The sequence below is a fragment of the Rhinolophus sinicus genome, linkage group LG01 (assembly GCF_036562045.2).
Source record: "Rhinolophus sinicus isolate RSC01 linkage group LG01, ASM3656204v1, whole genome shotgun sequence".
Taxonomy (NCBI): domain Eukaryota; kingdom Metazoa; phylum Chordata; class Mammalia; order Chiroptera; family Rhinolophidae; genus Rhinolophus; species Rhinolophus sinicus.
This window is the reverse complement of record NC_133751.1, coordinates 168,012,579-168,156,757: the sequence shown is the minus strand read 5'-3', so window position 1 is coordinate 168,156,757 and position 144,179 is coordinate 168,012,579. Positions and strand designations below refer to the sequence as shown.

General features: G+C 34.6%; 1 protein-coding gene across 2 annotated transcripts; it reads right to left on the bottom strand.

Moving 5' to 3' along the window:
* Positions 1-32,774: 32,774 nt before the first annotated feature.
* FSIP2 (fibrous sheath interacting protein 2) lies at positions 32,775-137,803 on the bottom strand. 2 transcript variants are annotated; one of them, XM_074316197.1, is made up of 24 exons: positions 137,705-137,803; positions 137,264-137,389; positions 133,754-133,915; positions 132,959-133,048; positions 131,742-131,881; positions 130,500-130,641; positions 129,801-129,911; positions 126,234-126,354; positions 123,544-123,633; positions 115,513-115,625; positions 114,659-114,704; positions 113,415-113,521; positions 111,204-111,267; positions 105,803-105,860; positions 102,166-102,202; positions 91,062-100,020; positions 81,797-89,391; positions 78,185-80,104; positions 74,992-75,474; positions 69,954-70,054; positions 61,172-61,218; positions 58,168-58,211; positions 35,156-35,225; positions 32,775-32,911 (listed from the first exon to the last, which is right to left on the bottom strand). In XM_074316197.1, the coding sequence occupies exons 1-24, from the start codon at positions 137,801-137,803 to the stop codon at positions 32,775-32,777; spliced, it is 20,862 nt and encodes a 6,953-aa protein (XP_074172298.1). The 2 variants fall into 2 exon arrangements, 1 of the variants encoding a protein (XP_074172298.1); XR_012490587.1 differs by lacking the exons at positions 32,775-32,911; positions 35,156-35,225; positions 58,168-58,211; ... (17 more) ...; positions 137,264-137,389; positions 137,705-137,803 and having other exon boundaries at positions 99,913-100,020; positions 105,803-105,871.
* Between the last annotated feature and the right edge of the window lie 6,376 nt (positions 137,804-144,179).

Genomic DNA, 144,179 nt, shown 5'->3' with positions numbered 1-144,179 from the left:
TTCTGGATATAAAAGTTATAATCCTAATTTTAATTTATTAGCTATTTACCATTCTATTCTTATAACTGAACATGTGAAAAAAGCTAACATCTTTGCCAGGTTAAAATGGATTACAAAATGTTTAAGTATTGCAGTTAATAATTTTGTGGCTAACTCAGGATGTAAGGGTTAATGTGATTTAATTTGTTGGAATTAAAATTCTAATTATAGAGAGGAGTACAACCTTTTATAATATACTAAATGAATTGTCTCTGGTGTTGTCCACATAGTGTATGGCTTACATAGAAATTTTCATGATATAATCATGGCGGGAGGGAAAGCCTATACACTTAGCAACAATAGTTCAAGCACATTGGTTTGTTGACCAAAACTATTATAAACATTTATACATTTCCCTATTTAGGTTAGTGTAAAGTTAAGTGGAAATGAATAAATACTTTGAAGCAGCTTTGCAAACATATTAGTAAGTTTGACTGATTGATAGTATCAAATGAAAAGTCATGCAAGAATTATTGAATGTATCTTTTATGCTGAATTCTCTGGAATTGGAAGAAGATAACATTTTTACAGCAAATTGTGTTTTAAAACATACAAGGAGGAAAAATGACTAGTAATTTGAATTATCTTTAAAAACCTATTAAATTCTACTTGGAATTATAATTATTAATGCATATAATATATTATTAATGCACATGTCAACTTCTTGAAAATACAGATTTTTATCTTATTTATTTTTTGTATTCCCAATAGTATTTTTTGTATTTTAACTTATTAATTACTTAATAATTTTTGATGAATTTATAGTGGATATGGAGGTTGTTTAGATCAAAGTTATAGCAGCTAAATTAACAGGCATTTATCATTATATTTTGTAGTAAAATTCATCAAAAACTTACTTTAGAGTTTGTCTTTTTAGGTCCTGTATAAGAAGTCCTTCCCACTCCTTAAAATCACCTTTACTTTATCTTCTTGGGCTTTATAATTTTGCTTGTCATATCTGGGTATTTAATCTCCTGGGGTTTATTTTCATATATGATGTGAGTTAGTGATAATAAAATTTTATTTTTTTCATGTACTGAGTCAAATTTCCCAAAACAATTTATGGAACATTGTATTATTTTCACAATTATTTGTGATGATACCTCTTATAAACCATACTGATTTCTGTATTCTTTTGGTTTATTTTTCTATATCAGTTCCTTATTGTTTTACTTACAATGGTGTCAGATAGCTTAATATCTGTTAGGGTATATTTTTAATTGCTTTTGCACTCTTTGAGCATTTACTTTCCCATGTAAATTTTAGGAACCCTTTATATAATTTCATATTTTGGTTTGTATTTATTTAAATTTCATTAATTCATTTAATTATATATTTAAATTATTTGGAGAGAATGGCATATTTACAATATTGAATTTTTCATCACTCTGTAAACATGATATATATCTGTATTTATATAGGTGTTTTTATGTTCTTTAATAAAGAGATGTAAAATTATGCATACAGTTCTCTTATTTTTTTGTTAGGTGAATCTATTTATTTACATAATTTATGCTACTGTGTTATAACTGGTCATTTTTTATAAATGAAAAATACTATCAATATTTCAGTTCCTAGATCTGAAAACTTTCCTCTTTCTGTTAATAGTTATAACAGTTTTTTTTTTTCCATTTGTATCATAGAATATAAACTTTTTGAGGTCTTTACCCAGATATGGCCTTAAGTCATATATTTTCATAAATAATCACAGTAGCCCCCTGACTTCTCATTGATATGTTCTCCCATAAAGTTTCTTCATAGCAAAAACTTCAATACTGAGCCTATTGTTAATTTCTCCTACAAAAGTATTACATTCTTGTTCAGGGTAGAAATCCTTGTTTTAGTGAAAGATGCAGAATTTGCCAGATGGCAAATGTTACCATACCTTACCACTGATGAACAAATACACTGTATAGTAGCAAAAATTTTTCAGAAATTTTTCCTCTTCCCAGCCATATCTAATTGATGTATGTAGCATCCCTCCCTTTGGGGAATCACTCTTTCCTACATATAGCATCATCCTAGTGAGGCACTCCAAGAATCCAAACTTCTAGGTTTTAGGGGAACGAAGACCAAGATCAAGCCGATTATGGCTTCCCTTTCTTTTTTCAACAATGTTTGTCAAAGAATTGGTTATGTAATCCCAACAGTGCTAATGTAATACACTCTTCAATATTGGTTTTAAGAAATAAGGAAAGAGAAAAAATAAACCCTCTCAGACTGCTACACTCAGATGTGACATTGGGACCTTCTGTTCATCATCTCATCTGTTTGAAAGGTGGAGAGCTGTGTGTAGAGCTCACAAAAGGAGCCCTGCATGGTAGGAAGCAAAGCTAAGTCAACAGGAAAAGAGAGGCCTGAATTCAGTTCCCCTCTTCAAATTCCCAAGCAGGCACTACATTTTCTTTTATTAGAACTAATTTGAGGTGTATTGGTATCATTCACAGTCAAAAGTTCCTCAATACTTAATCTGATGCTTGGAAGTAAGGTGCTGTATCTGACAGGCTCGAAAGTATAAAATTTTTGATGTCGTAAGATGGATGTGAATATTCCTTTACTAACAAGTGGGAACTTGGCAATCCTTATTTGATAGTAAAGTAACTGGTTAAATGATCTCTCTCTCTCTCTCTCTCTCTCTCTCTCTCTCTCTGTTGGGGAAGGGCATATATCATATGCCTACAGGGTTTGGAAGTTTAGAGAACTAAGTAGAAAAATATGAGACTGTAGAATTGTGTTGGCTTATTCTTGTGGTCTTTAATACTGTCTTGAAAGAAGTAGGGATGTAACTTCACTGAGAACTAGAGACCTTGGAGGATCACACAGACCATTGTGAGAACTTTGGCATTGCTCTGAGTGAAATGGACAACCACTGAATGGTTTTGAACAATAGAATTAAATGATCTAAATAATGATTTTAAAGGCTCACTCTGGCTTTTGAGCAGAAAATGGACACCAGAAATGCAAGGGAAGTCCAGTTATGTATCTGTTATAATGATCTGAGAATTGGTGGTTTTACAGGTTAGTAGCAGTGGATGTAGTAAGAAGTGGTCAGAATTTCCAATATATGGGCCAGTCTACATAAACTAACTAAAAAATTATTAGCCAATTGGCAATCCCATATTGATCATTTAGAGAAACTGAGTAATAGATAACCTAATATACCTATAAACACTTACCCCTTCCAGTTTCCTGGAGACCTCTGCCTGGCCTTTTCAGCTCATTCAATAGAAACAGTGCCAGGTTGAGATATCTCAAAGACTTTGCTTCCCAGAAGGCAGAATACTTATATATGTTTCTCCAGGTTCCACTCTCTATGATTTGCTGCTGTCATTCCAGCCAATGGAGGTGCAAGTGTTCAGTGATGCCTCTATATTAAGGTTATGTATTATAAATGTGGACCAAAAGAGATGACAAGTATATTATGAATGTTTATAAATGAATGTGCTTACTTAAAACTAAAACATCTTAAATGTATATTGTGCAATTGGTATCCTATAATTTAAAGAGAGCATAAATGTTTATGAGAATTATATGTTCTTTTCAATCTGTTACAGAGATGAACTATCAAAGGAAACTTTGCTTTTAGCCGTATATTGCTCTTTTTTGAGAATTGTATCATCAAAGTCATTAAGTAGTTCATCTGAGAAGAATAAGAGTGCTAATTATGTTTATAATGAAAAATAATATCTAAATAAAATGTGTGGATATCACATTAATGAATATTAAGAACATTAAGCAAGGTCTATGCTACGCTTATTATAGCAAGTCTTGTTAATTTGCATTGGCATTCTAATTTTCACTGTAATCTAGTGAGGAAGACATTTTAATGATGTAAAATAGATATATACAGAAAGGGAATTAGATAATATTGTATTGCTTATATTTAAGAATTGTTGCTGGATTTATGTATTTTCTGAAGAAAATCTCTATTTGATTAAAAACCAATTTGTCAAGATATTTCTCCATATTACTGTCTAATTCATAATTTATATCTTCCTAGAATAAACATTTTGAAAGCAAAGTTATTTTCTTCTGTATATTACTAATTTGTAACAAACAACCATATGTAAAACATTGCATACACTAGATTCCATAAAAACTCTATGGGGAGTTTTTCTCAGAAATTGACAAGCTGAGTCTAAAATTGATAAGCAAATATGAAGGGCCTAGAAAAGTCAGAACAATTTAGAAAAAGAACAAAATTGAAGGACTTAAACTGCCTAATTTCAAGATTTACCATAAAGCTACAGTAAGTAAGATAATGTGGTATTACTTAGGTAAAACCATATATATTGGTGTCATAAAATAGAGAGTTCAGAAATAAACCTACACAACTATGGTTGATTCAGTTTTGATAAAGGTGTCAAAGAAATTTAGTAGGGGAATGACAGTCTTTTAAAGAAATGGTGACGGGAAAGTCGAATATCCACATGGTGAAAAATTGATCCAAAAACTTAATTTATACTGTTTGTAATACTCAATTCAGAATTGATCATTGATCTAAATGTAAAAAGTAAAACAGTAAAACTTTTAGAACAAAACAAAGGAAAAAAATCTTTTAAACTTGTGTAGGCAAAGATTTCTTAAACTAGACACAAAAATCATAAATCATATAATTAAAAAACGATAAATGGAAAAAAATAAGTGGGACTTCAACAAAATTAAAATTATGATTCTCTTCAATAGTCACTATAAGAAAATAAAAATGAACATCGTAGAGTAGAAGGGAATATTTTCAAAACACATATCTGATAAAGGACTTGTGCACAGATACGAGTATATAATGAACACTTACAACTCAATAATAATACCATACTGTAACGAAAATTAGGAAAAGATTATGATCTTGTTAATACTGAGTTTTCAAAATATCTTCTTCTATTCTATGGCTTGCCTTATGATTTATCTACTGCTGAACACAGAGTTACCCAAGGCTTAGCAACCCAAAGCCGAACCATTTATTACCTCACAGTCTCTGTAGGCCAAGAATCTGGGAGGAGTTATCTAGATTTTTCTACTTCAGAGTCTCTCACAAGATTGCAATCAACCCGATATTAGATTGACATTTCATTACTTCTGTTTCATTCTGTGCATTAGATGCGAGTCAGTAAGTTCAGAATTGATCATCGGTGAGGATATTACACAAGGACACGACTACCAAGAGGCAAAAAATGTTTGGGGCCACCACAGACATTTCAGCACACCCTCTGGTCCCCCATTATCCATATGCATATTTATCCATATCCTTCCATATCCTTCCGGCATGCAAAATAGCCAATGTCTCTACAAGGTGGGTTTTGTTTGCTTGTTTTTTGTAGACAGATATTTTTATTGAGTATAATTGACATCTACCATTATGTTAGTTTCAAAAGTACAACATAATGATTTGATATTTGTATATACTGCAAATGATCACCACAATAAGTCTAATTAACAGCCATTCCCATACATAATTACAAAAATTTTTTTCTTGTGTTGAGAACTTTTAAGAACTACTCTCTTAGCAACATTCAAATATGCAATACACTATTATTAACTGTAGTCATGATTGTGTACATTACATCCCCATGACTTACTCATTTTATAACTGGAACTTCGTATCTTTTGACCCCCTTCACCTATTTTGCCCACCCAAACCCCTCACCCCTGGTAAATAACCAATCTGTTCTCTGTATCTATGAACTTTTTTTGTTTGTTTTTTGATTCCATATATAAGTGAGATCATACAGTATTTGTCTTACTCTATGTGACTACTTCACCTAGCATAATGCCCTCAAGGCCCATTTAATTGTTGCAAATGGCAAGATTTCATTCTTTATTATGGCTAAATAATATTTCACCCTGTGCATATGCATGTGTGTGCATCACATCTTCTTTATCTATTTGTTCATCAATGGACACATATCTTTGCTATTGTAAATAATGCTTCAATAAACATGGGGTGCATATATCTGTTTGAGTAAGTGTTTTTGTTTTCTTCAGATAAATAGCCTGAAGTGGAATTGTTGGATCATAGTTCTATTTTTGAATTTTTGAGATCCCTCCATACTGTATTCCATAGTGGCTTCACCAATTTACAGTCCCACCAACATTGCACAAAGGTTCCCTTTTCTCTACATCTCCGCCAGTACTTTTGTATTTTGTCTCTTTGACAATAGCCATTCTAACAGGTGTGAGTTGAAATCAGGTGTGGTTCTGATTTGCATTTACCTGATTCTTAGTGATGTTGAGCATCTTTTCATGTACTTGTTGGCCATCTGTATGTCCTCTTGGAAAAATGTCCTCTGCCCATTTTTATTGGATTATTTGTGTGTGTGTATGTGTGTGTGTGTGTGTGTGTTTTTCCTGTTGAATTGTGTGAGTTCTTTATATATATTTTGGATATTTACTCCTTCTGAGACACAGGGTTTGCAAATATTTTCTCCCATTCAGTAGGTTACCTTTTCATTTTGCTCATGGTTTCTTGGCTGTGGAGAAGCGTTTCAGTTTAATGTAGTCACACTTGTTTATTTTGTTTTTGTTGTGCTTGCTTTTGATGTCATATGATGATCATATGATTTTTACCCTTCATTTTGCTAATCAGTTTATCATATTGATTGTTTTTCAGATGTTGAACCATCCTTGCTTCCCTAAAATAAATCCTACTTGATCATGGAATATGATCCTTTCAATGTACTGTTGAATTTGGTTTGCTAATATTTTGTTGAAAAATTTTTATGTCTATGTTCATCAGGAATATTGATCTGACAGTTTTTTTTTAACTTATTTAAATGGCATGCATCATGATGGTGACTTTATATCTACTAGACCTCCATTTATAAGTTTAGTTTAAAGAAAATTGGCTTGAGTAGGAAGTTTTATTGTCCTCTTATTCTTAAAAATATATTTATATTAACATTTTATACAAATATATACCTTTAAGGAGAAATACCTTTTTATTTTCCTATATATCTTTTATTTCTCTTTTATTTCTAAATAAAATACTAAGATTTTCATAATATGGTCACAATCTCCAAGTAACTCTTCTTTAAAATTGTTTCACATAATCTTTATTTATACTTTCCATTAATTTCACTCTGAAGCAAATTGCCACCTCTAATATTTGAGAAATTTAACACTGATACAATTTTGAGGTATAAAATAAAAATTATTTATTTTTGAAACTTTGGAAGAAATTATGTTTAAGAATACCAATGGACAAATTTGTTTACCATTTTTTTCTGACTTTAGGTTAAAAATTAACTGTTTCTTTTTATTTCAAAGTGTTATAAACTTTACATTTTTCTCCTTATGCCTTTTAAGAAAATAATGTAGTTTGAATAGTTTTTACAAACTTTTTTCCATCTCAAGACAATTTTATTCTCTGATATATATCATATATCTCTCTTTAGAGAGCTCTTTATCCCATTATTGAAGCAACTCATCTAAATCATATCCCTACATGGATGAAGCCCTTTAAATTTAAAGTGCAGTCCCTTAATTATAGTTCCTCTCAATCTCTAGAACCAGGACACCCAAAGGACCTGTTATCTGCATAGGATAACTGCCATAGACATTCTAGTTTAAAAAAGGGGGATGCAACAAGCAGTCGCTTGTCCATAAGAATTTCAAAATCTATCCAAATGTTGGAAGCTCCTTGTTTATGTCTCAAGGCCCAGGACTAATTTCTCTTTGCAGTCATGTCTGCTCTCTGGACACTTGGTGCACCTTATGTGACATCTTCACCCTGTGTGTCATGTTTGCTTTTGCATGAAAGGCATTACTCTTTTGCAACTAAACAAATATAGCCTGCTTCCTGCAAATAGAATTAGGGAGGTCCATAGGCCTTTTCTCATTTGGTGTTTTTTTTAAATTTTAGCATCATGTGCTGTCTTAGAGAGACTGAAGATTTTTTAAACAATTAAGTTCTGCCTCTTTTTAAGTCTTTCTTTCAATTTACCTCTTTTCTGTTGTATTTCATTATTAGCAGCAGGAAAAAAACAGGCTGTACCTTCAAAATTTTTTAGACATTTCTTTAGGGAGGTCACCTGATTCATTAAGCACATTTTCTACTTTCTATACTATCCATTTTAGTGTGCTAATCTTTTTACCACTAAATAACAAGGATTCCCCTTCTTCTAATTTTCAAAGAGATGTTGCTCACTTTCCTGTTTGCCCTCACCCACAACACACTCAAAAGTCCCAAATTCTACAAACAGCACATTCAAGGCACTTTAAGTTTTCACTAACACTGTCCTCAAAGTCGACTGCTCAATTTCAAAATTATTCCCATATTTTGTGTTTTTGTAATGGCAATCTCCACATTCAGGCAACAAAATCTGTGTTAGCAATCTATTGCTGCCTAGTAAATTACTCCAAAACTTAGTGGTTGAAAACAGCAAACATTTATTATTTCACAGTTTCTATCAGTGAGGAAGCCAGGCAGATTTTCAGGGTGTTTCTGCCTGATGGTGTCTGAAAAAACTGCAATCAATGTATCAGCTGGAACTGCAGTTGTCTCCTATTTCTGCTAGGGTAGGAATCACTTCCAAGTTCACTCTTGTGATTTTTGGCATGCCTCAGAAAATCTACTCCTAGACATTTATGTGGACCTTTCTAGAGGGCTGCCTCAGGACATGTCAGCTGGTTTCCCTTTGACTGGGCAATCCGAGACAGAGTAAGAAAGTGCTAAAGATAAAGGCTACAGTCTTTTTGTGACATCTCTTCACTTCTGCTATATTGTTTTCACTAGAAATGAGTCAATAAGTCCCACCCACATTCAAGGGTAGGCTATTACACAGGGTTTGAATACCTGCAGACGGAGAGCACTGGGAGGCCGTTGAGGTGGGGACATCTTCAAGGCTGCATACTGACATAGTTTTGTATGGATACATACCAGTAGTGATTTGGAATTGTCCACAATATTGAGTTAAATATTGCCCCCAATTGCAGGCTTTTTACAAAAGGTCTTATACTTCATGTTTTAAAGGACAAATCACAAACTTTGAATAGATGGAAAATGTCCTCAGTGTATCTTTTAAGTTATAATTTAGCTGATTCTCATTAGATCTAGGGAAGTTACCTTTTTTTTTTTTTCGTACTTCCTAGCTCTTGTTTTGTATATGTATGCACTGTGAAAGAGAAGACTGCTACTTAAAACATTATGATTTTGTTAAATAATTTTTTTTATTGCTTTTCCAATACAGGAATTTCCATGAGGCTTGGCTTAGGCTCTCAAGCTGCCGCATCTTTTCACATAGTGTCTTCACAATGTTTATATTTATACACTAAAGGTTCTTGATGTATAAAGAGTTAGGTCACTCTACCCACAGTTCAGAGACAATATCCTGTATCAGGCAGGGTCCAGTAAACAAAACAACAAAACAAAACAGATTTAATACAGGCAGCTGTTTTCATAAGTGTCGTTTAAAAAAGAGGATGGAAGGGTTGTTAATGGAACCCAGAGAAACAAAGCTGCATAAAGTTCCCACCACCCTTTGGACAGGGAAATCAAAGGGAAGAGGTGACATTACGTGAACCTAGTATAGGGCACATCCTGTAGCTGATGCTCAGACCTCTGGGGTGGGGCTCTGGTTTGATGGTGCTCATAGTGTGGAGGAAAGGTGGATGCAATTTGGTGATTCTGAAACTCTACCTCCTGAGTGCATTTTTCTGGGCTGTTATTCATACCCCAGTGTGCAGCTAGATGTGTCAAAAGGAGCTGGGTTCTGAGCTTGTCTGTCCTAACTGGAGAGATGTCAACTGGACCAGGGAGCTGGATGCTCTTCTCATTTCCAGCTTTCTAATCTTCCACACCAGTGACTACCACTAGGAGAGATTAACTCTCAGCTGGTGAAGGAGTTGGCTCAATATAGTCTGTAGATTTCCATCCACAGCACCACTGAGAGGATATAGGGTAAACTTGAAACTGAGAGACTCAAGGTAAGTAAGTGCCCCCTAAGAGAATGCTGTAATGTGTTTAGGTTACTAAAGAGCTGACACCATATGAAGTTCTGTGAGTTCTTAAAAATGTCACACATATTTATTTTCAGGTTGATATTAAGAGCCTTGATTCATGTAGGTACTGACTGATAACAGCAAAATTGTCACTTCCCACTAAGCAGGTGCTGAAAAAAATTGGCATGCAAGATTTTTATGAGATTAATGTAGGTAATGGGGAGGGAGAGGAAGGATTGAGGAGAGCGGTTCTCAAATTTCAGCATCCATCAGAATCACCCAGAAATTGCTAATACCCACTCCCAGTATATCTGATTCAGTAGTTCTGAGATAGGCCGAGAATTCGCATTTTTAAAAATATCCCAGTTGCTGCTGCTGTTGGTAGTATGGGCTTTGAGTAGAAGAATACTCAACCTGTAATGCGGGCTCAAGAAGAGCCTTGGCCAACCTGGCAGGGAGCTCTTGGGAGACTGTTGCCCATCCGATGATACTCTGCTGGGCTAAAAGAATCAGGCCCCTGTCCCCTCATCTCTCTCAGTCACTGGATACTGGTTGCCCTGAGAAGGGCGTGAAGCTCGGGGAGGCCAGCTCTCTGTGGCTGAGGCAGGCTCTGAAGTATGAGCTAGAGGCTGTCTGCTGATCTTCCTCTCCACTGGGAGGCAGTAAGCCTTCCTGGTGGGAGATCTGGGGTCTATCTCTACATCTTCCGAAAATTTGGAAGTAAAGTTTCTTCATTATGGACCACTGTTTTTTTGTTTAGTTTTGTTTTTAATTTCAAATAAATTAATGTAGTATCCAATATTCAAATAAAATACGAAATACAGCACAACCAATTCCCTACACAATCATAAAACACAATGAAAAGAAAAATATGCTTATAAAATGAATGTGATATCTGTGTTCTCATATTGTTATGAAATAATTGTGCAATAAATCTATAAAACAAATCTATTTTACAAAAATAATACAGGATACAATTAAAGTTGTTAGAGCTCTTCTGAAAGACATAGACATAAAGTCCAGGTATAATGAATAAAATTTATGATTTAATTACGCAAAATATTCATTTTCTTGTTTGTAAACATAAAATACGTTCAAACCATGGTTGGTCTAATTATGAATTCATACTGAAACCAAAATAAACTCATTGAGTTATAACATATTTCAACATTAATATTAAAGTACATTTAAATACACTATCTTCAAATCAATTTCTTAAATCTACATTATTTTAAAGCATTAAAATTTTATGTTTATATATATATCCAGAACCACAAATACATTTTTTATTCAGACGATAACTAGCAGGAGATTTTTATTCTGAGAAATGAATCAACTATGTACCATATAACATTATCTTTTCTATTCTAAAATCTAATGTTTTTAACTGAATGAGTTAGATTTTTGTTTGCTTCGTCTTGCAAATCCCATTGTTGCTGAGTATACCACTCAGGTGATATTTCATAATAGTCTTTCTGAGCTATTTGTTTCCAACTCCAGGACTTAGTAATAAGCTTGTTCAAACTTTGCAGTAAAAACTCTGATGGCCAGATTGAAAGACGCAAAGCCTAAAATAATTATAAAAATGGCTGAAATAGGTGATAATGTTTAAGGAAACGTATTATCCAAAAATGTCCTATTCTTCATGATAGTCACTTTAAGGACTAAAAGTGACTCCATAAAGAAATAGAGTAAAACTTCACCTAAGGGATGATGTATTTTAAACACAGTGGAACATATAAGGGTTCTTGCTAAAATATTAAAAAACAGCGAAGAGACACAAGGAGACTTTGGGAGATACTGGATATGTCTGTTACCTTGGTTGTGGTGATGGTATCATGATGTTTGCTTATGTCCAGACTCATCAAATGGTATACATTAAATATATAGCGTTCTTTGTATGTCAATCATATCTCAGCTAAGGTTTTAAAAAAAACTAATATACCAAATAAAAGTATTTAATGATAACCTACATTGCTATATTTATAATTGTATATACCAGATTATAAACTGTTTTTAGGAATTTAAGAGAAGGTAGATTATTAAATTTATAAACTGAGTAAATTGAGCACTAAAGAAAATAGAAGCTATCATAAAGGTTCTTTACCAAATACAGAAGCCACATTTTCCCCCATACCAAAATCTCCAATAACGAATATGTAGAGGGCATGACAAAATAAACAAACACACACCTGCAGATGAAAAGTGATTTTTTTTGTGTGTGTGTGTCTATAAATGGTTTATTTTTCCTCACATGCCCTCCCCAACCCCTTTCCTGGATAGCAGGTAAAGGAAAAGGAAAATTAACAGAAATGCTAGATTTAGTATAGAAAATAAATAACTTCAAGGATATTTCAAGGAAACATTCAGTCTCTAGGTAAAAATACTCACTCTCTCAGGCTTCTCAGACTTCATCTACAAATGGAGAGAGGTGTTTGAAAGTATGGCTTCTGGAATCTCTTATTAGGATGTGGAGTCAGGATGTTTCAGGTCCTCTGGTCACTCTTTGCCCAGATAGACTTTGCAGCCAAAGTCACTGCTCAGCTCAAATACTTCATGATTTCCATCCCACAAATATGGCCTTGTTGTTCTTGGGACATAGTAAGAATGCCCTGAAATGTATTATATTGACATTCCAAGAGTTAACTCTTTGGCAAAGTAATCTTTCAGCAGAGACCTGAAAGAAGAGAAGGGAAAAAGCCACAGACTGTATTTGATAGAAGGAACTTGTAATGTCAAGTACATTTCAGTGCATTCTTAATTTCTCCAACAACAACAAGGCCATATTGGTGGGTTGGAAACCATGAAATATTTAAACGGAGCAGTGAATTGCTTTGTACACCTGAAACCAATTAAAAAATAAAAAAAAAATAAAAAAAGTTCTTCTTGGACTATTTTACATAGAACAGTCCTCTCTGCATTATTACTCTCTAGCTGTTACTTCGCCTTAATCTTCTTGATAGCATTTATATAGCCCCAGAATGCAACTGTAAACTAGGGACTGTGTCTATTTGGTTTACTATGTATCCCTAGTGTTTAAAAGAGTGACTGGAAAGTATTAGGTACTCAATACTTATTTCTTATGTGAATAATATATTTACAGCTAACTTCAAAGAGATATTAACCTAGGCACTAGGTTTTATGTTAAGTGGTTTAAACATATGACACATAATTATGCCAAAAATCCCATGCTGTAGAGCGAAGTGACCAGTTTTTAGTAGCAGAGAGGGGATTTGACCTTACGCAGTTTGATATCATGATATCAGAGACTACACTATTACTCATCATATCAAATTCCCACCCTGAGAAATGTCTCTTAGTATTTAAAGTAAAACATTGCTTTCTCTTCTTTGAGCTTTTGATGTTCTTCATTCTTTTAAGTGAATAGTGCAAATGCAATTGACATTTATTTTTACCCAGGCTGAGAGACAGTTTCGTTTGTTCTCCAATTATTAACTTTATCAATGCCTTAGAATATATGCTCTTTCCAACTTTTTATTCCAAGTTTTTTTTGTTTTGTTTTGTTTTTCTCCAGGAAAAATACGGTGAATTAAAAACTTAGAATTTGCCTTTAGAATCTTGAATCTGCTGATCTGTGTTATGCCTTATTTGTAATTTGCATTGCATTCACTGTCCTCTGAGGAACGCCAGGCTTTGATTTTTCCTCTTTAGTGTTTTATAGTATGTTCATGCTTATTGCACTTAACAATACTGTGCTTTGTGACACTTTTCCTACTTTACTATGTAATTTTAATTCTAATTATACATGACATGTTAGTGTTACTTTCAATTCCATGTATAAACTCTAGTTTTCAGAAAACAATGCAATATATATATATATATATATATATATATATATATATATATATATATACACATATATACTTGGGGGCTGTATTCAAAAGCTGACAGTATAATTTGGTCAAAAAATTCTGTGTTAATGTTTTACTGCTTTTTCACTGAGAGTCTGAATATACAAATGGACGTTAGCCAGACCATATATAGAAATCAAATTCTGACTCTCAACCTGCAGCAAGCAGTTCAGCGAGAGCCTCAGTAGCCATTGACCCAAACCAGCCAGGACTTGATCAATAACTGACAGTTTACCCCCATTTTTGCCCGTGCTTTGAACCAGCTAGAGAAAGCCACATATGCACTCCTAACTAATCATATAGGATGCCCTGCCTCCATTTAGCCCACTTACAGCTTCTCCAGGGCAACAGCATCCAATCAGAGGATACTTGAAGCTCCTTTTTCCATGTAAAACTTTCCCATTCATCTGCCTGCCTTTGAGTCTGTGCCAAACAAGAAGTTGATGGCTGACTGCCTTTTTATAGCCTAGCTCTGAACAAACAGCTCTTAATCATTCTCACTTGGGTCATCTTCCTATATTTCCAGTTTCTTTATTAGTCCACTGATAAATTTATTTTCATTTGTCCATATTATAACTAATATATTAAAAATGTAGACTTCTACTTATTTATGCATTGTATTCATGAACACCCATTTTGAGAGTTTAAGTTTGGATGGAGTGACAGTCAGAGACACAGCTCCACCCCCCCCCCCCACTCCTGGGCTAGCCGAGCTCATATGCTATCAGCATTCCTAGCCCAGGGACCTCACTTCAGAGACCACAGCAGCTGAAACCTTACGAAGAAATTTTCTCCACTCTGACTCAGTACTTTCTCACTCCCAGCAAACCCCTGCCCCTCTTCCTGTCCACCTGGGTCAATAAAAGGCAGGAAGTTCTTTTTTTTTCTTCTCCCCAGGATCCTCAGCCATGAGATGATTCTCCCCACTGCCCTGCACATCATCTCCCAGTACCATTCCATGGGGATAATGGAACATTGACAAGCCTGGGATTTTCTTTTTCTTTTCCTCTGGCCTGTACTATCATAGTTTTATGTGCGGAATTATTTCCCTGCTGTGGGCACAGAGCCCCAGAAAGCAGTTTCCAGGCTCTCGGCCTCACATAGAAAGGTGTTGGATCAGGTAGTAAATGGCCATCAACTGTGATTGGATGGCCATCAGCTGTGGCTCCTTGGCCGTCAGCTGTAACTAGTGAGCCATTGGCCACTAATACAACTGCTGTGGCTACGCTAGCAGGAAAATGGGGGCTAGCAAGAAGATGGTGGCTGAGCTAGCAAGAGCGGATTGCAGAAAGGCGGATGCCGCCAACAAGAGTATAGTGGTATGACTCCCTTATCTACGGCTCCGTGGGTGTTCCTTTTTGGCCGCACCCTATCCTGCGTTCTTACATGGGGAGCGGGAGCAGAGACCCCGCCGGACGCCCCCCACAACACCTGCACAACTCATATGTTGAAGTCTTAACGCCCAGTATCTCAGAATATGACTGTATTTGGAAATACAAGCTTTAAAGAGGTAATGAAGGTGAAATAAGGTCCTGGAATAGGCCCTAATCCAATATGACTGGTGTCCTCTTAAGAAGAGGAATTTAGGACAGAGACGCACAGAGGGCAGAGCATGTGAAGACATAGGGAGAAGATGCTCATTTACAGCCCAGGAGAGGGGCCTCAGAAGGAACAGCCCTGCTGACACCTGATCTCAACTTCTAACCTCCAGAACTGTGAGTTTAAACCACCCACACTATATGGTACTTTTTATGGCAGTCATAAACTAGTACACAGGTTAAGTGAGGAAAAGCTTGATTTTTGCATTTGATTTGGCTCATTGTCCTAATTTACCACCTTGATACCTGGCACCTCAACAGTTTTTGTCTTCATTGTATAAATGTTGTCTTTTGAAGAACAATTTTTTATGAAGTCCCAATTTATATATTTTTTCTTCAATGTTCATGTTTTGTTTAGCTTATCTAAAAAAAAAATATTTGCAAGTTCACAAACTTGTGTTTTTCAAGAAATTTTATAGATTTGGTTGAACATTTAGGTGCGTGTTTCATTTTGAGTTAATTTTTATGCATGGCCTAAGAAAAGGGAAAATGCTCAATCTTTATGCATACAGATTAAATTTAATTGCTTTGGCATCTGTCAAAAACAAATTGACCTTGTATATGTGGGCTTATTCTGGATGCTCCATTTTGTTACATTGATCTATACGTCTATCTTTTCACTAATACCAAACAGTTTTGTTTTTTGTAACTTTATATATTATATATAATATATAACAAAACAAGTAATACACATATATTTCATAAAATACTTATACAATTTATATTTAAAGAACTATAAAAATAACTGTTTAAAAGAAAAACTAGCAAGAAAAGTAGCATCGTTTTATTATTTTGAAAATATCTTTTATGTTTTGTTTAACAGAAGAGAGCTTATTTGGTTTGTTGTAATATCACCTATCATGTGATCTGGTATATTCATAAAGCATGAAAACAGCAAACTTGTATATTATTATTATTATTATTATAAATTTTGACCTCACTGTTCATTTCATGAGATACAGAAGATCAATAAGCAGCCTTTTAAGTTACCTATTAATTTGTTATAATCATTTATTGTACCATTTGACAGCTACAGAAAAATTCTCTAATGTGTCTTCAGTGTCAGACCTTTGGGGGTATAAAAATTCTGATCAGTATTATCTGGTGAGCATTTAACAGCTCAAGCAAGTTGACAGAATGTGAACATACCTAGAATACAGAATTTCTCCACAAATTATATATATAATAATTGGGTTTTTATGTGCAGAAATGTATTTCAGGCTATACTACAAAAGGATAGAGGATGAAATATTGATGATAACATACAAGTTCATCGGAAATTCTTTTGTAATCATCTCCTTTCTTCACTAATTTTATTTTTTAAGCTTTTGTTCTTTTCTGTCCTATCATTAGTTTATTTCCCAAACTTGGTATGTAAATGTTATGATACTGACTTTATTTTGACAGTTATTCTGTGAACCTTACCCTTTTCACAGTCTACCATGCACAAAGATTGCAAATGAATAGATATGTAGCATTAGGCTATTTATTATAGACCTTTCTGAAATTAGTGGTCCTACCTCAAATGAAGCAATAATTTTTTCCATATCTATCTTACATAATTAAATATATTAATATATACAAACCTGTAATTAAACTGTAAGGCGATATACAAATATAAGCTATAAATATTTCAATAAAATGTGAACACAATACTAGTACTTAGTTGCTGTATGTAAATTCAAGACACATACCTGGATCCATGAGTAGATGATACCTTGATCTCTAATATCCAAATATTAGTGTGAGAGTATGATTCCAGGTTGAGAGTTGATACATAGCTGTTGGATAGTTGAGTGGTTTCTCCAGTTGACAATGATATTAGAAAACTAAGTTTAACTATAGATCCTTATAGATTTAGTGTTTGCTAGAAAATACAGTTAGTTTTGAAGACACTTTGGTAATTTTAATTTTGTTACAATAGTCTAATTTGTAATAGTTGATAACCAGAGGGTGTGTGTGTGTGTGCAGGTGTGTGTGTGTGTGTGTGTGTGTAAAATGATGAATTACCTGAAAACCACATATTGGACCATTCTGTATTTCCACAACCCCTACCCATTGGAGAAACTTAGTAACCTTTAGAAAAGTAATATAATTTTTATTTTTTCGTATCAATCGTATGGATTTAGTACATTTCTTACTGTTTGTCATTTAAGAGAACCCTGGACCCTGCATACCATGGGAAGTGGAAGTTAATTGCTTTGCAGTAGCTGAATGGACTGCATTCTGTCACTCAACTGATATCAGTGACCAAGTGAAATGAGATAGCTTCTTAGTAGTAAATTCAAAAGGAAAGCTCTTAAATGTTTTCCACAGAAATCTTAGTATGCCCTTGTCAGTATAACATAGCTGGTTTAGTGACAACCTAATTTCCCAGCAGTATTCACTTTAGCCATAGCCATACCAGCTGCCAGGCTCTACCAATAGCTACAGCTTTGATATTAAATAGTGATAGTCATTTTTGTAAAAAAGTAAATTGCTTTATTTATTACTGATGTTGCTTGTCTCATTTATTGAAAACACTATCATAGCAGGAAAATGCAGCTGCTTTCTTTTTCCCTACGTTACAATAAAATAAAAAAACATAAGAGAAATACATTAGAGAGTAAAATAGTTTATTCAGTGTTTTAAAAGGCTGTCAGCAAGTTAGAAATATATAATTTTCAGAATATGAATATATTATTTAAAATAAACCATATTGATAATGATCAATTATTCTAATTATTCTAATTGTGTTGCAGTATTATTTTGAAATTTTATTTCTTTGTTAAGACAAACAAAATACCCATATTTCAAACTTTTAAAGAAAATTGAAACTTGTGAAATTTGGAATCCTTTGTGTAATCACCTACAACAGATGATCAGATGTAAAGGTTTTATAAATATATTGAATTATATCAGAGCCTGGCACATATTAGCAATGGGAAACTTGAAAACACAAAATATAATTGTTCCTGACTTATATGACAAGCCATATCTTTTGTTGGCAAACAAAAATATATGAAATAATTGTTTTCAGACATTGGACAAAAATGCAGTGTAAAGCTGTGAGAACTTTGAGAAAAGAGAAACAAGGTGAGTCCTGTGAATTTTGCCAAATTATTACCTGGAAACACTTTTCTCACTGCAGGGCAAGAAGGGTTTCTGAGTGTGGAGTGGGAGTAGGTGAGATTTTCACCTCTTATGTTTTTATGGAACACCTGCACAAGACTCATAGTAGAGTATTTCTGGCCTGTGAAGAAACATTTAGGCACTGTTCGAAATTATGGGGCTGAGCATATTTGATTTGAGTGCAAATATCCATGTTATACAAGTTTTAATTTATTAATTTTAGGAAACATTGACTAAAACCATCAACATGTTATATCACAAAATAACTGCTATTTAGAATAATCAGTTGTAAACCAGATTTTAAATTTAACAATCTTTGACCTTGGATAAGTCTATTAACTTTTCTGGATCTCAGTTTTCTCATGTGTAAAATGAAATGCTAAACAAGATCAGTAGTTGATAATAATTGAAAGTAATAAGAAGAGTTAGAGTATCACCGACATGTGTCAATAGTTTTTCACCACATCTGTATGAAATAAGGATTCTTAGTATCTCATTTTACAGTGAGAGTAAGTAACCTAAGATAAAATAGCTAGTAGATGATAAAGTGAATATGTACCCAGGTATGTTTGTTTCCCAACTCTGTTATTATTCACCACATTATGATGCTTAAATGTGGATTAACCAAAAACCATATGTTTGGACATGCACTTCATAATAAAAGGAATACACAATAGATGATTAATGTAAATAACAAAAAAGGAAGGTCAATGTAATTATACCAAATATTTACAAAACCAAATTCTAAAAACAGACAGTCTGATCTCTTGGGCCAAGATATTTTGATAGTCTAATAAACTTTAGTTATGATGATGCTACTTTGCCCATTAAGAACAAGTTTTGGTTTTAGTGGAACTGATTTAGGCAACTGGATTATAATTTACTTAAACTCATACATTGAAAATTAACCATGTTTTAATTTTTTCTATTTAGATTTGTAGCACAATACAAATCTTTGTTCCAAAATTCTTATATACATTTATTTAATCAAATGTTTGTGTTATAATTCATCAAAAAAATCCATTGAAAGTGTAAAAGTATACTTTCTATGAAGTATAAAATTCTATAAAGCCTGAGCGATAATATACCTGTAGAATCATTACCACAATTAAGAAAAAGACCATATCCAACATACCAAAAAATATTCCTTATGCACTGCTGCAGCCCATCCCTTCATCTGCCCCTGACTACACACGATCACTGTTCTGCCCCTTGTTTCCATTTTCTGGCAGTTTATATAAGTGGAATCCTATACTTTTTGGTGTTTATTTCATTTCACAGAAGAAAATTATCTTTAGATTCATCGATGTTGTTGCATGTATCAGCAGTTTGCTTTCTTTTTATCGTAGAGTCGTATTCCATTGTGTATACCATCATTTTTAACCTATTTTCCTGCTGAACATCTTATGTGCTTATAGCCATCCATGAATTTCTTTTTGTAAAGCGTCTGTTAAAATATTTTTCCTACTGAACTAGCAGTTGGATCAAGAATAGGAAAAGGAGCCAGGGGTGAGTTTGCTGTGAGTGGGAAAGTAGGAAGTAGCAGGGCAACTTAGCTGAGAGATTTGGGGACTGAGGGCTTAATATGATTAAGAAAATATTGAATCCCCAAATTAACACCTGTTGGCCAGGAAAACCCCAAAATAAAATGCGGTTTTTGTTTAGGGTTTAGTTAATTGTCTTAGCAGGGACTGAGATGTCTGCACAAGACGGGTTACTTGGTGTGGTCAGGAGCCCCAGAACTGCTGCAAATAGAAGCCATCGTGTGCCAGGCCCCAGGGTCAGCTTTACATGAATTGTATCATTTAGCCCTCACAAAGCCCCATGTGTAAGGAATGATGGCTAGTATCCCATTTTACACAAGGGGAAACTGAACACAGATATTAAGTAACTTGCCAAGCTCATAGAGGGTTGGGATTCACACGCCAACTCCAGCACAGGGTGTTTGGGACCATGCTTCTAAGCACTGTGCAATCCAACCTCCTTAGCAACTCAGAAAGAGAGGTTGGTAATGGTGCACTCGGGTAATAGTTACCTATGCCCTGTCTTAGGCCTGATATACATCAGGGTTGCTGAACGTGCGTTTCCTACTTCAGCATGGCGGGTGGAAATATGGTATTCTGGTATGTTCGTGGGGAAGAGGGCAGAGACTTGGTGAAGGATGGAATGTGGACTGGTGAGGTGTGTGTAGCACACGCAGACATGCATCCACACTCACCCACTCACTATCTGCAAGATGTGCCAGGCCAGTTGGCAGAGATGGTCCTGCTTCTCCTTACACACACCTATTTCTTCTTTCTCAATCTCACTCTGCCCAATTCCTTGGTTAACACACTGTTTCCTCCCCCATCCTCATCCAACTCACTCCCCAAATCCTGACCACCCAGTTAGAGCATATTCTTTCCTACTACCTGTATATCCAGATTTCCAGTTGTAACTTGGATCTTCATTACTCCTTGTTCTTTGAAAGCTGCAGACACAGAGGCTTGCTACTTACTTATTATATCCTTATGCTTAAAATCCTGGCTGAAATTAATAGGAGTGAAATTAAACCACAATAGAAAAATGCTGAATAAAAGTAGCACTCCTTTTTTAAAAACTTCATAAGCTTTAGTTCATTCTGACTTCTGGAAATTCCTTCCCATGAATCGTGTATATTTTCTGAGCTTAACACTTCAGTCATTGTGATCATTTTACATTTGTACCTCTTCCAACTGGGTTTTTACCACTCGGATATCAAATTTGTTATGTAACAACATTGACAGCTAATAAATTAAGCTCCTTTCTTGCCATTTTCTTGAGCAGGGCTGGCAGAAGCAAGGCCTCATGGATTTGGGAGGAATTTATTTTGAGGCTGATCCTCTACTTGGGCTGTTATGTCAGGCTTCCATGCCAGAGCTGCACTGCTCCTAATGAGAGGATGGGTCAGAGACAGCATGATATGGGTCCATAAGCTCGTCTCTGAAACCCTTTGAGCCGACGTAATTCAGAAAATTTTAGATTTCAGAGAAGAAAAATAAATAAAATAAAATATTTTGCTTACTTCTAAAGAAATCTTTTCTTACACTAAATGGCAAACAATTTCTATATTTCTTCCCAGAAATTTTACAGTTTTAGCTTTTACATTTAGATGTATCATCCTTTTAGAGTAAATTTTTGTGTACTGCGTGAGGTAAGAGTTGATTTTCATTTTCTTTCCTTTTTTTTTTCTTTTTCTTTTTTTTCCCCCTATGGATATCCATAGGAAATAAATTTAAGTACAAATTCTATGATATCAGTTCACCTTTTTTTTTTCTCTGTTGATGTCTACTGGCTTCACCAAACATCTAACTAGTATTCAACCATAGTGGTGGCAAAAGTAGCTCCAAATAAAGAAGGTCCCATTTTTTATGTTCTTTTATACTTTTAACCCCTGAATATAATACATTGGCTAGTCTCCAAATACAATAAAATATTCTTATGGCCTTGTGTTTGGATCTTTTTTCTTTGGTTTTGTTCTGTGTGTTTACAAAACTGTGTGGTGGGTAGTAGAAGGTGGTGCGTTCTCACAGTCCTTTCATCTCTAATCAAGTTAGTCAATGAGGTTTCCCAGAACTACTTCAAGCAATATTACAATATTTTAGAAATGGGAATTGCTAGTTGGCCATTGTTTAAGTCCTTGCTTGTATTCATTTAAGGTTATGTTAGGAGGTTGTCACCAGTGTTTAGTTTCAGCACATGTTTAGATTTTCTATAAGTAAAATTTTTTTGGCTATTTTGTAAAGTGTCAGTAGGTAAGGGAAGAAGAAAGGTAGTAGGCACTTGGTCTTCTGCTGCCATCTCTCTATCTCTAGATTTGGGGTATTCTTTCTTATCGATAAAATTATTCATAAAAAACTTTCAAATCTTTCTTAACATATTTTCCTAGTGTTTAATATTTAGCACTATAAAAAGTCTTATAAATACTCTTTGTGAAAGGCTCCACTTCCTCCTATGTTTTATTTTTTTAACTAATAATTTCTTTAATGGATGTATATGCATTATTACACAGCTTTATGGTATACATTTTTTTGAATTAAAGTTTATTGGGGTGATGGTGGTTAGTAAAGTCACATAGGTTTCAGGTATACAATTCTGTAATACATCATCTATATATCACATTGTGTGTTCATCATCCAGAGTCAGTTCTCCTTCCATCACCATATATTTGATCCCATTTACCCTCCTCTACCACTCCCTTCCGTCTTACTTTCTGGTAACCACTAAACTATTGTCTGTGTCTATGAGTTTTTGTTTCTTTATTTATTTGTCTTGTTCCTTTGTTGTTTTCAGTTTTATATCCCACATATCAGTAAAATAATATGGTTCTCGACTTTTTCTATCTGATTTATTTCGCTTAGCATAATAATTTCAAGATCCATCCATGTGGATGGCACTATTTCATCCTTTCTTATGGCAGAATAGTATTCCTTTGTGTATATAAACCACATCTTCTTTATCCAATCATAAATCAAAGGACACTTTGATTGTTTCCATGTCTTGGCCACCGTGAATAAAGCTGCAGTGAACATCGGAGCACATATATCTTTACGGATAAATGTTTTCAGATTTTTTTGGGTAGATACCCAGGAGAGGAATTGCTGGGTCATATGGTAATTCTTTTCTTAATTTTTTGAGGAATCTTCACACTGCCTTCCATAGCAGCTACACCAATGTGCATTGCCACCAATAGTGTATGAGGGTTCTTTTTTCTCCACAGCCTCTCCAACACTTGTTACTATTTGTCTTGTTAATGATCGCCATTCTGACTGGGGTGAGGTGATACCTCATTTTGGTTTTTATTTGAATTTTTCTGAAGATTAGTGATGTTGAGCATTTTTTCATATGTCTATTGGCCATTTGTATGTCTTCTTTGGAGAAATGTCTATTCAGGTCCTCTGTCCATTTTTTAATTGAATTGTTTATTTTTTGTTGAATTGTATGAGTTGCTTATATATTTTGGGTATTAGCCCCTTATTGGAGGCATTGTTTGTAAAAATCTTCTCCCATTTGGTTATGGTGGCCAAGACATGGAAACAACCAAAGTGTCCTTTGATAGATGATTGGATAAAGAAGATACGGTACATATACACAATGGACTACTGTTCTGCCATAAGAAAAGATGAAATAATGCCATTTGCAACAACATGGATGGATATTGAAATTATTGTTCTAAGCAAAATAAGTCAGATAGAAAAAGTCGAGAACCATATGATTTCACTGATGTAGTATATAAAACTGAAGACATTTGTATTTTTATTTTCTACAAATTGATTTATGTAATTCCTTCGGAACTGAAAGTTCAATAATTTACAAATGGTATGATTTGGTACATTTAGATTTGTTTTTCATCTTTCTTTCATGCTCTGCTTACATTAGCCGTACCGCTTATTACACAGTATTATGATTGCTATCAGTTAATACGTATTTCCTTGTGTATTATATTGAGCCAAAGGCTGCACGATGTTTTACTTATTCTTGTATTCCCTACCGTGCACAGTGTGTGAGACATAGTAGAAGCTTAGTAAATATTTGATGCAGTCCACTTCATGGTATTCAAAAGCATCAGAATATAAATCTAAAACCCAGTGTGGAATATAATTTAGCTTTTGAGATTATTGGCTTAGCACTTGTAGTTTGCATATATCAAGGTGAAAAGTCATGTCTGTCTTGTCCAATCATTTGTCTCCCTTACCTCTGATCTTTCTGGGTACAAGTGGCGTTATTCCCTAAGGAAGCCACTGTGCCCACTGGGAGCCGTTTATCCTACCAACATACCATCTTTACATATTACTGGGTAAAAAGTACTAGTTAACTTTTCCAAAAACCCAATTTAACTGATATGAGCACTTCTTTAGTATATTTATTATTATTTTTTTTTTATCTCCAGAACTCTTAGTGTGTCTCCAAATTTAAGGTTTTATCTCACATAAAATTATCAAAAGACTTTCCTGACATATGTCCCTCAGGTGTCATAACTGCCTTTGACAATAAATAGTATAGCTGTTAACTTTGATCCTAAAGCAAGCTGGGTGCCTTAGATGAACCCTCATTTCTCTTTTCATATGATTTGTTGGATTGTTTTGGTATTAACTGTTTCATCTTCCCCAAAGCACCTCTCTGCTATGACTTTCTTGATTCTTCAGTAAGAATTTTTGAAGTAAGGTTTTTCTTAAAAATTCCAAGTGTGGTGATTTTTTTCCATCACACTAATGATTGTAGTTGTCATATGTACTATTACAAAATAATCTCCCTCACAAAAATATATTTCACTATGATTTCCAACTTTTGAAACTTAAATTAAATAGCATTTTTTAATTAAATAACATTAAGTACTATAACATTGACATGTTTAATTGAGAGCACAATATTGGGAAAATTTTAATTTATTTTTGAGAACTTCATATGATCCATTTAATTTATAATATAGCAATATTTAAACCAATTTTCTTTTCCAGTAAAGGCTATGACATTAAAATGATAAAAAACGATCTATTAAATTTGGGAAGGATTAGTGGTTTGTGATCTCTAATTTCCTTATGGTTAATAATTACTTTGAACATCAGTGATCTAAATGCACCAACTAAAAGACAATGATCATTAGACTGGGTCAAAAGAAACTCAACTATCTGTTGTTTACAGTAGCTCCATTTAATATAAAGACACAGATAGATTAAAGGTAAATGGATGGAAAAAATGTACCAGGCTAACATTAATCAAAAGAAAGCAGGCGTAGCTATATTAATTTTAGATAGAGCTGACTTCAACGCAAGGAAAACTATCAGAGATAAGGAAGGGCATTATATAATGATAAAGGAGTCAATTCTCTCAGAAAATACAACAATTCTTAACATGTATGCCGCTAATAACAGAGTGACGAACTACATGAGGAAAAGACTAATAAAAATTGCAAGGAGAAATCCACTATCATAATTTGAGACTTCAATATCCCTTTATTATAAATGGACAGATTTAGCAGGCAGAACATTAAAAAAGACAATGAAATGGATATAACCGACATCTATACACTACTTCACCCAACAACAACAGAATATTCATATTTAACAAATTTATGGGTCCAAAATTTTCCTAGTACAGGGGTCAGCAAACTACCACCCATGGGATAAATCTGGCCAGCCATCACTTTTAACAAGCCTTCAAACTAAGAATCATTTTACAGTTTTTCAATCACTAAAAACAATCGATAGAATAATATTTTGTGATGTGAAAATTAAATACAGTTCAAATCCCACAGTTCATATATAAATTTTCATTTACTCACAGCAACATTCATTTGTTCATATATTGTCTACAGCTGCTTCTGTGCAAACAAACAAACAAACAAACAAACAAACAAACAAAAAACTGGCTCAATGGAAGAGTTTTGACAGATATTACATGCCCTGCAAACCTAGGGTGTTTTACTATGGAGCCCTTCGCATAAAAAGGCTGCCAAACTCTGTGTTAGCTCAACACAAACAGAATCAACAACCTGAGAGATTGTACTAATGCCTTATGGATATAAAAGGCATTTTTCTGAATCAATAGCTCAAAGACTGTTACTTCTAGAAATTTCAGCTACAACAGATTTTTGTCAGGTAATATGCACTTTTAAAAAAATTCAGTCTTTGATACTTTTAGCATCCTTTTTACTAGGTTAGCCAAACATGCACAAAGTTTCATTTAACACATGATATCTAGTACAGAACCTTTCCTGGATTAAGGTTTTTTTTCTGGAACTTAAATTTATCAATAAGTTAAACCACTTTTTTTCATAATTTTGACAACTTCAAGAATTAAATGTGCACTTGATGTTTCTTCCTCCACTTGAGTGGTAGAAAATTAGAAATCTACTTTACCATTAAAACACCTCATACAAAGAGTGCATTACTCATATATTACATCTAACTACAGAAGTATGTGAACCAGAGTACCTTAAAATCAGAATGTATTTCACCTGCTGGAAATTTGATAATTTTCTTATCAACATTTGAAAACATGGATAAAAGCTTTGATACAAAATTTTACAGTAAAATCTTCTGTTACGTTAAAAGGCAGCTTAAAATTTTGTGATATCTAAGGCTGGGGAACATCAGTGATTTGGATAACATCTGTGAGGTTACTTTCAACACCACTGTCAATTTATGCACACTGGGAGAATTAGTTCTCTGAAAAAGAGTTTTCCCCCCACCCCACCATAGGACAAAACATTTATTTATTTAATTTTTTATTAAAAATTTTTTAAAATGTTTAATTATAATTGAGATTCAATATTATATTAGTTTCAAGTGTACAGCATAGTGGTTAGACATTTATGTAACTTAAACAAAGTGATCTCCCTGATAAGCCTTGCACCCACCTGAAACAATATATACATAGTTATTAAAATATTATTGGCTATATTCTCTATGCTGTACTTTACATCCCCATGACTATTTTGTAACTGCCAATTTGTACTTATGATCCCTTCACCTTTTTCACCCATCCCCATGATCCTCCTCACATCTGGCAACTATCAGTTTGTTCTGTGTATCTGAGATTGTTTTTCTTTTGTTTACTTATTGTGCTTTTTAGATTCCACATATAAGTGAAATCCTATGGTATTTGTCTTCCTCTGTTTGCCTTATTTTACTTAGCATAACACCCTCTAGGTCCAACCATGTTGTTGCAAATGATACGATTTTTTTTATGGCTGAGTAATATTCCACTGTATATAGGAGGACTGATGACAAGTTTGTAAACTTGTTGCACTGATGTTGCTAATCTTTTTTGATATCAGAGGAATTCTTCATTATGAATTTGTACCAACTGGACAAGCAGTTAACCAAGTTGACTATTTGAAAGTGCTGAAAAGGCTGTGTGAAAAAGTTAGAGGACCTAAAATTTTCACCAACAATTCATGGCTCTTGCATCATGACAATGCACCAGCTCACATGGCACTGTCTTTGAGGGAGTTTTTAGCCAGTAAACAAGTAACTGTATTGGAACACCCTCCCTACTCACTTGATCTGCCCCCCAATGACTTCTTTCTTTACCTGAAGATAAAGGAAATATTGAAAGGAAGACATTTTGATGACATTCAGGATATCATGGGTAATATGATGATGGCTGATGGCCATTTCAGAAAAAGAGTTCCAAAATTGCTTTGAAGGGTGGACTAGGCACTGGTGTCAGTGTATAGCTTCCCAAGGAGAGTACTTCAAGGTGACCGTAGTGGTATTCAGCAATAAGGTATATAGCACTTTTTCTAGGATGAGTTCGTGAACTTAATTGTCAGACCTTGTATGTACCACATCTTCTTTATCCATTCGTCTTTTGATTGGATCATTTAATCCATTTATATTTAAAGTAATTATTGATAGGTACCCTGTTTCTCCCAAAATAAGACCTAGCTGGACAATCAGCTCTAATGCGTTTTTTGGAGCAAAAATTAATATAAGACTGAATCTTATATTATGGTAAAATAAGATCGGGTCTTATATTAATTTTTGCTCCAAAAGAGGCATTAGAGTGATAGACTGGCTAGGTCTTACTTTCAGGGAAACACGGTATGTACCATATGTGCCATGTATAATGAGCTCCCATGTATAATGCACACCCATGTTTTTGGCCCAAAATTTCAGAGAAAAATCTTTCATTTTAATCTAAATTTGTATATGTTTATATTTAGGTACTTGTTTTTTGTATCATAGAGGAACTTTAGCATTTATTTATTATTGTACTTTTAACTCATAAGCATATATAAAAGAATTAAAAACATTTATACAGGTATTGAATTAGTACTACCCATGTATAATGTGCATCCTTATTTTTCCCTCACAAATTTGGGCAAAAAAGTATACATTATACACGGCAAAATACAGTAGTTATTGTCAGTTTATTCATTGTTTTCTCATTGTTTTTTGTAGTTCTTCTGTCTTCCTTTTTTTATTCTCTTGCTCTCTTGTATGTTGATGACTTTCTTTAGTGCTGTATTTGCATTCCCTTCTCTTTGTCATGTAGATTTTGGGTTTGTGGTTACCATGTGCTTCATATATCCCAAGCTATGTTTGTAGCAGACTATTTTAAGTTGATGGTCACTTAAGTTCACTTTTTACTATCAGTACTATTTTTACTCACCCCCTCCATGTTTATGTGTCATTTTTTCGCATCTTTGTGTGTGTGTATGTGTTCATGTATCCATTAATTTACTGTTGTAATTACACATGATCTTCCTATTTTCACCTTTTAACCTTTATACTAGCTTTAGTGTTGGTTGATCCACTGCTTTTATTAGTTATTTGCTTGTTAGTGAGAATTTGTTTTCTTTGTAGTATCTTTTTATTCATATATATTTTTTTCTTTCTTTTTAAAACAGTCCCTTTAACTTTTCTTTTATAATAATATTTTGTTGGTGATGAACTCCTTTAGCTGTTTCTTCTCTGGGGAGCTCTTTACCTCTCCTTCAATGTTAAATGATAGCTTTGCTGGGTAGAGTAATCTTGGTTGTAGGTTCTTGCTTTTTATCACTTTGAATATTTTCTGCTAGTCCCTTCTGCAAAATTTCTGTTTGAGAAATCAGGTGTCAGTTTCATGGGGACTCCTTTGTAGGTAACTAAATGCTTTTCTCTTGCTACTTTTAAGATGTTTATTTTTAATCATTTTATTATGATGTGTCTTGGTGTGGACATCTAGGTTCATCTTGTTTGGGACTCTCTGCACTTCCTGGACTTGAATGTCTATTTCCTTGGCCAGGTTAAGGAGTTTTCAGTCATTATTTCTTCAAATAGGCTTTCAGTTCCTTGCTCCTTCTATTTTCCTTCTGGTACGTTAATGATACAGATGTCGTTAGGCTTGTTCTCACAGAGGTCCCTTAAACTATCCTATTTTTCTTTTTCTTTTTATTGTTATGATTGGGTGTTTTCTGCTACCCTATCTTCCAAATTGCTAATTTGATCCTCTGTTTTATCTGCTATTGGTTCTCTCTAATGTATTTTTTCATTTCAGTTATTGTGTACTTCATTTTTGACTGGTTCTTTTTTATGTTTTCTATCTCCTTTATTTATTTTTTATTTTTATTTTCCTATCTCTTTGTTAAAGTTCTCACTGAGATTGTCTATTCTTCCTGTAAGTTCACTGAACATCCTTATAACCAGTCTGGAGAACTCTTGCCTCCATTTTGTTTCATTCTTTTACTGGAGTTTTGTCCTGTTCTTTCATTTGGACATGTTTCCTTTTCTCCTCATTTTGGCTGCCTCCATGTGTTTGTTTCTGTGCATCATGTAGATCTGCTATGTCTTCCAGTCTTGGCAGAATAACCTTATGTAATAGGTATCCTGTGGGACCCAGTGACACAATCTCCCTGTTCATCTGAGCCATGTGCTCCAAGTCTGCCTCTTGTGTGGGTTGTGTGCCCCATCCTGTTGTAGTTGAGCCTTGGTTGCTGTTGGCACATCAACGGGTAGGATTGACCATCACAATGACAGGCTGTAAGAACTGGCTGTCACTACAGTGGATGAGCAGTTGTGCAGGGGCTGATGCCACAGAGTGGGCTTCACTTTAGGGAGGCTTTAGTGCCTGCCATATCCACTCTTTGGGCCTATATTTCTGGCACTAATTGTGTGAGGGTCTGAAGCTGGTCACTAGGTGTGTTGCTTCTGAGACCTCTTGGGAGGGGCTCTTGTGCAGGCAAAGGTCAGCTGCTGTCTGGCCTGGGGCCACCATGTAGGAACTACAGTGATCTGTGGTACATGACTGTGTTGGGCTTGGAGGCACATTGGAGAGGTTATGCTTGAACCAAGGCTGACTAACCACTGGTGCTGGGTTTGGGGCTACTTAGCAAGAGATACAGCACATACACTGAATTCAGCCGCTACTTGTTTGGGGTCTGTGGACCTTTGAGAAATTTTAGGAAAGTCTGCAGCATGGGTGTAGTCCAGCATCTTATGTGGATTAGTCTCTACAAGATGTTTGGGCCAGTGCATAGATTGGGTAGGTGGAGTCTCAGGGAATCATCAGGGTGGAGCTAAAGGGAACATGGTGTTAGCCAAGTTGATGAGACTCACATTTGGCACCTGTCTGTGCTTGCAGGCTGTGTGGGGGATTGCTCAACAAAGGAACAATGGTACCTGCCAGCACTTTAATCCCAGAGAGAGCTACCCTGCAGCCCTGCCCTGAAGCCAGACAGTTCAGTTTCTCTCCATATGTCCTTGATACTTTCGAGCTGCTCTCCCTTTTCTGGAGCTTTGAACAAGTGCTTTTGAGCAAGTGAGTCTGTGCTGGGGTCCTTTAAGAAGACACCTTGGTGTCCAGCAACCCTCCATATTACCAGACTCAATTCCCAGTGATTTTCACAACCGGATGTTGTGGGTACTACTCTTCCCAGCACTGGTGCTCTGTGCTGGGACACCATTGTGGGGGTAGGGCCTCTTACTCCTCAGGGGGGACTCTGTAGCCGAGATATCTCTCCTGCTTATTAAATGCAGCACATGGGTGTTGAACCCATCTATTTTTCATTTCTGCCTGTCATGCGGGAGACCCTGCTCGCTGCGCCATTTGTCATGCAGGGTGTTATGCAGAGTCTCTGCTCCCGCTCCCCACATAAGAATGCAGGACATGGTGAGGCCAAAAAGGAACACCCACGGAGCCATAAGTAGGGGAGTGTGGGGGCAGAGCCCCAGAAAGTAGTTTACAGGCTCTCGGCCTCATGTGGAGGGGTGCTGGCTCGGGTAGTAGATGGCCATCAGCTGGGGCTGGTTGGCCATCAGCTGTAGCCATTGAGCCATTAGCCACTAATATAACTGCTGCGGCTACGAAGGAGAGCCGAGGAGAGTGGAGGAGAGTGAAAGAGAGTCGTCGGTGGGTTGCAGACAAAACGGACAGCAGGTTGCACGTCCAGTGAACCCAGCCTCCAGTGAGACCGTAGTGGTATGACTCCCCTACCTATGGCTCCATGGGTGTTCCTTTTTGGCCTCACCATATCCTGCGTTCTTGTATGGGGAGCGGGAGCAGAGACCCCGCAGGCCTCCCTGCACGACAGGGAGTCATACCACTATATTCTCACTGGTGGCTGGGTTAGAGAAACAGGAAACAGGAGCCACACAATTCTCAACCCTCATTGCGCCGCTTGCAGGCTCAGCCACCATCATCTTGCTAGCCCCCATCTTTTCTCTTTCTGCTAGCATAGCCACAGCAGTTATATTAGTGGCCAATGGCTCACTGGTTACAGCTGACGGCCAACTAGCCACAGCTGATGGCTATCCAATCACAGTTGATGGCCATTTACTACCTGAGCCAGCACCTGTCTATGTGAGGCCGAGAGCCTGGAAACTGCTTTTTGGGGTTCTGTCCCCACACTGCCCCTCCTATCTGTCACATCATGACTTCTTCTTTATATCATTTATTATAGGAGTTCTGTTCAGCTAGATGGTTCCCAAGTGTGGTTGTTCTGTAATTTTGTTATAATTTTGATGTGGTTATGAGAGGAGTCGAGCACAGCATTTGCCTGCTCTGCCATTTTGACCAGAAGACCTCCTGAAAATAATTTTGAACTGGACTGCCAGTCATTTCTCATCAAGTGTCATTTTTGAAAATGTTTGCATCTATAGGTTATATGATTTTGTCTGATATTTGAGATAAAATAATTTATGAGATTATTATGAATAAACTAAATCATAATACTAATTGAATAACTTCATTATGATTAGAATGTAAACATTCTGCTGTATATTCACAACTTTTTCTCTGGAGCTCCCTGTCATAACCTCACTGACTAACTTTACAACAGAAAATCAAATTTTCTCAGCTGTTTCTGCTTTAGCACTGGATACGGTCAATAAAATGTTAGACAAAAGAGAAGATATCACATTCCTTATAAAATTATGAATCAGCATTAGGGTAAACAGTGATGATGACTAACCTTCTGTGCTGTTTGGTCCACCTTTTTAGGTCTTTTAAACAAGATCCTTAGATATCAGGAGCAAACATACCCCTTTATCCTCATGAAACGCTAGCACTCAGCATCTTCATACCAGATGCTTATCAAAATGATCAGCAAAAGCATTTATCAAACCCTTCCCTTACCCAGGCCTATATTTTACTTTTTTTTTGCTACTTCTTTTTCTCAGTATTATATGAATCATCTTCTAAGACAGTCTGTTATGCTTGAAAAAATGTTTTATTTTCCAAGGGTAGTAAGCAAAGTTTTATCACGTATAGAAATTCAGTGCTCTTCCTGGTGAGGTGGTGACGAAGATTTGGAAATATTGGTGTTAGTTCGAGAAAATACCATTGATAGAGCTGAAGATACCTTCGCCAGCATTTTAGATCCTTGTTGGGAAATACTGGGTTTGGGAGTTTCTGTGGATAAAGCAAAAAAGTAATATGGCTATTAGACATTTTAATATTATAGTCATACTAGAGCATTGATGATTTAGAATTTAGAAATTGACATTTATAAAATACTTCATGGGTTTAAAAAAACACAAAGATTCTTTTGATTTGATCTTTCCAACACTCCTCTGAAGGAGACAGGAAGAATGATGTTTCCGTTTTTGGACACTGAATCTTGATCATGTCAAATACTTTGCCTAAGATCACACGAGTGGCCAAGTTTGGGACACAGTCCAGCTTCCTGACGCTTGTGTTATCATTATACCTACTGCACTCTGATGCTTCTCTAGTCAGGTGTGCAAAAAATGCCTTTCTTTTTTTTTTGTAGCAGAAAACTGTGAAAAAGCCTGGTAAGCTATAGTCACATTGGGAAGTAAATTTCAACTCCATATAGTGAGGGTGTGTGTTTCAGCGTGTTCAAGTGACAGCAGAAGTCCACTAAAATTGCCATAATTTCTGATCGATTTGGGGTAAATTTTTAGTTGACTAACTTCAAGTGATTTTTTTTTTTGTCACGTGAGATAAGAGTATTTATTTGAATTTATTTTTTCTGCACCACTTATGCAGCACATGGACTCTTAGAGAATATATTTTAATTTAACAAAATTATTTTACATGTAAAGATAGAAGTGAGCATTTATGTACTTTTCTGAAACTTTATGATAGGATGTGATAGGACATGAAAACACACACAGTAAAAGCCCATATTTTCTTAATCCCAGTACATGCCAAAATCCTGTACCTCTTGCAGTTACCTAAATGTATCTTTTCTAGCAAGATAATCTTCTATGGTTAAAGCTAAAATAGCTCACAGTAAATTTAGCTATAAATAAAGAAAAGTTTAGTTTTTTAACTGTACTATTATTTTTTAAATGAAATAAGAATTAAAAACGAAAAGACTACAATCTGTAGCAAATAAGACAAAAACATGGCTGAAAGAGAAAGATGTGCATTCAGAAAAAGCAAGATATAAATTTTACTAATATGATAGAGGCATTGTTGCAAGACTTTTGCAATTCTCATTGGAGAGGTAAAAAGAGTGTCTTGAAACTTGGTGGTCTTATTAAAAATGCAGATTTCTAGGCACTACTCAATTAGCTAGTTCAGAGAGGATCCTGGAATCTGCATTGTTAAAAAGTATCCTGCCTGGTGTCTCTAATGCAGAGCAATTCCTGGAAACAAACTGAGGACACTGCCCCAAATCTGCTTTCATTATTAGATTCCAGCATCTTGTTCAGGACTGGTGGGTGGCTGATGTCCTAGCATACATGAGGCTCATCCCCAGAGACACTAATGAACCCTTATCTTTATCAGTTAATTGTTCTTTTTCACAGCAAAACTATAGGCTATCGTTGGTTATTACCCAACGTGGGCCTCTTTTCTGGAATGCAATTGCACTATATGGAACTACATTGTGGAAGAAAGAATGTAGGATCAAAGTCAGAAGACCTGTATTTGAGCCCTGAAAGCTGTACATTGTTTGACAGCGTAATGTCAGGCAATTATATACTTTCATTTCCTTTTTTGTAAATTAGGGCTTTAATTTGCAGAGGGGGAATAGCACAGTGTAGGGGATATGGACAAAGTTATTTTTGGTCCACATAGCGTTTCCCAAATCTTTGACTTATTTGATAAAATTTAAAAGTCAGGAATTTTCACATAAAACTTCCATCTCTAGCTTCCTTTGAAAAATGCTAAAACCTGGATTGGAAGACCTGGCAACAATCTAGCATGTCAATGATTGGACCTGAGTAGCAGCTGCCTCCTTTAGACGGGACATGACATCTCCAGTGGAACATAAACCCTTAGCTCAACCTAGTGTTCTTATTTATATTACCCTGTCTCCTGTGAACATTTGAGTGTGTGAACTATGATTATGTTGAAAGCTTAGACTCTGAAGTTGGGCAGATCTGTGTTTGAATCTTACCTCAGCAGCTTAAGAGCTATGGAGTGACTTTGAGTAACCTGCTGTCATTTTACTCCTTAATGACTCTGTTTTTCTCTTTAATAAAATGGGGATAGCTATTACCTAATAAATGTTAGTTCCGTATTACCCTCCTGTTGGTCTGAGTTATAGTAATAGAAGTACATGATAAATTGCTATCCATATAAACAGTAAGAATATGATTTCAATCTCATATTGATAATAGGTATAAATGGGAGGAGCCATTCATCCCAGCAGGCATATTAAAAGGTTAGTATATTTCGTACCTGAAATGGCTTCTTTTGAAGTATTCACACTGCCACGAATATTCTTGTTTCCTTCAAAGATGCTGATAAACTGCCAAGACAAAGCAAAGTACTTAACTTAGTCTTTTGTTGGACACTATAGTCTAGAGATGCCTAGAAATCCTCAAGAGATCGAGTACAACCATTGCAGCATCTTTCATAATAATATCTGTGCACTGCAGTCTCTGAGACAGTCTCGGAGAATTATTCTCTGAGACATAGGCTCAAGTTTTTTCTGTTTTTCTTGTTTTTTTTTTTTTTTTTTTTTTTTGCCAATTATGATATCTAGGATTGATGCTATGGATCTTGGCTACCATTAAATGATGACAAAAGTCACAAAAAATGGCAGCTCTGTCTGCCTCCTCCTTCCTTTAGTTAAATTAGAATAATTTATAAACTATTTTCTAATAATAGAGACAATGATAAGGAGAGGAAGAAAATGGATATTCACTAACTAACTCCAATTTCCTTTTATGGAAATCTTAGCTATTGTGAGATCTAGAGCAATAAAGTGACTGTGTGGACCTGGTAGGGCAGGGAACATGGCTCAGATACTGGCTTTACTCTGTAGGCCTTTATCACTCTTTGAATGAAGCAGCAGCAATTTTCTTAGAAAAGCATAAAATAGTCTGGGACAGAAAGCTGGTCTTCATTGCGGATATTACATTATACTAGTAATTAAAACAGGAAGTGAAAAATCAATGAAGAAAGGCCTAAATACATGCAACATAAAATGTGTACGGATTATGTAAAGACCACCAGACATTCTTATAAGGGTTTACCATGGTTCTTCCAAGAGGACTTGAGGCAGCGTATGTATTAAGATATTTCAAACAGGATACCTGAGGAATGGAATAGAATGAAGCAAAGACTATCTAAAGCACTGATTCTCATCATTGAATGCATGATAGGGTGAGCTGTGGAAATAAAAAAAAAAAAAAAAAAAAGAATCCCTGGATTTCACACCACCAATTGAATTGAAACCCCTGAGGGTGGGGCAGGTACTGATATTTAAAAACAAATTCCCACATTAATGTGTAAGAATTAGATTTGAGAATCCCTGATCTGAAAGCAGGGAGCAGATGGGATGAGTGACTGAGTGAGTGACTGAGATGAGTAAATATACTTAAATTCTGCTGAGGACATCTATCTTTCTGTTAGATTTTAGAATATTTGCTGTTAATACATGGACATTTTTATAATTACTGCTTTAAAGTTTTTGCCTGATAGTTTCAAAATCTTGGCCACGTTGCTGTTGACATTTCTTGTCCTTTCCCTTGAAAGCTGTGGACTTTTTTTTTATTTCTTTGTATATTGAGTAATTTTGGATTTTTATCCTGGGCATTTTAAACAATTTATGAGATTCTAACAATTGTTCAATCCTCTGGAGAAGGTTGGGGTTTTTTCTGTTTGTTTTTGTTTGATTCTTTGTTTTCTTAAGTAGGTAATTACTCACTTAGTTTCAGACCACACATTCTACCCTGCCTTCTATTGCTGTAGTTCCAATATAAATTCCATTTTCAAAGTCTTGGCAGTTTTTTTTTTTTTTTTTTTTTTTTTTAGTATCCTTGTATATGTACCACTATTACAACTATAACTTAAGTTCCCAAAGTCTTTTGTCTATATATCATATCAGTTTCATGAATGCACAGCTCAGGAGAGTCTTTGAAAACAGATTTGCAGAGAATCTTTCTTGAGATTCCTTCTCTGATATCTTTCGGTGTCTCTAACTCTTATCAGTTCCCTTTGTTGATTGTATGGCTAGGATGCTGTAGCTCTACTCTCCCTGTGTTCTGTCTCACACATCCCAAGACTTATCCATGTCGAGGGTGAAATGACTAGAGAAAGCAGAGGAAAAAGTAGCAGGTTTTCTCCTAATATTATTCAGGTTACTGGAGGCCTTTTCCTACTTCTTCTGCTCAGGGAGAAGGATTTTCTTCCACAGTTTTAGGTGCCTCAGCAGCTCTGCTGCCATTGCCATGCAGCATCATGACTGAAACCTGCCTCCAGGCAGGGCCAAGAGAGGGGAAAAAGGAGCTTCCCACTTCCCACTTTATAGGATTTTATTCCTACTTATGGTAAGAGAGCAATGGTTTCTCTTGAAACTTTATTATGTGCATTTCCTTCATGTAATTGCAGGGTTTGAACTGCCCTGACTTGAAGCTAGAAGATACCAGTATGGAAGGAAAAAACAAACAGGAAACTCATCCTGGTATTGGTTGTTCTTTGAGTTCTGATCTCCCTCCCCAGACTCCTGCTATTATTCATTTTTCAGAATCCTCAGTAATTATCCACAGTAGGTACGCAGCTGTAATCAGTGAGGGATAAAGTGTGGAATGTGCTTACTCAGAACTAGACTGGCTAACAAGCATACACACAGTTTCACCATGGAAAAAGCAGGAAGTGAGGGAAAGAGCAAGGAGCCAAAAGGGTCCAGATTAGGCAGGAATTCAGCTTGGCACAGGGACTCACCTGTATCAGATTGTCTCCCTATTATACCCATATAATTTCACTTGGAAAATACAGCCTAAGTAGTCTGGGTTTCTTGAATAGATGTTTATATTCATAAAGGAGGGTTAGGTTAAGTGAGGAACTAATCCAGCATTTTTGGAGGTTTGGCAAAAGTTAAGCATGAGTTGTAAGATTTGGTTCTGAAAATTGCTCTGATAATGACAAGTGACTGGATAGTTGATGGATTGTGTGTGCATGGGGATGGGGAGACTTGATTAAAGGTGGGATTAAATTGAACCAAGAAACAAAGTGATTAAAAAAAAAAAAAATAGAAGGAGCTGTAGTTTCAGCCCTCACCAGAAACTTTCTATAAAGGATTACAAGAGGAGAAATTTCTTGAGTTTACACTGAGGAGTACTGGGCTTTTTAGAAAGCTGTCTTTAAACACTCTATTCTTAGCAATACAGAGAACTAGATGGGATCAGCACTCATTTCCTGCAAGCCATTCTTCAGTTTTGAAGGTTCTAGTCCCTTCCTGCCTCCACCAAGTCCCGCACTTGGGTCTACCTGCCCTAGACAGGGCTAAGTGACTCACTCCCTCTAAGATTTTCTCCAGAAACTGCAATAACAGAGTTAAGGAATGGAATTGTATTTAGGTGCTAAGGAGGAACAGTTGTGTATCCTGTGCACTTAAGCAAGGAATTATAACTCTAAGGTGCGAATTTGATTCCAGATTTCTTGGGTACCATGGACAGGTCTCAACCAGGCAGACAGATGTGAACATGAAGAAAGTGAATAGAGAATGCTTCCTGATGTCCCACAAATTGCACCACCAAGTCTCTGATTTGACCTTGAAAACTGGGTTATGTTCCGCTATATACCATACATACCAAAGAGAGACTACTAAGAAACATTTACCTTAATACGGTCTGAATACTCTGGCTTTTGTTCCTGAGAACTTTCTGTAGGGAGAGAGGGGAAGAAAAAAATATTACTTTTTTTCCTGAGGCATAAATAGTGTTGACACAAACCTGGTCTTATTAATTTTCACCCAAAAGAAATAGAATTTAGGCAAATAGAAGAAATTATGTTTAATGTATAGACAGTGGGAACAAAACTGAAATACGTGAGATCCCTAGAATTTGGGGGCATGTCTTAGCCCTTCATCTAGGAATTATTAAAGATGAAGTGTGATGTAGTAGGAAAGGCAGACTTTATAATTTAGTACAACCACTCAATTGCTATGGGCCTATTTGTTTACATGTAAAATGAGAAGGTACCCTGGGGAATTTCCAGCTCTAACATTCTTTGATTCTGCATAGCTAATTAAAAGCAGATAATTGGAACAGAGAAAGGTGCTAGTAATATGAAAGACTTTGGGGGAGAATCTGGAGAATTTTGAGGCAATACGAAGAGGAAATCTGGTGGAGTTGTCACAGAACGAGAAGTTGTCTAAATTCCAAGGGAATTCAATATGACAGTTAAAAAGAAAAAAAAAAAAAAAATGAGCCCAAGAGTTAGAAATGATACTGTGAGAGATGTAGCAAGGACCCACAATTAGGGAGGAGGTCAACATGGTAGGGTATCAGAAAGTTGAGTTTGAGTCTTAGCTTCACTACTTAGAGCTGTGTGAACATTAGCAAATTAAATCTACCTTCTCTATCAGTTTCCTTGTATATGTATATAGAATGTGAATGAAACTATTCAACCTGCTCGCCTCACAAGAGAACTCAATGAGATATGTAAAATTATGCATTTTGTAGACATTTCATTAAGAGCCAGCACAAGTACTCTCTCTAAATTATCCTTTGGGCCATCCAATATAGGTTCTAGAAAAAGAAAGTAATAGTAAACCTCAATTAACTCAAATATGAGAGGGACTGATTATTTGACTTATCTGACAAAATTGGTAAAATTTCATTGCTATCTGATAATCTTTCTAAAGTGTATGACGCTATATGCCTATAATTGAACCGACTTCTGCTTTTAAATGACTGAGTACATTTGAGTTCACTACCAGGGATATCGTTTCACACAACCAGTTTTGAAGTTTCTAAGCTAATTGGCTAGGAATATTCCACTGTATACTAGGAATTATTTTGAGGAAGAGTCACAGAGAAATTCTTGTCATTATAGGAATTGAGATATTCAGATTTAAATTATTTGAGATTTTTATTGTATATTCTATATGAAACTAAACATGCATATGTTCAGCCTTAACCTTTCCATTAAACTCCTTAAATATCCTTAAATATCTTATGGCTTATGTGACACCTTAACTTGAATACTAATGGATATCTCAGTTCAACCCAACAGAGTTTTTGTGTGCCCCGCCCCCCTAGTTACTCCCATAGTCTCTCCTATTTTACTAAGTGTCTCCTCCTGTTATAGACTGTTTTAGGCTCTTGGAAATACAGCGGTGATCTTCATGGAGCTTACATTCTAGAGGTCGATAGTGAAAAAACAATGAACAGTTAGATAATCATAAGTGCCAGGAGTAAACCAAGCAAAGACGTGGAATAGCTAGTGCTATGGCGGGAATGAGATTACAATTTCAGTGTTCTCAAAGAAGATGTCACTGAGAAGGTGACGTTTGAGTAAAGACCTGAAGGTGAGGCGTGCGCCAGGCAGGCACAGGAGGAAGAGCACTGCACAAGGATCAGCACATGCAAAGGCCTTAGGTGCCTGGGATGTGTAAGGAAGAGCAGGTCAGTGATGCTGGAGCAGGGTGAGCCAGAAAGTGAAATAGAGGATAAGGTTAGAGAGGTCACAGGGGACTGGTGGGATGTCCAGATGATGTAGGCGTTTGCAAAGCCATTGCTATTTCTTTGGTTTTTGTCCCAGATGATATGGGAAGTACTTATTATCTGAAATTATCTTGTTTGTGTCTTTACCCGTTGGTGCCCAACCCCAAGTTACAATGTAAATTCTGAGATGAAAAGCTTTTTCAAGTTTGTTTACACATGGGATATAACACAAAGGAGATGCTCAGTAAATCTTTGAATGAATGAATGAATGAATGAATGAATGAATAAATAAATAAATGATTGAATAGAACAGCTGCAGTATTACTGAAGGCTATAAGAATTAAGCGTGATTATTGCAACAAATTTGGAAAAAACAAAACAGATAGCAGCTTATAATTCCATAACACAAGTATCATATCAGTGATGATTTTGACACCTTCTGGTTATGGTGTGTTCACAGAATTCTGGCATATTTACTGCTGTACTACGAATCATCTTAATGAAAATGATTTCCACCTCTGCTTTCCATAAGAGAATATATTTCTCAACTAACTTCTCAGGTGGATTGTATGTTTGAAATAACCATGGTAAACTTGTGGTTTGAGTTTCAAGGCCGCTTAGCCGTAAACACAGCACTCCACCTCTTGTGCATGCTATCATTGTTAGAACCACATTGATCTTCTATGGATTCAGCAAATAGAGTTCCAAAAAGTCCTCACAAATGTTATAAGGAGTCAGTACTAAAAGATTAAAAAAAATAGTGAGGTCCATACTAGCCAGTATACATTTTGGAAGAGCTAAGCACCAGGAAGAATAACCTTTCAAAAAATGGTTAAATTCTAGCGTCATATGTTCTGGCTCAGAAACTATAATATGATACACCCTTATTGTGTGGATGTTTCTCACAGGAGCATGGTAAAATGTAAATTTATTCTTGACCAAAATCATTAATGACATCTTAACAGAAATTCAGATAAGGCAAACTAGTTAGCTCATTTTAACATGTGAGTGATATAGGACTGCATCATTTTCCAAAAGTAGATAAGCTCATAGGAAAACAAAACAAAACCACAATATCAACTTTAGGTTCTATAACTAAAAATAATTATCAAAGCAGTAAACAAAGCACTTTTGAATACTTTCTAATTTAAATTAAGAAAAATATTAAGTCCAACCTTGTAATATTGTAGCACTTGTATCTGGGGTACAATCTTCGGTCTCACTAAAACAAAAGAAAAAGAGCATTTTATTTTCTGTACATTCAATGCATGAAGGAATTACCAGTTAAGCAAAAGAACAATCTGACAGTCACTCTTCATATGGAAGTAAACCAGAAATAGTATATCACCAAGTTTCCAAATTGAACACAAATAATTTCTAATTGACGTTTTTTTTTTCCACTTTAAAATTGTTGGTTAAATATACATGACATAAAATTTACCATTTTAACTTATTTTAAATGTGCAGTTCTATGTTTGCATACATTCACATTGTTGTGCAACTATTACCACCATCCCTCTACAGAACATTTTCATCCTCCCCAAATGAAACTGTACCCATTAATTACCCATTTCCCTCTCTCCATCCCCTGGAACTATTATTCTACTTTCTGCCTCTGATTTGATTACTCTAGGTATCTCATGTAAGTGGACTCATAATATTTGTCCATTTGTGACTGATTTATTTCACTTAGCATAATGTCTTCAAGGTTCGTATATGTGGTTGCACATGTCACAATTTCCTTCCTTTTTAAGGCTGAATAATATTCTATTGTATGTATATATATATATATATCACATTTTATTTATTCATTCATCCATCAATGGACTCTTGAGTGATTTCTACGATTTGGGTATTTTTTGGCTATTACTCACAAATAATTCTGCTATGAACGTAAGTGTACAAATATCTGTTTGAATCCCTGATTTCAATTCTTTTGGGTATATACCCAGAAGTGGAATTGCTGGATTATATAGTAACTCTACATTTCATTTATTGAGAAACTGTCATACTGTTTTCCACAGTGACTGCACCATTTTAAATTCCCAACAGCAATATTCAAGGATTTCAGTTTCTTTACATTCTTGATGACACTTGTTATTTTCTGATTTTTTAAAAATAGCTATCCTAAGTGGTGTGAATAGAGTCTCACTGTGGTTTTGATTTTCATTTCCCTAATGATTAGTGATGTTGAGCATTTTTTCATGGGCTTATTTTCCATTTGTATATCTTTTCAGGAGAAATGTCTATTCAAGTCCTTGTTCCATTTTAAAATCACGTTGTTTAGTTTTTTTGTTGGTGGTGGTGGTGAGTTATAGGAGTATTTATATATTCTGGATATATCAGATAGATAATTTGCAAATATTTTCTCCCATTCTATGGGTTGACTTTTCACTTTGTTCTTTAAAGCACAAAATATTTTAAATTGGGTGAAGTCCAATTTATTTAATTTTTATTTTGTTGCTTCTGCTTTTAGTGTAATATCCAAAAATTATTGCCAAATCCAACTGTGTGGGGTTATCTAGTTTCCCTAACACTGTTTGTTAAAAGACTGTTCTTTCCCAATTAAATGGTCTTGGTGTGCTTATAAAAAATTATTTGACCATATATGAAGGATTTGTTTCTGCTCTCTATTCTGCTCCATTTGTCTGCATGTCTGTCTTTGAGTCAGTTACCATCCTGTTTTGTTTACTGTGGCTTTATAGTAAATTTTAAAATCAGGAAGTCCAACTTTGTTCTTCCTTTTTAAGTTTGTTTTGGCTATCAGAAATTGTTTGAGATACCATATAACTTTTAGAATGGATTATTCTCAGTTTCTGTAAAATACGTTGTTAGTATTTTTATAAGGATAGCATTTAATATGTAGACTACTTTGGTAATATTGACATCTGAACAATTTAAGTCTTCCATTCCATGAACACAGAATGTCTTGCCATTAATATGTGTCTTCTTTAATTTCCTTCCAGAATGTTTTGTAGATTTCAGCATACAAGTCTTTTACCTCTTGATTAAGTTCATTCCTAAGTATTTTATTCAGTTTAATACTAGTGCAAATCACATTTTTAAAATTAATTTCCTTTTTGGATTGTTCATTGTTAGTGTGTAGAAATGCAACTGACTTATTTGTGTTGATTTTGTATCCAACAACTTTGCTGAATTCATTTATTAGTTCTAAAAGTTTTGTTTGTTTCTTTTTTTGAGTGTGGAATCTTTAGGGTTCTCTACATATAATGTCATCTGTGAACAGAGATAATTTTACTTTTTCTCTTCTAATTTAGGTGCCTTTTATTTCTGGCTTAATTGCTCTGGCTAGTACTTCCAGTAGTATGTTCAATAAAAGTGGTGGGATTTAGCACCCTTGTCCTGTACCTGGTCTTAGAGGAAGATCTTTCAGGCTTTCACCAGGAATACAATGTTAATTGTAGGTTTTCTATATATATGGCTTTTATTATTCTGTTCCTAGTTTGTTGTAATTTCATTCTGTTCCTAGTTTGTTGAATGTTATTATCTTGAGAAGTTGTTAAACAATGTTAAATGGTTTCTCTGCATTAATTTAGATGAGAATGTGTGTGTATTTTTCCTTCGTCCTGTTAATGAGTTATATTATATTGATTGATTTTTATGCGTTGAACTTCCCTTTGTATTCTTGGGCTAAATCACACTTAGTCGTGGTGTATAATCCGTTTAGTGTGCTGGTGAATTCCGTTTGCTAGTATTTTGTTAAAAAAATTTTTGCATTGATATTCATCAGGGATATTTGTCTGTAGTTTTCTTATACTGTCTTTGTCCAGCTTTGGTATCAAAGTAATGCTGGCCTCATGAATTTGAAAATATTCCCTCCTCTTCAGTTTCTTGGAAGATTTTTGAGGAGCATTGGTATTAATTCTTCTTAAAGTGTTTTTTTAGAATTCTCCAGTGAAACCATTTGGTCCTGAAGTTTTCTTTGTTAATAGGTTTGTGATTATTATGTCAATCTCCTTAATAGTTCTAAATCTGTTCAGAAATTTTATTTCTTCATGATTCAGTCATGCTATGTCTTGTGTTTCCAGAAATTTATCCATTTCATCTAGGTTATTTAATTTGTTGCCATATAATTAATTGTTCATAGTACTCTCATAATCCTTTTTATTTAGATAAAATCAGTTGTAATACCCCTTCTTCTTTATGATTTTAGGTATTTGAGTCTTCTCTCTTTTTAACTTAGTCAATCTAATCAAAAGTTTGTCAATTCGGTTGATTTTTTTAAAGAACCAACTCTTGGTTTCACTGATTTTCTCTACCGCCTTTCTATTCTTTGTTTATCTCTGCTGTAATCTTTATTATTTCCTTCCTTCTACTAGTTTTGAGTTTAGTGTTTTGTTTTTTTTCTAGTTAAGGTGCAAATTAGGTTGTTTTCATAAGATCTTTTTTTTAAATGAAGAATTTACAGCTATACCCCTCTTAGTACAACTTTCACAGCATCCCATAAGTTTTAGTGTGTTGTGTTTTCATTTTCATTTGTCTTGAATGTTTTCTAATATCCCTTGTGTTTTCTTCTTTGCTACATTGTGTATTTAAGAATGTGTTGTTTAATTTCCACATATTTGTGAATTTTTCAATTTTCATTCTGCAATTGTATTCTTATTTCATTCCATTGTGTTTAGAAAAGATAATTTATATGATTACAGTCTCTTAAAATTTATTAAGACTTTTTTAGTGGTCTACATATGGTCTATCCTGGACCATACTCCATGAGAATTTGAGAAAAACATGTATTCTGCTCTTGTTGAGTGGAGTGTTGTCTATATGCCTGTTGGGTCCACTGGTCTATAGTGTTTAAGTTCTCCAGATATTCTGTCTGGTCATTCTATCCACTATTGAAAGTAGTCTATTTATAATTATTCTTTTTGGTGAATAGACCTTTTAATCATTATATAATGTTCTTCGTTTTTATTATTATTATTATTATTATTATTATTATTATTATTATTATCATTTTATTAGTTTCAGGTGCACAAGACAAAGTAATACTTAGATGTTTATCATTTATATCCCTCCCACTGTATGAACCTTCCTACCCCCATCCACTATCCCTCTGACATTGCACAGAGCCATTACATTTCCACTGTCTCCCAAATGGGACACATGTCCATTGGATACCCTACAAAATCTTTACAACATTATTGATTATGTTCCCCAAATTAATTTTCAAAACCCCGTGGCCATCTTGTGGTTACCGACTGTTTTCTAATCCCCTCACCTTCCCCCTTATCTCCACACCCCCGCCAATCTAGCAACCCTCAGTTTTTTCTCTACGTCTCCAAAACTGTTTCTGATTAGTTCATTCACTTAGCACGATACGGATTTTACACAAGGATTTTTTCTCAGATCCTCCATTCTAAGTCAGCTTATTTTGTTATGGCCTCATATAAACTTGTGACTTCCTTTCAGTGTATCTGTCTCATATAGCAATAATGTATCCATCAGCAGTGATTTAATTAATATCTGTCTCCTCTACTAAATTTATGAGTAAATACATGGGTAATGTGTGTCCATTACCCAGTGCTCACAGAGTAGTTGACCAAATCTGACTGTATATATGAACTTTGGATTTGGAGTAATCTAACTTCCCATGATATTATTTCAATAATTTACTTAGTTTAAGCCTGTTCAGTTGTCCTATTTTTTTTTTAAATATAATTTTATTAGTTTCAGGTGCACAAGACAAAGCAAAACTTAGACGTTTATCATTTATATCCCTCACACTGTGTGAACCCCCCTCCCCCATCCACTATCCCTCTGACATTGCACAGAGCCATTACATTTCCACTGTCTCTATTCCTAATGCTGTACTCCGCTTCCTGTAACCATATACATACAAATATATACGCATACATACATATATATATACATTTTATATACATATACATATATTTTATATACATATATATACATATATATATATATATATATATTTAAAATTATAGTTGGCATTCATTATTGTTCAGCTACCCTACAAAATCTTTACATTATTGATTATGTTCCCCAAATTAATTTTCAAAATCCCGTGGCCATCTTGTGGTTACCGACTATTTTCTAAACCTCTCACTCCCCCCACCCCTCTAGCAACCCTCAGTTTTTCCTCTATGTCTCCAAAACTGTTTCTGATTAGTTCATTCACTTATTCTTTTCTTTAGATTCCGCATATAAGTGAGATCATATGGTATTTATCTTTCTCTGTCTGACTTATTTCATTTAATATAATGTTCTCTAGGTCCATCCATGTTGTTGCAAATGGTAAGATTTCTTTCTTCTTTATGGCTGCATAATACTCCGTTGTATAAATGTACCACAGTTTCTTAATCCAGTCATCTACCGATGGGCATTTCGGTTGCTTCCATGTCTTGGCTATTGTGTATAGTGCTGCAATAAACATAGGAGTGCATAAAGATTTTTAAATTGGAGTTTTGGATTTCTCTGGATAGATATCTAGGAGTGGAATTGCTGGATCATAAGGTAGTTCCATTTTCAGATTTTTGAGATACCTCCATACTGTTTTCCATAGTGGCTGCACCAATCTGCAATCCCACCAACAGTGCACAAGCGTTCCCTTTTCTCCACATCTGTGCCAGCACTTGTTGTTTGTTGATTTATTGATGATAGCCATTTTGACTGGGGTGAGGTGGTATCTCATTATGGTTTTTATTTGCATTTCTCTGATGGTTAGTGAGGTTGAGCATTTCTTCATATGTCTGTTTGCCATCTGTATGTCCTTTTTAGAAAAATGTCTCTTCATATCCTCCACCCATTTTTTAATTGGGTTGTTTGTTTTTTTGGAGTTGAGTTGAGTGAGTTTTTTATAAATTTGTGATATTAACCCCTTATCAGATATATCATTGGCAAATATATTTTCCCATTCAGTAGGATCCCTTTTTGTTTTATTGATGGTTTCCTTTGCTGTGAAAAAACTTTTTAGTTTGATGTAATCCCACATGTTTATTTTTTCTCTTACTTCCCTCGCCGAGGATATAACAGTAAAAATCTTACTCCGGTAACGTCTGTGAAGTTTCTTCCTATATTTTCTTCTAGGAATTTTATGGTTTCAGATCTTACATTTAAGTCTTTAAGCCATTTTGAATTCTTCTATGTAGTGTAAGGAGGTGGCCCAGCTTTATTTTTTTGCATGTGTCTGTCCAGGTTTCCCAGCACCATTTATTGAATAGACTGTCTTTACCCCACCATACATTCTTGCTTCCATTGTCGTAGATTAAATGGCCGTATAGGCATGGATTTATTTCTTGACTCCCTATTCTGTTCCATTGAGCTATGTGTCTGTTTTTATGCCAGTACCATGATGTTTTGATTACTGTAGCCTTGTAGTATAATTTGATGCAAGGTATCATTATACCTCCCACTTTGTTCTTATTTCTCAAGATTGCTGAGGCTATCTGGGGTCTTTTATCTATTGGAGTTACTGTTTAGCATTCTTTAGTTTCAATTTGAAGGACTTCTCGCATTTCTCTTAGGCCATGTCTAATGTTAATGAACTTCTTCAGTTTTGCCTTGTTTTTTTGTCTACAATGTCTTCATTTCGCTCTTATTTCTGAAGGGTATTTTTGTTGGTTGTAGAGTTCTCATTTGACAGTTTTCCTTCATTCAGTCCTTTAAATATATCATTCACTGCCTTCCAGCCCGGAAGGTTTCTTCTGACTATTTCACTGATAGTTTTATGGGAATTTCTTATACATGACATCTCTCTTTCTGTTTTGTCTTTGGCTTTTGATAGTTTGATTATAATATGTCTCTGTGTGCTCTCTGTGTGTTTACATTACTTAGAGTTCATTGAGCTTATTGCATTTGTATAGTCATGGTAATTTTTCCAAATTGAGGGAGGTTTTAGCCATTATTTCCTCAAATAATCTTGCCCCTTTCTCTCTTCTTCTGGAATTCCAAGGATGTATATATTGGTCTGCTGATGATGTCCCTAAGTGCTTCAGGCTCTGTTCACCTTTTTATTAGGTTTTTATTTTTTCTTTCATTTTTTTGCTTCTCAGATGCAATAATTTCAAATGACTTGTGTTCAATTTCATTGATTCTTTCTTTTGCCTGATTGAGCCTTCTCTTGATTGAACCATGTAGTGAATTTTTCAATTCAGCTATTTTATTTTTCAGCACCAGAATTTCTGTCTGGTTCTTTTAAATAATTTATATCTCTTTTAGTTTTAGTTTCATTTTGTTCACATACTTTTCCCCTGATTACATGTAGTTCTTTGTGTTTTCCTATAGATTTTGAACACATTAAAGACAGTTGTTTTGAAGTTCTTGTCATATATGTCCAATTGGTGTGCTTCTTTATGGACGTCTTCTGGAGATTTATTTGGCTTCTTTAAAGGGGTCCTATTTGCGTGTTTCTTTGTGTGCATTCTGATCTTACGTAAAAGTTAGGCATTTGAAGAAATAGCTACTCCTCACAGTTTTTGGAAATCGGTGTGGAAGCTCTTCATTAATTAGCAGGACCCTGAACCTTGGGAATAGACAGAATTAGAGCTTTAAGGTCTTTGGTCCTTCTGGGCCTATTTTGTACTTTTCTTTGTCTTCTTCTTCTGTTTTCCTGATCTACTTTAAATGTTTTATTTCCCAAGATTCTCATCATGTTTCTTCTCAGGTCCTTAGATATTCTACTATCATTTCTTGCTCTCAGGTGTTTGTGCATCTTTAGTACCCTATGATTTTTGTGCACTATGGCACATGTCAACTGCCTTCTGTGGTTTGCAGGCTTAGATACAAGCTATGGAACTGTTCCCAGTCTGAGCTTTTATTCAGGTGAAACAGAAAATATTCCCTCAGACTGTCCACTGATAGGCCAGAATATTGCAGACAAGTTACAATCTATTCTTTCTATTCCGAGGGAAGAAACTGGGAATTGGGCTATTTCTACCCACTATGCCACATCATGTTGCAGAGGGGGTTGGGAAAGAGCAAGTAAAAATCTGTGGAATTTCCTACCATATTGAATATGGCTTCTTCTTGATTGACCATTCACTTGGTTGCTGCTGACATTTGACTCAAATATTCTGGTCTGTCATTTTTCTCTAAATTGAGTTTTATTTGGTATTACCTGTGCCCTTCTCTTTATCATTAATATAAACAATAGGGAGGTGCTTGCATTACCAATTATATATGTGTAAATAACCATTACACAGGAAAAAGAGTCACTAATGGTCCACAAATAGATGTCCTGATTGTGTCAAAAGGAAACAATTCCATTTTGCTATGTGGAAAAAAAATGCAACCATGTAGATTTCTCTCTTTATACCCATTGCTTCTCTCACAATAGAAAATGCTGCCTCTTCAAGGTTATGTATATTTTTATAAACTTAAGAACAAATCTAGGTAAGTTTTAACTATTCTAGATACTCATAGTTATTAAACAGATTTCAAGTCTACAGTGCGCTTTGCTTTCTCTGTCCTCTATAAATGCCACACAGTCCAGCCTCTGCTGCTATTGTCATCCTAACTTGGGTTGTCTTCTCCTCATGTAAATGCTGCTTATCCTTATAGTCCCATATCAAATTCCATTGCATTATAAAACTTATATTTGAATATACTAACTTACACTGCTCCCTCTCTTTGGATTCTTCTTACAGACAGTTAAAACACTGGGACATTTAGTTAAGAGATTTGAGCACGAACCCTTTGGGCAGGTGGTACAGATACCATTGTGACTCAGTGCTTATCTCCCAGGTAAAAAACTAGCAAAGTTTTGATCCAAGTCATGGCTGTACTAAAGGAGGTAGAGGGCAGAAAAGTAAAAATGGAGGGATCAAGTAGAAAGGGGAGGCCTTGGGAAGTGTCCACAGAGGGAAGCTTTGGAAAGGAAGAATGTGAAGGAAGGTCCAGCACTGAACACTTGCCCAATCATAGTTTTACCAGGGACTCCATTCTTCCCATAAGCAATACTTTCATCTCATATTTCTACTTTTATATTGTTTTTAATTTTGCGTACCCGGCAGATGAAATCAGATCTTCTTGGTTGTATGAAGATGAACTCATCATTCTGTGTATGAAGTAATGTGTTGGTTCAGTAATAACATTTAGTTCTTCTTTCTGGGAAATTGAAAACCAAGTATTATATAATATAGAGTTTGATGTGTACTTACTCACTTTATTGGCATATTCTGTACTCTACAATATAATGAAAAAAGGTCTTTAGAAATTACCTAAAAGATGGATAAACCCTATACTTCTAATTAAAATGTTTCTTTCTAGTATAATTCTGTGGAAATGGCTCAATGAAAATGATCTATATTATAATATTGGAGTTTGAATAGATTTGAAAGGTAAACCTATCATAATGAAGAATGTAGTTTTCCATTTCTGCACTTTACTGATTTTAATCATATCTTACTGAGTTCAAAAATAAAAAGAACGGATATAATTCTGGTCAATTCCGAAACCTGTCTGGTCAATCATCATAAACTGTATTCTGATCTATTTGTTGGGAAGTCATGTGCAGTTTCATGGCCATACTTTATATGAAAATACTATTATTTTGATGTCTGTTAGAATCTCAGGAAAAAAGCTTTTATTAGATTATTGTTCATATAATACATTTTGATAATGTAATTCTATAGCATTTCTTTTTTCTTTAATTATTATTACATAAGTTTCAGGTATAAAACATTGTAATTCGACATTTGTATACACTAAAATGTGATCACCTTCAAAAGTCTATTTACTATCCATCACCATATAATTGACCCCCTTCTTCCCTTTAACCACCCCTCTCTCCTATCCCCTTTCCCTATGGTAACCAATGATCTCTTCTCTGTATCTAGGAGTTGGTTTTGTTATATTTTATTTTTCCGTTTATTTTTTATTTTTACATAAGAGTAAAATTATGTGGTATTTTTCTTTCTCTTTCTGACATTTCACTTAGCATTACACCCTTAAGATCAATCCAAGATTTAATTATTTTTATGGCTGAGTATTATTCCATTGATATATAACCACAACTTCTGTGTTCATTCATTCATTGATAGACACTTAGGTTGCTTCTATATCTTAACTATTGTAAATAATGCCAAATGAAAATAGGTGTGCATATGAGTATGTCTTTTTGAATTAGTGTTTTCATATTCTTCAGATAAATACCCAGAAGTGGAATAGCTGGATCATGTGGTAGTTCTATCCTTAATAATTTGAGAAACCATATTGTTTTGCATAGTGGAAGCACTGATTCACAGTCCCACCAACAGGTACAGGGGTTCCCTTTTTTCCACATCCTCTCCAACACTTGTTATTTCCTATCTTTTGATAATAGCTATTCTAACAGGTATGTGGTTTTTATTTGCATTTCCCTAATAATTAGTGATTGCAATATCTTTTCATGTGCCTCTTGGCCATCTGTACATCTTCTTTGGGAAAATGTTTATCCCGATCCTCAGCTCAGTTTTTAAATTGGGTTGTTTTTGTTGTTGAGTTTTATGGGTTCTTTATATATTTTTGGATATTAAACCCTCATCAAATGTATGATTTGCAAATAACTTCTTCCATTCAATAGGTTGTCTTTTTCTTCTAATGATAGTTACCTTCACTGTGAAGAAGTTTTCTAGTTTGATATAGAAAACTTTCTAGTTTAATTTTTGCTATTTGTTTACTTTTGTTTTTATTTTTATTTTGTTTCCCTTGTGTTTGCAATCAGAGCTACAAAAATATTAAGACCAATGTCAAGGTGCTTGCTGCCTGTTTTCTTCTGGAATTTTATTATTTCAGGTCTTGCATTCAAGTCTTTAATCCATTTTGTATTAATTTTGTGTATGGTGAAAGATAGTGGTCTAGTTTCATTCTTTTGCATGTGGCTGCCCAGTTTTCCCAGCAGCTTTTATTGAAGAGACTGTCCTTTCCCCTGTATAAGTCTTTGCCCCTTCGTCTTAAATTTATTGCTCACATATGTGTGGGTTTATTTCTGTGCTCTCAATTCTGTTCCATTGGTCTTTGCATCTGTTTTTTGTGCCAATGCTATACTGTTTCAATTACTATGGCTTTGTAGTATAGCTTAAAATCAGGGAGCATGATACCTCTAGCTTTGTTCTTTCTCAAGACTGCTTTGGCCATTTAGATCTTTTGTGGTTCCATGCAAATTTTAAAATAACTTGTTATAGTTTTGTGAAATATGTCATTGGAATTTTGGTAAGGATTGCACTGAATCCATAGATTACTTTGGGTAGTGTTGACATTTTAACAATATGAATTCTTCCAATTCATTAGCACAGAATACTTTCCATTTTTTTGTGTCTTCAATTTCTTTGAATAGCATGTTATATGAACCATGCTATTCATTGTATAGGTCTTTTCATTGTATAGGTCTTTCACCTCTTCGGTTAAATTTATTCTTAGAATATTTTGTACTTTTGAATACATGGGTTTGCTTACTTCATCTCTCTGTCAGTTGTTATTAGTGTATAGAAATTCCACAGATTTCTGTATATGGTATTTTTTTTATCCTGTGACATTACTGAATTTGTTTATTCTAGCAGTATTTTGTTGTTGTTTGTTTTTTGCTGGAGTCTTTAGAGTTTTTTGCATATAGTATTATACCAACTGCAAATAGTGACACTTTTACATCTTCCTTTCTAATTTGGGTGCATTTTATTTATTTTTATTGCCTAATTGTTACGGCTAGTACTTCCAATAAATACTATGTTGAATAAATGTGAGGACAGTGGGCATCCTTGTCTTATTCCTGATCTTTGAGGAAAAGCTTTCAGCTTGACACTGTTAACTATGATGTTTGCTGTGGGTTTGTCCTATATGACCTTTATTTTGTTCCCTCTGTACCCATTTTGTTGAGAATTATCATAATATATGGATGTTGAACTATTGCAAATGCTTTTTCTGCATCAATTGAATAATCATGTGAACTTAGATTACCCGTCACTATGTTAATGTGGTGTATCATGTTGACTGAATTGCGGATGTTGAACCTTCCTTGCATCACTGAAATAAATCCCACTTGATTGTTATGTATAATCCTTTGCAAGTATTGTTGAATTTAGTATGCCGATATTTTGTTGAGGATTTTTACATCTACATTTATCCAGGCTATTGGCCTGTAACTTACTTTTTTTTATGGTTTATTATCTGGTTTTTGTATCAGGGTGATTCTGACCTTGAAAAATGTGTTCGGAAGCATTTCCTGCTCTTCAGTTCTTTTGGGAAGATTTTGAAAAGGGTAAGTATTAATTACTTCTTGAATTTGTGGAAGCATTAACCAGTGAGGCCATCTGGTCCTGGACTTTTCTTTTCTTTGGGAGGTTTTGATTACTGATTCAATCTTTTCACTAATGATTGATCTATTCAGGTTTTCTATTTTTCCATGATTTAGTGCTACAAGATTGTATGTTTCTAGTTATTTATCCATTTCTTCCAAGTTGTTCAATTTGTTGGTGTATAATATCTGTAGTAATCTCCTGTGATACTTTTTATTTCTGTAGTATCATTTGTAATTTCTCTTTCATTTCTGATTTTATTTGAGTCCTCTTTTTTTCTTGGTTAGTCTAGCTAAGGTTTGTCAATTTTATCTTTTCAAAGAATAAGCTCTTAGTTTCATTGGTCTTTTCTATTGCCTTTTTATTTTTTATTTTTTATTTCTGCTCTAATCTTTATCATTTCCTTCCTTCTACTAACTTGTGGCTTCATTTGTTCTTCTTTTTCTAGTTAATGTAGGTGTAAATTTAGATTGAGATTTTTCTCCTTTCTTGAGGTAGGTCTATGTTGCTATGAACTTCCTTCTTAGTACTGCTTTTGGTACATCCCATAAATTTTGGTATGTTGTATTTCTGTTTTCATTTGCTTCAAGGTATTTTTTTTTTTTGCCCCTTTGATTTTCTTGATGAACCATTGGTTGTCCAGTAGCATGTTATCTAATCATCACGTTTTTGTGTTTTTTTTTTCTAGTTTTTTCTTGTAATTCATTTCTAGTTTCATACATTTGTGGTCAGAAAGATGCTTGATATGATTTTAATCTTCTTGAATTTATTGAGACTTGTTTCGTGGCCTAACATGTGATTTGTCCTGGAGAATGTACCTTGTGCACTTGGGGAGAATGTGTATTTTGTTGCTTTTGGATTGATATTCTCTATCACGTATCTATATATCTACCTATTATCTATCATCTATCTACCATCTATGTATGTATGTATGTATGTATCTATCTATCTATCTGTCTGCCTGTCTAGTTCACCTGTGATGATTTAGTGATGATGTACTTTAGCTTTTGCTTATCTGGAAAACTCCTGATTGCTCCTTCAGTTCTGAATGATAACCTTAGCAGATCAGATAGAAAATTCTTGGTTGGAAATTTTTTCTTTTTAGCACTTGGAATATGTCTTGATACTACCTTCTGCTCGTAAAGTTTCTGCTAATAAATCTGCTATCCTTATGGGATAGTCCTTGTGTGTATTAAGTTGTTTTTCTTTTGCTGCTTTTGAGATTCTCTTTTTATCTTTATTTATCATTTTAATTATGATGTGTCTTCATATGTTTCTCTTTGGATTCATCTTATTTGGAACTCTCTAGTCTTCCTAGACTTGGATGTCTATTTTCTTTCCCAGATTAGGGAAATTTTCAGCTATTATTTCTTCAAATACTTTTTATTTTAAACCCAGACCATCTGATTTGTGTGTATCTTTTTACTTCCTCCTACCTTGTCCCACTTTCTGGTCACAAAAGGGCTGGAATACATTAAGTAATATATATAAACAATGGGTTTTCATTTCTCTTATATGATTTCTCCTTGGGCTCTAAATAATATAAGTCTCTTATTTGCTTTCCCTCAATTGAGTTTTATGACTTTTCTGTTAATTATTTTTCTTATCCTGTAAATATTACCAGGTTTAGGAGAAGACTAGGAACCATTTTAGTATTCTGTTCTTCCTAATTAAGGTACATTTTGGACAGAATTTCTGAAGATCTCTAGTCTTTCCATAGGTATCTAATCATTGACAGTCATGTTTCTCACTCACCTTACATGATAGTATTTTCTCCCAAGAAGAGTCTGTTACTGGTGTTATTGTTGAACAGGTGGCCATGTCACGCTCAGCAACAGCTTTCTTAACTTCTTTCTTCTTAGGTTCAAATCAATGAAGAAAGGCCTAAATACATGCAACATAAAATGTGTACGGATTATGTAAAGACCACCAGACATTCTTATAAGGGTTTACCATGGTTCTTCCAAGAGGACTTGAGGCAGCGTATGTATTAAGATATTTCAAACAGGATACCTGAGGAATGGAATAGAATGAAGCAAAGACTATCTAAAGCACTGATTCTCATCATTGAATGCATGATAGGGTGAGCTGTGGAAATAAAAAAAAAAAAAAAAAAAAAGAATCCCTGGATTTCACACCACCAATTGAATTGAAACCCCTGAGGGTGGGGCAGGTACTGATATTTAAAAACAAATTCCCACATTAATGTGTAAGAATTAGATTTGAGAATCCCTGATCTGAAAGCAGGGAGCAGATGGGATGAGTGACTGAGTGAGTCACTGAGATGAGTAAATATACTTAAATTCTGCTGAGGACATCTATCTTTCTGTTAGATTTTAGAATATTTGCTGTTAATACATGGACATTTTTATAATTACTGCTTTAAAGTTTTTGCCTGATAGTTTCAAAATCTTGGCCACGTTGCTGTTGACATTTCTTGTCCTTTCCCTTGAAAGCTGTGGACTTTTTTTTTATTTCTTTGTATATTGAGTAATTTTGGATTTTTATCCTGGGCATTTTAAACAATTTATGAGATTCTAACAATTGTTAAATCCTCTGGAGAAGGTTGGGGTTTTTTCTGTTTGTTTTTGTTTGATTCTTTGTTTTCTTAAGTAGGTAATTACTCACTTAGTTTCAGACCACACATTCTACCCTGCCTTCTATTGCTGTAGTTCCAATATAAATTCCATTTTCAAAGTCTTGGCAGTTTTTTTTTTTTGTTTTTTTTTTTAGTATCCTTGTATATGTACCACTATTACAACTATAACTTAAGTTCCCAAAGTCTTTTGTCTATATATCATATCAGTTTCATGAATGCACAGCTCAGGAGAGTCTTTGAAAACAGATTTGCAGAGAATCTTTCTTGAGATTCCTTCTCTGATATCTTTCGGTGTCTCTAACTCTTATCAGTTCCCTTTGTTGATTGTATGGCTAGGATGCTGTAGCTCTACTCTCCCTGTGTTCTGTCTCACACATCCCAAGACTTATCCATGTCGAGGGTGAAATGACTAGAGAAAGCAGAGGAAAAAGTAGCAGGTTTTCTCCTAATATTATTCAGGTTACTGGAGGCCTTTTCCTACTTCTTCTGCTCAGGGAGAAGGATTTTCTTCCACAGTTTTAGGTGCCTCAGCAGCCTCTGCTGCCATTGCCATGCAGCGGTCATGACTGAAACCTGCCTCCAGGCAGGGCCAAGAGAGGGGGAAAAAAAGGGAGCTTCCCCACTTCCCACTTTATAGGATTTTATTCCTACTTATGGTAAGAGAGCAATGGTTTCTCTTGAAACTTTATTATGTGCATTTCCTCTATGTAATTGCAGGGTTTGAACTGCCCTGACTCGAAGCTAGAAGATACCAGTATGGAAGTAAAAAACAAACAGGAAACTCATCCTGGTATTGGTTGTTCTTTGAGTTCTGATCTCCCTCCCCAGACTCCTGCTATTATTCATTTTTCAGAATCCTCAGTAATTATCCACAGTAGGTACGCAGCTGTAATCAGTGAGGGATAAAGTGTGGAATGTGCTTACTCAGAACTAGACTGGCTAACAAGCATACACACAGTTTCACCATGGAAAAAGCAGGAAGTGAGGGAAAGAGCAAGGAGCCAAAAGGGTCCAGATTAGGCAGGAATTCAGCTTGGCACAGGGACTCACCTGTATCAGATTGTCTCCCTATTATACCCATATAATTTCACTTGGAAAATACAGCCTAAGTAGTCTGGGTTTCTTGAATAGATGTTTATATTCATAAAGGAGGGTTAGGTTAAGTGAGGAACTAATCCAGCATTTTTGGAGGTTTGGCAAAAGTTAAGCATGAGTTGTAAGATTTGGTTCTGAAAATTGCTCTGATAATGACAAGTGACTGGATAGTTGATGGATTGTGTGTGCATGGGGATGGGGAGACTTGATTAAAGGTGGGATTAAATTGAACCAAGAAACAAAGTGATTAAAAAAAAAAAAAATAGAAGGAGCTGTAGTTTCAGCCCTCACCAGAAACTTTCTATAAAGGATTACAAGAGGAGAAATTTCTTGAGTTTACACTGAGGAGTACTGGGCTTTTTAGAAAGCTGTCTTTAAACACTCTATTCTTAGCAATACAGAGAACTAGATGGGATCAGCACTCATTTCCTGCAAGCCATTCTTCAGTTTTGAAGGTTCTAGTCCCTTCCTGCCTCCACCAAGTCCCGCACTTGGGTCTACCTGCCCTAGACAGGGCTAAGTGACTCACTCCCTCTAAGATTTTCTCCAGAAACTGCAATAACAGAGTTAAGGAATGGAATTGTATTTAGGTGCTAAGGAGGAACAGTTGTGTATCCTGTGCACTTAAGCAAGGAATTATAACTCTAAGGTGCGAATTTGATTCCAGATTTCTTGGGTACCATGGACAGGTCTCAACCAGGCAGACAGATGTGAACATGAAGAAAGTGAATAGAGAATGCTTCCTGATGTCCCACAAATTGCACCACCAAGTCTCTGATTTGACCTTGAAAACTGGGTTATGTTCCGCTATATACCATACATACCAAAGAGAGACTACTAAGAAACATTTACCTTAATACGGTCTGAATACTCTGGCTTTTGTTCCTGAGAACTTTCTGTAGGGAGAGAGGGGAAGAAAAAAATATTACTTTTTTTCCTGAGGCATAAATAGTGTTGACACAAACCTGGTCTTATTAATTTTCACCCAAAAGAAATAGAATTTAGGCAAATAGAAGAAATTATGTTTAATGTATAGACAGTGGGAACAAAACTGAAATACGTGAGATCCCTAGAATTTGGGGGCATGTCTTAGCCCTTCATCTAGGAATTATTAAAGATGAAGTGTGATGTAGTAGGAAAGGCAGACTTTATAATTTAGTACAACCACTCAATTGCTATGGGCCTATTTGTTTACATGTAAAATGAGAAGGTACCCTGGGGAATTTCCAGCTCTAACATTCTTTGATTCTGCATAGCTAATTAAAAGCAGATAATTGGAACAGAGAAAGGTGCTAGTAATATGAAAGACTTTGGGGGAGAATCTGGAGAATTTTGAGGGAATACGAAGAGGAAATCTGGTGGAGTTGTCACAGAACGAGAAGTTGTCTAAATTCCAAGGGAATTCAATATGACAGTTAAAAAGAAAAAAAAAAGAAAAAATGAGCCCAAGAGTTAGAAATGATACTGTGAGAGATGTAGCAAGGACCCACAATTAGGGAGGAGGTCAACATGGTAGGGTATCAGAAAGTTGAGTTTGAGTCTTAGCTTCACTACTTAGAGCTGTGTGAACATTAGCAAATTAAATCTACCTTCTCTATCAGTTTCCTTGTATATGTATATAGAATGTGAATGAAACTATTCAACCTGCTCGCCTCACAAGAGAACTCAATGAGATATGTAAAATTATGCATTTTGTAGACATTTCATTAAGAGCCAGCACAAGTACTCTCTCTAAATTATCCTTTGGGCCATCCAATATAGGTTCTAGAAAAAGAAAGTAATAGTAAACCTCAATTAACTCAAATATGAGAGGGACTGATTATTTGACTTATCTGACAAAATTGGTAAAATTTCATTGCTATCTGATAATCTTTCTAAAGTGTATGACGCTATATGCCTATAATTGAACCGACTTCTGCTTTTAAATGACTGAGTACATTTGAGTTCACTACCAGGGATATCGTTTCACACAACCAGTTTTGAAGTTTCTAAGCTAATTGGCTAGGAATATTCCACTGTATACTAGGAATTATTTTGAGGAAGAGTCACAGAGAAATTCTTGTCATTATAGGAATTGAGATATTCAGATTTAAATTATTTGAGATTTTTATTGTATATTCTATATGAAACTAAACATGCATATGTTCAGCCTTAACCTTTCCATTAAACTCCTTAAATATCCTTAAATATCTTATGGCTTATGTGACACCTTAACTTGAATACTAATGGATATCTCAGTTCAACCCAACAGAGTTTTTGTGTGCCCCGCCCCCCTAGTTACTCCCATAGTCTCTCCTATTTTACTAAGTGTCTCCTCCTGTTATAGACTGTTTTAGGCTCTTGGAAATACAGCGGTGATCTTCATGGAGCTTACATTCTAGAGGTCGATAGTGAAAAAACAATGAACAGTTAGATAATCATAAGTGCCAGGAGTAAACCAAGCAAAGACGTGGAATAGCTAGTGCTATGGCGGGAATGAGATTACAATTTCAGTGTTCTCAAAGAAGATGTCACTGAGAAGGTGACGTTTGAGTAAAGACCTGAAGGTGAGGCGTGCGCCAGGCAGGCACAGGAGGAAGAGCACTGCACAAGGATCAGCACATGCAAAGGCCTTAGGTGCCTGGGATGTGTAAGGAAGAGCAGGTCAGTGATGCTGGAGCAGGGTGAGCCAGAAAGTGAAATAGAGGATAAGGTTAGAGAGGTCACAGGGGACTGGTGGGATGTCCAGATGATGTAGGCGTTTGCAAAGCCATTGCTATTTCTTTGGTTTTTGTCCCAGATGATATGGGAAGTACTTATTATCTGAAATTATCTTGTTTGTGTCTTTACCCGTTGGTGCCCAACCCCAAGTTACAATGTAAATTCTGAGATGAAAAGCTTTTTCAAGTTTGTTTACACATGGGATATAACACAAAGGAGATGCTCAGTAAATCTTTGAATGAATGAATGAATGAATGAATGAATGAATAAATAAATAAATGATTGAATAGAACAGCTGCAGTATTACTGAAGGCTATAAGAATTAAGCGTGATTATTGCAACAAATTTGGAAAAAACAAAACAGATAGCAGCTTATAATTCCATAACACAAGTATCATATCAGTGATGATTTTGACACCTTCTGGTTATGGTGTGTTCACAGAATTCTGGCATATTTACTGCTGTACTACGAATCATCTTAATGAAAATGATTTCCACCTCTGCTTTCCATAAGAGAATATATTTCTCAACTAACTTCTCAGGTGGATTGTATGTTTGAAATAACCATGGTAAACTTGTGGTTTGAGTTTCAAGGCGCTTAGCCGTAAACACAGCACTCCACCTCTTGTGCATGCTATCATTGTTAGAACCACATTGATCTTCTATGGATTCAGCAAATAGAGTTCCAAAAAGTCCTCACAAATGTTATAAGGAGTCAGTACTAAAAGATTAAAAAAAATAGTGAGGTCCATACTAGCCAGTATACATTTTGGAAGAGCTAAGCACCAGGAAGAATAACCTTTCAAAAAATGGTTAAATTCTAGCGTCATATGTTCTGGCTCAGAAACTATAATATGATACACCCTTATTGTGTGGATGTTTCTCACAGGAGCATGGTAAAATGTAAATTTATTCTTGACCAAAATCATTAATGACATCTTAACAGAAATTCAGATAAGGCAAACTAGTTAGCTCATTTTAACATGTGAGTGATATAGGACTGCATCATTTTCCAAAAGTAGATAAGCTCATAGGAAAACAAAACAAAACCACAATATCAACTTTAGGTTCTATAACTAAAAATAATTATCAAAGCAGTAAACAAAGCACTTTTGAATACTTTCTAATTTAAATTAAGAAAAATATTAAGTCCAACCTTGTAATATTGTAGCACTTGTATCTGGGGTACAATCTTCGGTCTCACTAAAACAAAAGAAAAAGAGCATTTTATTTTCTGTACATTCAATGCATGAAGGAATTACCAGTTAAGCAAAAGAACAATCTGACAGTCACTCTTCATATGGAAGTAAACCAGAAATAGTATATCACCAAGTTTCCAAATTGAACACAAATAATTTCTAATTGACGTTTTTTTCCACTTTAAAATTGTTGGTTAAATATACATGACATAAAATTTACCATTTTAACTTATTTTAAATGTGCAGTTCTATGTTTGCATACATTCACATTGTTGTGCAACTATTACCACCATCCCTCTACAGAACATTTTCATCCTCCCCAAATGAAACTGTACCCATTAATTACCCATTTCCCTCTCTCCATCCCCTGGAACTATTATTCTACTTTCTGCCTCTGATTTGATTACTCTAGGTATCTCATGTAAGTGGACTCATAATATTTGTCCATTTGTGACTGATTTATTTCACTTAGCATAATGTCTTCAAGGTTCGTATATGTGGTTGCACATGTCACAATTTCCTTCCTTTTTAAGGCTGAATAATATTCTATTGTATGTATATATATATATCACATTTTATTTATTCATTCATCCATCAATGGACTCTTGAGTGACTTCTACGATTTGGGTATTTTTTGGCTATTACTCACAAATAATTCTGCTATGAACGTAAGTGTACAAATATCTGTTTGAATCCCTGATTTCAATTCTTTTGGGTATATACCCAGAAGTGGAATTGCTGGATTATATAGTAACTCTACATTTCATTTATTGAGAAACTGTCATACTGTTTTCCACAGTGACTGCACCATTTTAAATTCCCAACAGCAATATTCAAGGATTTCAGTTTCTTTACATTCTTGATGACACTTGTTATTTTCTGATTTTTTAAAAATAGCTATCCTAAGTGGTGTGAATAGAGTCTCACTGTGCTTTTGATTTTCATTTCCCTAATGATTAGTGATGTTGAGCATTTTTTCATGGGCTTATTTTCCATTTGTATATCTTTTCAGGAGAAATGTCTATTCAAGTCCTTGTTCCATTTTAAAATCACGTTGTTTAGTTTTTTTGTTGGTGGTGGTGGTGAGTTATAGGAGTATTTATATATTCTGGATATATCAGATAGATAATTTGCAAATATTTTCTCCCATTCTATGGGTTGACTTTTCACTTTGTTCTTTAAAGCACAAAATATTTTAAATTGGGTGAAGTCCAATTTATTTAATTTTTTATTTTGTTGCTTCTGCTTTTAGTGTAATATCCAAAAATTATTGCCAAATCCAACTGTGTGGGGTTATCTAGTTTCCCTAACACTGTTTGTTAAAAAGACTGTTCTTTCCCAATTAAATGGTCTTGGTGTGCTTATAAAAAATTATTTGACCATATATGAAGGATTTGTTTCTGCTCTCTATTCTGCTCCATTTGTCTGCATGTCTGTCTTTGAGTCAGTTACCATCCTGTTTTGTTTACTGTGGCTTTATAATAAATTTTAAAATCAGGAAGTCCAACTTTGTTCTTCCTTTTTAAGTTTGTTTTGGCTATCAGAAATTGTTTGAGATACCATATAACTTTTAGAATGGATTATTCTCAGTTTCTGTAAAATACGTTGTTAGTATTTTTATAAGGATAGCATTTAATATGTAGACTACTTTGGTAATATTGACAGCTGAACAATTTAAGTCTTCCATTCCATGAACACAGAATGTCTTGCCATTAATATGTGTCTTCTTTAATTTCCTTCCAGAATGTTTTGTAGATTTCAGCATACAAGTCTTTTACCTCTTGATTAAGTTCATTCCTAAGTATTTTATTCAGTTTAATACTAGTGCAAATCACATTTTTAAAATTAATTTCCTTTTTGGATTGTTCATTGTTAGTGTGTAGAAATGCAACTGACTTATTTGTGTTGATTTTGTATCCAACAACTTTGCTGAATTCATTTATTAGTTCTAAAAGTTTTGTTTGTTTCTTTTTTTGAGTGTGGAATCTTTAGGGTTCTCTACATATAATGTCATCTGTGAACAGAGATAATTTTACTTTTTCTCTTCTAATTTAGGTGCCTTTTATTTCTGGCTTAATTGCTCTGGCTAGTACTTCCAGTAGTATGTTCAATAAAAGTGGTGGGATTTAGCACCCTTGTCCTGTACCTGGTCTTAGAGGAAGATCTTTCAGGCTTTCACCAGGAATACAATGTTAATTGTAGGTTTTCTATATATATGGCTTTTATTATTCTGTTCCTAGTTTGTTGTAATTTCATTCTGTTCCTAGTTTGTTGAATGTTATTATCTTGAGAAGTTGTTAAACAATGTTAAATGGTTTCTCTGCATTAATTTAGATGAGAATGTGTGTGTATTTTTCCTTCGTCCTGTTAATGAGTTATATTATATTGATTGATTTTTATACGTTAAACTTCCCTTTGTATTCTTGGGCTAAATCACACTTAGTCGTGGTGTATAATCCGTTTAGTGTGCTGGTGAATTCCGTTTGCTAGTATTTTGTTAAAAAAATTTTTGCATTGATATTCATCAGGGATATTTGTCTGTAGTTTTCTTATACTGTCTTTGTCCAGCTTTGGTATCAAAGTAATGCTGGCCTCATGAATTTGAAAATATTCCCTCCTCTTCAGTTTCTTGGAAGATTTTTGAGGAGCATTGGTATTAATTCTTCTTAAAGTGTTTTTTAGAATGCTCCAGTGAAACCATTTGGTCCTGAAGTTTTCTTTGTTAATAGGTTTGTGATTATTATGTCAATCTCCTTAATAGTTCTAAATCTGTTCAGAAATTTTATTTCTTCATGATTCAGTCATGCTATGTCTTGTGTTTCCAGAAATTTATCCATTTCATCTAGGTTATTTAATTTGTTGCCATATAATTAATTGTTCATAGTACTCTCATAATCCTTTTTATTTAGATAAAATCAGTTGTAATACCCCTTCTTCTTTATGATTTTAGGTATTTGAGTCTTCTCTCTTTTTAACTTAGTCAATCTAATCAAAAGTTTGTCAATTCGGTTGATTTTTTTAAAGAACCAACTCTTGGTTTCACTGATTTTCTCTACCGCCTTTCTATTCTTTGTTTATCTCTGCTGTAATCTTTATTATTTCCTTCCTTCTACTAGTTTTGAGTTTAGTGTTTTGTTTTTTTTCTAGTTAAGGTGCAAATTAGGTTGTTTTCATAAGATCTTTTTTTTAAATGAAGAATTTACAGCTATACCCCTCTTAGTACAACTTTCACAGCATCCCATAAGTTTTAGTGTGTTGTGTTTTCATTTTCATTTGTCTTGAATGTTTTCTAATATCCCTTGTGTTTTCTTCTTTGCTACATTGTGTATTTAAGAATGCGTTGTTTAATTTCCACATATTTGTGAATTTTTCAATTTTCATTCTGCAATTGTATTCTTATTTCATTCCATTGTGTTTAGAAAAGATAATTTATATGATTACAGTCTCTTAAAATTTATTAAGACTTTTTTAGTGGTCTACATATGGTCTATCCTGGACCATACTCCATGAGAATTTGAGAAAAACATGTATTCTGCTCTTGTTGAGTGGAGTGTTGTCTATATGCCTGTTGGGTCCATTGGTCTATAGTGTTTAAGTTCTCCAGATATTCTGTCTGGTCATTCTATCCACTATTGAAAGTAGTCTATTTATAATTATTCTTTTTGGTGAATAGACCTTTTAATCATTATATAATGTTCTTCGTTTTTATTATTATTATTATTATTATCATTTTATTAGTTTCAGGTGCACAAGACAAAGTAATACTTAGATGTTTATCATTTATATCCCTCCCACTGTATGAACCTTCCTACCCCCATCCACTATCCCTCTGACATTGCACAGAGCCATTACATTTCCACTGTCTCCCAAATGGGACACATGTCCATCGGATACCCTACAAAATCTTTACAACATTATTGATTATGTTCCCCAAATTAATTTTCAAAACCCCGTGGCCATCTTGTGGTTACCGACTGTTTTCTAATCCCCCCACCTTCCCCCTTATCTCCACACCCCCGCCAATCTAGCAACCCTCAGTTTTTTCTCTATGTCTCCAAAACTGTTTCTGATTAGTTCATTCACTTAGCACGATACGGATTTTACACAAGGATTTTTTCTCAGATCCTCCATTCTAAGTCAGCTTATTTTGTTATGGCCTCATATAAACTTGTGACCTCCTTTCAGTGTATCTGTCTCATATAGCAATAATGTATCCATCAGCAGTGATTTAATTAATATCTGTCTCCTCTACTAAATTTATGAGTAAATACATGGGTAATGTGTGTCCATTACCCAGTGCTCACAGAGTAGTTGACCAAATCTGACTGTATATATGAACTTTGGATTTGGAGTAATCTAACTTCCCATGATATTATTTCAATAATTTACTTAGTTTAAGCCTGTTCAGTTGTCCTATTTTTTTTTTAAATATAATTTTATTAGTTTCAGGTGCACAAGACAAAGCAAAACTTAGACGTTTATCATTTATATCCCTCACACTGTGTGAACCCCCTCCCCATCCACTATCCCTCTGACATTGCACAGAGCCATTACATTTCCACTGTCTCTATTCCTAATGCTGTACTCCGCTTCCTGTAACCATATACATACAAATATATACGCATACATACATATATATATACATTTTATATATATATATGTATATATATATATATATATATATATATATATATATATATATATTTAAAATTATAGTTGGCATTCATTATTGTTCAGCTACCCTACAAAATCTTTACATTATTGATTATGTTCCCCAAATTAATTTTCAAAATCCCGTGGCCATCTTGTGGTTACCGACTATTTTCTAAACCTCTCACTCCCCCCACCCCTCTAGCAACCCTCAGTTTTTCCTCTATGTCTCCAAAACTGTTTCTGATTAGTTCATTCACTTATTCTTTTCTTTAGATTCCGCATATAAGTGAGATCATATGGTATTTATCTTTCTCTGTCTGACTTATTTCATTTAATATAATGTTCTCTAGGTCCATCCATGTTGTTGCAAATGGTAAGATTTCTTTCTTCTTTATGGCTGCATAATACTCCGTTGTATAAATGTACCACAGTTTCTTAATCCAGTCATCTACCGATGGGCATTTCGGTTGCTTCCATGTCTTGGCTATTGTGTATAGTGCTGCAATAAACATAGGAGTGCATAAAGATTTTTAAATTGGAGTTTTGGATTTCTCTGGATAGATATCTAGGAGTGGAATTGCTGGATCATAAGGTAGTTTCATTTTCATATTTTTGAGATACCTCCGTACTGTTTTCCATAGTGGCTGCACCAATCTGCAATCCCACCAACAGTGCACAAGCGTTCCCTTTTCTTCACATCTGTGCCAGCACTTGTTGTTTGTTGATTTATTGATGATAGCCATTTTGACTGGGGTGAGGTGGTATCTCATTATGGTTTTTATTTGCATTTCTCTGATGGTTAGTGAGGTTGAGCATTTCTTCATATGTCTGTTTGCCATCTGTATGTCCTTTTTAGAAAAATGTCTCTTCATATCCTCCACCCATTTTTTAATTGGGTTGTTTGTTTTTTTGGAGTTGAGTTGAGTGAGTTTTTTATAAATTTGTGATATTAACCCCTTATCGGATATATCATTGGCAAATATATTTTCCTGTTCAGTAGGATCCCTTTTTGTTTTATTGATGGTTTCCTTTGCTGTGAAAAAACTTTTTAGTTTGATGACATCCCACATTTTTATTTTTTCTCTTACTTCCCTCGCCCGAGGGGATATAACAGTAAAAATCTTACTCCGGGTAACGTCTGTGAAGTTTCTTCCTATATTTTCTTCTAGGAATTTTATGGTTTCAGATCTTAAATTTAAGTCTTTAATCCATTTTGAATTCTTCTATGTAGTGTAAGGAGGTGGCCCAGCTTTATTTTTTTGCATGTGTCTGTCCAGGTTTCCCAGCACCATTTATTGAATAGACTGTCTTTACCCCACCATACATTCTTGCTTCCATTGTCGTAGATTAAATGGCCGTATAGGCATGGATTTATTTCTTGACTCCCTATTCTGTTCCATTGAGCTATGTGTCTGTTTTTATGCCAGTACCATGATGTTTTGATTACTGTAGCCTTGTAGTATAATTTGATGCAAGGTATCATTATACCTCCCACTTTGTTCTTATTTCTCAAGATTGCTGAGGCTATCTGGGGTCTTTTATCGATTGGAGTTACTGTTTAGCATTCTTTAGTTTCAATTTGAAGGACTTCTCGCATTTCTCTTAGGCCATGTCTAATGTTAATGAACTTCTTCAGTTTTGCCTTGTTTTTTTGTCTACAATGTCTTCATTTCGCTCTTATTTCTGAAGGGTATTTTTGTTGGTTGTAGAGTTCTCATTTGACAGTTTTCCTTCATTCAGTCCTTTAAATATATCATTCACTGCCTTCCAGCCCGGAAGGTTTCTTCTGACTATTTCACTGATAGTTTTATGGGAATTTCTTATACATGACATCTCTCTTTCTGTTTTGTCTTTGGCTTTTGATAGTTTGATTATAATATGTCTCTGTGTGCTCTCTGTGTGTTTACATTACTTAGAGTTCATTGAGCTTATTGCATTTGTATAGTCATGGTAATTTTTCCAAATTGAGGGAGGTTTTAGCCATTATTTCCTCAAATAATCTTGCCCCTTTCTCTCTTCTTCTGGAATTCCAAGGATGTATATATTGGTCTGCTGATGATGTCCCTAAGTGCTTCAGGCTCTGTTCACCTTTTTATTAGGTTTTTATTTTTTCTTTCATTTTTTTGCTTCTCAGATGCAATAATTTCAAATGACTTGTGTTCAATTTCATTGATTCTTTCTTTTGCCTGATTGAGCCTTCTCTTGATTGAACCATGTAGTGAATTTTTCAATTCAGCTATTTTATTTTTCAGCACCAGAATTTCTGTCTGGTTCTTTTAAATAATTTATATCTCTTTTAGTTTTAGTTTCATTTTGTTCACATACTTTTCCCCTGATTACATGTAGTTCTTTGTGTTTTCCTATAGATTTTGAACACATTAAAGACAGTTGTTTTGAAGTTCTTGTCATGTATGTCCAATTGGTGTGCTTCTTTATGGACGTCTTCTGGAGATTTATTTGGCTTCTTTAAAGGGGTCCTATTTGCGTGTTTCTTTGTGTGCATTCTGATCTTACGTAAAAGTTAGGCATTTGAAGAAACAGCTACTCCTCACAGTTTTTGGAAATCGGTGTGGAAGCTCTTCATTAATTAGCAGGACCCTGAACCTTGGGAATAGACAGAATTAGAGCTTTAAGGTCTTTGGTCCTTCTGGGCCTATTTTGTACTTTTCTTTGTCTTCTTCTTCTGTTTTCCTGATCTACTTTAAATGTTTTATTTCCCAAGATTCTCATCATGTTTCTTCTCAGGTCCTTAGATATTCTACTATCATTTCTTGCTCTCAGGTGTTTGTGCATCTTTAGTACCCTATGATTTTTGTGCACTATGGCACATGTCAACTGCCTTCTGTGGTTTGCAGGCTTAGATACAAACTATGGAACTGTTCCCAGTCTGAGCTTTTATTCAGGTGAAACAGAAAATATTCCCTCAGACTGTCCACTGATAGGCCAGAATATTGCAGACAAGTTACAATCTATTCTTTCTATTCCGAGGGAAGAAACTGGGAATTGGGCTATTTCTACCCACTATGCCACATCATGTTGCAGAGGGGGTTGGGAAAGAGCAAGTAAAAATCTGTGGAATTTCCTACCATATTGAATATGGCTTCTTCTTGATTGACCATTCACTTGGTTGCTGCTGACATTTGACTCAAATATTCTGGTCTGTCATTTTTCTCTAAATTGAGTTTTATTTGGTATTACCTGTGCCCTTCTCTTTATCATTAATATAAACAATAGGGAGGTGCTTGCATTACCAATTATATATGTGTAAATAACCATTACACAGGAAAAAGAGTCACTAATGGTCCACAAATAGATGTCCTGATTGTGTCAAAAGGAAACAATTCCATTTTGCTATGTGGAAAAAAAATGCAACCATGTAGATTTCTCTCTTTATACCCATTGCTTCTCTCACAATAGAAAATGCTGCCTCTTCAAGGTTATGTATATTTTTATAAACTTAAGAACAAATCTAGGTAAGTTTTAACTATTCTAGATACTCATAGTTATTAAACAGATTTCAAGTCTACAGTGCGCTTTGCTTTCTCTGTCCTCTATAAATGCCACACAGTCCAGCCTCTGCTGCTATTGTCATCCTAACTTGGGTTGTCTTCTCCTCATGTAAATGCTGCTTATCCTTATAGTCCCATATCAAATTCCATTGCATTATAAAACTTATATTTGAATATACTAACTTACACTGCTCCCTCTCTTTGGATTCTTCTTACAGACAGTTATAACACTGGGACATTTAGTTAAGAGATTTGAGCACGAACCCTTTGGGCAGGTGGTACAGATACCATTGTGACTCAATGCTTATCTCCCAGGTAAAAAACTAGCAAATTTTTGATCCAAGTCATGGCTGTACTATAGGAGGTAGAGGGCAGAAAAGTAAAAATGGAGGGATCAAGTAGAAAGGGGAGGCCTTGGGAAGTGTCCACAGAGGGAAGCTTTGGAAAGGAAGAATGTGAAGGAAGGTCCAGCACTGAACACTTGCCCAATCATAGTTTTACCAGGGACTCCATTCTTCCCATAAGCAATACTTTCATCTCATATTTCTACTTTTATATTGTTTTTAATTTTGCGTACCCGGCAGATGAAATCAGATCTTCTTGGTTGTATGAAGATGAACTCATCATTCTGTGTATGAAGTAATGTGTTGGTTCAGTAATAACATTTAGTTCTTCTTTCTGGGAAATTGAAAACCAAGTATTATATAATATAGAGTTTGATGTGTACTTACTCACTTTATTGGCATATTCTGTACTCTACAATATAATGAAAAAAGGTTTTTAGAAATTACCTAAAAGATGGATAAACCCTATACTTCTAATTAAAATGTTTCTTTCTAGTATAATTCTGTGGAAATGGCTCAATGAAAATGATCTATATTATAATATTGGAGTTTGAATAGATTTGAAAGGTAAACCTATCATAATGAAGAATGTAGTTTTCCATTTCTGCACTTTACTGATTTTAATCATATCTTACTGAGTTCAAAAATAAAAAGAACGGATATAATTCTGGTCAATTCCGAAACTTGTCTGGTCAATCATCATAAACTGTATTCTGATCTATTTGTTGGGAAGTCATGTGCAGTTTCATGGCCATACTTTATATGAAAATACTATTATTTTGATGTCTGTTAGAATCTCAGGAAAAAAGCTTTTATTAGATTATTGTTCATATAATACATTTTGATAATGTAATTCTATAGCATTTCTTTTTTCTTTAATTATTATTACATAAGTTTCAGGTATAAAACATTGTAATTCGACATTTGTATACACTAAAATGTGATCACCCTCAAAAGTCTATTTACTATCCATCACCATATAATTGACCCCCTTCTTCCCTTTAACCACCCCTCTCTCCTATCCCCTTTCCCTATGGTAACCAATGATCTCTTCTCTGTATCTAGGAGTTGGTTTTTGTTATATTTTATTTTTCCGTTTATTTTTTTATTTTTACATAAGAGTAAAATTATGTGGTATTTTTCTTTCTCTTTCTGACATTTCACTTAGCATTACACCCTTAAGATCAATCCAAGATTTAATTATTTTTTATGGCTGAGTATTATTCCATTGATATATAACCACAACTTCTGTGTTCATTCATTCATTGATAGACACTTAGGTTGCTTCTATATCTTAACTATTGTAAATAATGCCAAATGAAAATAGGTGTGCATATGAGTATGTCTTTTTGAATTAGTGTTTTCATATTCTTCAGATAAATACCCAGAAGTGGAATAGCTGGATCATGTGGTAGTTCTATCCTTAATAATTTGAGAAACCATATTGTTTTGCATAGTGGAAGCACTGATTCACAGTCCCACCAACAGGTACAGGGGTTCCCTTTTTTCCACATCCTCTCCAACACTTGTTATTTCCTATCTTTTGATAATAGCTATTCTAACAGGTATGTGGTTTTTATTTGCATTTCCCTAATAATTAGTGATTGCAATATCTTTTCATGTGCCTCTTGGCCATCTGTACATCTTCTTTGGGAAAATGTTTATCCCGATCCTCAGCTCAGTTTTTAAATTGGGTTGTTTTTGTTGTTGAGTTTTATGGGTTCTTTATATATTTTTGGATATTAAACCCTCATCAAATGTATGATTTGCAAATAACTTCTTCCATTCAATAGGTTGTCTTTTTCTTCTAATGATAGTTACCTTCACTGTGAAGAAGTTTTCTAGTTTGATATAGAAAACTTTCTAGTTTAATTTTTGCTATTTGTTTACTTTTGTTTTTATTTTTATTTTGTTTCCCTTGTGTTTGCAGTCAGAGCTACAAAAATATTAAGACCAATGTCAAGGTGCTTGCTGCCTGTTTTCTTCTGGAATTTTATTATTTCAGGTCTTGCATTCAAGTCTTTAATCCATTTTGTATTAATTTTGTGTATGGTGAAAGATAGTGGTCTAGTTTCATTCTTTTGCATGTGGCTGCCCAGTTTTCCCAGCAGCTTTTATTGAAGAGACTGTCCTTTCCCCTGTATAAGTCTTTGCCCCTTCGTCTTAAATTTATTGCTCACATATGTGTGGGTTTATTTCTGTGCTCTCAATTCTGTTCCATTGGTCTTTGCATCTGTTTTTTGTGCCAATGCTATACTGTTTCAATCACTATGGCTTTGTAGTATAGCTTAAAATCAGGGAGCATGATACCTCTAGCTTTGTTCTTTCTCAAGACTGCTTTGGCCATTTAGATCTTTTGTGGTTCCATGCAAATTTTAAAATAACTTGTTATAGTTTTGTGAAATATGTCATTGGAATTTTGGTAAGGATTGCACTGAATCCATAGATTACTTTGGGTAGTGTTGACATTTTAACAATATGAATTCTTCCAATTCATTAGCACAGAATACTTTCCATTTTTTTGTGTCTTCAATTTCTTTGAATAGCATGTTATATGAACCATGCTATTCATTGTATAGGTCTTTTCATTGTATAGGTCTTTCACCTCTTCGGTTAAATTTATTCTTAGAATATTTTGTACTTTTGAATACATGGGTTTGCTTACTTCATCTCTCTGTCAGTTGTTATTAGTGTATAGAAATTCCACAGATTTCTGTATATGGTATTTTTTTTATCCTGTGACATTACTGAATTTGTTTATTCTAGCAGTATTTTGTTGTTGTTTGTTTTTTGCTGGAGTCTTTAGAGTTTTTTGCATATAGTATTATACCAACTGCAAATAGTGACACTTTTACATCTTCCTTTCTAATTTGGGTGCATTTTATTTATTTTTATTGCCTAATTGTTACGGCTAGTACTTCCAATAAATACTATGTTGAATAAATGTGAGGACAGTGGGCATCCTTGTCTTATTCCTGATCTTTGAGGAAAAGCTTTCAGCTTGACACTGTTAACTATGATGTTTGCTGTGGGTTTGTCCTATATGACCTTTATTTTGTTCCCTCTGTACCCATTTTGTTGAGAATTATCATAATATATGGATGTTGAACTATTGCAAATGCTTTTTCTGCATCAATTGAATAATCATGTGAACTTAGATTACCCGTCACTATGTTAATGTGGTGTATCATGTTGACTGAATTGCGGATGTTGAACCTTCCTTGCATCACTGAAATAAATCCCACTTGATTGTTATGTATAATCCTTTGCAAGTATTGTTGAATTTAGTATGCCGATATTTTGTTGAGGATTTTTACATCTACATTTATCCAGGCTATTGGCCTGTAACTTACTTTTTTTTATGGTTTATTATCTGGTTTTTGTATCAGGGTGATTCTGACCTTGAAAAATGTGTTCGGAAGCATTTCCTGCTCTTCAGTTCTTTTGGGAAGATTTTGAAAAGGGTAAGTATTAATTACTTCTTGAATTTGTGGAAGCATTAACCACTGAGGCCTTCTGGTCCTGGACTTTTCTTTTCTTTGGGAGGTTTTGATTACTGATTCAATCTTTTCACTAATGATTGATCTATTCAGGTTTTCTATTTTTCCATGATTTAGTGCTACAAGATTGTATGTTTCTAGTTATTTATCCATTTCTTCCAAGTTGTTCAATTTGTTGGTGTATAATATCTGTAGTAATCTCCTGTGATACTTTTTATTTCTGTAGTATCATTTGTAATTTCTCTTTCATTTCTGATTTTATTTGAGTCCTCTTTTTTTCTTGGTTAGTCTAGCTAAGGTTTGTCAATTTTATCTTTTCAAAGAATAAGCTCTTAGTTTCATTGGTCTTTTCTATTGCCTTTTTATTTTTTATTTCTGCTCTAATCTTTATCATTTCCTTCCTTCTACTAACTTGTGGCTTCATTTGTTCTTCTTTTTCTAGTTAATGTAGGTGTAAATTTAGATTGAGATTTTTCTCCTTTCTTGAGGTAGGTCTATGTTGCTATGAACTTCCTTCTTAGTACTGCTTTTGGTACATCCCATAAATTTTGGTATGTTGTATTTCTGTTTTCATTTGCTTCAAGGTATTTTTTTTTTTTTTGCCCCTTTGATTTTCTTGATGAACCATTGGTTGTCCAGTAGCATGTTATCTAATCATCACGTTTTTGTGGGTTTTTTTTCTAGTTTTTTCTTGTAATTCATTTCTAGTTTCATACATTTGTGGTCAGAAAGATGCTTGATATGATTTTAATCTTCTTGAATTTATTGAGACTTGTTTCGTGGCCTAACATGTGATTTGTCCTGGAGAATGTACCTTGTGCACTTGGGGAGAATGTGTATTTTGTTGCTTTTGGATTGATATTCTCTATCACGTATCTATATATCTACCTATTATCTATCATCTATCTACCATCTATGTATGTATGTATGTATGTATGTATGTATCTATCTATCTATCTATCTATCTATCTGTCTGCCTGTCTAGTTCACCTGTGATGATTTAGTGATGATGTACTTTAGCTTTTGCTTATCTGGAAAACTCTTGATTGCTCCTTCAGTTCTGAATGATAACCTTAGCAGATCAGATAGAAAATTCTTGGTTGGAAATTTTTTCTTTTTAGCACTTGGCATATGTCTTGATACTACCTTCTGCTCGTAAAGTTTCTGCTAATAAATCTGCTATCCTTATGGGATAGTCCTTGTGTGTATTAAGTTGTTTTTCTTTTGCTGCTTTTGAGATTCTCTTTTTATCTTTATTTATCATTTTAATTATGATGTGTCTTCATATGTTTCTCTTTGGATTCATCTTATTTGGAACTCTCTAGTCTTCCTAGACTTGGATGTCTATTTTCTTTCCCAGATTAGGGAAATTTTCAGCTATTATTTCTTCAAATACTTTTTATTTTAAACCCAGACCATCTGATTTGTGTGTATCTTTTTACTTCCTCCTACCTTGTCCCACTTTCTGGTCACAAAAGGGCTGGAATACATTAAGTAATATATATAAACAATGGGTTTTCATTTCTCTTATATGATTTCTCCTTGGGCTCTAAATAATATAAGTCTCTTATTTGCTTTCCCTCAATTGAGTTTTATGACTTTTCTGTTAATTATTTTTCTTATCCTGTAAATATTACCAGGTTTAGGAGAAGACTAGGACCATTTTAGTATTCTGTTCTTCCTAATTAAGGTACATTTTTGGACAGAATTTCTGAAGATCTCTAGTCTTTCCATAGGTATCTAATCATTGACAGTCATGTTTCTCACTCACCTTACATGATAGTATTTTCTCCCAAGAAGAGTCTGTTACTGGTGTTATTGTTGAACAGGTGGCCATGTCACGCTCAGCAACAGCTTTCTTAACTTCTTTCTTCTTAGGTTCTTTTATATGATTTGAAGTTGCTTCGATACTTTCAATATTTGTACTGGATGTGGTCTGACAGCATTTGCTTAGTGACAAAAACTTTTTCAGACTCTTTGTGCTTGCTGTTGGCTTGGGAGAAACATCTGTGCTTTCTATTGGCTTCATGGTTGCTTTCACTTGATCTGTCAAGTATTGTGGTACAACCTCTCCTAGAACAACTTCATCTTCCTCAAACATTAGTCCCTTGTCTATGTTACTTTGTGATTCTTCTTCAATATCATGAGCTACTAATCGGATGATAAGATCTTTTTTGTTCTGAACATCTTTTAAAAGCGCCACCTTCCTGATATCAGGCTTTCTTACATCCTTAAATGAATTTCTGCAAACAACCTGGAATTGAAAGTATGATGAATATTAACAACAAATGCCTCAATCACTTTTCCTATGGTAATTTTAATATATATCTATGTTAATGTGATTTGTAGTTTTAATTTAAGTAGTATTTCCTTCCTATGCTATTTACTTGTATATTAGCAATATTTTAAGAAGAAAAACAGATGAAAATTATAAGAAATATTTGGTATCTCAAAATTTTTATTTGTTTCTTTTTCTTCTTAAAATATTGCTAACATACAAGTAAATAGCATAGGAAGGTAATATACGCCCAATAAATTGTAATTTAAAAACAAAGAAATATTTGGTGTCTATCATTTCTTTTACACTTACTTTACATAGTAATTCACCATAACTTACTTCAAAGTACAGAAGACCTATCATGGGGCTTTTCTTTCTTAAACTTTACATTTTGTTGCATCAGAATTTTTTTTCCCATTTACTTCTAAAGTTTTGTGACAGAAGTAAACAAAATAATCTATTTTTTTTCTGAAATTCTAGATAGTGAATCATAGAGAAACCTATTTTTTTCATTAAAAAATCAAGCTATCATCTAATCTTGATTTTTAAAGGGTGAATAACCAAAATTGTGAAGTTCTTTGACTCTTTAATCACTATCCTTCCACTACTGATCCTTTGGACATATTTTTCAAAAAAAAATCTTCAAAACATAAATCTTCACTTTTTTCCCTCACATCCCTAATCAAATTTCACTTTCCATTTTCAGTGTCTAAAGACAGATCAAAGAAAACTATAATTAAATAACAATGTCCCCACTTTTGTAGTCATTGATGATGCCACAGTACCTCCAAATTAACTTGATTTAATAAGCATAGACCTCAACATGCCTTTTAAACGTTGTAAGCCAGTTTCCAGAGAATGGTGCTCTAATAGAATATTTTTTGTGGAAGCAAAATATAGAAACTGCCTCTTTAAAACATTAAAACACAATCGGTTTTGATTTTTTGTGTTAGTGGAGAGAACCCGTGGTTTAGAAAATCCAAAGTCATTCTATATGGCTTTGGAATTTTTTTATTAAGTATGGTTTTAATAGTGTATATGCTTAGTGTGTTGGGAATTTACGGTACCTCAAAATGAAAAATAAAGCCCTGAGGTGGAGTGAACAAGTATCTGGGTTCTCTGATCTAACCTACTACTTTTTTGTCTCTTCTCTGTCCCTATGCGGGAGAAAGACAGCATTGGTACCCAATTTGGTAAAAGGCACATGTCTTAACAGAGTTTTTCCTCTGTGTCTGCTTCTTTGTTTTTCTTTGTTTATTTGTTTGTTTGTTTTCGTATGGCTTTTCTTCCTCTTAAGAGGACAGGGGTACTTGTTTGGTTTAAATGTTATCTTCTTGCTTTTTGTGGTCTATAAATGACTTAAACAAAGAGAGCTAGTAACTAACAGTAAGATTTGTGACAGACAATTCTACAGATAATTAAAAACTGATTTTGAGTACTGTTTTTCTATAGTCTGTTCACAGACACTTTATTCCCAGGGGATTACTTATATATGAATGAAGACTACCAAGCAATAAGTTAATGCAATGATGAGAATGCATATGGAAGAGGAAATTCTTGAGCTGGAAAAGGACTGGACCGTCAAAATTTCGGACAAAGGAGATGAAGTTATGCTTCATGCCATTATAATCGCAGTATTTGGGTATGAAAGCATAAAGCCCTCATTAACATATTTACCAGCCCTGAGGCTTAGTTCAGAGGGGTGTAGGACAGTGCTTGAGAAAATTCACTTCCAATTTATACTCTAGGGGAGAATGGCCCTAGTTTTCTCATTGTCCAGGCCACAGATTATATAACCCTACACACACTTAGTCCTCTTAGGAGTGAACACCATCGGTACAAGGGACTTTGGTAAAAGTCAAAATGTGTAGTGGATTAGCATAATTCCATTGTCCAGACAATTCTTTTGTCCTCAGTTGTGTAGTTTCCTTGTAACAAGGACATCATTTTGGCATTTTAAAGTCCCAATTAGTTTAATATATTTAGGGCCTGAAAGCTGCAGGGCAGAGCTAGTTCTATAGTAAGAGGAAATGGGTTCATAAAAATGGCAGTATTAGGGCTGCTGGATCTAGACCAAAAATAGAAGAGGAAAGGAACTGGGTACTTCTTGAGAGTATAGAATAAATTGAGAAAGGCTAATATTAAGTGAAATAATAATAAACAAGTATAATCTAAGGGTTTGTAGTCTAATGTCTCTTGATAAAGGTTGCTAAAAGTAGAAAGCAGACTACTGGTATGTAGCCTTAAGTTTCTGAAATTAAAACTATTTTAAATAATTTTTGAAACTTCATATATCCTGATATTCTAATTGGACCTTTAGATATTCACAACAAAGAACTATAGGAACTGGAGGAAATTGTGTTTCTTCTGAATTCTCAAATGAAGATTATAGTTTCAGTCAGCCTTGTTTAACTGCTAAGGCTGTGTCCATGTATTCCCATTCTACAAAAACAAAGAAACAAACAAACAACAACAAGAAAAACAGTTTAGACCTGAGACTTTTAAATTGAGCTACAGCGCTAATATGGCAAGTCCCAGTAAAGAGTATGATAAACCAGGTAATTCTCCTATTGGGATGGGCAATAGCAACAAAAATTCATTCCAAAATACCTATTTGAAGAGGAGAATCACAGAACAAGTATGTCTCACGATTCACCTGTTTTTCTGCTGCTGGTTTTGCACTTACCTGTAAGGGTTTTACATCCAGTCGTCCCATCGTATTCAACGATGTCCGTCTTTCTTTCTTCATCTGTCCTTCATTAGATGTGTCTGATGAGAAGTAACTTTTCCCACTTATTGACGCTCTTCTTACTTCTGCGATGCTGTGTCCAGTTTTTCTTAAACACTCCATCTTAAGTTCCTCAAGAGGTTGAGTTTCTATAGAAATCACTGCTAAATGTGCTGAAATAATGTCTGGGTCTACTTTGATTGGTTTATTCCCAACGTGTGGAACTATTTTAATTGGCACTTCTCCAACTAAATCTTGATCTGACTCTTCTTTCTCTCTGTCAGGGATCATTTGAACAGCATGCTCTTGTGCCTTTTGAACAATTCTATCAAGGTCTAGATCTCCAAAGAGATCAACATTTGAATACTTTGAGTCATCTGTATCTAATGGAAAACTTGAAACTCCATTAATAATTAAACTAGCCACTTTTTTAGGGAAGACTCTGTTTGTACCTTTTATATCATAATAAAGGTCTTCATGGGTTCCCGATTGTTGCAGTACATTACTATAAACTGAATCAATAACCTGAGAAATCATTTCTATACTTTCTGGATTTAAAAACTGTTCTTCAGGATCAGTAGCAACAAGACTAATATTACTTCTGGAAATTTCAGTTGTCACAGATTTTGTCAGTTGAGATGCAATTTTATTTAACTCAGGTTTTGATAAGTTTTTTCCATCTTTGCTTGAGGCACTTGGCAACTGTATTAGTTTAGCCAAGAACAAGGCCAATGCTTCCTCCAAAATTATGGCATCCAACATGAAATGTTTTTTGGATGAATACTTTTTCGGGGACTTAAATTCATCAACAATTTTGACCACTTTTTCCATAATTTTGACCGCTTCCAGAACTAATTCTGAACTTGATACTTCTTCCTCTACTTGAGGTTTAAATTCAGAATTGGAAAGTTCCTTCACCATTAAAAAACCTATTATATCAGAGAGGACATTGCTCTTACCGATTAAATCTTTGAATATACAAGTATGTGAGCCAGAGTGCTTTAAAACACCGCTGTAAACAGAGTTAACTACTTTATCAATACTTTCATTATCAGCTAAAGATATAGCAGACAATTTCTTGGCTGGCGGTATCAGTTTAATTTTACTTCTGGAGATAAATTCTTGTATTGAATTTAGTATTTTTGAGGTTATTTTTTGCATTTCAGTTTCTAGAGAATTGGTACTTTCTTTATCCACTTTTGGAAACATAGGTAAAAGCTTTGATAAAAATTTCACAGCAGTTTCTTCTATTATGTTATAAGGCAGTAGATGAGCACGTGACGGTTGAGGCTGGGGAGCACCGATAGTTTGGATAACATCTTTAAGAATATTTTCAACAACACTGTCAACTTCTGCACACTGATGTGGAGTTAGCTCTCCAGAAAAATAGTTCTGTAACTGGTTGCCAGCCACCTCTCGGAGAACTAAGTCCACTATGGTTTTTGAAACGATTACACATCCGCTGGCTACACAATTTTGTATAACCTCTTGTGTTCCAAACTGTGAAAAGAGATTATTGTAAATAGAATGAGCCACTAATTGAATAATTTCATCATCATTGGGATGTAAGGATTCCACATACTGAATAATCAAATCTTTATCTTTGGCGATCTCTGTTGTGACTGTACTTAATAACTTCATTTGAAGGAAATCCAGCTCTGTGAGCCACTTACCTTCAGCTGTTTCTGCTTTGTTTTTGGATACTGTTGAGAAAATTTTGGATAAAAGAGCAGAAATCACATTCTCTAAAAACTCATGAGGCAGCATAATAGTATATGGTGATGATGTTTGACATTCTTTGCTGGCTGTTTGAACCACCTTTTGGACCTTTATAACAACATCCTTAGATTCCAGAGGCAAACATGCTGAAGCTGGAACCTCATCAGAAAATAGCAAATTAAGCCGATGTTGAAAAATTTCATTTATCACTGCACTAGTTAGTCTTCTTGCTAAATTTTCCCCATTACTCTTGATGTTCTTACAAATGGAGTCTTGAGATCTATGTTCCTTCAAAATATTGCATAGAGAGGCGTGAACAACTTTGTTAACCAATGTTTTATCGATTGCTGGTATTTTATCTAAGAAAGATATCTTATTTAGAGAGGGTTTTTTAGTCACTTTTTTAGGGAAGACTCTGTTTGTACCTTTTATATCATAATAAAGGTCTTCATGGGTTCCCGATTGTTGCAGTACATTACTATAAACTGAATCAATAACCTGAGAAATCATTTCTATACTTTCTGGATTTAAAAACTGTTCTTCAGGATCAGTAGCAACAAGACTAATATTACTTCTGGAAATTTCAGTTGTCACAGATTTTGTCAGTTGAGATGCAATTTTATTTAACTCAGGTTTTGATAAGTTTTTTCCATCTTTGCTTGAGGCACTTGGCAACTGTATTAGTTTAGCCAAGAACAAGGCCAATGCTTCCTCCAAAATTATGGCATCCAACATGAAATGTTTTTTGGATGAATACTTTTTCGGGGACTTAAATTCATCAACAATTTTGACCACTTTTTCCATAATTTTGACCGCTTCCAGAACTAATTCTGAACTTGATACTTCTTCCTCTACTTGAGGTTTAAATTCAGAATTGGAAAGTTCCTTCACCATTAAAAAACCTATTATATCAGAGAGGACATTGCTCTTACCGATTAAATCTTTGAATATACAAGTATGTGAGCCAGAGTGCTTTAAAACACCGCTGTAAACAGAATTAACTACTTTATCAATACTTTCATTATCAGCTAAAGATATAGCAGACAATTTCTTGGCTGGCGGTATCAGTTTAATTTTACTTCTGGAGATAAATTCTTGTATTGAATTTAGTATTTTTGAGGTTATTTTTTGCATTTCAGTTTCTAGAGAATTGGTACTTTCTTTATCCACTTTTGGAAACATAGGTAAAAGCTTTGATAAAAATTTCACAGCAGTTTCTTCTATTATGTTATAAGGCAGTAGATGAGCACGTGACGGTTGAGGCTGGGGAGCACTGATAGTTTGGATAACATCTTTAAGAATATTTTCAACAACACTGTCAACTTCTGCACACTGATGTGGAGTTAGCTCTCCAGAAAAATAGTTCTGTAACTGATTGCCAGCCACCTCTCGGAGAACTAAGTCCACTATGGTTTTTGAAACGATTACACATCCGCTGGCTACACAATTTTGTATAACCTCTTGTGTTCCAAACTGTGAAAAGAGATTATTGTAAATAGAATGAGCCACTAATTGAATAATTTCATCATCATTGGGATGTAAGCATTCCACATACTGAATAATCAAATCTTTATCTTTGGCGATCTCTGTTGTGACTGTACTTAATAACTTCATTTGAAGGAAATCCAGCTCTGTGAGCCACTTACCTTCAGCTGTTTCTGCTTTGTTTTTGGATACTGTTGAGAAAATTTTGGATAAAAGAGCAGAAATCACATTCTCTAAAAACTCATGAGGCAGCATAATAGTATATGGTGATGATGTTTGACATTCTTTGCTGGCTGTTTGAACCACCTTTTGGACCTTTATAACAACATCCTTAGATTCCAGAGGCAAACATGCTGAAGCTGGAACCTCATCAGAAAATAGCAAATTAAGCTGATGTTGAAAAATTTCATTTATCACTGCACTAGTTAGTCTTCTTGCTAAATTTTCCCCATTACTCTTGATGTTCTTACAAATGGAGTCTTGAGATCTATGTTCCTTCAAAATATTGCATAGAGAGGCGTGAACAACTTTGTTAACCAATGTTTTATCGATTGCTGGTATTTTATCTAAGAAAGATATCTTATTTAGAGAGGGTTTTTTAGTCACTTTATGCATATGTGACATTTTATCCACAGTTATTTTCTTAATGCTAGGTGATGCTTCATCTGTAGTTGATTCTTTATGCCTGGGAGGTACGTTAGGAATTGATGACTCTTTATCTACAGGTGGAAAAAACTGATTTTCCTTATCTGGCCTAAATACCTTAATTTGAGCCTTTGAAAACTCCTTTAACAGTGAATCAGTAAGTTTCATAGCTGTGTCATAGAGTTCAGCTTGATTTTCGTCATCACTTACATTTTGGTATCTATCATCTGTTTGTGTTTCTGGTGAGGTAGAAAAGATTAATTTGTTAACCATTTCAGTGATAACATCTTCTAAAAATTTAGCAGGAAAAATTCCAGGTTTACTTTTTGGTGGGTACTGAGGACGGTCCGGTTTACTAGATTCATTTTTAATCCCCTTAACTTTCACTTTCTCTGTCTCTTGTTTTTCCTCTCTTTCTCTCTGTTTCTCTCTTTTATTCTCTCGCTCTCTCTCTCTTTCTTTTTCTGTCTCTTTTTCTTCTTTCTTCTCTTTGGCAGGGAGATTTTTGTTAATTGAGAGGGATGGATACTTTGCTGTAACAGACTTTGCAAAATCCTTACCAACCTCTTGAATTACATGAAATGCCGTATCACTTGAGGGACTTGGGAGATTTGAATAAGCTGATGATTCTTGAGCATAACCTAAGATATTGTCATAAATATTTTCAGTGATATTTTGAACATGTTCATAATCTGGGTATTGTTCATTTATATCTACTAGAGGTGGAGGTTCTTTTCTCTCTTCAATGTTTGGCTTTTGGGTTACTCTTTTCTCAGTTTTATCTGTTGTGGTCCCTGTATTTCTCACTTTAGATGTCAAAGAAGATAATTGAATGGGATTGTCTTCTTTTTCAAATGAATTTTCTCTTGTTTTGTCAATCTTCTTCTCATTGTTTATTTCAAAGTCTGGTCCCGGTATTTCTTCTTCATCTTCTGTATCATCAGTAGCTACTGGAATTTGTGTGTGTATCTCATTACCTTGCCTCTCTCCTTCTTCTGAAATAAATTTGCTTTTCTTCTCAATTTCATTATTTTTAAGTGTTACCCTCAAATCTGGCTTCTGAGTGTCTTTACTTTTCACACTAGTAGTTGGAGAAGTAACTTTTGATACATTCTCATTATTGATTTGAATTGTATTTCCCATTTTATTTTCATTCTCTTTCTTTTTATTTGCCATACGTGCAGCTGACCCTGATAACAGGTTAACTATGTTGTATTTCATACTTCCAGTTATAGAAGTAACTTCTGGATCTTGGACTTCGCCCTTTTTAATTGATGTCTCCTCAGTTTGGAAACTTTTCTTTCTGTTCATTTTACCTCTATCTATTTCCAAAGTGCCCAACAAATTTTTCCAGTCAAAGGTTAGAGAAGTGTGTTTATATGATTGTTCTGGTAAAGTAAGTTGGTTTCCTTTTAAGCATCTGTTTATCTCTGTAGAGGTTTCCTGTGGTAGGTGTTGAATCCTTTGGGTGATATTATCTGGATTTAGAAATGAAAAGAATGTGGAAGACCAGTCTCCTGAAAAAAGTGGTTGAATCTTGAAAGCAGAGATTGCCTTCTGGGCTAAAGCAGCAATCATTTCTATTACAATGTTACTTTTATCATCCTTCTGAATTTCATTAGATTTGTACTTTGCTAAAAACTGATCGTACACAAAATTGGATATCTTATCAACTGACTCTTTACCAACTGCTGGAAGAGAAAACATTCCTTCAGCATTTGGTAAAACTCTAATTTCATTTTTCCTAAATTCTCTTATCAGAGAGTTTGCAAATTTTATAGCCAAGTCCACAACATCTGTCTCTGGAATTTTTTTCTTAGAATCTTCAGTAATACTTGGAAGAGAATAAAATTTGTGAACGAGGTCAACAATTACATCTTCCAAAAATGTAGCTGAATATAGAGAAGTCTGCGTCTTTTCTTTACCAGGTTTAGTAAGTATAGAGACATGGTCATAATCCTTGGAAGAGGATTCTTCACCATGTAAAAATGGCTGCAGATGATGGTCCATGATTTCCTTCATAATGAAACCAGCTATGTTACTAAGTAATGAGCCTACTTTTTTGCCTGCATCTTTTTGTATGTCAGCTTGAAATTCAGATTTTTTCAAAATATTATTACATACAGAGTCAACCAATTTCTCAATCATTTCTAATTGCATACTTTCTGCATTCTCCTCTGCTGTGGCAAGGCGGATTTCATGTTCAGAAATTTCTTTGATAATTTCATCAGTCAGTTTTGAAACTGTATTCATAAACTCATAGTCTGGTAAAGCCTCTTCCTCTTTAAGTTCACTTTCAGTGTCAGCTGAACGGAAGATATGCACTAGAAGCTTGTAAATCATATCTTCTAAAAGAGAACGAGGCAGCACAGTAATACATGATGGCAAGGTGTGACTATCTTTCATGATGACATTGAGCACATTTCTGATGATTTTATCAGCTTGAGGGCACGAATAGGAAGAAGACACTAATTCTCCTGAAACTAGTGATTGCACCTCATAATCATATATTTCTTCTAATAGCAAATGATATATTTTCCTTCCAAAACAAACAGTGTCACTTTGTATAGCCCTATATACTTGAATCAGAGACTCATATTCATCTAATATTTTTTCATAAATTAGGTTGACCATTTTTTGAACCATTTCTTTATACCCTTCTGAAAAACACACATCATCATCAACGTAATCTGCAACGAAAATCTCTGATGTGGTGAACTCCAGAACAATTGATTTTACTAATGCTGTAACAATGCCAGTAATTTTGGCTTTTACTGTATCTGGATTTTCAGCAGCTAAGACATTATGTGAGAATGCATAAAGGAGTTTACATAAAAGCTCAGCAATTACTTCCTCTAAAAAGACAGCCGAGTTTACAATGAAAGACAACTCTCTTTGTTTAGGAGTTTTTGCTTTCTGTTTATAATTTTGATCAACTGCAGCTGAAAGGGAAGTTTTATCTCCAGATAAAAATGACTGAAGATGGTGGTTAAATATTTCTTTTATTATAAAACTTGCTATTTTTGAAACAGGTATGCTACTTATATCTTTTTTATCTTTTGTAAGAGACTGGTATAGATTTGAATATGAAAGGTCAGCATAAATGGAATAAACCATAGACTGGATATCTTTTTCTGAAATCATACTTTGTTTTTCATTGCCATGTTTAATAATACATATTGCGTGTTTTGAAATTATTGACATGATTTCATTTATCAGTTTTATGACTGTATTGCTTAAGTCTGATTGAGAACTGTCTGGGCATTCTGCACTGGAGGCCAGTGGATTCATCTGAGATATAAGCTGAGTGATGATTTTTTCCATATGAGTATGTGATAACTTAGTAGTATACATTGTGGACACCTGTCTTTGGGATCTTGATTTAGTAATGTCACATTGAACTCTCTCTGTTAAAACATTAGTGTTTAGTTTGGAGTGTGACTTAAAAGGAAGCTTTCCTATAAGACTTGGATGAATTTGGAAATCAACAGTTTCAGCCAAGATGATTTTAGTTATTCTTGCAGCCAATGTCTTTAAATCATTTAGAAAATCATTGTTGGGCATAATTTCCATTTCATATTCTTGCAAAAATTTGCTGTACACCATGTCAATAATGTTTTTCACTACATCTCTCTCCACTGGAGGCAAACACAATTGTTCCTCAGCATTCTCTAAAATAGTAACTTGGGCTTTTGAGAATTCCTCTGCTATCAAATGTATGAGATTTTCAGCTTTATCAAACAGTTCATCTTCTGAATCTCTTACTGATTTTGTTTGTACAATGCCTAACACCCTGTGGAATACTTTACTTAATACCCCAGAGACCACATCTTCCAAAAAAGTTGAAGAATAAACACTGGCATAAAACCACTGCCTTCTCTCATTGTCAAGAGATGTGGATGAAGAAGGCAATGACTTTCCATCCACAAATGGCTGAAGATGTTGTTGACAGATATGTTTAATGATAAAACCTGCGATTCTCTCAATAAGAACATCATTACTGCTTGTGATATTTTGCTCAACTGATTCTTGAGACTCAGAGTTTTGTAAAATATTTGTGAATACTGAGTCAACGAGATGCTGAACATCATCCTCTGAATAAACAAACTTGGTTTCTTCTTCATCTTTTGAAAATCGAATTTCATGTTGACAAATTTTCATCCTAATATCAGTGATTATATCTGAAGCAATTTCATTGAAATTCACTCTTGATCTGTCTTTTGGAATTTCTCTCTTTGGAACAAAGTTAGATGCAGAAGAAAAGATTCTAGATAATAATACTCTGATCATGTCTTCTAAAAATGTGTATGGCAGCAAGGTGTTATAAGGAGATAAACTCTGACTTGGCTTGGTAGATTTACTGATGTTATTAATAACATCTTGAACAATATTCTCAGCTGTGGAAATAGAATAAGATGTCCCATCTCCAGAAAACAGTGGATGAAGAAGGTAATCTGAAATAGCAGCTACAATTAAATTGGTAATTTTTTCTACAAAAATTTCACTGTCTTCAGACTCTTTATCAAGCTCAGGGTCCAGCCCATGCTGTTTGAAAACATTTCTACAAACTGAGGTGACGAGTTCATCCACAAGGTCTGTATCAACAGAAGGGTAAGATTGCTCTTTGTCATCACATAGAATGTGAATTTTAGCTTTGTCAAAGTAGTTATTTATTGAGTTTACTATTTTTTGTGTCATGTTTTCCAGCTCAATTTCAGTGTTGTGCTTTGAACTGAAAATCTTTGATAAAAGTCTGGCAACAATTTCCCTTACAAATGTATCAGGGTAAATACCTAAGGGTAATGGTGTATGGTGTCTGTGTGCCTCTGTGACTTCACTGGGAACCTGGTGAACCATGTTCGATATTGCATCCAATGGAGTATTGGGGTGAGGCAAACCTTCTTCACACAAAAATGGTTGAAGGTGATTTTCAATAATCTCTTGGATAATAAAACTGGCTATTCGGTCAACCATAATTGGTTTTTGGCTGACTATACTTTTCTGTATTGAAACAGGAGATTCAGAAGTTTGTACAATATTACTATACACAGAATCCACCATCCTCTGGAGGTTTTCTTCTGTATGTAGATGCTGATTATCATATATAGTGAAACAAATTTTATGTCTTGAAATGGCGGATATAACCTTATTTACTATACAGGTAGACATTTCATTAAAATCTGAACTCATAAAATATTTTTTTCCCAAAGAGCAAGCCTTACTGGGTGGAGAAATGAGTTGAGATAAAAGTCTTCTGATGATATCTTCTAAAAATGAGTGTGATAACATGGTGCTATAGCCTGTTGAAGACCTGGGTTTGGAAGTAAATTCTCTCAGGTTATTTTGAAGTTTCTGCAATATAATTGCAGCTTCGAGAGGGTAATATGAATTAGGTGTGAGCTTTGCCCTGAAGCAAGATGGGAGTTGGTAGTCTAAAATCTCTAACAATATGCCATTAGTTATTTGTTGTGTTACTGAGGTAGTGTCAAGTGCCAGATTACCACCACAGAACACTTTTAATTTATAGTTCTGAAAAACATCATAAAAAATGGAGTCAACAATCCTACTAACAGTTTCTTTATGGACTGGTGGAAAACACAGCCTTTCTTCAGCATTCCGTAGAACAGTGACTTCTGCGTTATTAAACTCATTCACTACATTGTTGACAAGTAATGTATTCATCTCATTAAGCTGGGCCTCAATAATGTTTTCATTTTTGGCCCACAGTGAAGTAGAGAGATTAAAAAACAGTTCTGAAATGATTTCCTCCAAAAATGTAGCTGAATAAACACCTGTATTAATAGCTCCCATATATAGCTTATTATGGATGGCTATTGTATCCATATCCTTTGTTCTCTGTCTTTCAAGTGTTGACACAGAAGAGCAATTTACTGAACACTTCTTGCCAAATGGTGCTTGTATTTTGGAGCTGACCACACTGGGATTTTTCAGGGATCCTGTCAAGTTATTGCTGTCATAACTCATGTATCCTAAAAAGCCTTTACCTTGTCTTAATTCTGCTAATTCTGGCCTTTTTGATTTTAAGAAACTAGACTGCATTTCTCTTGTCCTATATTTTAACTGAGTGTTTGCAAAAGGTGGACTCTGGGAGAGTTGCATACTGTGACATAGTTTGTCCATCAATGATTTAACTAGGCTGTGGGAAATAATAGTAAGCATAGAGTCTGATGACAATAAATCTTGATCCATTTCTGCCAGATTTTCCACAAGGTCTGACACACAATCTCCTTGCAATTGTTCACAGTCCATCGCTCCCTTACAATAATTAAATTCTTTATCTTTCACACTTTGAAACATTTTTAAAAGATGATGTTCTTCTGCTGCTATTTCATCAGAAAGAGGGCCGTTATCAAGAAAGACAGTGTTTGTGAATTTTTCCAAAAGTGTTCTAGTAAGTTTCTCACACACGATATTGAGAAGAAAAACTGATTTTGGGGTGAGCCCTAGGTTATTTCCAAGTACGCGATTACTTCGCTGGTCATTTGAGAATGAGAAAAATGTTCTTGCTTTTTTGTCAGAATCCATAGCCTCACGTGGGTGTTCATCTGGTAAAAACAAATCTAAAACAATATTAAAAACTTTATTGACTACTTCTTTGTATTCACAAGTTTGTAGGCTACCAACTGGATTGTCTAATTTATATGCCAGGTAATGTAATTTATTTTTTTGAATGAGATGATCAATTTGGTGAGTAGATGATTCCAAATCTTGGCAACCTGTCTGTCTTTCCATGGTGTTTGTTTTGTTGCAAATAGGCACACTATTGCTTCTAAGCATGGGAAATGGTGTATTTTTTCTATTGCTTTCAAGGTGATGAGTTATTCCTATTTCTTGTGACAGTACATGAATCACTCCTATTAAGAGATCCTGAAAGATATTATCAAAATCAGCAGCAGCTACTCCTGGGCAGTAAATGTACTTTGTCTTTAAAGACAACATTTGCTGTGTAATATCAGGTTCTATAATGTTACCATTAAAAAGGATCTCAGTAATGGTCTCAGAAATTCTTAAAGCAAGTTCTCCAATAGCAATTGACCTGTTCTTAAACACTTGAGAATCAATTGAAATTATCTTGTTAAATGCTGCATTTTGGCTTTCCCTTGCTTTATCCTTTCCTCTGCCATCATTGGTGCTATCAGAAATGCTTGTAATTAAATGGCAAATGACCGACTCAGTGAGATGGTCACAAAATTGATAAAGCGAGGAATCATTGTATATGCTTCTTAGAGGCTGTTTTGATTTGTATTTTTTCTTTGACACTGTAGAAACAATAGATGCCTTCTCCTCACTGGGAACTTAAAAAAAGAAAACATTACCATTTTTAGCATGCATTAAGGGAAATATGGAAAATTCAATATACTGGTCACTATTTACATATGAATTTCACCTTTGGAACACCTCACTCGTCAGGAAAGAAATTGGGTTTTCTTCTGACATTCATTTCCCATCTGTGGAATCTTAATTTTAGCCAGAAAGTTGAGAAAATAACCCTGAAGAATTCAATCTCTAAGTCAAGTGCTGATAATCTGTCTTGCTTAGATGGTTAGCAAGAAGCTGGAAATCCGGGGCATAAAAATGATTTCCAAGTTTAGTGTTACATTCTAGCATGCCTGTAGTGATCTATAGAGACATATAATTATTTAAAAAATATATTTGTAGTCAAAACATTTAAAGTTATACTGTGTATTACTTTTAGGAAGCTAAGGAGTTGTGAACTTGACTGAAATAAAAGTGAGCTAACACCACAAAGGTTAGGGATAGATGACAATGTCAGTAATACTTTAACCCCTGGATTGCAGTCAGTCACAAAGTTTGTCCCAAACCAGCCATATGGAATTAGGCACTCTTTGTGGATGTGGGAGGCTTTTAGCTGAGCTTTGACTGCTCAAAAGTATTTGGCCATATTGCGATGAAGGAAGTGAAGTAAGAATATTTCATGTGAAAGAATGAGCACAAGTGAAATCACTGCAAGGCTCTGGACATGTCTAAGAATAGAGAATTGATTTGATAGAAGAGCTAAATACCAATGGGATGGAATTATGGTGCTTCTCTTGTCTTTTCTTTATTAATTCTTTAAGTTAAATTATGCTATCCTTGGAGAGAGTCTGTTTATGAGCTTGCGATTGCAGGTACACAACTATCCATCTTGAAAAAAAATACCAGTTTTAAGAATGGGACATGACCTCCTCCTGCAGGTTTTAGGACTGGTAATATGTGGTCTCCTATTTGGATATTGGGCAAGTGATACATCTGGACTGGTAATGTAGCAACTAATTGCTAGTAACTGGAATTATTGATCCAGTTCAGGGCTATTATAATATCACTATGTTCAATTTTATGACATTGCCAATAATTAACAGGCTTGGACATACAAAAATGGCTATTACATATGGTTCAACTTAACATATATAGATGAGCCTTCTTAGAAAGAGAGTGAAAATAACTTTGTAAGAATATGTTTGGAGCATTATACCTAAAAGGAATTTAAGAATACTGCAATGTAAATAAAACGAGATGCTTAATACCACTGTTCTTATAAACTGTGACTAACAGTGGCAAAGACTTCCACTGTAAACCTCGAAAAGGTGAATCACTGACTTCAATCAATTAACTGTGTATTTGGTATGATTATAAAGAAGTCATGCGTAAGAACTTAAAAAAACTCTTTGGAATTCATACCTCATGCTTAACCCAAATCCCCTGCTTTGATGTACCCTCATTTTCTCACACCTGTAGATATAGGAAACTGAGCAAGAGATACTTTCAGAGTCAAACCAGGTGAATGTATAACGCTTTTTTTTTTTTTTTTAGTATCCTGGTTTATCAAGAAGTACTAAGTACCCCACCTCCAAGTCTATTTTCAGAAAAACAGTAAATATAGTTTCTTGGTTAGGTGACCTTTAAGCATATCAGACTGTTTTCTCTAAATTATGCCAAATTGTAAAGTAAGTTATCTTTTGCTTACCTCTAGTTTTGAAATTCTTCAAATGTATGATCACACATGTAGTTACATGTCTTGCTACCAAATTAATTTCATTTGGACCCAGTTCATAATCAGCAAAAGCAATGACTTCAAGTTCCTTCAGAGCCTTTATCTTTGGGTACCCCTTACTTTCCCATTTTTGCAATAAAGAACAATCTCCCATGCTGGCTTCAGGTTTTTCTTCCTCTTCAGGTATACAGCTGATTCTTTTATCACACATTCCCAGCAAACTTCTCTCTTCATTCTCTTGTCCTGCAGGGTTTTGCCTTGATATGAAAAATGGTTTCATTGTTTCCATGCTTTCATTTCTGTGTGGTTGACTTGGGAAACCATAGCTTGACAACACAGTATTGACAATATTTTCTGCAGCTAAACATATTTTGAGTGGAGAAACAGTTGTCTGAGTTAGGTCTGGCTCAACAACTGGTTTTAGGGTCTCATAATGAAACACACTTGGATTTTCACCTTTTCCCATTTCTATGAATGACAAAACTTGCTTTAATTCTTCTTCTGTGGATTCATTTGCTCTCTTAATCAGCTTTTGTAAGACACTGTCTGCAGGAAGGGAGCTATGTCCTTTTATGGCTTGATCAAAGGGGCTGAAATTAGATTCCGTTGGGCTGTAGTCTTTCACTTTGCTTCTAGGACATAGTGGTGTATTTTCTGAATCAGGTCTTTCCATTGGCTCTGTGCTTTTAATTATGTCTCTGGCATATGAGGATACATTTGATGAAGCCCTATATCTTTTTTTCATGTCTTCTTTGGAATAAAACACCAAACCAGGTACACTGATTTGTGGAGGATTATTTCCCAAACTAACTTCCTTTAACTTTGACATTGGCATTTTCATATCCGTTGCTAATTCAACCTGATTAACAATGTAGATATTTTCCACTCCTTGGAATGAACTGTCCATTGGAAGGTTTTTGATCAGAGACTCATTGAAATAAGTACACTGGTCTAATAGTTTGCCAATGACCTCACTGGCTACAATGTTCTCGTTCAATATGCTAATTGAAGATGGTTCTATTTGGCTTATTTCTTTGTCTACCTTGCTCTTAATTATACCAAGCATGTCACTGACGATATTAACAGCATATGTATGTAATTCTGAATGGAATGAATGAACTCGTAGAATAGCATTCTGTGTATTTTCCTTGGAAATAATAGTACTTGACTTGGATTCATCAGAAAACATTTTCAGTGGTTGTAATTTTGGCAACATCGTTTTGCTTAATAGTCTCTGCTGGACAGAAAAAAGGTTTTCTATAGGCATTTTCACTATTTCAGAAAACTCATATTTAGAGATATGTTTAAACTGCACGTCTACAAATGACTCGAATATTTTAAAAATTCTTTCGACAATTTCTTGAACAATTTGCTTGCTGGAGCCCAAAGACATATGGTCTTTTATCTTCATGTTATAGATTGGCACACTGCTGAGGATATCCTTGGTTGGAAAACTGTATTTACTTTTAGTAGCAATGTGTTGTTTCCTCCTTGCTAGAGTTTCTTTACTATCTGGGGTAGGCATCTGGGACAAAAAGCAGAGCTGTAATTTTTCAAACACCATTTCAATAATTTCCTTTCCAAACATATTAATTTGTGCTTTGGTATCTTCACTTCTAGTAGAAGTTCCTTTAAAATTATTATGGAACCTGTTTTCACAGTCCTCAAGATGTGGCGAATTTAAAAATGAAAGAGAATATCCTAATTCTTTTGCTTCTATTGAAATTTTGGTCAAAACATTTTCAGCTATCATCCATAGCTCACATTTTTCACTTTCCATGTCATTTGTTTCTGCTTGCCATTTGTCAAATATTTTTTTAAATATACCATCTTTCGGAAAAATCTGTTCTAGCTGTGAAGAAACATTTTCCAAGTAAAAGCATCCTTGTGTTTTGGCAAGAGAACCTGTACCTATATTCCCCTGTGACAGTTTGTGACCATCCAGATGTGAGAATTTGATCTGATAAGCCAAATTGTGATTACTTATAGCATATAATCCTTGCAAAACTGTAGTAACTATTTTATTTGCTGCCATGATTTCATCGGATGGTAAAGCTTTCACCTTCTCCATTGCTCTAGTTTGCTTCACCTTTTCAAATTCTTTCACAATTGTTTCCAGGATATTACTTATTACATCCTTCGCATACATTTTTAATTCTGAAGTGGGCAATTTTGTTTCCAGTAAGACTTGTGCATCTCCTGTTGACAGGATGTGTGGCAGCTCAGTGGCAGTCTTGGACCGGCTGTCCTTTGGAGTCTTTTCTACAGGATTTAACTTGGTCTTGCTTTTGGCCTTAGCACCACTACGTCCTAGATGTGGTTTTCTTCTAAATTTAGGCAAAGAAGTAACTTTTGATCTTGCTTTTAAACTTGTTTTAAAACCTGGCTGAGGGCTGCCTTTAGGGCTCTCTTTAAAACTGTGTAGCCTTAGAGATTGCAACTCGTCAGCACGACCTTCAGCGGAAGGGGTCTCTTCTAGATGAAATGAGGCAAAATTTGTGATCTTACTGAGAACCAGTTCGACTAAATCCTTTGCTACTTGCAGAGATGAATACTGCAGAACATTGTTTTCCAATAGAGAGACACTTTTTTTGTCTGCATAAGGATAAACCTGTGGTATCACATATCTAGAGGATGTACTTCGTTGTCCTGCTTGTTTAGTTTCCCCGGCTGAAAGAAACGATGGTTTCTTGGGTAAGGTATCATTGTCGTCAGATGCTTCTTCTTTTTTATTGCTTTCATATAAGCATGCCACAACTACAGAGTACATTTTCCCCAAAACACTTTCAACTATGTCATTTGCCACACTGTTAATATGTGATTGAAGAAAGTTTCTTTGTGCCATGTCTGATGTTTTAATTTTAGAGTTATATACAAAGTAGGGGATTTCATTAAATGGAGGCAAATGGCCTGTGATCTCCATTATTCTTTGATATACTTTACTTAAAATTTCTTCCACTGCACTGAGTAGTGCAGTTTTTCCTTTTTGTTTTGATTCTCCATTTCTCATAAATATGTCTTCCAAAACAATTCTCTGGCTTTCCTTTTCCGGTGTTGTTTCGTTTTGTTCTAATGGATTCTTGGAAAACAGAGAGACTTTGGTGTTTTCCTCCTGCTCTATTTGCCCCGGCAATATTTCATTTGATACAGTTAATTGTGAAAATGAGTTAGGAATGTCTTCTGAGTAAAAACTAATTTCTTTTACAGATTTTTTATCACATAAAATCTTTAAGAGACTGTTGACAGTTTCACTCACAATGATGTTTTCTTGGAATAAAATATTGTTTTGATACGGATACACCTTTTGGATTTCTAGGTCTAAGTCATTTTTAATAAGCTTCAAAACGGCACTGGCAATGATGTCAGCATATTCCTTGAGACTAGTTTGTGATAGATGAATTGTGGATCCAAGTTTTTCTCTGTAACTGGCAAAAGTGTAACCTGGAGGCTCTTGGCTGAGAATATTTTCAGTTGATATTTTCAGAACCCTCACATTTGATTGCATTTGATTTGATTCATGAAAGATGCTATCATCTTGTTTATGATTTTCCAGTTCTGGGCAAACAAACAACTTTTCTTTAGGCTGGAAAGCTAAAGTAATTAACGAATCTATTCTTTCTGTGGCAAAAGATTCTAACCGATTAAAAATAGTTTTAGTAATGAAGTTAGCATTTTCCTCCAATGGGTCAGGAGCAGATTTCTTGGTGTATTCTTTCTCTACTACAGTTATCTGACTATCATCAGCATAAGCTGATTTCAGATTTTTTGAAGATGAAAAACACTCTGTATTTCTTTCACTTTTTGACTCCGTGAGAGGAGGCTGTTGACACACTGCTTGTGAAAACATATCACAAAAGGTAAGGGGCAATCTTGCAGAAGTAGGGTCCTCTGTATTTATGCCAAGCATGACAGCAGAACTGAGATTATGAAGAACGATGTCCACTATATCATTGGATATCAAAATGGCATCTGATTTAGGAACTGAAAGTTTTGGAATAATCTTATTTGCACCTTCAATGTACATTTCAGAATTTGCTCCAGACTGTTTATCAGCTATGCTGCATTTCAGAGCGGGTGTGGAAAATGAGAGATTATTTTGATACAATGTTTTTTCATAAATATCACATAAGATCCCTTCAATGGTATCTTGTATTTGAAACTGAAGTACTTTTCGATATTCAGTCTTACCAAACATCTTTTCAATACCTTCTTGCCGATCTGAATTCGTCTCTTTGTCACAGTTGTTTCTGTCACATTTGCCTTTAGACGATACAATATCTAATACTGTGGTAACAATTTGACTTGCAATACCTTCAGAAACCACAATGTTATGAGTTACGAAAGGACTTTCCCTTTCTTTATCTAACTCATGTTTGATTGTTTGTAGAATTTTTCTGGCCACTTCTGTTGCATATGTATTTAATTTATTTAAAGAGAGTTGGCATGAGTTGGTCTTTTCTGATGTAATATGATCCACTGAGTAGCAAGAAAATCGATCATCGGAACATGAATCTTCAGCTGATAATGTTTTGCTTAATGTATTTTTATCCTGCTGAACAAGTAAAGCCATTGGAACTGTGAAGTTGATTTGGGGACAAAAAAGGGATTTTACTTTGTGAGCAGTAAAAGTTTCTAGATTTGTTAATATTGCCTGTACAATATCTTCAACTACATTTATGTTGGCCTGTTTGTCAACATTGAATCTGGACTGAATAGCACATGGATTCTTGTCCAGCGCAGTAACAGAGGACTTTTCTTCATAGGTGTGTTCATGAAAAGGAACATTGGTTGAAAAGGTGATGGTTTTATACCTGGTTTTACTTGCATTTCTCTCTGTCATGGCAGCTGAATAAAGTTTATGAAATACAATTCTAACAACATCATCTGACACTATGGTTACATCTGCTTCAGACACTAAAGGGCCCATCGTCTTATCTAAAAATTGAGATGTTTGAGCGATTGGCTCATCAACATTGTGAAGAATGTTATTTAAAGGAGAGTCGGAGAGAGAAAGCACATTTAATTGCTTGACCAAAGCACCTTGAAAAATTTCATTCAAAATATTTCTTATGATGGGAATGATCGGAGACTTCTGTGGTTCTTTGAGTTTCACTTCAATTTTGTTTAAGGTTCTTTCTAGAACCCATTGTTGAAGAGAATCTGATTTAGTTTCTTCTCTTAGTGATGTTCTCTCTCTGGTGAATTCGTTCTCTGTATGTTCAGCATCTTCTAGAAATGAATCTGATTCAGCTCCTCCAGGAAGGAAATTTCCATAGGTTGGCCTATATCGATAATTTTCAATGCCTCTTTCTTCATGTTCAGTTTCATTAAACATACCTTGGGATACTGCTTCTAAAATTAAATTGACTATATTCTTAAGCATTTGATTCTCACGTGGTGGAGTTTTTATGCTTGTCTTCAAATCTGAGTTCATATTTAATTCAGTTTGAATAGCTTTTAAAATACTACTTGATACCTTCTTTGCATGCTTGTATAAAGTAGACTGCAATAGTTCTTCATGTGTGTCTGTGAAAACATTGGTACTTTCACATTTTAAGTCCATCTTACTGCTATTTTTATTTCCATCACTAATAGAATCCAGAGTTTCTAAATTTCCGTTGGCAAATCCCTCCAGTTTGGCAAAAACCATATTAAGAATATCTGAAGCCACAGATTTCAGTTTATTTGACTGTATTTCTTTTGTCCTCCCTGTTTTGGAAGACACAGGAGCAATAGTTTTTACCTTATTTTTACTCCCTTCTTCATTACTCTTCTGAACCATCATCCTGGAAACTATGCTGTAGATTATGTCTGTGCATTTGGCAATTTCCTCAATAATCGAAGCAAATGATAAGCTGTCAATATCAGGAGCTTCTGAGACAACTTTAATTCCAGAACTTGTGAAACTGGTATCCATGTCAATATTACATAATTTTGCAAGGATATATTCCAAAATTGTTTTGGAAACGAGCTGAATATTAGACTGCAATTCAGTAGCCCTTTGCTGATTCTCGTTCTTCGTCTTTCTGTTTAGCATACTACAAGATGGCTGACAGTCAGGATGAGCTCCTATGAGCTTAAGAAGCATGTCATACAGTGTTTCCCCAATCCTATCTACTATTTGCAATCTCATCTTCTCTGTGAGATCTTTTCCATTAGAGACACTATGGAGAGCACATGGAGTAGCCAAATATTGGTGAAAAGATTTTTTATCCTGCCTACTTGGCAAAATGTTTTGTTTTTCACCATTGTCAGAGCCATATGAAGCTGAAGGCATTGACTTATCTGAAGGGAGTGAAATACTGCTTTGATCTGGATGCCCACTTGATAGTATTTCACAAATACAAGTTAATAATGGAGATGCCATAATGTCATCATCAAGACTTGAGACAAGAGATTCTAATTTATCAGTGTCAGCAAAAAATCCTTCAGGAGATTTGGTGTGGTCTGTTTCCCGAAAGTTGCGGTTTTTCTTATCAAGTTCCAATTCATCCTGGATAGCACGCAAAACAATGTTTACCACTTTAATTGTGTATGTACTAAGCTGAGATTGTAGGGAAGATTGCTCTGCAAGTGGAGATTTGGAGCCTATTTGCAATTTTGGATAAATGAGTAACTTCAGCCTTTTAAAAACTGTGTTAATGATCTTATCAGTAAGATCACCTATAGGTTTAAGTTCACTTTCTTCAGATTTTAACAGGGATGGTTTGGTAGGAGGTAAGTCAAGCGAAGATAAATATTTCATTTTCTTTTCACTGTCAAACCATATATTTAGTGACTTTTTATTTGATGCTTCCTTGGCCATGTGGGGTATATCAGAAGTATCTAGAGAAGTTTGATGAACTGATGAAGAACTGTGGCTTTTGGTGGTACTGGGCATGCAGCTGGATGCCTTATGGAGTATATTTAGCACAGCATCTGTTATTTCTTGGGCCACAGTATGAATTTCTGACTCAGAGAACATCTGTTCCATCCATTCTTGATGTGAGAGTCCTTGCGGTTTTTCTGAAACAAGAGCTGAAGCTTCTTTCCCAGTTTTACTGCCTAAGTGACCTGGAGGAACCGAAGATATGCCCTTGAACATTTCTGTTAAAATACTTTTAATTATGTTTTGTGAAGCCTTTTGCATTTTATGCTTTTGATCTTGGTTGAAAATCAAAATGTCTTCTTTCAGACATGGCTTTTCCTTTAAAATTTCTTGATTATTAAAACATGGTAACTCAGTCTTTAATCCCGCATCATAAAACGCAACTTTGCTTCTTGGAGAGGCAGGCTTTGTGGATGGTCTGCTATTTCTTTTGTATTCAAAACAAGTCTTTCCTTTTGTAAACCAATCCTCAGGATTCTGTTTTAGTGATTTTGCTTTTTCTTCTTTAAAAGATGAATCAAGCACATTTTCCACAATTTTGTCTATTTCTTCATTATCATCTTCAGAATACAGGACCATGCCAGGAACATTGACAGGTGGAAATGGTTTTCTAGACCTAGGACCGCTGGGTAACCTTGTGCCAGTTATTCTGTACTTTCCTTCAGGGTCAGAAACATTACTCAGTCTAGAGCGTCTACGTTTTTTACCATCTGCTTTTAATGGCTTCTGGTCCAGCTGAGTGAAGATATCATTGAGTAGCTGAAGGAGTACTACCGTTTCTTCAGAGGCAATCAGCCTCTCACTATTAAGTTCAGTGTGTATGTACCCTAGTATAGCACTGATTGCTTCCTCTACATAGCCAACCAGAGAGGACTGCGAACAGATATTTGATATTAAGTTTTGTATTTCTTCTTTAAGAGTTAAATTGGCTTCATCAGTTTCAAGACTACATTTCTTTTTGTCAGCTTTTTTAAGGAACGTACGTGTTTGGTTTGTCATATGTTGCTGATAGGAAAGTTTAGTTGGATCTCCGAGAGGAGGAAGGTCATCTTGCTTACAAGGTACAAGAGTCATAAACTTTTGTAAAATGGCATGCACCATATCCTCTGCAATATCACACATGAGTTTCATAGGCAGTGAAGGTAGTGAAGCTTCTAAAGGTTTTCCATTTGATGGAGTGAGATATTCTCCACTGGGTGTTAAGCTTGGTTTTATGTCGACTGACAAATCTTCTTGTAAAAACATCTCAAAACATTTTTTTTCAGCTGCAGACTGGAGCTTCTCAAGCATATTTTCCACAATCTCTGAAGCAACCGAGGAGATATCAGTATTGGAGAGCAAACCTGTTTTATCAGGCTCGGTTTGATCAACAAACACTTCAGCAGTAACAGAAGAGATAGATGGAATGGCCTGTGTTAAGTCAGACATTATTTCTTTAAAAATTCTTTCTAAAATTAATTCAGTTTCTGCTTTTAAGTGACATTTAAAATTAACAAAAATATTCTTTAAATTCTTTATTTCACTCATGGCTTTTGCTTTTTGATCAGAAAATTCTACACTCTGTAAGCCATCTGTTTCAGTGGTAGCATCCTTAGATTTTTTTGTGCCTGTTTCAAATGATGCTAAAAGGTAGCTATCAGATTTACAACTTCTTTGCTTAGGGTATGCATATATCATGCTGGTTTCATTCTTTTTGAGTCCAGATGTTATAGATTGTTCTTTTATGTGGTATGTTTTTCCAACTGCTCTTCCCACATGTGCAGAAGGTGGTTTTAAAGGTGAGGTTGGTCGCCTCACTGATCTGTCAACTGCAAACGCACAGGGCTCTCTCTGAAATGTTTGAGTTGTTGCAGATGCATAGCTTCTATATGTAAACTCTTCACTGCGTGTGCTACAGAAACTTGAACTATCTGAAGAGAGGACAGACTCATCAGACACTGTGTATGCATTATTTTGCAACCTTTCTTCATACTTTGTGATGGCTGGATATAATGTACTGGTCACTGTAGCCACAACCCAGGTCATTATATTCTGAATTATACTATTCAGTTCTTCAGGCGTTACCTAGGAAGGAGGCAAACAGGAATGAAAAAAATCCTATCAGAACTCACTCTATTCTGGGACAGAGGGTAACATTTATTTATTTATTTTTATATCAAATGATGCAAGGCTGGATACCATCATGGTTATGAAGAGAACATAGTAAAGAATCTATTTTGAATTTCAGATTAACTTCAAGTTGGTTTATTTTTTTAATACAATAAAATAATTTTATATAAGTTCCCATTTGATTCACATTCCCTTAGAAGTTTTTTTTTCCTACCTCTCCGCTCCCCCCCACCCAACATTTATTGCTGAGCTGCATGAGAAATTATTTTAAAAATACAACAGATAATTTCTATCAGAATATTTCTCAAAACAGATGTGGTGAAAATATTTGGGTGCTTTGAGAGGCATGTGTCTAGCTAAGATGTAAGGATGGAAGATAAGCCATCTCTGTTCCCCATTCCCTGGCACAGCTAATTGTTAAGAATTATTTGATAGGCACTAAAATAATTAATGCGCTACAGAGATTGAATGGCTTTGTATCCAACAAAAGAGTATCTGTACAAACTGTCTTACAGAGGCTGAGAAAAGATGATGCAGTGAAGGAACCATTTAGTTTAGAAAGAAAATAAGGGCTAAGCTAGAACTGGGTCTTAAAGAGTCAGGAGCTGAGCAAGGGTGGGGAAGTTGGAAAATTCCTCATTTTGAGCTGGAAATAAATTTGGATGACCATTTCCTTAGTGGTCAATGATATTGTCACAGATTAAACTGGAATAAGAGTGGACACTGAATGCATCTGTAGAATTCTATATACCTCTCCTTACTTACTGAAAATCTGTTTGGGGCTCACAGAAATCCTTATACCTATAATAAACTAGTAGTCTGTTTTTCAATTGGTACACTTGAGACATAAAGGCTGTAGACAATAACCGGTAGCAAAGCCTGCAAGGCTGGTATGTAGGTAGCAGGGTAAGCAATAGGATTCTTGTAATGGGCTGTTCACATCCCAAACATTGTCTTATGTTTGTATGGCATTATTCATGTTTTGGGCCAACATTCAAAAAAAATTAACACTTATGTAGCATACTGTCTCCTGACACATTTGAGAGTGTTTGGGGGCACCCCAGGAAAAGTCATTTTATTGTGCTCTAATCGCCAAATCTCCTAAAGATACTGTCTCACTTATTGCACAATTATACAACATATTACGTATGTATAATACTTGTCTTATATAATCAGATGCTAAATCAAATATTTTAAGAATAACACCTAAGTTTTAACAGAGACGACACTTGTTCTAATCTACTATAACGCATATAAACTGAGACATTCAATATATATTATTTTTCATATAATCATATAATAAACAACAGATCTACATTGTTATTCTCTGGATAGGTGCACAAGAAACTGTTTCCAATCTTGATATGTGAAAAAGAGATATTCCTAAAAGTTTTCTACGTAGTGAAATATGGTATATAGAACCCAGTTTTCACTTGCTTTCCATTATAAAATTAAACTGGGAAATACTCTCTTGAATCAAAGCTTTTGTATTTGATATATATTGTATGAATTGAGCAGGTGTCCATGTGAAAAAGTATGCCAGAATATGTGTTGTCCTCCAATCCCTTTCTCTTTCCTGGCTGGTCTGACTACATCCAACTTACAACTATGCCCTCTTATCTGTCTGTTCCAAGTCTCAGCTCATAGGTGACCAGGTACTTTTTTTTGTGACCTTCTTGGGTGATCAGGTCCCTTCCTATGAAAAGGGCTAGGGACAGACCTAGGCATTTCAGCTCACCAGCCAAGTCTGCAAAGCTGTATCACTTAATGGCTTCCCATGACAGAAAGGGTTTGTGGTTGTCTCATGCTGTTCTTATGATGGCTAGGCCTGAATGCCTCCTCTTCCTTCTGTCCCCATAAGACCCCTTCCTGACAGGCCAACATTATCTTTTGATTAGAACTTTAGACCACTGAGAAATCTAAGAGTTAACCGAAGGTAAACATTAAAAAAGAAAAAAAGGGGGAGGCACAAAGAGAGCAAGACTGACTAATATCAATAGATGATTACTCATTATTTGTTTCACAGATTTTTTTTCTATTATGACACATTAGAAAGTATCATTAATATGCTGCTTTATCAGTGGTTTTTATGATACATACTTTTTTTTGCAAGCAATTTTGTAGAAGATTCTGTTGTCTGTAAAGTCAAGAAAGGTTGATCATTTAGTTATTATTTAGGGTCAAGAATTTATGTAATTTTTCCAAAATTTCTGATCTTTGAATGTCGTTTCTCTATATAGCTGAGAGTTTTTCTACAGAAATTCAAAAGGAAGAATTGACTTTATTTTTGTTCAACCCCCCCCCACACACCCACCCATTTCTCCTCCTCCTTCTCTACTGACCCACATGCTTTATTACTCAAAGGAGGAGAATTGTAGCTAATGCATAAAATATTTATCTATCTGAAAATTCTATTGACCAACCATATCTATGCCTGCTTTGTGGGTCTCTGAGGAAAGACAGAATTGGAGGGAGAGTGTGGGCTCGTCTTTTCTGTCTTCCAAAAGACATGAGGTAGCAAGGCATCTGACTGGAGATTTCTGATAATCCTTTACTTCAAATTCCATAGACCCACCCACATTCTCATAAAAAAGTAGGAAGGGAATATGTGGATGATTATTCAATAACTATGGTTAAAAACATAGATTTCTAGCCATATTCAATATCAATTGATATGTAGCCCTTTTCTATGTATGACAATATTCTATCATGTGTTCTATTTACAATTGTCATCACAACTAATAATATAAAAACATATGAATTGTAACAAATGAAAGAAAAAACTCAAGAATGAAAATTATAGAATAACAAAACAAATACTGAGATATGATCTAAGACTGTAGTTCTGGTTTATTTTCACATGTTTCAGATATATGATAATTATTTTTCATATATTTCCACATAGGCCCTTTCTTCTCTTCTTCCTGTGTTCTTAAAAGAAAATTGACTCTTTAATTTTTTCAGGCCTGTACTTTACATTATGAAATTTGATTTTCCCAAAGCCTAAAATTATGAGAAATGTCAAGGCTGAGAATTATATCCTTCATCTTGGCAGAAAAAGAAAACCTCACTGGTTTCAGATTAGAAATTGGGCTTGTTAGCAACAGTCCATAATTAGATTAGTATCTTTGTGCAATATGGAACCTGGAGCATGACAGCTGATGTAGGTGACATGTTCACGATCTTTGACTCATTTATTTTTTTCAGTATATGGTTTCTTAGCTTAACCCAAGCATGGTTTTCTTCTTTCAGATCCTGCAAACTATCTCCCATATTCATTTTTCTATTTTCTTCACATTATACTGTAGGCACCAAATTGAACTCAAGGAGTCCACTGTATTGATGGAAAACTGTCCCCAACAGGCTTTCTGCCCCAAAGACATGCATATAGATCCAAACGAAGAGCAAAGACCTAAGAATAAAATTAACCAAATGACTGAGAAAGCTTCAGTGAGGACCACTAAAAAACAAGTGTAATAACCAGATAAAGAATGTCAGTAGAAATGACAGAGTAAGGAGCTCTGAAAAATGTACACCTCCATAAAAGTAATGGGTAAACTGGAAAAAAATTTTTTTTCATAATTTTATAGTAAATGTTTTTATAATAATTTTTTTATAGTTTCAGAACTCTGAAAATTAACTAAAGGCTTTCAGCATTCCAGAAAATTGTGTATTCAAGAAAAATGGCTGATCTAGCTATGAGCAGTTAGCTTTGTGTTATTTTTAACTTTCCGTATTTCCAACCCCTTTCTCCAGCAACACAGTGTCCTTGAAAAACCACACCTCACCATTCCAGGAGCATATCTGTTCATTGGGGTGGCTGCCTAATATCTAGAAGCTACCATAGTAGGTTCTTATTAAATGTTTGATAAATAAATTCCCATTTAAAGTCTTTTGGACTGGGATTATTCTTTAGTCTAAAATAATGTCTTTGTGCAGGCGACTAGTAGACTTCTAGAACTGGTTCCTAGTTTCTTGCCTTTGAATTTTTTTTATATATTGCTGCCACAGTTATCCATCATATATGCTAACTGGACCATAACATTCCCCTCCAAACCATGTCAGTAAATGACAATTTATTAATGTTACCCAATACATAAACTTTGAATTTCTTACCATAGTCTGCAGGGCAGCCGATTTATTGTCTTCTTTACTCTGTTTCTCCTTACATCTTCCATCCCAATAATACACACTTACTCATTATCAAAGTACAATGCTTAATTTTTGCAACTCGGTTTACTCCCACTGCTATCATATTTGCTTTATCTTCATTCTCTTGGTCATGAATTTCCATGTCTATTTGATAAAGCATTCTGTATATGTCTTTTATATTAACATTAGGAAAAATTAGAATTAAGCAACAGGGGAGCAGGAGGTGGGTGGTAGAACAGATGTGATGATTCCACTGTAAAGTCTTATGACAACTGGAGTTAAATTAGAAGAAGAATGTGACATGTGTCTGATGGACAGAGTCATACTAGGAAGTATTCACTGTGTTTTGTTTGTAGTCTGACCCGATGTTAGGCTGGGTGGGTGCAGCTAAAAGTATTTTATTCCTATGAATTTGGGAGGGAGTGATGGGGAAGCTCCAAATCATGCATAGAGTTTTTCATTTTGGCTGAGCCAAGCTTTTTCATGAAAGAGTATCCAAAGTATTTGCTATGAAATATTCAAGTGACTCAGTAATCTTGGGTGGGGAGAATTAAGAAGCAGGAATTAAGACTTTAATATGAGCCCTCTCTTTTTTTATATACAGAGGCAGATATTTATATTTTCGCTAATAAAAATGTATTAAATTAAAAAATGGTCATTTTGTACTCATACTCACCATTCTCCCACCTTGTTCTGTTGCTTTCAACTAGACTACTCAGTTTCCTTCCTTCTGCATGTATTACAATGCTATGTGTTCTGTGAACTCTCAGTAAGTCAGTCAAATTGACATCCATTTGTCCTAAAGTCAAGCTCCTTCCTCCAGAGAAGCTTGGTCTGAATATGTCAACCCTTTTACCACCCTATACCACTTAACTTTACCCATTTTCATAGAAATTTGGGTTTTGTAAAATCTATCCTGGACCTTATTTTGTGGATTAATTTTTTTTTAAAGGTGATGGTTTTAGGTCTAAAATAATAGTCTCTCTTATTTAAAGTTGAGAAAACCATACATAAATACCAACAGAATAGGTGACCACCAAGGTTTGAGGAATGAAATTCCCTCAGACCCCAAAATTTTTTTTCCTAAAGACTTGTAATTTCTACCATTAGAGATTATTATTTTGGATTATACTGCAAATACCCTTTAAGAGAGGAATAACTGATTATCAATACTTATAGTAACCTCATTTACCATCCTTAGGAAGTCAACAATCTCAAAAAGCCTAAGGAATGGTATAAGTTTCAAAGCGGAGAAAGGCAAAGGGACAATTTCAGTTCCTGAAAAGACACCTGAAGAGGAGAGGTCACAGTAGGACATGCTTGAAAGTGGCATAACGACTTTGAATGTAGGGGAAGTATAGAACCACAGTAGGATAAGGAAATAGACAAGGAAGAACACATTTACTTTGTCTGTTCTTACAGCTGAAACCTAGTGGTGAGAGTTTGCAAAAGACAGAATTTTCACTAATTCCAGGTAGAACTACAAGAATGAAGGATCCCACATAATCATTTACTGTTGAATAGAACTCATGTAATTATTAAAATATTAGTTTATAATTACACATTAATTTCCTTAGATACTTACGTATTTGAGAAAATACGAGAAGGGAAAATTCCCTGGGCTGTGGCAGGAGCCTGAAGTCCTATTTATCAGGAAAAGAAAATTATAATTAGTTTGTATCCTTCCCCAGCAACTTGTCAAGTTGTCATTAATATCCTCTAGTAGGTCTTCATTCTCTGTTGTCACTGCCTTGCTTAAAAGTCTCCAGAGACTCTACCACGAAGTCTTAATTCTTAAGCAAGGCATAAAACATACCATACAATCTGATGCTCTTACCTACCTACCCAGGGTCTTCTCTGGCTATTCTTTCAGATGGGTTCTATGGTCCAGACACACAGAATGACTTATAATCTACATATACCATGTTTTCAATGCCTCTGGGCTCTTGTTTTTGCCATTTCCTTTGTCTGGAGCACCTCGTTCCTGCTTTTAACTTCTGATGTTTCAGGTCTCATTCAGCTTGTGTTAAGTCCTCTAAAAAGCTTTCCTTGCAACTTGCCTAAGTAAGTAAATATCCTTCTCTATTTCTCCTTACCTATTCTGTATGTTTCTATTGTAAAACTCATAATGCTATATTGTAATTAAGAGTTTACTCTTCTGTCTCTCAGACTATGATATAAACTTACCACTAAACACATATTATGTAATGTGATTTATTTGTTGAATGCATAATTTAAAATGGTTTATTTGTTGAATGCATGATTTAATTAATATGTTTCCTCAACATTTATTCATTGGTTTGTCTGTCAGTCTTTTCCCACTTAAATATTGTCAACAAGACTCCATTCCTGGATTTTAGTAACTACTCGGGATGCAGATGACACACGGAGTCTTTGTGCAGAACATCTCTATAGGCACACTGGATTCGTGTACGTCAATTATGCAAATATACAATGAATACAAGTTTCAGACAGAAAGAATGTCCTGGTTACAGAAAGTAGTATTAGTAATTAGAGCCAATTCAAAGTCAAGTTTAAATGTTTACTCTTGTTTCTTCCAATAAATGAATGAAAAATAGGTACACATGATGTGTATAAAAATTCTTACTTAAATCCTATGAACCTTTCTGAGTTTGTTTTTGTAGATATGTTTTTGTGTGTGTCCAGTTTTGGAGAAGAAGTAATGGGAATTAAGAGTGCACTGACCTGAGAAATTAATCATGAAAACAATACTGTTTTAAAAGCACAATATAAAACAAACAAAAACCTCTTCTACAGTTTCTAATAATAAGCTGCAATGAATATTCTAAAAAAAATTGCCTAGAATTATGTATAAAACATTACAACCATCCTCTTAAAAATAGCTAAGCTATCAAGAAGGAAAGGGAAATCCTTGAGAATAAAAAATTTGGGGGAACACAAATCTGGAGTGGTAAGCAGTATTAAAGCTGATGTCTGTGCTATGAGTATTGGCCATAACTACACATTTAATAGCAGATTAGAGGATTTAAAACAGGATATCAAGGGTAAACAAAATGGGGAATTAAAACTAAGAGCCCCTAAAAATATACTGGGACCCAAAGAGCTACATCTTCTGAGAAAGTCTAGAAAAAGGCATGCCACAGAGGTAGCAGTACAAATAAACTATGTCTTAGTTTTAGCATGGATAGAGGAAGAAGAGTCATGGCAAGACATACTTTAAAGTGGCATAAAGGCTGACAGATACACAGGGTATGAAGAATTAAGAGGGTCCTGGGACCTCTTCTTGACACGAAATTATTTAATTGAAACTCTGTTCAAAAAGCAATAATTAGTGTCTCATTCCTATGGGGTTCAGCTGAAGATCAGTACACAGTACAGTGTGTGTGGGTGACGTGGAATTTCAGAATTGAACTCTGTGCCTGGAAACATTCCCTAAATAATTATTGTGTATATGACACCTGTATAATAAAAAGTATTCTTGATAGAAAAAAAAAAAAAGAAGTGCTAAGAAAAAATAACTGTCTCCAAGAACTTTAAACCCAGCCATAATTATATCCCAGAACATGGGTAAAATACAGTTTTTATCAAATAAAATTTGAGCGTTTACTCCCAAAATGCATTCATTAATGATATTTCTAAAGAATGGATGTAATTCAGGAAGAATGAAAGTTATTCTATAACATAAAATGCAAAAAGGACTGGTAAACAAAACATGGTAAACACGTGGGTAAATATAAATAAAATTTGGATAAAAAATAGAAAACGTAATTTAACTAGTAAAAATTCAAAACTAAATTATTGGTTAAATATGATATAATGATTAAATTATTCTAACTCTGACTTTTACTTTAAGTATCTATGTTCAAATTTAAGTGTAATTGTCAAAAGAAATATATAGTATACAATTTCTAAACCAGTAGAAGGAAAACTGAATTAAAAAATAACTTTAATACTCTAAAAGCAAGAAAAGAATAAAATACTAAAAAGAAGGACAAACTGAAAGTACAAATAAGGCAGTAAAAAAATCTTCCAAAAATTTATAATTAACATAAATATAAGTGGCTAAAATTCAGTTAAAAGTAGTAAATTGTAAGAGTTAATAAAACTAAAGCAAAATCTAGGGGAAGAGTGTTTATAGGAGACACATCTAAGCATATAAAGACATTATGATTGAAAGCTGATATAGCTATATTATCAAACATTTTAAATTTAAGACATAAACATCATTTACAATAAAGGGCACTGTATAATACGTAATAAGATCCAATTCACCAGGATAAGCTTGGATATGTCTAATAACCCAGATCAACAAATTAAAAGCAATAATGGACAGAACAACATGGAGGAGTTGAGAACTATCTTATCATGTCCAATAATTTTTAGAATAAAGATTTTTAAAAAATTAAGTATATAAAATAATAGAAATGCACAATTAAACATCTTGATTGAATGGGAATTTTTAGAACATTGAACCCCCAATTGACAACATTGTTTTCAACCACCCAGAACATTAAAAAAAAAATCATCATGTGTGCTAAGCCAATAAAGCAATTCTTCATAAATTGCTTTCTTTATTAGAGTATAAAGACTGTGCTCTCAGTCCATAAAGCAATTAAATTAGAAATCAATCACAAAAATAAAACTAGAAGTCCAGAATGCTTAAAATTTAAAAACTAGTTCATGAATACAAAATAAGAAGATGGAATTTAGATATGATTTAGAAAATAATGAAAATGTTGCACAGCAAGTGTTGCAGGACATTTAAAACTCATACATATCACCAATTGTCACACATTGTTCTAAGCACTTTACAAATATTAACATATTGAATTGCTATAGTAATCTTATGAACTATGTACTATTATTCTCATTTTATAGTTGGAAAACTAAAGAACAAAATTAAATAAATTGGCAAAACATAAATTTTAAGTGTTGGAGTATGGATTCAATTTAGCTAGTCTGGGGTCAGAGTATATGTTCTTACCCATTAGGCATACTGCCTTGCAATCATCTGATCTGTATGGATAGGATATATGATGACTTTATGCCAATAAATTTGAAAATTTAGAAAAATTGAATAAATTTACAAGAAAAGTGTAACTTGATAAAAACTTGAAAATAAATAGAAAATATGAACAGTTCTGAATCACTAATGTAATGAAATCTGTAGTTTAAATTTTTTGTTTACTAAGAGACCTAGGACCAGCTTAAATATTTTGCCAGTGATTTCTACCAAACATTTAAGGAATATATAATTCCAACTCTAGAAATTTCCATAAAATAATAAAAGAGGCAGCGCAACTCATGAAGCTATTGTCATCTTGACAAGAAAACCAGACCAGGATACTATGAGCAGGGAATATTGCAGCCCAACTTCTCTCAAGAACCTAGATAATAAAATACTAAAAAATTACTAGAAAACCTAATCTAAAAGTGTATGAGGAAAACAATACATGATACATAGAAATAATTTAATCAAGCAATTCATCATTGCTCTAACAACAAAAAAATGAGTAAACAGATACATAGAATACATTTTTAAAAAGTCAACATTCCCTGATAAAAAAAAAAAAAAAAATCTTAGTAAATTGCAAACAGAAGGGTATTTCCTTAACCTGGCAATGTTATATACCAAGATATTACAGTCGACATCATTTTATGGTGAATAATTTTAAGATATGTTTTTTAAAATCAGAAAGAAGACAGAAAGTCCACTTTCATCACTTTATTTGCCATTTCTATGAAGGCCCTGGGAATGGGAAGAGTTCCAGAAATAATTTAAAACTATAAGATTACAAAGGAAATTAACAAAGCTTTCATTATTTGTAGATGATATGATTATATTAAAAAACGAGAATCAACAGATAAGGAAGAAGAATTAATTAGAGAATTTGGAAAGGTTGCTGGACACATAATCATAATACAGAAATCAATTACATTTCTATAAGCAACAAGCAGTTAGATATTGTACGATTTTAAATAACAACAGAAGTATTAATTAAGTACCTAGAAATAAATCTAACAAAAAATGTATAAGAGCTATCTGGAGAAAATTACTAAACTTAAAACAAAGTAAAGAAATGTAATTTCCATTAAATAGAGTGACAGATCATTTACATTAATGGGGAGAATCAGTAGTCTAAAGATACCTATTCTCCCTATATTGATCGATAGTTTCATTGCAATTTCAAACAACAGCTCAGATGTGTGTGTGTGTGTGTGTGTGTGTGTGTGTGTGAGAGAGAGAGAGAGAGAGAGAGAGAGAGAGAGAGAGATCAATTTCAAATTTATTTGGAGGAAAGTAAGGTGAGAATTAGCCAAGGCACTCCCAGAAAAGAACAAGAAAGTGGTAGGAGTGGGCAGGTGGGGCAGAGAGTGTGAGTTTTTTTTTCCTTTGTTGATCTCAAAGTCTTATGAAGGCTCAAGAGTGTGATACTAGCACAATGACAGACAAACTGGTCTTTTGGAACAGAATACAGAAATCAGAAACAGATCCACACATATATGGTATCTGAATATATTAATGATATAGCATTCCAGAACGTATGTGTCACATATATTTATCTACATGTTGTATCTGTCATATATACATTCTGAAACAATACTTATGACAAATGGAAAGGCATTCAATGTTCAAAGAAAGAGAACAATTAACATTAAAAGTGTCAACTTTCTCAAATGAAAACATAAAATTCCTTCTCATTTTTTGATGTATGTTTCAAGTATGTTTCTTTCATAAGGCTTGCCTGACTACTCTAGGCAGACCTAAGCATAGTCTTGCTCTGATTTGTTTACACATCTACTGTCTCTATTAATACCGGGTTGTGGTTATTGGCATGACCGTCTCCTCACTTCACTGTAATAGCCCTGGATAAGAACCGTTGGTTTTCTTCATTCAATATTTAGCACCATACCTGCCATGAAGCAGGAGTTCAATAAATGCTAGTTGAAAGAATGAATTAAAATATTGCATAATTTACTCAGTAGCTATTGCTGATATTTACCTGACTCACAGATGTAGTTTGATCGTTTGTTTTGTCTTTCACTCCAAACAGCATTTAGCTCCTTCTGTATAATCCAAACAACAAAACAAACATTTTTAAGGTCTTTTTATCGAGAGTTTGAAAAAAAACTATATATATATATATATATATATATACACACACACACACACACACACACATATATACATATATATAAATTTGAAATACAGAAATTTCAGATTTTGAGAACTTCCCTTAATTGTCAATTTTTAAGAAGTACATACATTTTGTGATTTTATAATACACCTATCATTTACAGAATTCAAATTTTCATCATTGTGTCATAGGAGGTCCATAAGACCACCTTCACATTTGGTGGTTGGTTAAGACTCATGGGACTCAGAATATATTTTTACTCACATCTAAGATTTATTACAATAAAAAGATACACTATAGGATAAGTAAAGAGAAAAGACCTAGGCTGAGTCTGGAAAGATCCATGTATAGTCTTCCTGATGTTCTCCCTCTCCTGTGAGAGAACATGCCTGAGCATGCTCTTTTCTGCAGCAATCAGAAATGCAGGAACATGTGTGCTATGTGTCTGCCCAGGGAAATCCTGGGCAGAACTTAGCACTCAAGGTTTGTACTGAAGGCTGCTCGTGAAGACAGCCTCAAAGCATTGCCAGATTCCAGCTTCCCAAAAGAAAATCAGAATTCCGCAAAAATTGTTCTCAGTGTCTAGGTATAGTGTACCACCCATTCAGTTAGGAAAAATTCCATATCTGTTGGGAAATGTTAGAAAAGCCAAGTTCCCAAACACTGGCCAAAGGACAACCTTGCAAGCAGGCCCTTTTAAAGACAGCAGTCTCAAGCCTCCTACGTTAACATTTTTCTGCATGATAGTATTCACTGGTATTCCAAAAGTAACTGCACTGATGAGGAAGGAAGTTATTCAACTCAATAAAACAAAAGCATAGGTGTGTTTTTTTAACAAAGCTAACAATATAGAAAAGTTTAGGCAGAGACTGAAGGCAGAGAACAGGTTTCCTGAATACATAAGGATGTAGTTCTCTAGACCTGTCTGAGAACTCGACCTGCTCAGAGAGGTAAATCCAGGGCAAGAAGATTTCTTTTCTTCCTAGGTCTGAGAGACAAACATGAGCCACCACAAATACATTTTATGACCGAGGAAGCCTATATAGAAAATGTTGAAAACAGGATGATTACTTATAATAAAAAGCTATTTCTCATAATAAATTAGATACTTGTGGACATATGATACTCATTTGAGATCAATGTGGGTGGCGGATTTAATATACTCATTACCCAAAAAAGGTCAATAATAAAATTTAGGCACTGTTTTTTAAGCAGTTTATTATTTTCCTTTTTTTTTTTTTCAGTAGAGGACATAACCTTTGAAATCTATTGGACAATATGACAACTTCAAATGTTAAAGTTGTTAAGAAATCTTTTCCTGACTCATCACACTTAATGTAGATATTGACATAGAACATTGATCTGTAAAATGTTTATTTGTAATAAAACTCCACTGCAAATAAGCATATTATGGTACACATACTACATTTTAGGAGTTATGCATAATGTAGTCTGCCATATATTATGAATTAGGGATCACAGAAAATGCCACTTTTTACCCTAATCAATTAGATTAGGGTATAATTCATTTGGAAAGAATTTAGTAAATTTTCAGTTTATTGAAATCTCTTTCAAACCATGTTAACTCTTTAGCATAGTTGAACCAATTAACACTGCTACTAATAGAATTGAAGATGTGATTTTGACTTCTATAATAATAAGTTGGCAAGCCATAGAGAAAAAATTGTTACATCCAGCAGCTGAACCCTGAATCTTTGCTGGTAACTTTTCACCAGCAGTTAACTGGTCACAGGTCAGAAGGGAATGGGGAGAGATAGTATGGCTGTCCCTGAACAATCCATCAGTACTAGTCAAAGCCCAATCAAATAAATCCAATTTGATACTTCCTCTTAAGGCTGAAGGTACATACTGTGAACTATCATGATAGCCTATATTTAGGAAGACTACCCTAAGGCTATTAAAATTTTATTATGGCATGATTAATTTCAGGGAATAAAGCTATTCTGTATGTTCACTTTATGAATGAAAATTTGTTATACCAATGATGATGAGGTACCATAAGATGGTACCTCATCTATTCTGTTTGCATTTGGGGCAAAAAACAATATTATATACCTCATGCTTTGTAGGACCCAAATGAGACTGTGAAGATCTGGGAATATTTCTTGTGGGTGAAGTTTGAGCTGATATAATTGAATCTTTAGCTGAGATGTATGTAGCTCCTACAGGAAGAAGAGATAAGTTTAAATATGAGAAGATAATATTGCTGGAACGAGGGTGAATATTAATGAATTGACCCAGTGTTCTCTCTGCTGAGAGTCCACAATCACTGGATTACCATAATAATGGATTTGCGTTGAGGAAGTACCTGAAAGAATACTATGACCTTTTTGATATTCACAAGTTTTCAGTGGTTCACTATTACTCTCAAGGACAAGTCTGAAATCCTTAACCTCTGATCTTAATCCACTTAATATTATGGCAGCTTAATCCCTGTAACTAACCTCAGACCATGGCCTGAATTAACTGTTTGCATTTCATTCAGTCTGCAGTGGAAAACCAGTACTGACTCGAATAGGGGAATAACCAAAGCTATGTTTAGGGAGATTGCTTTCACAATAAATGTACGGTGGATTCAAAACAGGAGGACAAAACTGGAGGAAGGGTACTGAAATAGAAGAGGATGGAGGAAACAAGGGCAGAAGCTGTGGGCATGGAAAAGCAGAGAGGGCAAGATAAGTTAAGGAGATAGATTAGGCAGAAAGTGGCTACGTTGGAATGCAGAACACAAGAAAGAGGGAGTCAAAGATAACTCAGGTTTTGTTCCTGGGGGAAATAGAAGGATCAAGAAGATGATTAATTTGATTTTACATTGAATTTGAATGACCACTGAATAATGTGTATATGTAGGGTGGATCTTAATTGACTCTGGAACCCTAACAAGGCACATAAAAACTTAGTCAATGTACGTTCTGCTCAAGGCTACATAGGAAATAGGATGTATTGTCCATGGGAAATTGATGGCAGCAGAGCCCATAGGGAACTTCTTGGCTCAGTACCATAACCTACTACACCACAATATGTCAGTAACTTACTTTAGCTATCTTTATAAATAACCACAGCAGGGACCCTAACTTTTCCCAGTTTGCAAACTTCAAAAGCCATACTCATCAAGCAATCACTCAAATATTTGGGCTAATTATAACATCTATATGCATAAACAAATTTATATCATACTTTATTTTCTAAACAACCATAATTTTTTATAATCAGGTAGAACAAATACCTTGGAAACCTATATAATGAAGCCATAATTATGTACTTAAATAATAAAAGAATTATATTTTTCATTTTCTTACCTCTATCATTGTCAGTACTTGATTTTTTATGTATCACTCCATATTTCTATATGGTACAACATTAAAGAGAAAAGCATTCATGAGTAACAGTACTTCTGAAAAAGATTTTGCTTTCTATCACCCAAATAAAGATTTTTTCCCCCTTTATCCCCTCACTATCTCATGAAAATTGTCTCAGGGAGAATACATCTTACTAACATCATATGCTATCTTTCACAGGGATCTCAAATTTAACTAGTTCAAAATTGAGTTCAATATGTAGCAATGCATAAGTTTGTTCCTCCCGTTCCATATTTTGTTTAAATCATAGAATCCATTCAATGGTTGTCTTAAAAATTTAGAGTCATACAATTTGTCTCAGGGAAATACAATCCAACCAATTACAATCCAATCTAATACTTAATGAATGCATTGCTTAGACTCAGAATTTATCACCCCAGACCCGCTTTTGATTGTAATAACATTTTACTGTGTCTATGTGGCCCACTAGACAATGAGTCCTCAAGTGATTATGGCTTATTCATCTTGGTATCCTATGTGACTTAATTTCCTCATTTTTCCTTTCCTCTGGCTTACCACAGGGGTTGGCCAACAGTAGATGCTCAATAAATATTAGGTATTAATATCATTATAATTATTAAATATTTGCTTGGACTGGTTTCTGCTAAATTACATAGTGAGTGTAGCACAGAGGTAACTCCACACTTCAGGGAAAGGGACCAGGTCTCATGAATAGACCCCGATATCCCTAACCAATAAGTACCATGATAGTAGTGAAGGAGACAATTTATGGAAGTGAAAGTTAACTAGATAAATTAATAATCACCATACAAAAGTTTGAGACAACTTTATACCTTTTCTTCAGTACTATTATGTCGTGCATCTGACTGAAAAACAACTGGAGCTGCTGAGTTTTTGGCATTCTTTGAACTACTTAGACATTGATGAATAGCATTTGCTGCAGATTCTAAAAATACATGAAAGAGATACACTGTGTGTTTTTTAAACAAACAACTTATTGAAGTATAACTGAAATACAATAAACTGTACTCATTTAAATGGAATAGTTTTAAAATGTCTACAACTGTGAAACCATCACTGCAATCAAAATAACACTATCACCCTCAAAAGTTTTATCATCCACCTTTGTAATCCATCCATCCCTCTCCTCTCACCCCCTGACAAACTGCTGTCTACCTCTCACACAAGATTAGCTTGAATGTCTTTGAATTTTATATGAATAGAATCATATAGTATGAACTCTTGGCTTCTTTTACTCAATGTTGCATGCATTAATAATTTGTTTCTTTTTTATTTCTAAGAAGTATCCCATGGTATGGATATGACCCAATTATTTATCCACTCACCTGTATTTGGGTTGTTTCTGGGTTTTGCCTCTTGGAACTAAACCTTTATTAACATTCATGCACAAGTGTTTGTGTGAACATATTTTTTTTTTTTCATTTCTATTGGGTAAATACCAAGTAGTGGAATTACTAGATCATATGGTAAATATGTGTTTAATGCCAAACTGTTTTTCAAAGTGGTTTTACCATTTTACATACCATTCAGCAGTGCATTGGCATTTCAATTCTTCCACATATTGTCCATACTTAGTAAGCAGAAGAAGGGAAATGGTAAAGAGCAAAGTGAAAAATCAAAGAAGTAGAAAAACAAGAGAGAAAACAAAATAGCTGATAAACCAGATCAGGAAAAAGAGAAGACACAAATTTTTAGCATCAGGAGAATTAGAGATAACAATACAACAGAGTTTATAAATAATACTAAAAATGATAGTAAAGGAATATTATGAAAAATGGGCAATAATTTAAAAAAATAAATAAATGCCAGGGACAAATTTCAAGAACAACACAAACTACCTAATCTCATTCACGAATAAATAAATACTATGAAAACCCTGATATGTATTAAATAAATTAAATATGTAATTGAAAACTTTTCCTCAGAGAAAACTCCAGTCTCAAATGACTTGACTTTGGAATTATACCAAATATCTAAGAAGAAATTAAACTAATTCTACAGAAAATTTTCCAAAAAAATTGAAGAGGAGTGAATGCCTCTTCCAAATCATATTTTGAGACCAGGATCATGCTGATATCAAAATCATTATATGATATTACAAGAAAAGAAAATCTCAGTCAATATTCCCCATGAACAAATATATAAAAATTATAAATAAAATTAGCTGAAACTAATAATGTATAATAAAGGTAATTCATAATGAATAAGTGAAGTTTATCCTACGAATGCAGACTTGGTTTAACATTAAAAAATAAGTCAAACTAATTCGCCACATTAAGAGAAAAAATAAGAAAATGTAGATGATTATCTCAAAGATGCAGGAAAAAAAAATATAAAATTCAACACCCATTCATGATAAAACCTCTTATTGAACTAGGGATATGAGGTTATGTCCTTTCTCTGATAAAAGTTCTCTTCAAATGTCTAGAGCCAATATTCTAATTTATATTGATCCCTTTCCCTTAAGTTTTGGAACGAGATTAGAAAGTACACAGTCACAATTTTGTCCATTGCCATCCTAGAGGTCTTAGCCAGCTAGAACAAGAAATGAAAGGTGAACCCAAATAAAATCCCAGCATGCTATGCAAGGACGCTAGAATAACTAAGTCACCCTAGAAGCATAACAAATGTTGGAGAATTCAAACTTTGAAATTTCAAGCTTGTTATAAACCTATCGTAATTAAAAGAATACAGAATTTACATAAGGACAGACAAATAGATCAACAAAACAGAAAAGAATGTCCAGAAATAGGGTCCATCTATATCTATATCTATGTCCATCTCTCTCTATATATATATCTTTTCAAAGATGCCAATAAAACTCAATAGAGTTTGAAGCAATTGAAGGTGTACAAGATAAGCTTGGGTAATCTTCTTGTCTTCCCAGATAGCAAAGAAGCAATTAAAAAACACTAGGGTTATGTCACAAAGGACTCAAAGAGTTATCCTGAAGCGGCTCCAACTGGCCAGAGAAGTAACAATTTCAGCATTAATAAACACAAGAACGGCAATGTTTTGAAGCACATCGAATTTATTTGAATCTGTGAATCCATAATGGCACAAAACAAAACTAATTGCTCACTGTTGGAAGATGCTACTGAACCAATTCATTCTATTAAAAACTGATAAATGATGGTAAAATATTAAGTATTTTTCTGCCATTCCTAAGTATCCTATGTGACAATGTAACCAAGTAGTAGTTGAGGGGAAGTTTCTCTTTATAGAAGTATTCCAGCTAATCTATGAAGGAATTATAGAATCAAAATATCCCAGTTTTGCAGTCCCTAATTATTGAATAGATCTAGGCCTTGAACACAAATGGCTGCTAATATTACAAAGAGAAAAATGAGATATTACATGCCTCTTAATGGAGACACACACCAACATTTATAAATCACTTTTGCTAAGGAAATTGAACCTAAAAGTGTATTTAACTAATATTTTATAGGAAATACAGAAGAAATAATGTACATAACTATACCACATAGGGGTGTGTGTGTGTGTGTGTGTGTGTGTGTGTGTGTGTGTGTATATATATATATATATATATATATATATATTTAATATATACCATTATTAAGAAACTTCAATGTAACTGATATGCTATTGTATCCAGTCTTATGTGACTTGCTTTTTACACTCAGCTTTATGTTTCAGAAGTTTTTTCTATGTGCTGCAATCATCAAAAGTCCAGTCTGTGAGGAACTCAATAGGAGAAGCAACTCAGTTCCTTCAACAATAAACTGTAATTTAAAAAAAAAAAAGAGGGAGGTAGAGGGATATATGGAAAGAGAACTTACAGAGTAAAAGAGTCTGAAAAGACAAGAAACTATTGCAGTGTGCGTCAATGTAGGTTGAAAGTAACATCAAAATGTTTTTGTGACATTCATGATATGGGAAAGTTAAATAATGATTAAATATTTGATTACATTAAAGAATTACTAATTTGTGCAATGTGATAATGGTATTGTGGTTCTGGATTAAAAAAAATGACCCTTATATTTTAGATACATGTTGACATATTGATGGACGAAATGACATTATGAGTGGGAAGTGCTTTAAAACAATATGGGCAGGGAGAGTTCAAGGGCCTAGACCAGGGGTGTCCAAACTTTTTCCAACGTTTTTCACCAAGGGCCATATGCGGTAAAATACACAAACAGCCGGGCCACTCACTCGAGGTGAAGTACGTATTGCCTCACCTGGTTTATTTAAGTAAACTAAATATATTTTTGGAATTTGCTGCGGGCCAATTAAAAATGGATTGCGGGCCGCAGTTGGCCCGTGGGCCGCAGTTTGGACACCCCTGGCCTAGACAAAACAAATATCTCCACTGATTAAGTTGAATGCTAAGCACATTTAGGTTCTGTTGCTTTTTGTTTACATTTGAAGTGTTTAATAAGGAAAGCTTTAAAAAGTTAACAAAACTGTGGAAATATTTGCCACATAAATAAGACAAAATATTAATACCTTTGCCATCTCAAAAAGAACTCATACAAATTGACCTCAAATAAATGTTAACAAAATATCAAACCATAAAGGAAAAAAAATGTAAAATTTTATTACATTGAATTAAGAACTTCTGTACATTAAGAAAATAAAAATAGAATAGAAGCAAAACACAAATCAGAAGAAATTTGCTGTATGTATATATGTACGTATGTATATAATAACGAATGTCTAGTATGACTAAAAACATCTTTCAAATTCATAAGAAAAACAACCCAGTAGGAAAATGGACAAGAGATTTCAAAAGATAATTTCTCAGAAGAGGAAAATGGCTGAGAAATCCTATAGCTAGGCATACAACCCTTAAAGAATCTCTTTTCGATGAATACCCGGAATTATACATGTACAAGAATATTCAGTGCAAGATTGTTCAAATAATAGATAATAATTTCATCAACAGAAAAACAGATGTATAAATTGTGGTATATTTACATAATGGGATAGGGTCAAGAATGGAATGAAGTAAAGTGTCAGACAGTACACAGATAAAACTTCTGAAACATAACGCTGAGTGTAAAAAGCAAGTCACTGGATACAATTGCATCAGTTGCATTAAAGTATCTTAATAATGGTATCTATACATATTATATATATACATATATATATAGTTTAAGGATATACACTCATGTAGTAAATACATTTTACAATTAACGGTTATGACAATCACCAAATTTGGATAGCAGTTTTCTTTGTGGAGGAAGGAGGTCTGCTTAAGGGAAATTTGGCAAAAGATAAAAACAGTTTAAAGAAACCCAGTGAATGCTAAAGTGGGGGGAAACAAAAACAATGAATTCCACACCAAGATACATCATAAACAAATTGCTGAAAACTAGCTTCCTTCCAAAAAAAAAAAAATCTTAACCAGAGAAAGCTGTCACATGACTTGCAGAGATCAAGAATTCAAATACTGCAGATATCTCCTCAGAACACAATGAAGTGGAACAACATTTTTAAAGATCTGGTGAAAAAAACCTTGTTAACTTACAATTCTATATATCGAGTGAAAAGATTATCTTTCAAAAATGAAGGTAAAATCTATTCTTAGAGGAAGGAGAACTAAGATAATTCAGTGCCAGAAAATCTGTTCTAAAAGAGATGTTAGGGAAATCCTATAGACTGAAGAAAGAAAGAAAAAGAAAGGAAGGGAGGGAGCAGGGGGAGGGAGGGAGGAAAGCACAGAAAGAAACCTGGGACACCAAAAATTGAAGGACAACCGAAATGTAAGTATTTAACTAGGTATGATAAAACTATTCTTCCCCTATTTTGTTATTTAAAACAAAACCTATTACACTGTCTAAGTGGATGTTTGATATATAGAGGTATAATGCATAATACAACCAAAACAAAGGTGAGAGAGATAAGGAGTCTTATACAGTGGTAAGGTTTCCACATTCCATCCACTTAAGGAGATAAAATGTTTATTCATAATGGAGTGTGAAAAGCTAAATACATTGTTATCTAGAACAACCACTAAAAACTCTGTACAAAGAGACATAAAAACAATATCCATGGACAATTGGAAACCAAGTTTTAACAATACCAGGTACAATAGTACCAAAAACGAACTGTTTATGTGCAAACATAATGCAACATATACAAGCTCTCTATGCTGAAAACTACAAAATGTGTATGGAAGAACTTAAGGGCAAACTAAACAGAGATACTATGTTTATGGATTGGAAGATTCTGTATAGTAAAGACGTTTTACCCCTCAGATTCATCTATTTTTATTTAATTTACTCTATTCAAAAATCCCAGCATAATTTTTGTAGACAAGCTGATTATGAAATTTACATGGAAGAGGCAAATGAATTAAAATAGCCATAAAAATGATGAAGAAAAAAAAATAAAGTTGGTTGAATTATACCTAATATAAGACAAAAAGCTACAGTAATCAAGGCAATGATGAGGGATAGACACATAGATCAATCAATGGAACAAAATGAAAAGAAAGGCAAGTCACAGACTGAGAGAAAATATTTGCAAATCACATATCTGAAAAAGACTTGTATTTAAATATGCAAATAACTCCTAAAACTCAACAGTAAGAAAACTACCCTATTAAAAATGATCAAAAAGCTTCAAGATATAACTTCACCAAGCAGTATTTACAACAGGCAAACAGAATATGAATAGATATTCATCATCATTAGCCATCAGGAAAGTACAAATGAAAACCACAGTGAGATAGCACTACATCTATTAGAATGGCTAAAATAGAACTTGGTGGTAACACCGATGGTTGCAAAGATGCATAGCAAATGGATCTCTCATGCATTACTGATGGAAATGCAAAATGTTATAGCCACTCTGGAAAACAGGGCAGTTCTTTATAAACTTTAACATACATTTACCATAGATCCCAATAAGTCCTTGTTCATACAAAATGCTGAATACAAATATTGGTAATCTTTCTATCTGTAATCACCAAAACCTAGAAAAATAACAAATTTCTTTGACTGGTGAATGCATAATCAAACCTTGGTGCTTACATATAATGGAACACTAGTCTGCAATAAAAAAGCAGTAAACTATGAACACATTCAATAACTTGAATTTCAAAGGCATTATGCTAAGTAAAATAAGCCATTATCAAAAGGCCAAATATCATATGATTTCATTTCTAAGACATTCTCCAAGGTGTGGGGGGAACTATAATGATGGAGAACATATCAGTGATTACCTGGGGTTATTAGTGGGAGTGAGGAAGGTGTGACTTGCAAAAGGAAATTTTTAGTATGTTGGAACTATTCTTATGTGATTGTAGTAAAGGTCACACAAATCCATACATACGTTAAAATTCATGCAATTGTACAAAAAATTCCATTTTGCTCTTAAGATAATTTAAAAACCAAAATAAATACCTGAGGATATTTTTTTGAGAATGAAAACTTACAGAGTTTCTAACCTTGTCAGGTTAGAAGCAGGGGCAATAGGGAATTCAGGGCTCTGAAAGCTGCTTGAGAGTTGCTAGCGGCAAAATGCAGGGCAAACTGCCCATAAGAAAAAACAGGCTGTGACCCTGTCAAAGTTCATAGTTAAGGTTCAGTGATAAAATGGAAAGTAGGAAGGTTTGAATTTGATGAATGGGAAGAGGGGTACTTCTTATAATACATAACTTGTGATGTCACTGTATATTTCTAAAATTCAAATAAAAGATAGCAATGACTCACATACAACTCTACCCTCTTAGAGAGTAGATATAGATAGAACACACCCCCTTTCCTATATGTATCAATATAGTTTCAGAATGCATCTTTTAATAGACTATGTCTCCCAACTATGCTTAAATGGGTAGGTATGATTCCTGGACAGTTGTCACAGACAGATTGGTAAATTGGTGAGGCTGAAAACGATCTTCCATCTACCATCCTTTCTTTCAATACTACTGAGATTTTTTGACTTTGGTGAGACCAGTTTGGGCTGCATTAAACACTAGAGTTTTAAATCATTCTGTGTGAGGTAATTGCTTTAGAGACTGAGCTTTTAGTTTTACTGTCTACATTTCAATAGATGTGGGGCTGGTGTAGTCATCGTTGTGTGTGCTGTAAGAACTCATTGGTGTGCTGTACAAAAATCTCTTAACTTTAAAAATGGAATCCATAAAGCTTATAGTTGAATTAATTCAACCTGAGTGGTCCTCAGAGTGAAAGACAGCTTCAGCAAAGGCAACCCTCTCTTTCCCCAGGTTTCTGAGTCTTGATGAAACTGAATAATCAAATGACATTCTCAGAAAGATTTTCTTTTTTTCTTCAGATTTTAACTGATAAGGACAAAGAGATTTAACTCTTACACTTTAATTTTTCCCTGAAAATTTACTAGCGAAGGAGATTCATATTGATCAACTTTGAACAGTCTTATACTTTTGATGGCGTGATATTTGGAGGATTTTTGTGTCATTTGGGTTCCTGGTCTAATCCTGTGAGCTCTAATAGAGAACGTGAAGTAACACAGTATGAGATAAATAATAAGTAAAGTGATATTTCAGTAAGGTTCATGGTGGCTTTGGAGTTAATACACTTAATTTCTGACCCACTTCAGAGTTTTCTGAAATCATTTTGAGCATCATTTTGGAATTTGTTGGGTTTCAGGTACTGTTCATTTAACAGCAATAGACGCTTCATTTTTCTATAATGATGATATAATGTTAAACTCAAAACACTAAATCAGTAACTAGAGATCAAATTCCTTAAGCAATAAAGGTTGTATCATTGTTGGTAAGCATCACTTATTAAATCAGTCATTTGACAACAGAGAGCACAGGAAAAAGGCCATCTAAACTCAGTCTTTTCCTAAATTACTATTTAGTATTTCTTATCATAATATTCCATTACCATGTCCTCCTTTGTTTGTTTTCTGATCACCAAAAGGATAAATTATCTTTATATCATCATTCACCTTCTTTTTCTTCTTTGGAGAAGCAGCTTAAAGAAATGTAATAAAACATTTATTTTTAATAATGGTGAGATACAATTATTCAATATAGACTATCTTTTTGTGCTTAAATCAAGAGGAATTAAGTCATATGGTAATTTATATGTGGGATTGTGGGGAAGTATTGGCGAAGATAGAGAGATGTGAAATAGGAAGAAAAACAATTGCTCATGAAATGTTGGACCTTCAAATTAAAAGATATACTTGGAGGGACAGAATTTTCTTCTGGCAGAGAGAAAACGCTACACCCACCTCAAAATGTCATGTCCTCTCTGTGGGGATGCATAACCAACATAGCTTACTGGCTGGAGACCCACCAGCCCACAGTACTATTGCAGTCCTTGGACGTGCCCCACAGCCTAGCTTAATCAACCATACACATATCCCTCCTTCATGATGGAGGTGATTATAGTTGTGTTTCTAACCATTTAGGAGGGCAGAGGATCCTCACAGCATGTGTGCTCAGTGGGTTTTCATTAGAAATATAAAGTGTGAGAGTGATCTGTCTCTCCGCTGGAGCAGATTCACTTGATAGTCCTTTCCTCTCTCATTCTCTCTGCGTTTCCCTTGGAAACCTTCTACTTTGTGGAAGATGACAACATTACTATAGAAGTATAATTCAATTTCATTTATGACATAGATATTCTTCTGTCACCTTGACATTATAAATCAAATTCATTTATATTCTACTTCTTCAGTAGAAGGGGATTTGAGGTAACAATGTTTAAAATGTCTACTTGAAACTCTTTTCCTATTAAATGAGAAAGATAACAGTTGAAAATGTAGGGATGTATATAGTTACAGAAGTGATTTCTCTGACGCATGAGATTGCTGTCATTATCTCAATGAGCTTAATAGATTGAATTAGTTCAGTCAGCAAACATATATTTAATCTATACCTACATATATACAGTACTAGGTGCTCTGTGAAACACAAAAATGGAAGTTACATTATTACAGTGATGAAGACAGTTGGAAGTATGTAATAAGTGTATGATGAATGACACAAAGTACTGTAGGGATTCAAAGGAGCGATATCTTCCTATTAGGGTTATTAAGACAGTCTTTATGGAGCTTCATTTACAGTAGAGCTTAAAAGAATTATACAATTTGGATAGATGGACAGTGAGCATGTCATTCCAAGCTGAGAAAATTGGATAAAGGGAGGCACAGAAGTATGAAAGGTAATTTGTGTTTTAGGAATGATCAGTGGTAGTCTCATTTGATTGGACAATGAAATAAAGTGAGTGCTTATTATGGGCTAGAACTTTTAGGTTCTTTACGGTAATTGCTTAGGAGTATTATCTTTGTTTTCAGATTCTGAAACTGGCTCAGAGAAGTTAAGTAATTTGTCCAAGCTACGGTGTTTCCCCGAAAATAAGACCGGGTTTCATAATAAGTTGTGTTCCAAAAGACTCTTTAGGGCTTATGTTCAGGGGATGTTATCCTGAAAAATCATGCTAGGGCTTATTTTCCAGTTAGGTCTTATTTTTTGGGGAAACACAGTATTAACATGGCTAGCAAATAGTACAACAGGATGTAGACTTCAGCAGTTTGGCTCATGAATCTATGCATGTCACCCCTATATCAGAGCCTTTCTTTGGCTGCCTTTCTTCAAGAAGGTAATGTGAAATGAAGTTAAAAAGTTAGGTGTGGGTTGGACTCTAAATGGCAATGAATGCTTGCCTAAGAAGTCCAAGTTTCATTTTAGAGGCAATGGGAATCTTTTAAGGTTTTAGGCCAGAAGTAGAAACCCTCAGAAGAGAGTTTTAAGTGGAATTAGGTAGCAGTTTAAAATATGGACTTGAGGTAGGTAAAAATAAGAGCCAGTAGAGATTAGCTAATAATCTACTGGAGTGAAATAGGTAGGTTCTCACCTAGATATAGGATTAATAGGACAGAGAAAGAATTGATGGGATGCTATCATGATAACTGCTTGGGAGATGATCATGTTCTTTCCTGTTACTATGTAGTCACAGATAATTAATACAAGTCTACAGTTTTACATTCTGGCCATGCAATTTTAATTAATATCATCAATTAATTTAATTTCATAAAGCCCACTGTAATCTTATAATGTTATACACAAAAGGAAGCTAGTAGAGATTGTTCCTCTTTTAAACTTTCTTCATTTCCTTCTTTATTTTCCTTTCTTTCTTCCTTATTTTCCCTCCTTCTGTAACTCCTCCCTTCCATCTTCCCTTTGTTTTTCTCTGATACTGCCTGTTCTTTCTGACTGGCAACATAGCAGAACACTGTGTTGGTATATGATAGCAATTATCTTACACTTTTTTCAAATTTCAGTAGCAAAAAATACTTATTTTGAGTACAGGGAAATTAGTGAGAACTGCAGTATAGGCAAGCTTGTCTACTGAACCACCTGATAAGATTATTTTAGTTTATTTTAATTTTTTACATATATGTTTACTTTCCAACTTGAACTGTAATAGGGAAATGCCTACAACTATGCCTGGTATAAAGCAAGTAGTTAAGTGTAAGCAAACAAAGTTTTACAAAAGAATTTTTATATAAATACATACATAAGCACTTTATACCTAGCTATATCAGATTTTAGTGTTCTTACATTCACAATGTGTTCCACTTTGTCCTCTATTATCAAATGTATTTTTTCCCATCTCTTCTCTTTTAAAGCCATTTTCTTGCATTTTTTGTAAATGATAAGCCATTTTTTTCTCTAGAAGAGCTTGTTTCTAATATATTAAAGAAAATATATTGGTTAACATCAACTTGCTATTTAGAAACACAACACAAATATTTATAATATGACAGTATATTGGAAATGAACAGTCATTCCTGTCTTGTGACTTACAAGTTTATGCTGAGTGCAAATTTGGGATAGTAGTAAGGGGTACATTTTCATCTGTGGTCAAACATGAAGAATATATTTAACCCATAGATGCAATTTACCTCATTGCACACATTTGGGGAACTAGTCCAGTTTCAGATCAGAAACGGTATTTTAATCCATAGCTACCCTGGTGAGTTCAGGGAATTTTTAAATCATCTTCAATTAGAAGATGCCTGAGTGACAACCACAAGTCACTCAGGCCTACCATCGGTAAACATAATATAATATATAAAATGTGACTTCCTTTTGTGAATCCCTGGGCTAATATTGATCTTGGATATACCAGAAAGGATATAATCGCACAGAGAAAGAACCCCAGATATCCTCAGAGAATTCCCTAGAGTATTTAGTAAGAGAATGGATCAGTACTGTGAAATAGCTACCCAAGGTCACAGAAAGGACCATCCTAAAGAATTAGAACAGTGCTCAGCACCTACCTATCATGTCTACTCTCACCAGCCACTTTGAAAAATTCCATAAGTCACAGGGCATTGGATAGAGGAATAAAATGGGTCTTGCCTCAGTAGTGGGGAATAACTAGTCCTCAATTGAACATGGTTATGGCCCCATCTAACAAATCTTAAAAAGCAAGATCTATAACAAACTGTTTCCAAATAAATTATTTACATCCAAGAAAAAAAGCTAAAAATATTATAAGAATATGAAAATATTCAACACCCCAAAAGTAAAATTCATGACATATATAGATTAGATTGGATCTGGCATACAATTATAGAATACCAAGCATGTAAAGAGGCAGGGAAATATGACCCATAAAATGTGTAAATTAATCAAAAGTGACCCAGAAATGACACAAATGTTAGAATTAAAGACAAGAACATTAAAACAGATTACATAACTGCATTCCACATATTCACAAGGTGAAGCAGACATGAAAGATATAAATCGGACCAAAATAAATTTCTAAAATGTGTGCGATAAGTAATACAGAGGATATATTAACAGCAGAGTGGACAATGCAGCAGAAGAAGTTAATTAATGTCTACTCAGGAACAGAAACCACCCAAAAGGAAAACACTGAAAGAAAAAAAAAATGACAAAATGAAAATAGTATCAGTGAGATGTGGGACCACATCAAGCAGCCTGATATGTCTGCAGAGAGGAGAGAGGGGACAAACAAAATATTTGATGATAATGTTCACTATCACTGCTTGTATTCTACATTATACTGGAGGTTCCAGTCAGTGCAATCAAGCAAGAAATAAAATAAGAACATAAGACAATTTGAAGACAATAAATAAAACTACCTTTATTTACGGGCAAAAATGATAATCTATGTAGAATATCAATTGACATATGGAAAAAAAACTAAAACTATTAAGTTATTTTAACAATGCAGGATATAAGATGAATATAAAAATTGCTTTTCTATATACTAACATCAAATAATCAGAATTCAAAATAAAAATGCAAATTATAATAGAATAAAAATTGTGAAATACCTAGGGATGAATCTATGAAAATGATGTGTAAGACCTGTACACTGCAAACTACATAGCATTGATAAGTTAAGGAAACCTATAGAAATGGAGAGACATACTTGGGTTAACAAGTTGGAAAACGTAGTATTGTCAAGAGATTGATTGTGCCAAAACTGCTCTATGGAGTCAACTAAATTCTAATTAAAATTTCAGCAAGACTTCTCGGTAGAAATTGACAAGGTGATTCTAAAATTTATATGGAAATGTTAGACGGCTTAGATTAGCAAAAACAACTTTGAAAATGAAGAACAAACTTGGAAGGCTAGCACAACTGATTTAAAGAATGATTAAAGATACAATAATCAGTAACTTAAATTAGACAAATAGGTCAGAGAACAAAAAAAGAGTGATACAACTGATTTTTCTGACAAAAATGCAAAGGCAAAATCCTTTAAAGATTTTTATGACTCTGTAATTTAAGCTCATAATTTGGAATAGAAAATATATATAATGTCAAATCTGAAAGAAAAAGGTATAAAAATAAGAAACACACACACATGAATTGAAAGCCTCTCATATTAAAAAAAATGATTTTAAGAAACACAATTTAGAATAACTCCATTGGAAATACCAATACTTCAAACAGCTCTGCCATTAACATGGCTTGAGCAGCCCGTGGTGTTACCCTGCCTCCCATTTGTGATCATGTCTAATGGGCACACCCAGTGCCCAGAATTTAATTCATCACACTACTTGCCACTAAAATTGGCCAGGATTCATTGAACAGTAATTGGCATCAGGCAAAAATTAAGAGCAAACCTGGGGTATTTTGTTGCTCTCCAAAAACAAAGATACTTTTGGGGATGTTTGGAAGGAAAAAAAAAAAAAAAGCCAAACTGGAGAGAACTTACACTGAAAAAAACTGGTGAAAAATTGAATATTAGAAAATAATAATTACAGTAAATTAAAATGAGCTGAACTTACCATGTAGTATGAACAGTGAATCCCTGACAATACTAAAAGGTACATGTAACAAAAGTAGAATAAAATACCATGCATATTTCAATTTCCAATATTTAAAAAACTTGCTACATAGCAGTATATATAAATACAACCAGATTATGTAAATCTTACACTTACATCTAGTTTTGTCAAAAATAAACTACCTAAGATGATTTAGACTTGTAGACCAACATTTATTGACATGGAAAGTTGTCAATATTACTTTATTAAATGAAAAAGCAATCTACAAAAAAGCCTATGAGTTATAATAACATGAACTTATTTATTTGTTTAAATATACAAACATTCATAGAAATTTTGTGCAAGTGTATGTGTGTGCATGTTTGTTATGTAGTGTGTGTGTATGTGTGTGTGAGTGTGTGTGAGTACGCACACCAGTAAGTTAATAGCACGGTGCTGGAATTAAAAATGATTTCCTCTTTATACTGATTAGACTCTAAATCATAAAATATTATATATCATTTAAAATTAAAAGCAGTTATTCTAAAAAATTAACTGGTGGGGAAAAATTGAGAACATTTTCCAAGAAATGTTGATTCTGAGGAAAAGTCAGTTATGTTATTTTTTTTTAAATAGGAATTACAAGTATAGTTTATGGTGTGAGATAAAGTCAAAAGTAGTTAGATCAAATAGTAGGGTAGTACTTTTTATATTATAGTCAAAATATAGTATGGTCAAAATATAGTAAAAAGTTTAATAACTTTCAGTTTTTTATAAAGCATTATCATTTCGGGTAACAGATCCATCGTCATCTTATATAGTTAGTATACGTTCAAAAATCAAAACTAGCAAAAGCTTTTCCCAAATTAGAGGTTAAACGTACCTTCCTGTCACTCTCTTCTCTGCTTCTACGCCGTTGTTCCTCTATCCTAGCTTCTCTTTTAACGTCTTCTCCAATCTTTGTCAGAAGTAACATCTCTTTTGTCTTCCATTCCTACAGAGCAAAGTATTACTGTACTCAGTGCTTACAGTAAACCTTTGTATTTTGTCCACCACCAGCAAGCAAATTAGAAGTTAAGGGCCTACCGGAAATCAGGTCAAGCATACTGAAAGTCATACATTGGCTTTTGAATGGGCTTTCCTTACTGTACTCAGATTAGGAATGCAGGCATGGTTAGTTTTTACTAAAGCTACATTTTTAAAACATGGCCCTTGGAGTGGCCAGTTAGCTCAGTTGTTTAGAGGTGGTGCTGATAAAAGATAACACCAAGGTTGCGAGCTGCGCCCTCCTTATTAAAAAAAAAAAAAAAAAAAAAGGCTCTTCCCATACTGAAGGATATAAGGGAGTTAAATAGTGTCTAATAACTTTCATAATCATCTCTTAAAGAGCAGTTACTGACTCATATCTATAGTATATAGTTTGTGGTGTCAGCTTCCTTGTTTTACGTGAGGTAAGATTAATGTAGGTAAATTATTTAGATCTGAAATAACTTCAAGAAGTATGATATCCACCTAAAATTATTTACAAATAAAACAACTGTACACAAATTTTCTTTAAATATTTTAGGTTGATGCCTCTTACCTCTTCAATTTTTCTACGAAGACAAAGTTTTCTTCTTGTATCTTCCCGCTGTCGTCTTTCTTCTCTATCCATCCGCAGTAGGTGCTGCTCCTCGGCTGTGCGCTCACGTTGTTCTAATTCCCTACTTATCATATCCAAATATCTATTTAAAAGTGCAAATTCAAATGAAGGTGAATTGGGTCATCAACTGCTTTGATATGCCCAAACCACCTCCTTGCTTGCTTTTTATTTCTTGAATTATAGGAATTTTATAATTTTTCTGTCAGCTCTGTTCATGGACCTGTAAGCTAGCTCTCACCATATTTTATTTGTTATACAACTCTCTCTACCATATAAGTATCTGTTCTTATGGCCAAAACAATGGTAAAATGTGGAGCAAAGTCATAAAAAACATTTTGCATAGTAAGTATTCATAACAGTAGGTTTAAGAATCTGAGTTTGCAGAGAAGGCTGAAACAACTGAAACAGTGATTTCAAATCTAGAATGAAAAACAGATTTGAATGTCCTAAGAAAAAGATGTATACTGTGTACCATGTATTTTACAAAGTCTTTAGCAAATCTTGCATTGATAGTCTGGGTCTCTGGTATGTCAATATGCATTATAGAACTACCACAAAATGAAGCCAAGGAATATAAAAGTCATGCTATGGAGCCCAACCTCTTACCTTAATGAAGGACAAAAAGAACTATAATATCCATTCATTTCCTAAGATATGGGCCTGACCACAGAATGGTCAAGATTGAGCATGAGTAGGTCATATATGAATAGTTTACACATTTTCTTTTTAGGGACGATGCACATTTATATCAGCCTTATATAGTTATATTAAACCTCCATTTTTGACTTTGCACTAACTTTCTCAAACTTAATGCTGTCAGCCCTTAAAGATGAATCAAAAAAAGCTATTGCTAGAGGCGTGTGCTAAAAGATAACTTCCCTCCATCAGCAACTATACGAAGGATTTGGATCTGATTCATTCCTCAGTTATCAGTTTGGATTACCCCTTGGACTTCCAGAAACACTATCTTCTCTGGTAGAAATTGTTCTTCATAGCTTTGGCACCAAAGTTTTCTATTCCTGTACCTCTTGGTCTCCCTTTCTTTCCATCCTGAGGGCAATAGTGGATTTAGGGAGTGTCTAGTACTTTTTAAAAAAGCTTAACTTCAATTCTTTCTAGTATTTTCCTAACTTATTTGAGTCCACAATATATACATAAAATATGCATTAACTTCGATCTTACCTGTGCCTTATTAATCGTTCCTGGTCCTTAACAGATGGGGTGTCCTCCTGTAATAACCAGTTTTGGAACTGTGTGACATCAGAATGTCCAGGTATTTGACTGTCTTCTTGTAGTTTATTTACTTGTTTTGCAAGCATTTTCTATTTTAAAAATAAGTGTGTATCATATATATATGCATATATGTATGAGATACACACAAACATGTGCATGAATTTATACATTCATATGCAATGTTCTTTACATTTATCAGAAATAAAACTGTCCTTTTATATTCCTTTTCATATTCAGTGTTTAGTAAAATTCCTAGACTTTGTAAATAACTAATTCTGCTTAACTGCATTCCAATCTATTTTGAATCCGTTGCAGACATGGACAACTGAACCAAAGTAAAGATTTCTCTCTCTGAAAATAAAAGATAACTTATTCATCATACACTTCTACCCATTCTGAAAAAATTAAATGAAAATATGGAAGAAGGGGAGGAGAAACTCTAGGCCCTGAAGGGGAAATGGGGGGAAGCTATAGAACACTTAAAGGTATAGGGAAGTCATTCTCATTTCTATACAACTGTCTCAGCTTAGAACATAAATTTGTAAAAGTACACATACACACACCTTTTTTTATTTTAATTCAACTCTCTTGACCCTAATACCTCAATTACACACAAACACACACACACACACACACACACACACACACACACAGAGTCAAAAATTAAAAGGAAGTCACTATTTGTACCCACTCACTCTACAACCAATAATTCCATTTCATCGTTAGAATGTCATTGTATAGATGAACACAGCTGCATGTACGTGGGTACAAACACATAGTGAGACATTATAACTATTCATACTGTTCCTCTCCTTACCAAACCTCAAACTGTTTTGGGTTCCAGCTTAAGAATCTTGCTGCCACAATAGACACGTCCAATTGGCCCCAATTCAGATAGAAGGGACACATTGGAGTAGCAGTTTAATTACTAAATTATGCCAGCTCCCACTGGCACATTAATGGATGACCTGGTCCCTTTCCCTTTCTTGGCTCAATATAGCAACCTCAAAATATTTGTTCCTGCTCTAAATTTTCATTTGGAAAAAAAAATATTTAATTAGTTTGTCAAAATTAAAGGTAGAAAGATTATAAGAAAATACTTTGCATACAAATAAACCTTTCTTCTAAACTCTATGTAAGAAACCAAATTTAAGTATTTAACTTACTTGTTCTTTTATATAGTTTCTTTCAAAGTCTAATTTTAAACTAGTAAGATATTGTCTGTACTTATTCAATTCCCGCAAGTTACATACAATCTATAAAACAAAACAACAGCAAAAGTATATATAAATATAAATATTTAAAAATCATAGCAATTACTTTCAGGAAAAAAATAGTTAATAATATACAATTTGATAGTATTTTGTTTTCAAGAGTAATAAATTGCTATCTATTTTGTATCTCTACAATTGTTAAACAACAGGGAATTTCTATCCAAATCTCATTACTTTATTAATATGACTTATGCCATGATAGGAATTTAGCATACACAGCTGTATTTTAATATAAAATACCAATGTATAATAATGCTCAATACAAATTAGACTATTCTTATGTTCTATCAGGATTCTATCAGGTTGATTTTGCTAGGTTCCTATTTTGTCTCAAGTTTTTAAAAGTGTATAAGACACAATCCTTGAAAAGCATATAGTGCCATTAGAGACATAGAAATAGGACTATGAAATAGGACATTTGGGAAATTACCTTTATATCCTCAAGTTATTTAGTAATCATCTTTTGTTATTACAAAGAAAAAAGGTTGAGGAAGTAGTATCCTTTAGAAACTATTGTCCAATTTCTATTGACCCAAATATTAAGTAATTTATGGAATTTCCCATTAAGTATTTCTCATGACCAAGTTAAAGGTGATACCCCACACCCATCACAGTGAGGTATAGAAACAAGCTTATTTCAAGTCTTGGAGGTCTTCAATGATTAAAAAGAAGTAATCTCCGACCTACTTTATTACTGCTGGTGATGTAGCCACCCTTCTTTAATCTCCTCAGGATATCTTTGCGCTTATAGTATGCTCTTAAATGTGGATCATGGAGACTTTTATATTGGTTTTCCATAAGTCGGCAATAAGGATCAGTCAGGTTAAAATTATAAGAAGGTTGAAAAAGCTGCAAACACAGATTTAAAAATATGACAAATGTAAAATTAACTAATTTCACTTTTGAGTATCAACCTGTTGAAATGACTAGAATGTTCACTAAAAATAAAATATGCAAGAGTAATCTGAAGTGGGAAAAAACCAGCAACAACAAATTTTGCATTAAGAAACACTATTACTTATTCCTACATTATTTTTACTCCACTGACCTGAATTACTCTAAAAACCCACCCTCATTCAATTAATTTCTCCTCTGATCTCCATCATTTCCTGGCTCTGAGCCAGAGAAGAAAGAAAGGAAAAGAAAGAGCATAGGATAAAATTTGTTTTAATGTATAAAGCTAATGTTAAGATTCTCCATTTCCTTCCTCCCTCCTTCGTGGTCAAGGCATCGTATTCAAAGGGTAAAGGGATAATATTTATTATGACTATTATATTTCAATGTCTGAAAATGAAGAAAAATAGAAAATCTTTCACCAAGATTCATGGAAATAACTTTATCAAAATATAGTAAAGTAAAACTCAGATATTATAGATAGATTAAAGAGTTCGTATCTTGAGGTCTTATCTAATGCAAGAAACCCAACAATATTTGAGTGCTACACTCAGGAAAAAATTCAAGATCTATATTATAAAGTTCAATATATTGAATAAGTAGTTATAAAGGATATTGATAGGAACTGAGATTTCTCCATATGTGTAAAGACCAAATACAACCCTATACAGTAGCCATTAACATATAAAAGAAGGAAAATATCAGCTGATAGTCATGTTTCTATATCTGTTACTTTAGAGGAAACAGCTCAGTTATTTAATCTCATTTATAAATTAAAACATTAACAAAGGGAGGGTTTTGTTTGTTTATTTGTTTTGGTGTGAGTTCTTGGTCCATTTTTTAATAGCTGATGGTGTTAATGCATTATGGAAGAACCTCTGAAAGGGAAGAAGTGAAGGATAGAAGTAGGTGTAGAAGAATGTCTTTACATTCTTTCTTTTTGTTTTTCTTTATTTTTATTTCCTGCCAGAACAACAGAAGTTTTAGTTTAATGTCAAAGCAGGAACTGGCTCAAGTGAAAGGCAATTGAAATGTGTGAGAGATGTGGAAAACCTGAGAGCACTTGCCCTGTTTGCAGGCATCCAACTCAATTTATAAGACCCCACAATCCTGACCTGTCTGCAGGTACCAGTTTGTGACCTCCATGATGTTCTGTCTGGCAGTATCCAACTCAGTTAATTTCTAAGGAGTCTGGCTGGGTGGGATTCTAAAACAAACTCCCTCAAGGTAGTTGGGAGGATCCTTCTTATGTGGGAAAAGGGGGAGATTGATGGAACTTGATATGATGTTAGCTTTCCTTTTCCATTTAAAACTTCCTTGATAAGTTTCTGTTCTCTTGCTTAATACCAGACTTTATTTCATCCTTTCCAACGGGTCTAAATCATAAAATGCAATTCTTTAATTACCAATGCTTCACTGAAAAGACAAAGAAAGGAATTCTACAGGTCAATGTTTTGAATTCAGTGAGACAGATATGAAACCCGTATCTTTCCTGTGAGGGAAACAACCACCAATCATGAGTCAAAGATTGGACTGATTGTTTCTTTTAGCTGTTGCCATTTAGTTGTCAACCTCTTTTAGATACTGACTTTTATCTGTGGTGAGATGTCTCTCAAGATCAAACCTGGGCTACAGACCTATAAACAAAGAACACCTTTTAAACAAATTCATTCATTGGAGCCAGGGTAACCCTTCTGTTGTCAATTAAAATAAGTGGTTTCCCTCTTTAAAAAAATAAAACAAAACAAAAAAGTAAAAATGTACATATAAAGCATTACTTCATTGAAGAGCTTGTACTGAAAAAAAAGACAGGTCTTACAAATTCAGTCTTCAAAGAAATAGTCTGGTGCCTAATTATGATTAAATGAAGACAGTTTTGAGGGAATTAATGTGATAAAGATAGAGAGAACATCTTTTTAAAAAGTAGTTGACAAGTGAATTAATGTTCAACAGAAAATGATGATACAGCAAACAATACATTTAAGGAAGCAGAGAAAAGAAAGACGGGGCTAAGTTTCTACACAAAAGAGGAGATAACAGCTTTCAAACATGCTTTAGGAAAGCTAGTTTGTCTGAGTGTGACTCAGTTAAATTGTGTGAGGTTAGCTCCCTCTATTCTAGTAGAACATATTTTTTTTTAAAAGTACATATTTTCCAGAAACAAAACTTACGTTAAGAAATCATGTTTATTAGGCAAGTATCAAATACCAAGGGGCCCTATGCATTTCTAATGATGTCATAAACAATAGAAAGGTAAGGGGGTCACTCAGAATTCTTCCTTGTAGAACTTTTTGCAATAATAATCAAAGTAACCACTCAACAAGAATGTAATGAGCCTCTTTCAGTGTTAGTTACTGAGTCAAGGACAGGGGCAATTCAAGGGTAGGGGTAGCATTGAGGACTGAAAACATATAAGGGTTCGAGGGAAGTATACATTACAACCCAGTATGATTGAAGGTATAAAACTGTAATTATAGAATTAGGTGTTGAGTAAAATTGTACAAACCAAGGGCAATGAAAATTCTTAAGAAATATAAGCTAATTGAGGGCTATGATAGTTCAGAAAACAATCGTGAAAGATGGCTGAAATTCCTAGGTTGAGGAGAATATGAGAGGGTATGCCAGGTTTGGGAGGCAAGGGGAACAAAGGCACAGAAGCATTAACATGGTATGTGTGAGCACATATGAAAGACTTCAGCTGAGGCTCTGGGTTGGAGAAAAGACTGGGTAGAAAGGTTGGGGCAAATCCTAGAGTCTCTTCAGGGAGGCAGAGCCTTCTTCCGTTAAATTGAGGTTAAAGTACTAAACATGTTAACTCATTTCAACTCTACTTTTTTCTCACTTTTATGTGTGAGATAGAGTTTGGCTCAAAACAATATCATAGAGAAGTTTTCTGTAATGAGAGTTTTGTCCAAGTTACTACTGGTTAAAACTGTAACATCTAATTAAATGCCAGCCAGCACCAATGGCCTTCCACCTTTTAAACAAACATTTCTAAATAAATGAAATCTCAATAAATAGGTATATATTCAGTGTTATTATAAAGGGAAAGTTAATATGGTTCCATCAGTTACAAATTAAGACAGAACTAAGAATCTAAACTTTCTAGACCCTCATTTTATATGAAGTTGTTTGGTATTCATCCTAAATAATACTTTAGTTTAAATGTAGGTTTGATTATTTTTTTGCCTGTGAATATTAATGTAAATTCCCTTAGTGGACTTTGTATAACACAGTGCCTGACTTTAACAGCACGTAGAAAAGGGCAAAGACAACTAATGTTAACACAAAAAACTGTTTTACCTTTTCACTTAACTTCGTAGTATAGTATAAAGTATTGCTTCCTGGGATCATAGGCAGCTTGACCCCAAGAGGCAGATCCAGTAGTTGAGACGCTCCGACCTCAGGAAAGTGGGTTTTGTGAGCACCCTGTCAGATAACAATAGGTGAGCTGTATCTTTCCTTTTAGGCATTACTCATTTAGTCTAGGCCCATCTACTCCTACTTTAACCAAAGGAAGCAAACGGCCATGCAGTCAGTGTAGGGGCCCACCCTGCCAAACAGCCTCCAAGACCTGTTCCCAAGTCACCAGCCAGTTGTGGCCAGTGACAACTGCTGCGACGCACGAGGGCGCCAGAAGCAGACAGTTACCAAGCGCGGGACTCCTCAGTGGCTCTCCCTGCCCCGCCCCACCTGGCTGTTGGCCCAGTGGAGGACAACGACACCAGACCTCATGCCACTCACATCTCCGCACTTCTGGCTGTCCGCTTCCAGGCTGCTGGTGGCTGTCTTGGTGGCGGCGACGCTAGCAGCCTTGGAGCAGGCGCTGAGGTACTGCTCCATAGTTGGCCGGGGCCTCTGTGCCTCCCTGCCGCCCACTCCTCCTTCCTTCCCTCACACCTCTTCCCTGTCGCCGTCCCTCGGTCCTGACTGGACCAGGAATGACCAGTACCCCGCGCGTGCTCTACGCTCCATTCTCGCAGCGTTCCAGGCCTGAACCTGAGGCCCCCAGAAGGGCTGAGCGCTCAGAGGGTTGCCCCCTAGTGATTGAGGCTTGAGTGCCCAGAGTTGGGGAAATCAGTCTAAGTGGCCCACAGTCAGAATATAATTTCTCTATGACACCAGCACCCCTCAGCCAAATCAAACCAAAATCACAGAGTATAAAACTTTGCTGGCACATAGCTGGCTAATTTCAACTGGCCCCCAGGGAGGTGTGGTTCTGAAAAAAAAAAAAAAAAAAAAATCCAGAATGACTGTGTGGTCCTTTCTAGGACCAGGGGCCCGGCTTTCTACATGTCCCCCTCATAGACACTATGATCACAACCTGTCCCTGGTCCCCACAACCTCTTCCCTCTCCAGATCCTACATAACATACATTGGCTTTCTTAGGGGCTCATTGCCTTCCTCCCTATAGGGAGTTCTCCTCCCTATAGTCTTCCTCTTTTCTTTCTAGCTGGCTTCTCTCTCTACCACTCTCTCCTCTCTGTCTCCCTTGCTTTCTCTATATCCCTCTTTCTCCCCCTCTCAACCATCCAGCTAAAATTTATAAAGTGCCTGACACTTTGGGGTCAGTCGTTGAGTTGGGCACTGAGGATTCAGCAATGAATAAAATATGACCCTTTTCTTCAAGGAGCTAAGTAGACTGTGAGTAGTTAAGGGCAGAGACTGTACCTGATTTCAGGAATTTGGAGTTAGCCTCATAGGTTCTTGGCCCTCTGTTGTTCTCTGTTATTTCTTGGCCCTTTAGTAGCAATTCCTACCATTTATTGAGAATTGACTAATTCCAAATGCTGTACTATTAGGTTAGTGCAAAAGTAATTGTGGTTTAAAAGGTTAAAAATAAATGCAAAAACCGCAATTACTTTTGCACCAACCTAATAGATACCACATTTTATCTTTACAACAGCCTTGTCAATAATTACCCTTTTTTTTCGAAGATTAGAAAAGAATGATAATCACTATAAAACAGTATCCCCACAGGCAGTTTCTTAATCAATATACTCCACCTTTTCTTCTGCTCTATTTGTTTTGATGTTACTCATATGCTTAGGACTCCTAAATTTGGAAACTAACTTTGGGATACCAGCTCCCCACACGGATGTCTCACAATCATCTCAAATCCAGCATGCTCAAATTTCAACCCACCCCCTTCATCAAAACAGGACAAAACAAAAGCCCTGTTCTTCTTTCTGCATTTCTCATCTCAATGACAATACCAGTATCTACCCACGCCAGAAGCTGAGAAATGCTCCTAGACACTTCCCTTTCCACTTATTCCACACATTCATTTGATCCCTTGGTCCTACTGATTTTTTTCACTGAAATTAATTGGTCCTCTTTTATCTATCTCTACAGTACTCACCCAGGTAAATCACTCTTGGTTTTTTGTTTGTTTGTTTTTTTTGTGTGTTTTTTTTTTTTGGTCTGTGTGATTGCCATGATCTTATAGCATCTCCCTGCCACCATTTATACCAACAATCCATCTTTTATCAAATTGATGTTTGATGTCATTTCTCTACCCTGCCTTAAACCCTTAAGTGCCCCCAAGAAGACTAAGCACAAAGCATGAAACAGTCTCTGTGACCTGATCCCTCTATTAGTTTCTTATTGCTGCTGTAAAAATTTGCCATAATCTTAATAGCTTAAAACAACAGAAACACATATAATAATTGAGGTCAGCAGTCTGAAATGAATCTCACGTGCTGAAATCATGGGCAAGGCTGCAGGACACAATCTATGTCCTTGCTCTTTCTGGCTTCTAGAAGCTTCCCTTTGCTCTCACTACAAATCCAGGGTGCAGCATATTCAAATCTCTCTCTAACTCATATTTCTACCTCCCTCTTCTATAATTAAAAATATTTTGATTACACTGGGCCCATCTAGATGACCCAGGATAATTTCTTCATTTTTAAGGTCAGTTGATTAACAACCTTAATTCCATCAGCAATCTTAATTCCTTGTAGCTATGAAACATAGCATTCACAGGTCTTGGAAATTATGATGTAGACACCTTTGGGGGATATCATACTACTAATCACAACCATTTTTTCCCTTTCAAAGACACAACTTCCCTATACCACCTCTCAAAATTGAACCTGGAATGATGCAGAATTGTTTGCAGTTGGTTCCCTACACTAAGCTGATTCGAGTCTCTGTGTCTTTGCTGTTTTATTCCTTCTGCCTGGCAGGCCTTTGCACATCATTGCATGGCTAATTTTAATCAGCCTTTAGGACTGCTTAAGTATTGTTACCTCTAGAAAGGCTTTGTGACATTCTAAGCTTTGCCAGTTCTCTGCCTCTGTGCTTCCTTCTATAGAGCACTTTTCACATTATATCAAAATATCTCTTTACCTGTCAGTATCCCTGTAATAGAATGGAAACTCTTGGAGAGCAGGTTTTTGCTCCTTCAACTTTATATGCACAGCAGTTAGCAATAGTACCTAACAAGCATTTAGTAAGCCCTACGTATAATTTTGTTGTCCTTAGCTAGGCAGACCTGAGTGAGAACCCACTGAAAGGTTTCAATTTTAAAATATTACTCTGGCGACAATATGGAGAGTGGATTTGTGGGAGAGAGACTGGAGGCCTGGGAGATTTCATGATATTTAGTCATATAGGCAAGAAACATTCACATACCAAACTAATGAGTCAAACGCAATTGGAATGAAGGGGACAAAATGGATTTGAGAGACATTTGAGGCAACATTGTCATAACTTTGGGGTTCTTCCTCATCTCACCTACTTTAAAAACAACAGGGTTTGAGGAAATGATTGCTGTTGTGAAGCTGACGAGGGTAGATGACAAGCTTGGAGTGTGGAGGGAACCATTAAGCCAGAAAAGTAACTGAATTCCCTAAAAAACCCACATAAAATAGGAAAGCAGTTGGGAAGCCAGAATAGAGAGTCAGCAATCTGTGATATAAAGAAGGCTTTGTTGCATTCTTAGAGATGTTAGAAGAATACATGTTTGGAATACATGAAGAATACATGAAGTTTGGGGTCTTTTCAGAGACTGTATTTATTGGTATTTGCTTCATAACAAACTACTCACAAAATTTAATGGCTTTAAAAATTATTATTTCTCACAACTCTCTGGGTTAGCGGGAATTTCTTTGGGCTTTGCGCTGCATTAACTAGGATGGCTCTATTCACATGTCCAGGCCCTAAGCTGGGATGGCTGGAATGGTAGAGATTGCTTCACCACTATACACAGATGTTCTTTTCATCCTCTAGGTGGTTAGACCGTGCTTTGTTTTTCTTTTTTCAAATTTTTATTTAGAATGTAGCTAACACACAATAATATATGAGGTCGGACAATTGAGTTCGTGAATTTGTTGCAATGAGGTTGCTAAGCTTTTTTGATATTAAAGGGATTATTCATTGATTTGTACCAACTGGACAAACAGTTAATCGAGTTTGCTATTTGGCAGTGCTGAAAAGGCTGCATGAAAAAGTTAGACAACCTGAACTTTTTGCCAACAATTCATGCCTCTTGCATCGTGACAGTACACCAGCTCACATGGCACTGTCTGTGAAGGAGTTTTGAGCCAGTAAACAAATAAGTGTATTGGAACCTCCCTCCCCACTTACCTGATCTGGCCCCCAATGACTTCTTTCTTTACCCGAAGATAAATGAAATATTTAAAGGAAGACATTTTGATGACATTCAGGACATTAGGGTAATACAACAACAGCTCTGATGGCCATTCCAGAAAAAGTTCCAAAATGGTTTTAAAGGGTGGATGGGGCGCTGGCATCTGTGCACAGCTTCCCAAGGGGAATACTTCAAAGGTAACCAGAGTGATATTCAGCAATGAGGAGTGTAACCCTTTTTCTAGGATGAGTTCGTGAACTTAATTGTCATGCATCGTATAAATTTGGCCTAAAATACCTGTATCACAAATTAACAATAATCTTGAACTTGTCAACCTAACTGTATAAAAAGAGTTAAGATAGTAGCCTGAGACTATAGTTCAGAAAAGCCTGCTTACAAGATTATTTCTGGGCTGGCATCTAGAAATTTGGCAGTTGAACCACTTACAAATGGATAATACTGATTCACTGTACCTAGACTGTAAAAACAATGTGGTTTATGCTGATCACATGCTTTCTATCTGGGAGTTTGGAATTGTTATGGGCTGAATTATGTCTACCTAAAATTCACGTATTGAAATCCTAGCTCACAGTACCTCAGAATGTGACCATATTTGGAGAGAGTGTCCTTAAAGAGGTACTGAAGTTAAAACGAGGTAATTAGGGTGAACCCTAATCTAATATGATGGGTATCCTTATGGGGAGGTTAGAATACAGACAGGCACAAAGTAAAGACCATGTGAAGACACGGGGAGAAGGCCATCTACAAGTCAAGGAGAGAGGCCTCAGAATAAACCAATCTTGCAAACACCTTGATCTCAGACTTCTGGCCTACAGAATTGAGGATATAAATATCCATTGTATAAGCCACCCAGTCTGTGATACTTTGTTATGGCAGTCCTTGAAAACTAAGCCTAGGTAAACTAACACTCTGAGTCTCTAGTGGGCACCTTGCAGAAACACTGCACATATTTTACTGCCTTTTTACTGCTGAGGAAAAGAGCACACTTGGTATGTTCTCTTATAGCACGTGGAGAGAATCCGACCGAAGCCTGTGTATGAATTTCTCCGGACTCCACCTGTCTTTATCCCTTCCTTATCATGTTGTGTATACTTTCCCTATAACAAACCTTAGAAGTGAGCAGAACTCTAAGGTCCAGATATTCTTGGAGATGGCAGAAACACTGACCCAGCCAGAAGAATCTTCTGATGAATCAGTTTTGAAATCAGAGTAGAGTTTTTAATTTTTTGACCTACAGTTTCTCTTCTTTTTGGCAGAAATTCTGCATATCTGAATCTTGGTGGTTGTTTAGCCTTATTTTTAACTGAAATCAAGTTGGGACTCTGCATATAGTTGTACTTGTCAGTCTCATCTTGTTTGTCTCATCAAAATAAAATGAAAATTCTTTAGGGAAGAATTTTGTCTGTCTTGTTCAATGTACTCTTCAATAACTAGAACAGTGCCCAGTAATTATTATTAAATTTAAAGGACTCAATAGTAGGTATTCAATAAATACCACATCAGTAAATGAGTGAATCGATTATCTTTTCTTTTTTCTTTTTTTGGTCACTGCTTAATTGGACATTGTCAGTGCTTGCTTTGGGATATCTTCATTCTTTTTTTTTTTTAGCATTTATCAGTGAGCAGTGATCCTTGTAATTGATACTGTCTTCTTTTCCGTGGTGTCTCATGTTTTTAACCTCTAATTATTCTTTTCCTACACAATGTTAAGAACATGAGCTATGGAATCGTAAAAAAGTGTTATGGCTTGTCATTCATCTTTCTCTCATTTATTTATTTATTGAATATGTATATCATTAAATCTGTAGTACTCACTTTGCTGCAACTTTCTTTGACTGCAACAGAATATTTAAATTGTGATTGTTCAGATTTCATACACTGAATCTTATAAAATCTATGAGTATCTGCAGATTAAACCTAGTACAGGGCTACCAATCTGTATAAAGATGTAGTTATTTTTTCACTTAACAAAATAACTTGTGAAATTAATTCAGTAGATCTAAATCAGTATCTTTAAAGATAAAGCAAAAGAAAAAAGATAGTGTCTTTTACTTTTAGAGTATTACTTGATGCAAGTTTTAAAAAATTATAGCTGTATAATTTACATATTTTGCATATGTAATATGTGTATTATAAATTTCAGGAAGGGAAGTTTGAAATTGACACATGATAAAGGATTATGAGTGTTTATATTTCAGTAAAAGTTTCTTAAAAGTAAAGACCCTTCAAAATTTTAGAACAGAAATTTTTTTTGGACATCATTTTAAAGAACTCATTTATTTTATAAATAAGGATACAAGGAATCAGTAAAATAAAATTACTTTCCAAAATTACACAATAGACTAGTGGGAGATTTAAGGTTATAACTTAAGTCTTCTGTGAATTTTCCATCAAATCATAGAGCTTAAGGGAATATAGTACTTTATGTTGTCCAAGCATGTAATTTTGGATCTGTTCTACTCATAAGACTGAAACTGGCATTTAGTTAAGATTATTTTTTAATAAACATTTTTGTTATAGTAAGTGGAATCACCATAACAATGTGGTTGTTCTTTCAGTTTTTTTAAAGAATGATAATCACTATAAAACAGTATCCCCACAGGC

Excerpts from the sequence above, each read along its gene's own strand:
- FSIP2 (XM_074316197.1), bottom strand. The coding sequence starts at position 137,803 with ATGGAGCAGTACCTCAGCGCCTGCTCCAAGGCTGCTAGCGTCGCCGCC. Across the intron at positions 133,916-137,263 it reads CTACGAAGTTAAGTGAAAAG|CTTTTTCAACCTTCTTATAA; the intron begins GTAAAACAGTTT and ends CTGTGTTTGCAG. Across the intron at positions 126,355-129,800 it reads GAGAAGAGAGTGACAGGAAG|AAACAAGCTCTTCTAGAGAA; the intron begins GTACGTTTAACC and ends TTAATATATTAG.